At 48.3% G+C, this 144,179-nt stretch overlaps 4 protein-coding genes across 4 annotated transcripts; 3 read left to right on the top strand and 1 right to left on the bottom strand.

Moving 5' to 3' along the window:
* Positions 1-27,930: 27,930 nt before the first annotated feature.
* On the bottom strand, positions 27,931-82,313 carry LOC128298695 (protein sidekick-1-like). Its single transcript, XM_053034466.1, has 5 exons — positions 82,082-82,313; positions 54,285-54,436; positions 53,990-54,200; positions 42,443-42,700; positions 27,931-29,577 (listed from the first exon to the last, which is right to left on the bottom strand). Exons 1-5 carry the CDS (start codon positions 82,140-82,142, stop codon positions 29,336-29,338), a joined length of 924 nt encoding a protein of 307 aa, XP_052890426.1. The 5' UTR covers positions 82,143-82,313; the 3' UTR covers positions 27,931-29,335.
* On the top strand, positions 79,614-82,118 carry LOC128298694 (putative serine protease K12H4.7). The gene is made up of 7 exons (XM_053034465.1): positions 79,614-79,841; positions 79,906-80,087; positions 80,167-80,402; positions 80,474-80,890; positions 80,958-81,090; positions 81,154-81,323; positions 81,390-82,118. The coding sequence occupies exons 1-7, from the start codon at positions 79,614-79,616 to the stop codon at positions 81,494-81,496; spliced, it is 1,473 nt and encodes a 490-aa protein (XP_052890425.1). The 3' UTR covers positions 81,497-82,118.
* Positions 82,314-105,091: 22,778 nt separating the features above from the next.
* Positions 105,092-106,227, top strand: LOC128298697 (trypsin epsilon-like). The gene is made up of 4 exons (XM_053034468.1): positions 105,092-105,205; positions 105,319-105,563; positions 105,636-105,967; positions 106,035-106,227. The coding sequence occupies exons 1-4, from the start codon at positions 105,130-105,132 to the stop codon at positions 106,225-106,227; spliced, it is 846 nt and encodes a 281-aa protein (XP_052890428.1). The 5' UTR covers positions 105,092-105,129.
* A 29,334-nt stretch (positions 106,228-135,561) lies between these two features.
* On the top strand, positions 135,562-139,374 carry LOC128298693 (uncharacterized). The gene is made up of 6 exons (XM_053034463.1): positions 135,562-135,619; positions 135,751-136,207; positions 136,279-136,377; positions 136,470-138,521; positions 138,600-139,140; positions 139,237-139,374. The coding sequence occupies exons 1-6, from the start codon at positions 135,586-135,588 to the stop codon at positions 139,372-139,374; spliced, it is 3,321 nt and encodes a 1,106-aa protein (XP_052890423.1). The 5' UTR covers positions 135,562-135,585.
* Positions 139,375-144,179: the final 4,805 nt, after the last annotated feature.

The following is a 144,179-nucleotide window of genomic DNA, read 5'->3' as shown; positions in this document are numbered from 1 at the left end:
GGACAAGATGGCGGACAAGATGGCGGAAAAGATGGCGGACAAGATGGCGGACAAGATGGCGGACACAAAATGGCGGACAAGATGGCGGACAAAATGGCGGACAAGATGGCGGCCAAGATGGCGGAAACAAAATGGCGGCCAAGATGGCGGACAAGATGGCGGACACAAAATGGCGGACAAGATGGCGGACAAGATGGCGGACAAGATGGCGGACACAAAATGGCGGACAAGATGGCTGCCAAGATGGCGGACAAGATGGCGGCCAAGATGGCGGCCAAGATGGCGGACACAAAATGGCGAACAAGATGGCGAACAAGATGGCGGAAAAGATGGCGGCCAAGATGGCGGACAAGATGGCGGCCAAGATGGCGGCCAAGATGGCGGAAAAGATGGCGGCCAAGATGGCGGACAAGATGGCGGACAAGATGGCGGACAAGATGGCGGCCAAGATGGCGGACAAGATGGCGGACAAGATGGCGGCCAAGATGGCGGACAAGATGGCGGCCAAGATGGCGGACAAGATGGCGGACAAGATGGCGGACAAGATGGCGGAAAAGATGGCGGACAAGATGGCGGACAAGATGGCGGACACAAAATGGCGGACAAGATGGCGGACAAAATGACGGACAAGATGGCGGCCAAGATGGCGGAAACAAAATGGCGGCCAAGATGGCGGACAAGATGGCGGACACAAAATGGCGGACAAGATGGCGGACAAGATGGCGGACAAGATGGCGGACACAAAATGGCGGACAAGATGGCTGCCAAGATGGCGGACAAGATGGCGGCCAAGATGGCGGACACAAAATGGCGAACAAGATGGCGAACAAGATGGCGGAAAAGATGGCGGCCAAGATGGCGGACAAGATGGCGGCCAAGATGGCGGCCAAGATGGCGGAAAAGATGGCGGCCAAGATGGCGGACAAGATGGCGGACAAGATGGCGGACAAGATGGCGGCTAAGATGGCGGACAAGATGGCGGACAAGATGGCGGCCAAGATGGCGGACAAGATGGCGGACAAGATGGCGGACACAAAATGGCGAACAAGATGGCGAACAAGATGGCGGAAAAGATGGCGGCCAAGATGGCGGACAAGATGGCGGCCAAGATGGCGGCCAAGATGGCGGAAAAGATGGCGGCCAAGATGGCGGACAAGATGGCGGGCAAGATGGCGGACAAGATGGCGGCCAAGATGGCGGACAAGATGGCGGACAAGATGGCGGCCAAGATGGCGGACAAGATGGCGGACAAGATGGCGGACACAAAATGGCGGACAAGATTGGCGGACAAGATGGCGGAAAAGATGGCGGCCAAGATGGCGGAAACAAAATGGCGGCCAAGATGGCGGACAAGATGGCGGACACAAAATGGCGGACAAGATGGCGGACAAGATGGCGGACACAAAATGGCGGACACAAAATGGCGGACAAGATGGCGGCCAAGATGGCGGACACAAGATGGCGGCCAAGATGGCGGACAAGATGGCGGACAAGATGGCGGACACAAAATTGCGGACACAAAATGGCGGACACAAGATGGCGGACAAGATGGCGGACAAGATGGCGGACACAAAATGGCGGACACAAGATGGCGGACAAGATGGCGGACACAAAATGGCGGACAAGATGGCGGACAAGATGGCGGACAAGATGGCGGCCAAGATGGCGGACAAAAAATGGCGGACAAGATGGCGGACAAGATGGCTGCCAAGATGGCGGACAAGATGGCGGCCAAGATGGCGGCCAAGATGGCGGCCAAGATGGCGGACAAGATGGCGGACAAGATGGCGGACACAAAATGGCGGACACAAGATGGCGGACAAGATGGCGGACACAAAATGGCGGACAAGATGGCGGCCAAAATGGTGGACAAGATGGCGGACACAAAATGGCGGACAAGATGGCGGACGAGATGGCGGACAAGATGGCTGCCAAGATGGCGGACAAGATGGCGGCCAAGATGGCGGCCAAGATGGCGGACACAAAATGGCGGACAAGACGGCGGACAAGATGGCGGCCAAGATGGCGGACAAGATGGCGGACAAGATGTCGGACAAGATGGCGGACAAGATGGCGGCCAAGATGGCGGACACAAAATGGCGGACAAGATGGCGGACACAAAATGGCGGACAAGATGGCGGCCAAGATGGCGTACACAAAATGGCGGACAAGATGGCGGACACAAATTGGCGGACAAGATGGCGGCCAAGATGGCGGACAAGATGGCGGCCAAGATGGCGGACAAGATGGCGGACAAGATGGCAGACACAAAATGGCGGACACAAGATGGCGGACAAGATGGCGGACACAAAATGGCGGACAAGATGGCGGCCAAGATGGCGGACACAAAATGGCAGACAAGATGGCGGACAAGATGGCTGCCAAGATGGCGGACATGAAATGGCGGCCAAGATGGCGGACAATATGGCGGACAAGATGGCGGACACAAAATGGCGGACCAGATGGCGGACAAGATGGCGGCCAAGATGGCGGACACAAAATGGCGGACAAGATGGCGGACAAGATGGCGGACAAGATGGCGGCCAAGATGGCGGACACAAAATGGCGGACAAGATGGCGGACAAGATGGCGGACAAGATGGCGGCCAAGATAGCGTACACAAAATGGCGGACAAGATGGCGGACACAAATTGGCGGACAAGATGGCGGCCAAGATGGCGGACAAGATGGCGGACAAGATGGCGGACAAGATGGCGGCCAAGATGGCGGACATGATGGCGGCCAAGATGGCGGCCAAGATGGCTGCCAAGATGGCGGACCAGATGGCGGACAAGATGGCGGCCAAGATGGCGGCCAAGATGGCGGACACAAAATGGCGGACAAGATGGCGGACAAGATGGCGGACAAGATGGCGGCCAAGATGGCGGCCAAGATGGCGGACAAGATGGCGGCCAAGATGGCGGACAAGATGGCGGACAAGATGGTGGCCAAGATGGCGGCCAAGATGGCGGACAAGATGGCGGACACAAAATGGCGGACACAAGATGGCGGACAAGATGGCGGACAAGATGGCGGCCAAGATGGCGGACAAGATGGCGGACACAAAATGGCGGACAAGATGGCGGACAAGATGGCGGACAAGATGGCGGACACAAAATGGCGGATAAGATGGCGGCCAAGATGGCGGACACAAAATGGCGGCCAAGATGGCGGACAAGATGGCGGCCAAGATGGCGGCCAAAATGGCGGACACAAAATGGCGGACAAGATGGAGGACAAGATGGCGGCCAAGATGGCGGACAAGATGGCGGCCAAGATTGCGGACAAGATGGCGGAAAAGATGGCGGCCAAGATGGCGGACAAGATGGCGGCCAAGATGGCGGACAAGATGGCGGACAAGATGGCGGACAAGATGGCGGTCAAGATGGCGGACAAGATGGCGGACAAGATGGCGGACAAGATGGCGGACACAAGATGGCGGACAAGATGGCGGACAAGATGGCGGATCAGATGGCGGACAAGATGGCGGACAAGATGGCGGACAAGATGGCGGACAAGATGGCGGCCAAGATGGCGGCCAAGATGGCGGCCAAGATGGCGGCCAAGATGGCGGCCAAGATGGCGGCCAAGATGGCGGCCAAGATGGCGGCCAAGATGGCGGCCAAGATGGCGGCCAAGATGGCGGACAAGATGGCGGACTCAAAATGGTGGACAAGATGGCGGACAAGATGGCGGCCAAGATGGCGGCCAAGATGGCGGACAAGATGGCGGACAAGATGGCGGAAAAGATGGCGGACAAGATGGCGGACAAGATGGCGGACACAAAATGGCGGACAAGATGGCGGACAAAATGGCGGACAAGATGGCGGCCAAGATGGCGGAAACAAAATGGCGGCCAAGATGGCGGACAAGATGGCGGACACAAAATGGCGGACAAGATGGCGGACAAGATGGCGGACAAGATGGCGGACAAGATGGCTGCCAAGATGGCGGACAAGATGGCGGCCAAGATGGCGGACACAAAATGGCGAACAAGATGGCGAACAAGATGGCGGAAAAGATGGCGGCCAAGATGGCGGACAAGATGGCGGACAAGATGGCGGCCAAGATGGCGGAAAAGATGGCGGCCAAGATGGCGGACAAGATGGCGGACAAGATGGCGGACAAGATGGCGGCCAAGATGGCGGACAAGATGGCGGCCAAGATGGCGGACAAGATGGCGGACAAGATGGCGGACACAAAATGGCGGACAAGATGGCGGACAAGATGGCGGCCAAGATGGCGGACAAGATGGCGGACAAGATGGCGGACACAAAATGGCGGACAAGATGGCGGACAAGATGGCGGACAAGATGGCGGACCAGATGGCGGACAAGATGGCGGACAAGATGGCGGACAAGATGGTGGACAAGATGGCGGACAAGATGGCGGCCAAGATGGCGGCCAAGATGGCGGCCAAGATGGCGGCCAAGATGGCGGACAAGATGGCGGACAAGATGGCGGCCAAGATGGCGGACAAGATGGCGGACTCAAAATGGTGGACAAGATGGCGGCCAAGATGGCGGCCAAGATGGCGGCCAAGATGGCGGACAAGATGGCGGACAAGATGGCGGAAAAGATGGCGGACAAGATGGCGGACAAGATGGCGGACACAAAATGGCGGACAAGATGGCGGACAAAATGGCGGACAAGATGGCGGCCAAGATGGCGGAAACAAAATGGCGGCCAAGATGGCGGACAAGATGGCGGACACAAAATGGCGGACAAGATGGCGGACAAGATGGCGGACAAGATGGCGGACACAAAATGGCGGACAAGATGGCGGACAAGATGGCGGCCAAGATGGCGGACACAAAATGGCGAACAAGATGGCGAACAAGATGGCGGAAAAGATGGCGGCCAAGATGGCGGACAAGATGGCGGCCAAGATGGCGGCCAAGATGGCGGAAAAGATGGCGGCCAAGATGGCGGACAAGATGGCGGACAAGATGGCGGACAAGATGGCGGCCAAGATGGCGGACAAGATGGCGGACACAAAATGGCGGACAAGATGGCGGACAAGATGGCGGCCAAGATGGCGGACAAGATGGCGGCCAAGATGGCGGACAAGATGGCGGCCAAGATGGCGGACAAGATGGCGGACAAGATGGCGGCCAAGATGGCGGACAAGATGGCGGACAAGATGGCGGCCAAGATGGCGGCCAAGATGGCGGCCAAGATGGCGGACAAGATGGCGGACAAGATGGCGGCCAAGATGGCGGACAAGATGGCGGACAAGATGGCGGACACAAAATGGCGGACCAGATGGCGGACAAGGTGGTGGACAAGATGGCGGACACAAAATGGCGGACAAGATGGCGGACACAAAATGGCGGACACAAAATGGCGGACAAGATGGCGGCCAAGATGGCGGACACAAAATGGCGGCCAAGATGGCGGCCAAGATGGCGGACAAGATGGCGGACACAAAATGGCGGACACAAGATGGCGGACAAGATGGCGGACAAGATGGCGGACAAGATGGCGGACAAGATGGCGGCCAAGATGGCGGACAAGATGGCGGACAAGATGGTGGACAAGATGGCGGACAAGATGGTGGACAAGATGGCGGACAAGATGGCGGACACAAAATGGCGGACAAGATGGCGGACAAGATGGCGGACAAGATGGCGGACCAGATGGCGGACAAGATGGCGGCCAAGATGGCGGACAAGATGGTGGACAAGATGGCGGACAAGATGGCGGCCAAGATGGCGGCCAAGATGGCGGCCAAGATGGCGGACAAGATGGCGGACAAGATGGCGGCCAAGATGGCGGACAAGATGGCGGACTCAAAATGGTGGACAAGATGGCGGCCAAGATGGCGGCCAAGATGGCGGACAAGATGGCGGCCAAGATGGCGGACAAGATGGCGGACAAGATGGCGGAAAAGATGGCGGACAAGATGGCGGACAAGATGGCGGACACAAAATGGCGGACAAGATGGCGGACAAAATGACGGACAAGATGGCGGCCAAGATGGCGGAAACAAAATGGCGGCCAAGATGGCGGACAAGATGGCGGACACAAAATGGCAGACAAGATGGCGGACAAGATGGCGGACAAGATGGCGGACACAAAATGGCGGACAAGATGGCTGCCAAGATGGCGGACAAGATGGCGGCCAAGATGGCGGACACAAAATGGCGAACAAGATGGCGAACAAGATGGCGGCCAAGATGGCGGACAAGATGGCGGACAAGATGGCGGACACAAAATGGCGGACAAGATGGCGGACAAGATGGCGGCCAAGATGGCGGACAAGATGGCGGACAAGATGGCGGACACAAAATGGCGGACAAGATGGCGGACAAGATGGCGGACAAGATGGCGGACCAGATGGCGGACAAGATGGCGGACAAGATGGCGGACAAGATGGTGGACAAGATGGCGGACAAGATGGCGGCCAAGATGGCGGCCAAGATGGCGGACAAGATGGCGGCCAAGATGGCGGCCAAGATGGCGGCCAAGATGGCGGAAAAGATGGCGGCCAAGATGGCGGACAAGATGGCGGGCAAGATGGCGGACAAGATGGCGGCCAAGATGGCGGACAAGATGGCGGACAAGATGGCGGCCAAGATGGCGGACAAGATGGCGGACACAAATTGGTGGCCAAGATGGCGGACACAAAATGGCGGACAAGATGGCGGCCAAGATGGCGGACAAGATGGCGGACAAGATGGCGGCCAAGATGGCGGACAAGATGGCGGACAAGATGGCGGACACAAAATGGCGGACAAGATGGCGGACAAGATGGCGGTCAAGATGGCGGACAAGATGGCGGACAAGATGGCGGACAAGATGGCGGACACAAAATGGCGGACACAAAATGGCGGACAAGATGGCGGACAAGATGGCGGATCAGATGGCGGACAAGATGGCGGACAAGATGGCGGACAAGATGGCGGACAAGATGGCGGACAAGATGGCGGCCAAGATGGCGGCCAAGATGGCGGCCAAGATGGCGGCCAAGATGGCGGACAAGATGGTGGCCAAGATGGCGGACAAGATGGCGGACTCAAAATGGTGGACAAGATGGCGGACAAGATGGCGGCCAAGATGGCGGCCAAGATGGCGGACAAGATGGCGGACAAGATGGCGGAAAAGATGGCGGACAAGATGGCGGACAAGATGGCGGACACAAAATGGCGGACAAGATGGCGGCCAAGATGGCGGACAAGATGGCGGAAAAGATGGCGGCCAAGATGGCGGCCAAGATGGCGGCCAAGATGGCGGACACAAAATGGCGGACAAGATGGCGGACAAGATGGCGGACAAGATGGCGGACACAAATTGGTGGCCAAGATGGCGGCCAAGATGGCGGCCAAGATGGCGGCCAAGATGGCGGACACAAAATGGCGGACAAGATGGCGGCCAAGATGGCGGACAAGATGGCTGCCAAGATGGCGGACAAGATGGCGGCCAAGATGGCGGACAAGATGGCGGACAAGATGGCGGACACAAAATGGCGGACAAGATGGCGGACAAGATGGCGGTCAAGATGGCGGACAAGATGGCGGACAAGATGGCGGACAAGATGGCGGACACAAAATGGCGGACAAGATGGCGGACAAGATGGCGGACAAGATGGCGGATCAGATGGCGGACAAGATGGCGGACAAGATGGCGGACAAGATGGCGGACAAGATGGCGGCCAAGATGGCGGCCAAGATGGCGGCCAAGATGGCGGCCAAGATGGCGGCCAAGATGGCGGCCAAGATGGCGGACAAGATGGCGGCCAAGATGGCGGACTCAAAATGGTGGACAAGATGGCGGACAAGATGGCGGCCAAGATGGCGGCCAAGATGGCGGACAAGATGGCGGACAAGATGGCGGACAAGATGGCGGAAAAGATGGCGGACAAGATGGCGGACAAGATGGCGGACACAAAATGGCGGACAAGATGGCGGACAAAATGGCGGACAAGATGGCGGCCAAGATGGCGGAAACAAAATGGCGGCCAAGATGGCGGACAAGATGGCGGACACAAAATGGCGGACAAGATGGCGGACAAGATGGCGGACAAGATGGCGGACACAAAATGGCGGACAAGATGGCTGCCAAGATGGCGGACAAGATGGCGGCCAAGATGGCGGACACAAAATGGCGAACAAGATGGCGAACAAGATGGCGGAAAAGATGGCGGCCAAGATGGCGGACAAGATGGCGGACAAGATGGCGGCCAAGATGGCGGAAAAGATGGCGGCCAAGATGGCGGACAAGATGGCGGACAAGATGGCGGACAAGATGGCGGCCAAGATGGCGGACAAGATGGCGGACAAGATGGCGGACAAGATGGCGGACACAAAATGGCGGACAAGATGGCGGACAAGATGGCGGCCAAGATGGCGGACAAGATGGCGGACAAGATGGCGGACACAAAATGGCGGACAAGATGGCGGACAAGATGGCGGACAAGATGGCGGACCAGATGGCGGACAAGATGGCGGACAAGATGGCGGACAAGATGGTGGACAAGATGGCGGACAAGATGGCGGCCAAGATGGCGGCCAAGATGGCGGCCAAGATGGCGGCCAAGATGGCGGCCAAGATGGCGGACAAGATGGCGGACAAGATGGCGGCCAAGATGGCGGACAAGATGGCGGACTCAAAATGGTGGACAAGATGGCGGCCAAGATGGCGGACAAGATGGCGGCCAAGATGGCGGCCAAGATGGCGGACAAGATGGCGGACAAGATGGCGGAAAAGATGGCGGACAAGATGGCGGACAAGCTGGCGGACACAAAATGGCGGACAAGATGGCGGACAAGATGGCGGCCAAGATGGCGGAAACAAAATGGCGGCCAAGATGGCGGACAAGATGGCGGACACAAAATGGCGGACAAGATGGCGGACAAGATGGCGGACAAGATGGCGGACACAAAATGGCGGACAAGATGGCTGCCAAGATGGCGGACAAGATGGCGGCCAAGATGGCGGACACAAAATGGCGAACAAGATGGCGAACAAGATGGCGGAAAAGATGGCGGCCAAGATGGCGGACAAGATGGCGGCCAAGATGGCGGCCAAGACGGCGGAAAAGATGGCGGCCAAGATGGCGGACAAGATGGCGGACAAGATGGCGGACAAGATGGCTGCCAAGATGGCGGACAAGATGGCGGACAAGATGGCGGCCAAGATGGCGGACAAGATGGCGGACAAGATGGCGGACACAAAATGGCGGACAAGATGGCGGACAAGATGGCGGCCAAGATGGCGGACAAGATGGCGGCCAAGATGGCGGACAAGATGGCGGACAAGATGGTGGCCAAGATGGCGGACAAGATGGCGGCCAAGATGGCGGACAAGATGGCGGACAAGATGGCGGCCAAGATGGCGGCCAAGATGGCGGACAAGATGGCGGACAAGATGGCGGACAAGATGGCGGCCAAGATGGCGGACAAGATGGCGGACAAGATGGCGGACACAAAATGGCGGACCAGATGGCGGACAAGGTGGTGGACAAGATGGCGGACACAAAATGGCGGACAAGATGGCGGACACAAAATGGCGGACAAGATGGCGGACACAAAATGGCGGACACAAAATGGCGGACAAGATGGCGGCCAAGATGGCGGACACAAAATGGCGGCCAAGATGGCGGACAAGATGGCGGACACAAAATGGCGGACACAAGATGGCGGACAAGATGGCGGACAAGATGGCGGACAAGATGGCGGACAAGATGGCGGCCAAGATGGCGGACAAGATGGCGGACAAGATGGCGGACAAGATGGCGGACACAAAATGGCGGACAAGATGGCGGACAAGATGGCGGACAAGATGGCGGACCAGATGGTGGACAAGATGGCGGACAAGATGGCGGACAAGATGGTGGACAAGATGGCGGCCAAGATGGCGGCCAAGATGGCGGCCAAGATGGCGGCCAAGATGGCGGACAAGATGGCGGACAAGATGGCGGCCAAGATGGCGGACAAGATGGCGGACTCAAAATGGTGGACAAGATGGCGGCCAAGATGGCGGACAAGATGGCGGCCAAGATGGCGGACAAGATGGCGGACAAGATGGCGGAAAAGATGGCGGACAAGATGGCGGACAAGATGGCGGACAAGATGGCGGACACAAATTGGCGGACAAGATGGCGGACAAAATGACGGACAAGATGGCGGCCAAGATGGCGGAAACAAAATGGCGGCCAAGATGGCGGCCAAGATGGCGGACAAGATGGCGGACAAGATGGCGGACACAAAATGGCGGACACAAGATGGCGGACAAGATGGCGGACACAAAATGGCGGACAAGATGGCGGCCAAAATGGTGGACAAGATGGCGGACACAAAATGGCGGACAAGATGGCGGACGAGATGGCGGACAAGATGGCTGCCAAGATGGCGGACAAGATTGCGGCCAAGATGGCGGACAAGATGGCGGACACAAAATGGCGGACAAGACGGCGGACAAGATGGCGGACAAGATGGCGGACAAGATGGCGGACAAGATGGCGGACAAGATGTCGGACAAGATGGCGGACAAGATGGCGGCCAAGATGGCGGACACAAAATGGCGGACAAGATGGCGGACACAAAATGGCGGACAAGATGGCGGACACAAAATGGCGGACAAGATGGCGGCCAAGATGGCGTACACAAAATGGCGGACAAGATGGCGGACACAAATTGGCGGACAAGATGGCGGCCAAGATGGCGGACAAGATGGCGGCCAAGATGGCGGACAAGATGGCGGACAAGATGGCAGACACAAAATGGCGGACACAAGATGGCGGACAAGATGGCGGACACAAAATGGCGGACAAGATGGCGGCCAAGATGGCGGACACAAAATGGCAGACAAGATGGCGGACAAGATGGCTGCCAAGATGGCGGACATAAAATGGCGGCCAAGATGGCGGACAATATGGCGGACAAGATGGCGGACACAAAATGGCGGACCAGATGGCGGACAAGATGGCGGCCAAGATGGCGGACACAAAATGGCGGACAAGATGGCGGACAAGATGGCGGACAAGATGGCGGCCAAGATGGCGGACACAAAATGGCGGACAAGATGGCGGACAAGATGGCGGCCAAGATAGCGTACACAAAATGGCGGACAAGATGGCGGACAAGATGGCGGACACAAATTGGCGGACAAGATGGCGGCCAAGATGGCGGACAAGATGGCGGACAAGATGGCGGACAAGATGGCGGCCAAGATGGCGGACATGATGGCGGCCAAGATGGCGGCCAAGATGGCTGCCAAGATGGCGGACAAGATGGCGGCCAAGATGGCGGCCAAGATGGCGGACACAAAATGGCGGACAAGATGGCGGACAAGATGGCGGACAAGATGGCGGCCAAGATGGCGGCCAAGATGGCGGACAAGATGGCGGCCAAGATGGCGGACAAGATGGCGGCCAAGATGGCGGCCAAGATGGCGGACAAGATGGCGGACACAAAATGGCGGACACAAGATGGCGGACAAGATGGCGGACAAGATGGCGGCCAAGATGGCGGACAAGATGGCGGACACAAAATGGCGGACAAGATGGCGGACAAGATGGCGGACAAGATGGCGGACACAAAATGGCGGATAAGATGGCGGCCAAGATGGCGGACACAAAATGGCGGCCAAGATGGCGGACAAGATGGCGGCCAAGATGGCGGCCAAAATGGCGGACACAAAATGGCGGACAAGATGGAGGACAAGATGGCGGCCAAGATGGCGGACACAAAATGGCGGACAAGATGGCGGCCAAGATTGCGGACAAGATGGCGGAAAAGATGGCGGCCAAGATGGCGGACAAGATGGCGGCCAAGATGGCGGCCAAGATGGCGGACACAAAATGGCGGACAAGATGGCGGACAAGATGGCGGCCAAGATGGCGGACAAGATGGCGGACACAAATTGGTGGCCAAGATGGCGGCCAAGATGGCGGACACAAAATGGCGGACAAGATGGCGGCCAAGATGGCGGACAAGATGGCTGCCAAGATGGCGGACAAGATGGCGGCCAAGATGGCGGACAAGATGGCGGACAAGATGGCGGACACAAAATGGCGGACAAGATGGCGGACAAGATGGCGGTCAAGATGGCGGACAAGATGGCGGACAAGATGGCGGACAAGATGGCGGACACAAAATGGCGGACAAGATGGCGGACAAGATGGCGGACAAGATGGCGGATCAGATGGCGGACAAGATGGCGGACAAGATGGCGGACAAGATGGCGGACAAGATGGCGGACAAGATGGCGGCCAAGATGGCGGCCAAGATGGCGGCCAAGATGGCGGCCAAGATGGCGGACAAGATGGCGGCCAAGATGGCGGACAAGATGGCGGACTCAAAATGGTGGACAAGATGGCGGACAAGATGGCGGCCAAGATGGCGGCCAAGATGGCGGACAAGATGGCGGACAAGATGGCGGAAAAGATGGCGGACAAGATGGCGGACAAGATGGCGGACACAAAATGGCGGACAAGATGGCGGACAAAATGGCGGACAAGATGGCGGCCAAGATGGCGGAAACAAAATGGCGGCCAAGATGGCGGACAAGATGGCGGACACAAAATGGCGGACAAGATGGCGGACAAGATGGCGGACAAGATGGCGGACACAAAATGGCGGACAAGATGGCTGCCAAGATGGCGGACAAGATGGCGGCCAAGATGGCGGACACAAAATGGCGAACAAGATGGCGAACAAGATGGCGGAAAAGATGGCGGCCAAGATGGCGGACAAGATGGCGGACAAGATGGCGGCCAAGATGGCGGAAAAGATGGCGGCCAAGATGGCGGCCAAGATGGCGGACAAGATGGCGGACAAGATGGCGGCCAAGATGGCGGACAAGATGGCGGCCAAGATGGCGGCCAAGATGGCGGACAAGATGGCGGACAAGATGGCGGACACAAAATGGCGGACAAGATGGCGGACAAGATGGCGGCCAAGATGGCGGACAAGATGGCGGACAAGATGGCGGACACAAAATGGCGGACAAGATGGCGGACAAGATGGCGGACAAGATGGCGGACCAGATAGCGGACAAGATGGCGGACAAGATGGCGGACAAGATGGTGGACAAGATGGCGGACAAGATGGCGGCCAAGATGGCGGCCAAGGTGGCGGCCAAGATGGCGGCCAAGATGGCGGACAAGATGGCGGACTCAAAATGGTGGACAAGATGGCGGCCAAGATGGCGGACAAGATGGCGGCCAAGATGGCGGCCAAGATGGCGGACAAGATGGCGGACAAGATGGCGGAAAAGATGGCGGACAAGATGGCGGACAAGATGGCGGACACAAAATGGCGGACAAGATGGCGGACAAAATGGCGGACAAGATGGCGGCCAAGATGGCGGAAACAAAATGGCGGCCAAGATGGCGGACAAGATGGCGGACACAAAATGGCGGACAAGATGGCGGACAAGATGGCGGACAAGATGGCGGACACAAAATGGCGGACAAGATGGCTGCCAAGATGGCGGACAAGATGGCGGCCAAGATGGCGGACACAAAATGGCGAACAAGATGGCGGAAAAGATGGCGGCCAAGATGGCGGACAAGATGGCGGCCAAGATGGCGGCCAAGATGGCGGAAAAGATGGCGGCCAAGATGGCGGACAAGATGGCGGACAAGATGGCGGACAAGATGGCGGACACAAAATGGCGGACAAGATGGCGGCCAAAATGGTGGACAAGATGGCGGACACAAAATGGCGGACAAGATGGCGGACGAGATGGCGGACAAGATGGCTGCCAAGATGGCGGACAAGATTGCGGCCAAGATGGCGGACAAGATGGCGGACACAAAATGGCGGACAAGACGGCGGACAAGATGGCGGACAAGATGGCGGACAAGATGGCGGACAAGATGGCGGACAAGATGTCGGACAAGATGGCGGCCAAGATGGCGGACACAAAATGGCGGACAAGATGGCGGACACAAAATGGCGGACAAGATGGCGGACACAAAATGGCGGACAAGATGGCGGCCAAGATGGCGTACACAAAATGGCGGACAAGATGGCGGACACAAATTGGCGGACAAGATGGCGGCCAAGATGGCGGACAAGATGGCGGCCAAGATGGCGGACAAGATGGCGGACAAGATGGCAGACACAAAATGGCGGACACAAGATGGCGGACAAGATGGCGGACACAAAATGGCGGACAAGATGGCGGCCAAGATGGCGGACACAAAATGGCAGACAAGATGGCGGACAAGATGGCTGCCAAGATGGCGGACATAAAATGGCGGCCAAGATGGCGGACAATATGGCGGACAAGATGGCGGACACAAAATGGCGGACCAGATGGCGGACAAGATGGCGGCCAAGATGGCGGACACAAAATGGCGGACAAGATGGCGGACAAGATGGCGGACAAGATGGCGGCCAAGATGGCGGACACAAAATGGCGGACAAGATGGCGGACAAGATGGCGGACAAGATGGCGGCCAAGATAGCGTACACAAAATGGCGGACAAGATGGCGGACAAGATGGCGGACACAAATTGGCGGACAAGATGGCGGCCAAGATGGCGGACAAGATGGCGGACAAGATGGCGGACAAGATGGCGGCCAAGATGGCGGACATGATGGCGGCCAAGATGGCGGCCAAGATGGCTGCCAAGATGGCGGACAAGATGGCGGACAAGATGGCGGCCAAGATGGCGGCCAAGATGGCGGACACAAAATGGCGGACAAGATGGCGGACAAGATGGCGGACAAGATGGCGGCCAAGATGGCGGCCAAGATGGCGGACAAGATGGCGGACACAAAATGGCGGACACAAGATGGCGGACAAGATGGCGGACAAGATGGCGGCCAAGATGGCGGACAAGATGGCGGACACAAAATGGCGGACAAGATGGCGGACAAGATGGCGGACAAGATGGCGGACACAAAATGGCGGATAAGATGGCGGCCAAGATGGCGGACACAAAATGGCGGCCAAGATGGCGGACAAGATGGCGGCCAAGATGGCGGCCAAAATGGCGGACACAAAATGGCGGACAAGATGGAGGACAAGATGGCGGCCAAGATGGCGGACACAAAATGGCGGACAAGATGGCGGCCAAGATTGCGGACAAGATGGCGGAAAAGATGGCGGCCAAGATGGCGGACAAGATGGCGGCCAAGATGGCGGCCAAGATGGCGGACACAAAATGGCGGACAAGATGGCGGACAAGATGGCGGCCAAGATGGCGGACAAGATGGCGGACACAAATTGGTGGCCAAGATGGCGGCCAAGATGGCGGACACAAAATGGCGGACAAGATGGCGGCCAAGATGGCGGACAAGATGGCTGCCAAGATGGCGGACAAGATGGCGGCCAAGATGGCGGACAAGATGGCGGACAAGATGGCGGACACAAAATGGCGGACAAGATGGCGGACAAGATGGCGGTCAAGATGGCGGACAAGATGGCGGACAAGATGGCGGACAAGATGGCGGACACAAAATGGCGGACAAGATGGCGGACAAGATGGCGGACAAGATGGCGGATCAGATGGCGGACAAGATGGCGGACAAGATGGCGGACAAGATGGCGGACAAGATGGCGGACAAGATGGCGGCCAAGATGGCGGCCAAGATGGCGGCCAAGATGGCGGCCAAGATGGCGGCCAAGATGGCGGCCAAGATGGCGGCCAAGATGGCGGACTCAAAATGGTGGACAAGATGGCGGACAAGATGGCGGCCAAGATGGCGGACTCAAAATGGTGGACAAGATGGCGGACAAGATGGCGGACAAGATGGCGGACAAGATGGCGGAAAAGATGGCGGACAAGATGGCGGACAAGATGGCGGACACAAAATGGCGGACAAGATGGCGGACAAAATGGCGGACAAGATGGCGGCCAAGATGGCGGAAACAAAATGGCGGCCAAGATGGCGGACAAGATGGCGGACACAAAATGGCGGACAAGATGGCGGACAAGATGGCGGACAAGATGGCGGACACAAAATGGCGGACAAGATGGCTGCCAAGATGGCGGACAAGATGGCGGCCAAGATGGCGGACACAAAATGGCGAACAAGATGGCGAACAAGATGGCGGAAAAGATGGCGGCCAAGATGGCGGACAAGATGGCGGACAAGATGGCGGCCAAGATGGCGGAAAAGATGGCGGCCAAGATGGCGGCCAAGATGGCGGACAAGATGGCGGACAAGATGGCGGCCAAGATGGCGGACAAGATGGCGGCCAAGATGGCGGACAAGATGGCGGACAAGATGGCGGACACAAAATGGCGGACAAGATGGCGGACAAGATGGCGGCCAAGATGGCGGACAAGATGGCGGACAAGATGGCGGACACAAAATGGCGGACAAGATGGCGGACAAGATGGCGGACAAGATGGCGGACCAGATAGCGGACAAGATGGCGGACAAGATGGCGGACAAGATGGTGGACAAGATGGCGGACAAGATGGCGGCCAAGATGGCGGCCAAGGTGGCGGCCAAGATGGCGGCCAAGATGGCGGACAAGATGGCGGACTCAAAATGGTGGACAAGATGGCGGCCAAGATGGCGGACAAGATGGCGGCCAAGATGGCGGCCAAGATGGCGGACAAGATGGCGGACAAGATGGCGGAAAAGATGGCGGACAAGATGGCGGACAAGATGGCGGACACAAAATGGCGGACAAGATGGCGGACAAAATGGCGGACAAGATGGCGGCCAAGATGGCGGAAACAAAATGGCGGCCAAGATGGCGGACAAGATGGCGGACACAAAATGGCGGACAAGATGGCGGACAAGATGGCGGACAAGATGGCGGACACAAAATGGCGGACAAGATGGCTGCCAAGATGGCGGACAAGATGGCGGCCAAGATGGCGGACACAAAATGGCGAACAAGATGGCGAACAAGATGGCGGAAAAGATGGCGGCCAAGATGGCGGACAAGATGGCGGCCAAGATGGCGGCCAAGATGGCGGAAAAGATGGCGGCCAAGATGGCGGACAAGATGGCGGACAAGATGGCGGACAAGATGGCGGCCAAGATGGCGGACAAGATGGCGGACAAGATGGCGGCCAAGATGGCGGACAAGATGGCGGACAAGATGGCGGACACAAAATGGCGGACAAGATGGCGGCCAAGATGGCGGACACAAAATGGCGAACAAGATGGCGAACAAGATGGCGGAAAAGATGGCGGCCAAGATGGCGGACAAGATGGCGGACAAGATGGCGGCCAAGATGGCGGAAAAGATGGCGGCCAAGATGGCGGCCAAGATGGCGGACAAGATGGCGGACAAGATGGCGGCCAAGATGGCGGACAAGATGGCGGCCAAGATGGCGGACAAGATGGCGGACAAGATGGCGGACACAAAATGGCGGACAAGATGGCGGACAAGATGGCGGCCAAGATGGCGGACAAGATGGCGGACAAGATGGCGGACACAAAATGGCGGACAAGATGGCGGACAAGATGGCGGCCAAGATGGCGGACACAAAATGGCGGCCAAGATGGCGGCCAAGATGGCGGACAAGATGGCGGACACAAAATGGCGGACACAAGATGGCGGACAAGATGGCGGACAAGATGGCGGACAAGATGGCGGACAAGATGGCGGCCAAGATGGCGGACAAGATGGCGGACAAGATGGCGGACAAGATGGCGGACACAAAATGGCGGACAAGATGGCGGACAAGATGGCGGACAAGATGGCGGACCAGATGGCGGACAAGATGGCGGACAAGATGGCGGAAAAGATGGTGGACAAGATGGCGGACAAGATGGCGGCCAAGATGGCGGCCAAGATGGCGGCCAAGATGGCGGACAAGATGGCGGACAAGATGGCGGACAAGACGGCGGCCAAGATGGCGGACAAGATGGCGGACTCAAAATGGTGGACAAGATGGCGGCCAAGATGGCGGACAAGATGGCGGCCAAGATGGCGGCCAAGATGGCGGACAAGATGGCGGACAAGATGGCGGAAAAGATGGCGGACAAGATGGCGGACAAGATGGCGGACACAAAATGGCGGACAAGATGGCGGACAAAATGACGGACAAGATGGCGGCCAAGATGGCGGAAACAAAATGGCGGCCAAGATGGCGGACAAGATGGCGGACACAAAATGGCGGACAAGATGGCGGACAAGATGGCGGACACAAAATGGCGGACAAGATGGCTGCCAAGATGGCGGACAAGATGGCGGCCAAGATGGCGGACACAAAATGGCGAACAAGATGGCGAACAAGATGGCGGAAAAGATGGCGGCCAAGATGGCGGACAAGATGGCGGCCAAGATGGCGGAAAAGATGGCGGCCAAGATGGCGGACAAGATGGCGGACAAGATGGCGGACAAGATGGCGGCCAAGATGGCGGACAAGATGGCGGACAAGATGGCGGCCAAGATGGCGGACAAGATGGCGGACAAGATGGCGGACACAAAATGGCGAACAAGATGGCGAACAAGATGGCGGAAAAGATGGCGGCCAAGATGGCGGACAAGATGGCGGCCAAGATGGCGGCCAAGATGGCGGAAAAGATGTCGGCCAAGATGGCGGACAAGATGGCGGGCAAGATGGCGGACAAGATGGCGGCCAAGATGGCGGACAAGATGGCGGACAAGATGGCGGCCAAGATGGCGGACAAGATGGCGGACAAGATGGCGGACACAAAATGGCGGACAAGATGGCGGACAAGATGGCGGAAAAGATGGCGGCCAAGATGGCGGAAACAAAATGGCGGCCAAGATGGCGGACAAGATGGCGGACACAAAATGGCGGACAAGATGGCGGACAAGATGGCGGACACAAAATGGCGGACACAAAATGGCGGACAAGATGGCGGCCAAGATGGCGGACACAAGATGGCGGCCAAGATGGCGGACAAGATGGCGGACAAGATGGCGGACACAAAATGGCGGACACAAGATGGCGGACAAGATGGCGGACAAGATGGCGGACAAGATGGCGGACACAAAATGGCGGACACAAGATGGCGGACAAGATGGCGGACACAAAATGGCGGACAAGATGGCGGACAAGATGGCGGACAAGATGGCGGCCAAGATGGCGGACAAAAAATGGCGGACAAGATGGCGGACAAGATGGCGGCCAAGATGGCGAACAAGATGGCGGCCAAGATGGCGGACAAGATGGCTGCCAAGATGGCGGACAAGATGGCGGACAAGATGGCGGACACAAAATGGCGGACACAAGATGGCGGACAAGATGGCGGACACAAAATGGCGGACAAGATGGCGGCCAAAATGGTGGACAAGATGGCGGACACAAAATGGCGGACAAGATGGCGGACGAGATGGCGGACAAGATGGCTGCCAAGATGGCGGACAAGATGGCGGCCAAGATGGCGGACAAGATGGCGGACACAAAATGGCGGACAAGACGGCGGACAAGATGGCGGCCAAGATGGCGGACAAGATGGCGGACAAGATGTCGGACCAGATGGCGGACAAGATGGCGGCCAAGATGGCGGCCAAGATGGCGGAAAAGATGGCGGACAAGATGGCGGACAAGATGGCGGACAATCTTGGCCATCTTGGCCGCCATCTTGTCCGCCATTTTGTGTACATCATCTTGGCCGCCATCTTGTCCGCCATCTTGTCCGCCATTTTGTGTCCGCCATCTTGGGTCCGCCATCTTGGCCGCCATCTTGTCCGCCATCTTGTCCGCCATCTTGTCCGCCATCTTGGCAGCCATCTTGTCCGCCATCTTGGCCGCCATCTTGTTCGCCATCTTGGCCGCCATCTTGTCCGCCATTTTGTGTCCGCCATCTTGGGTCCGCCATCTTGTCCTCCATCTTGTCCGCCATCTTGTCCGCCATTTTGTGTCCGCCATCTTGTCCGCCATCTTGTCCGCCATCTTGTGTCCGCCATTTTGTGTCCGCCATCTTGGCCGCCATCTTGTCCGCCATCTTGTCCGCCATCTTGTCCGCCATTTTGTGTCCGCCATCTTGTCCGCCATTTTGTGTCCGCCATCTTGTCCGCCATCTTGGCCGCCATCTTGTCCGCCATCTTGGCAGCCATCTTGTCCGCCATCTTGTCCGCCATCTTGGCCGCCATCTTGGCCGCCATCTTGTCCGCCATTTTGTCCGCCATTTGGTGTCCGCCATCTTGTCCGCCATCTTGGCCGCCATTTTGTGTCCGCCATCTTGGCCGCCATCTTGTCCGCCATTTTGTGTCCGCAATCTTGTCTGCCATTTTGTGTCCGCCATCTTGTCCGCCATCTGGTCCGCCATCTTGTCCGCCATCTGGTCCGCCATCTTGTCCGCCATTTTGTGTCCGCCATCTTGTCCGCCATCTTGTCCGCCATTTTGTGTCCGCCATCTTGTCCGCCATCTTGGCCGCCATCTTGTCCGCCATCTTGTCCACCATTTTGGGTCCACCATCTTGGCGCCATCTTGTCCGCCATCTTGTCCGCCATCTTGTCCGCCATCTTGGCCGCCATCTTGTCCGCCATTTTATGTCCGCCATCTTGTCCGCCATCTTGTCCGCCATCTTGTCCGCCATTTTGTGTCCGCCATCTTGTCCGCCATCTTGGCCGCCATCTTGACCGCCATCTTGGCCGCCATCTTGTCCGCCATTTTGTGTCCGCCATCTTGGCCGCCATCTTGTCCGCCATCTGGTCCGCCATCTTGGCCACCATCTTGGCCGCAATTCTGTGTCCACCATCTTGTCCGCCATCTTGTCCGCCATCTTGTCCGCCATCTTGTCCGCCATTTTGTGTCCGCAATCTTGTCCGCCATCTTGTCCGCCATCTTGGCCGCCATTTTGTGCCCACAATCTTGGCCGCCATCTTGTCCGCCATTTTGTGTCCGCCATCTTGGCCGCCATCTTGTCCGCCATCTTGTCCGCCATCTTGTCCGCCATTTTGTGTCCACCATCTTGGCCGCCATCTTGTCCGCCATCTTGTCGGCCATTTTGTGTCCGCCATCTTGTCCGCCATCTTGTCCGCAATATTGTCCGCCATCTTGTCCGCCATCTTGTCCGCCATTTTGTGTCCGCAATCTTGTCCGCCATTTTGTGTCCGCCATCTTGTCCGCCATCTGGTCCGCCATCTTGTCCGCCATTTTGTGTCCGCCATCTTGTCCGCCATCTTGTCCGCCATTTTGTGTCCGCCATCTTGTCCGCCATCTTGGCCGCCATCTTGTCCGCCATCTTGGCCGCCATGTTGTCCGCCATCTTGTCCACCATTTTGTGTCCACCATCTTGGCGCCATCTTGTCCGCCATCTTGTCCGCCATCTTGGCCGCCATCTTGTCCGCCATTTTATGTCCGCCATCTTGTCCGCCATCTTGTCCGCCATCTTGTCCGCCATCTTGGCCGCCATCTTGGCCGCCATCTTGTCCGCCATCTTGTCCGCCATCTTGTCCGCCATCTTGCCCGCCATCTTGACCGCCATCTTGTCCGCCATCTTGGCCGCCATCTTGTACGCCATTTTGTGTCCGCCATCTTGTCCGCCATTTTGTGTCCGCCATCTTGTCCGCCATCTTGGCCGCCATCTTGTCCGCCATCTTGGCCGCCATGTTGTCCGCCATCTTGTCCACCATTTTGTGTCCACCATCTTGGCGCCATCTTGTCCGCCATCTTGTCCGCCATCTTGGCCGCCATCTTGTCCGCCATTTTATGTCCGCCATCTTGTCCGCCATCTTGTCCGCCATCTTGTCCGCCATCTTGTCCGCCATCTTGGCCGCCATCTTGTCCGCCAATTTGTGTCCGCCATCTTGTCCGCCATTTTGTGTACGCTATCTTGGCCGCCATCTTGTCCGCCATCTTGTCCGCCATCTTGTCCGCCATTTTGTGTCCGCCATCTTGGCCGCCATCTTGTCCGCCATCTTGTCCGCCATCTTCTCCGCCATTTTGTGTCCGCCATCTTGGCCGCCATCTTGGCCGCCATCTTGTCCGCCATCTGGTCCGCCATTTTGTGTCCGCCATCTTGTCCGCCATATTGTCCGCCATCTTGGCCGCAATTTTATGTCCGCCATCTTGGCAGCCATCTTGTCCGCCATCTTGTCTGCCATTTTGTGTCCGCCATCTTGGCCGCCATCTTGTCCGCCATCTTGTCCGCCATTTTGTGTCCGCCATCTTGTCCGCCATCTTGTGTCCGCCATTTTGTGTCTGCCATCTTGTCCGCCATCTTGTCCGCCATCTTGGCCGCCATCTTGTCCGCCATCTTGGCCGCCATCTTGTCCGCCAATTTGTGTCCGCCATCTTGTCCGCCATTTTGTGTACGCCATCTTGGCCGCCATCTTGTCCGCCATTTTTTGTCCGCCATCTTGGCCGCCATCTTGTCCGCCATCTTGTCCGCCATCTTGGCGCCATCTTGGCCGCCATCTTGTCCGCCATTTTGAGTCCGCCATCTTGTCCGCCATCTTGTCCGCCATCTTGTCCGCCATCTTGTTCGCCATCTTGTCCGCCATTTTATGTCCGCCATCTTGTCCGCCATCTTGTCCGCCATCTGTTCCGCCATTTTATGTCCGCCATCTTGTCCGCCATCTTGGCCGCCATCTTGACCGCCATCTTGGCCGCCATCTTGTCCGCCATTTTGTGTCCGCCATCTTGGCCGCCATCTTGTCCGCCATCTGGTCCGCCATCTTGTCCACCATCTTGGCCGCAATTCTGTGTCCACCATCTTGTCCGCCATCTTGTCCGCCATCTTGTCCGCCATCTTGGCCGCCATTTTGTGCCCACAATCTTGGCCGCCATCTTGTCCGCCATTTTGTGTCCGCCATCTTGGCCGCCATCTTGTCCGCCATCTTGTCCGCCATCTTGTCCGCCATTTTGTGTCCACCATCTTGGCCGCCATCTTGTCCGCCATCTTGTCGGCCATTTTGTGTCCGCCATCTTGTCCGCCATCTTGTCCGCAATATTGTCCGCCATCTTGTCCGCCATCTTGTCCGCCATTTTGTGTCCGCAATCTTGTCCGCCATTTTGTGTCCGCCATCTTGTCCGCCATCTTGTCCGCCATCTTGTCCGCCATTTTGTGTCCGCCATCTTGTCCGCCATCTTGTCCGCCATTTTGTGTCCGCCATCTTGTCCGCCATCTTGGCCGCCATCTTGTCCGCCATCTTGGCCGCCATGTTGTCCGCCATCTTGTCCACCATTTTGTGTCCACCATCTTGGCGCCATCTTGTCCGCCATCTTGTCCGCCATCTTGGCCGCCATCTTGTCCGCCATTTTATGTCCGCCATCTTGTCCGCCATCTTGTCCGCCATCTTGGCCGCCATCTGTTCCGCCATTTTATGTCCGCCATCTTGTCCGCCATCTTGTCCGCCATCTTGTCCGCCATCTTGCCCGCCATCTTGACCGCCATCTTGTCCGCCATCTTGTCCGCCATTTTGTGTCCGCCATCTTGTCCGCCATCTGGTCCGCCATCTTGGCCACCATCTTGGCCGCAATTCTGTGTCCGCCATCTTGTCCGCCATCTTGTCCGCCATCTTGTCCGCCATTTTGTGTCCGCAATCTTGTCCGCCATCTTGTCCGCCATTTTGTGCCCACAATCTTGTCCGCCATCTTGTCCGCCATTTTGTGTCCGCCATCTTGGCCGCCATCTTGTCCGCCATCTTGTCCGCCATTTTGTGTCCACCATCTTGGCCGCCATCTTGTCCGCCATCTTGTCGGCCATTTTGTGTCCGCCATCTTGTCCGCAATATTGGCCGCCATCTTGTCCGCCATCTTGGCCGCCATCTTGTCCGCCATTTTGTGTCCGCCATCTTGTTCGAAAATTTTATGTCCGCCATCTTGTCCGCCATTTTATGTCCGCCATCTTGGCCGCCATCTTGTCCGCAATTTTGTGTCCGCCATCTTGGCCGCCATCTTGTCCGCCATCTTGTCCGCCATCTTGGCCGCCATCTTGTCCGCCATCTTGTCCGCCATCTTGGCCGTCATCTTGGCCGCTTTCTTGTCCGCCATCTTGTCCGCTATCTTGTCCGCCATCTTGTGTCCGCCATCTTGTCCGCCATCTTGTCCGCCATCTTGTCCGCCATTTTGTGTCCGCCATCTTGTCCGCCATCTTGTCCGCCATCTTGGCCGCCATCTTGTCCGCCATCTTGGCCGCCATCTTGTCCGCCATCTTGTCCGCCATCTTTGCCGCCATCTTGTCCGCCATCTTGTCCGCCATCTTGGCCGCCATCTTTTCCGCCATCTTGGCCGCCATCTTGGCCGTCATCTTGTCCGCCATCTTGTCCGCCATCTTGTCCGCCATCTTGTCCGCCATCTTGTCCGCCATCTTATCCGCCATCTTGTCCGCCATCTTGGCCGCCATCTTGTCCGCCATCTTGTCCGCCATTTTGTGTCCGCCATCTTGTCCGCCATCTTGTGTCCGCCATTTTGTGTCCGCCATCTTGTCCGCCATCTTGGCCGCTATCTTGTCCGCCATCTTGGCCGCCATCTTGGCCGCCATCTTGTCCGCCATTTTGTGTACGCCATCTTGTCCGCCATCTTGTCCGCCATCTTGTCCGCCATCTTGTCCGCCATTTTGTGTCCGCCATCTTGTCCGCCATTTTGTGTCCGCCATCTTGTCCGCCATTTTGTCCGCCATCTTGTGTCCGCCATTTTGTGTCCGCCATCTTGTCCGCCATCTTGTCCGCCATCTTGGCCGCCATCTTGTCCGCCATCTTGGCCGCCATCTTGTCCGCCATCTTGGCCGCCATCTTGTCCGCCATTTTGTGTACATCATCTTGGCCGCCATCTTGTCCGCCATCTTGTCCGCCATTTTGTGTCCGCCATCTTGGGTCCGCCATCTTGTCCGCCATCTTGTCCGCCATCTTGTCCGCCATCTTGTCCGCCATCTTGGCCGCCATCTTGGCAGCCATCTTGTCCGCCATCTTGGCCGCCATCTTGGCCGCCATCTTGTCCGCCATCTTGTCCGCCATCTTGGCCGCCATCTTGTCCGCCATTTTGTGTCCGCCATCTTGGGTCCGCCATCTTGTCCTCCATCTTGTCCGCCATCTTGTCCGCCATTTTGTGTCCGCCATCTTGTCCGCCATCTTGTCCGCCATCTTGTGTCCGCCATCTTGGCCGCCATGTTGTCCGCCATCTTGGCCGCCATCTTGGCCGCCATCTTGTACGCCATCTTGTCCGCCATCTTGTGTCCGCCATTTTGTGTCCGCCATCTTGGCCGCCATGTTGTCCGCCATCTTGGCCGCCATCTTATCCGCCATCTTGTCCGCCATCTTGTCCGCCATGTTGTCGCTATCTTGTCCGCCATCTTGTCCGCCATCTTGTCCGCCATCTTGGCCGCCATCTTGTCCGCCATCTTGTCCGCCATCTTGGCCGCCATCTTGTCCGCCATCTTGTCCGCCATCTTGTCCGCCATCTTGGCCGCCATGTTGTCCGCCATCTTGTCCGCCATCTTGTCCGCCATCTTGGCCGCCATGTTGTCCGCCATCTTATCCGCCATCTTGGCCGCCATCTTGGCCGCCATCTTGGCCGCCATGTTGTCCGCCATCTTGGCCGCCATCTTGGCCGCCATCTTTTCCGCCATCTTGTCCGCCATCTTGGCCGCCATCGCCCGATGGTGTGGGTAGCGGGGGGAGGGGGAAGGAAGATGTTACCTCTTGAGAGACATGCTCTCCTGGTATCGGAAATTTGAAAACAGCTGGTTTGTATGAAAAGTTAGTGTATTGCATACTTTACGGCGGAAAATTGGTTGCAAAGTTAATGTATAAACATTGCATACCTTACGGCGCATTGCATTGCAAGTTGATTGCATACCTTCCGGCGCAGTACCAGGAGCTACCTCTTCCGTGCATGCTCTCCTGGTACTATACATTCAAAAACTGGTAGTTTTCAAAGAAATTTTTCACGAAAAACGGGAAAGTTAGTGTTTAAACATTGCATAACTTTCGGCGGTTTTTGAGCAAAATTGCTGCAAAATTTTACTCGACCAACGGGAAAGTAAGTTTTTAAATATTGCATACCTTTCGGCGGTTTTCGACCAAAATTGCTGTACAAGGTGCTACCTCTTCCGTGGATGCTTTCCTGGTATCGGAAATCGGAAACAGCTGGTTTTGTATGGAATATCGTACCAGCCGACGGAAAGTATGCTTTCCGTTTTATTGATCTTCCTTACATTAACGATCGTTCTCACGTGTTTGATAGCATGCAATAGCAATTGTGATGGGCAAATTTGTCCCAAGCTACAGATGTCACCTCTGGCAAAACATGCTCTCCTGGCATCGGAAATCTGAAAACAATTGTGTGCGCGGCTACGGTATTGTGGTTTTCACAGTTGACCAGTTGATTTGGTCATTGGATAAATTTGTCAACTTTCGTGGGCCTGCACCTATTAATGTGAATTTTGTTCGTTCGCGTATGAAGTTTGATGCTCCAATTTTAGGTCGGTTATCCGTGCGTCAAGAAATCCAAGAATTTCTGGGCCGATCTCTTCGGTCATTGTGAAGACACTTGCGATCATTTTGTCACATTTAAACTTGCACATTTACATCAGTATGAAACACACTATGTGCTCCTCAGGCACAATTTGATAGTCAGTAGCAAATTATAGGGATACAACACTACAAAGCACTCACTAATTTTTCTCAAACAAACTGAGTTTTCAATGCAAAAAACGAGACCGCTTTCAGCACGCACGACAATGTTTTAGCAAGACTACTATGATAGGTTCTTCACTGAAGACATCGTTTTTATATCAATGCATACTTGAAGTACCTTTTTTCATGTTCTTTTTTTTTATTTAGATGAACGATTTCGCAGTGATGATCTTCAACCGTATGGATGTAGAATTGGAAATTTTAGAACAATTTCAGTCTAACAACGATACAAATGTTACCGAGATTACAACAATGTAGTTTGAACAGTATTCTACAAGGGGATATGATGAAGTGTTACTTCTCTTGCGTAGCCGTGTAACCGGGCCGATATAGCTAATCAAATAAAAAAAAAATTATCTAACCAAGGATATATAAAATCTAAGGATATTTTCGATCAAATTTTTACCCTTTTAATTAGATTTTTTGCTATAAATTAACTCTGCTGCAAAATTTCCAAAAATCGCACAATCGGCACAAGTTGTTTGGGGCCCCCAACACGGCGAGGCCCTAGGCGACCGCCTACTCCGCCTACCGTTTGATCCGCCGCTGATCTGAATAGTACTATCGAAGTCCTAAGGAAGTGAGAAGCAGTCCTATATACGTCCTATAGGACAATTTTCATTTGGGTTGAGTTCGAGTTCAATAAGTATCGATGAGAGCCCGACAGTAGCCTAAGAAGAGTGCAATAAACATCTGATGACAGTCTAATAAAAATCGAACAAAGCACGAATAACATTTGATTAAGTTCGATAAAGTTCGAGTTTCCGTTTGAAGTTTGAGAAGAGTCCGTTAAGAGTCCGATGGCATCCCGGAATGCAGTCCGTTAGGAATCCGAATGCAATCCGAAAACAGTTTTGTCGGGCACTTGTCAAGCTCTACAGAACAATTTTTTTATTTAAAATATGTTTTTTCTCAGTTCAACGGAATAGAAGGCGCAAAGTAACCGATTAAACTGTTATTCTTTATATAGCATGCGATTTGTTAATTTTTGATATTTTCTTTATGTCAGAATTCTTATCAGCTAGATGAAGCAAAGAAACTTGAACCCTTTTTTGAACCTTTGCAGAACCATGACTATGACAGCTTCTACTGGGCACCAACTCAAAATTGATTCTCGCTGAACGTTTGTGAAGTTTATTAATGTTTTTGTCGTTGTTGTTTTCTTTCAATTTGTCTTGTGCGATGAGACGATCTTTTTACACAAGCTTAACGAACCCAGCAAAAACTAATTAAAATCTCAGCATTTTAACGAGTCACTCACCTGCTTACCTTCACAGCAGTTCATTTCTTTCGACTTTACGGTTTCCACAGCAGTGCGCGCCTTTTTCGGTTTGAAGAATGGAAAAATCACAGCAAAGAACCACAACCGAATGCTTAAAGAAAAAGAAAAAGTTAAAACTAAAGAGAAAAGAACTCCAAAACGCACCGCTTCGTAGAAAAGAAATCATCAATTTATTTGCGTCTATGCAACATCATTACGTACAGTAAAATCGTATATAGGTATTGCAGAAGGATGGTGATGATGATGATGCCGATGATGATTGCGGCTGGGTCGGAAGGAAGTGTAAATGTGTAAAGAAGATGTGTGCTTCCCTTCGGAGAGCTGCAATCTACTACCGTTTCGGTTGAATGTTTTTGCTCTCGTTTTGTTTTGTTACCTTGCACGGGAAGACTCGCAAACATGGGGACGAAACAAAAATCCTATGATGAATGTACAGCTACAGGGTGGGATTTTTTTTTTGCGAGAAAGACGATACACTGTGTACATAAACGGGACAGGAATGGGTTGTCGGTTGGAAAATGATAAGATTACCACTTCTTAGGTGGTATAGCCCACTCTGCATGTGGTAGGGATGGACAGGAATGGGTGCGGGAGGGTGAATTTCAGCTAATGATAACAAGTCTTATACTACGCCCGTGCTTCGTGGGAGTCAGTGAACTTCCCTCGAACCACACTTTCGATCTCCGTTCCTTTTGTTGCCTTGCTAAACTTGTGGAGTATCCTGCATTGTGGCTGCATACCGGACAGCCAGCCATCTTACTATCTATATACAATGGGTACGAACAACTCTCTTTGGTTACCCGCGGGAGATAAGCATGTGTATGTGTGGGATGGAAAGGAAACAACAGGTGTACACAACAGGAGGTGGGGGATGTGTGTGAGTGTGTTGTCTTTGGCATAGTAGTAGGCTGCGGTGGTAGTGAGCTTTTGATCTGTGCGGGGTGGTGGTTGCTATGCAGATTGTAACATGAAAGATGTATGACGATCGAGCTTTCACCGGTATGTTCCATTTATGTGTGCCATAGTTTGTGTGACGGCTAATGGATTATTTACATTTGCGGATTTTCGAGTTTTGGAACGGTATCGAAGATCAGCACATTCGTGGAGGGGGGGTTGTTGAATGCTGACATTCCGGTGCATTGTTGTGTGTGTGTGTTTGACGGCCATGTTTAACCGTGTGCCGGTTAGGTTTTGTAATGCAAATGGATCCGTGGCACATGTCGATCGTTCGATTCGTTCGAACTGCACTTTCGCTAATAGCATATTTATGCTCTGCAACACGCCCATGCTAACCTGCGGTAGTTGTTGTTAATGGGGGGTGTGCGGTGGTTTGGTGTCCAAGGAAACCGGTGAACTCCGAAGACGTTAACGCAGCCAGCCACTTGTGCGGGTTTCAACCACCGTGGAGTTTTGTGGACGTTCTTAAAAACTAGATTTTGTCTAACTATAAATATTCACATGATGATATCCACATTCCGGTTGGACATTCCTCCTTCATCCAGCTCACGGTAGCTCCCCCTCCCGCTGCCTCCTCCGCGGTTCACTATCTCGGTGAGGTTTTTACGCCGTAAATCACCTGCCGTGACCACCGAACGGGCTGATCGATTTTACCAGCCAGCACAGCCCGGACGATGCTAATGATAATATTAAATTTTTACTCCCACCCATGTAGGCCAGCCAGCGGTCTAGTGGCCCGTGGCCACGGTGGCTAAAGCTGCGATTATTTATTAAAACGCTATTAGCGCTGCTATTGCCGTGCTGCATTGCGGCTGGCTGCTCACCGTTGATGACGTGCACCACAACGCTGGCGGAGTCTGTGAAAAACGGGATGGGGTTTGGGGGGGTGTTGGAAAAAACGGGGCAGAAAGATAAAGTGTTATTAATGTGCCACCGGTAACAAATTCGTTCGAACAAATGAAGCGTTACTAATAACTCGCAATACCGTAAGAAGAGACCGTGGTTTTCGGTGGTTTTATTTGGTAGTGGTTTGGGGGGTTTGAACTCAATATGAATCAAATTTTAAGGTATTTTGGAGTGTAAATTGGTTGACAAATCGCTCGGAACGCTCGAATGAAACGGAAAATTTAATAATCATTCCCCCTTCGAGGGTTAGATTGAGGGTTGTTGAGACAGGGAGCGATGGTGATGGTGGCTAACATTCAATACTCATTATTGCCCCAGCAAGTCGCAGCACGGGACATTCGCTATCGCTCGCGTATCGTTGAGCTCGTTGATTCCCATCACGACGGCTGGACGATTTATGCCACATTAACATACTAATTGTTATCGGACTTAACATGTTCATGGAGCTATAGATTAAATGGGGTAGCATTGGATAAATGTGGAGCACCGGAGCGAATGTTTTTTTAACTATTGCCTTTAGCACACTACCCGTGGCTGGTGGTGAGTAATTTAATCACAGCAAAAAGCGATACGCCAAATGCACTCACTCTTGCAAATACTTGTCCCGGGGTGCTGCAGAGAAACGATACATCGTGGAGGATGAACCAGATAGAAAAAAAAAGCTACTGCTTCCATTTGCCGTACGAACGGATCGAAACTAAAAGAGCATCGTGCAAGTGTTTTATTCATGAGCTTCAAATTCAAATGCACTAGGCAAAGGCAAAGGCGAATAGATGGACTTGCAGACTTGTGGGTACTTCTTACCCTTTACCAGTCAGCCATCTATCTTGTTCTTTCTCCCCATGCTCTTCCCTTGGACAGCATATTTGCATTTGCATTCGTTCATCGGCAATTTAGAATTCGGACGAGTTTATTTGCTCGCAACAAAAAACTAAGCGAAAAGAAAATGGAGGCGAGCTTTGCAACAACGAAAGCAAAAAAATATCTTCTACTGGTTTCCATAGTGGCGTGGTCAGTGTAAAACTTCTCCCCCTCCCCCCCCCCTCCTTCGAAAAGGGAGTCGGGGGCAACGGAATAAATGCGCATCGGACAAATCACCGTTGGCAAATCGGACGCACGCACCATTCACCCTTTGTCCCATTTCAGAAGAAACGTAGACTAAAAGGGGCAAAGATGGAAAACCGATTAAAAAAAACAAGCACTTCTCCTCCGGCAAGGGACGCGCACACACACACACACTGATTGCGAAATGATCCACCGAGGTTGAGTTGTGGAGCTTTACGATGATGCCAGCTGACACGCGCTGTTGTTATGCGTGGCAAATAAGAAAAAAAACGACCCCAACATGGAGGCCAAAAATAAAAGGGAGAAAACAACGCAGTGGCCATAAAAAAAGGGAAAACGCTACCCATCCGCCCCTTAAAAGTCCATTACTATTCTCGCACCCAATTGCCGGTGGGATTATAAAGGTGCATACCGGTCGATCCGGGGTCGTCATAGCAATGCGTGCGGATATCGGTCTCTCGCACCCACAAAAATATGTTTTCTTGCATCTTACCATACAGCAGCAAAAAAAAAATCGTTTCACTTCTTAAAATAAAATAGATACGGTGAAGTTGAAGGTATTTTTTTTTTGTGGGCCGATTTCGGGAAGGAAGGTTTAGCGTTTTTTGCTTAATGGAACCAAAGGCCGCCCTTTTTCGGTCTGATACGCCTCCGGGAGCATTTTTGTGCGCGGAGAAAATAGGTCCCCATACCCTACCCATTACAGGTGTTTCCATAGCGAATGGTTCCTACGCGAACGACGACGCTTAAGCGGTGAGCTTTGCCAAACCCCGGTCACATGTCACTACCGGTAAGAACGCGGGGAAAGAATTCTTTCGCACCACGTTCCACTCGCAATTAGACGCAATTAGATAGGCTAACGAGACAATGGGGGTGTATTTGCGAGCGTTTAAAAAAAAACCGACGAAAATATTTCAACAAAGCGATTGCAAAACCGTTGCTAAGCAACAGTTCGGTAAAAGCTTCGCTCCAGTAGAAAACACTGGGCGCCTCCATGTTCACTGTTCCGTACGGTAAGCGTATTCATACGAATCGCACTCATTTCGCTTATCAATTTCATTTTCATTTCGTTTCATTTACATTCTAATTAGCTATCTTCGTACTCGGGTCGATTATGCTCTGGGGGGAAAGGGGGGGTTTTGAGAGATGCCTCGATGATGGTGGTGGCGCGTGCCTGTGGTAGTGTACTACTTTACATGCATGCCGTCCAACCGACCGGCTGAATGCAACCACTCACACCTATTCGAGACACATCGACATAAGCGTCACGTTCGTGATGCAAACAACTCACCACTCACCGCCATCAGGGGCGTATTTGAACTATCCCTTTTTCTACCCCACCCCCCACCCCCCTTCCCACCCCCCATTCACAAGGGGGTAGAATGATGAATAAAAACGCAGAATTAGCCACCTTTTATCTGTGTGTGTTCATTTTCTTTTTTATGTGCCGCACTCTTAATTATTCCACGTCAGAACGGTCATTGGGCCGAGTACCGGTGATGGTGCGTTAGAGCTGAACTCTTCGGAACTTTTACCAGCGCGGGAAGGGGTGATCATGTTACTACACCCCTTTTTCTACTCAACGACCCCCCCCCCCCCACATAACAATACGGTGAGTGGACTAGGCGCGCAGCCAGCATCCTTTTTCGCAATTGTCACTGCGGTTGTCGTGGCCGTGTCGACGCGTTCTTCTTCATGGTCACCTTTTCACTGGGGAGTTTTGTTCGCTAAGAGAGCGCTCCTTCCCCTATGCCTGGAAAACTGGAACCCTCCACGCCGAAAAAGGAACCCGAGAGCCAGAAGATGCAAGGGAATTAATATTCATCGTTTATACTCCAGTTTTAAATTAAACATTCTGCAGAACGTGACACTCGGCACTTTGTGCGCCGTGTGTCCACCATGCGTACGTGGGAACGTGCGTCCGGGTCGGCCCTTGCCCACTCCCTCCCCCACCCGGCCCGCTTAGTTTAGTTGGGCGTGTGTGTGTGTGTATGGGTGCGGCTCGTGTAAGCAATGTGCTCGTGTGCCCACGGGAAGGAGTGATATGAATAATGAAAGCTGATAGTACCGTGCGCCGTTCCGGGTCGACTGATCCGGTCGGCCCGTTCCAGGTGTGGTCCATCCACAGTACCTTCGCATAGCCTCAAAAAGGTGGGATAGAAAAAAAAAACGGCGATATAGTAAAGGAAGAAAATAAAAGCGAACTTTTTTTGTGGACTTATTTCTCCGCACGCGCGAACAGGAATGGCACCAGGTGTCGTTTTGGGGGTAAAAGGGAAGCAGCCAGGGCAAACATTGTAAATGGGAGCATCACTGAAGTGCAGCGTACATTGAGGCAGTAGTTCGCCAGTCAGAAGATAGGAAAAAAAGCGTAACACACACTTGAAGGTCGGTGCCATGTGTGGCCATCTCGCCTCAGGGACAGCAGCAAACAGCTGCGAACGCCAGGGAACAAATATCCGTGCATCCCGGCGGTGTATCTTTGCACAGCGGGTGTTAGGAAGGCCGGGACGGGACCGGGACGGTCGGGTGCGGCTTCATCTTCCCGCAGGCCTTTTATCTTTGGCCCCGGTTCTTTGGCACCGCGTCGCAACGCATGCATGGATTTGCTCGAAGGCTTTGGGCTTTGAAATCTGTGTGTCTCATTTGAATAACCACCGGGTTCTCGGGGCCGACCCAAGGTTTCGGCATCCCGGGCCATATCCACCAGGGACGTTCCAGCTTTTGTGCACCGTTCCGCTCCGACCTCCATTAGTGTCGAAAGTTTAGCTCCATTTACGTGAGATGGGCCGGCAGGAACAGCCCCCGGTCTAGATGGCACCACATTCGGTGGGGCCCTTCGAACCGTGTGCGTCACCGCGTAGAGACCGGTTCTACCAAATATTCAACCTCACGTTTCGCTAATATTTCAGACGCTAGAATGGAAACAAAGTAATGATGGAAGAACATTGGACGATCTTTTGTTCCACCGATCTGCCGGAAGTGTGGTCTTTTTTTGTGGAAGATGGCCTCCAAAAAAAAAATAGGAGGAGGTAACGGTAACGCAACGTAACGGTCACTCTTCGTATGGTGGCAGCAGCGGTAGGGAATTACTGTTGCCCAAACACTATCTCCTGCCGGTGGGTGTGAGTGCATTCATGGTAATGTTTTTTTCGTACCCGGAAGGCTTTGATGTTTTGTGTCCGTTTGGTGTGTGGAGGAAGGCTTCGATAAAACGAGGTCACAAAGGGATCCTTTGTGTTTGTGCTGTCTTTATGCTTCCAATGCATGTTTTCTGACATACACAAAAACGCAAAGACATTGTTTTTCAAGGTTTAAAGCATTTGTTTTTTTTCCGTGAAGGAAAATGTTGTTCCATTATTTGCGCGCCCATAATGAGACGTTCCATCATTTAAATGATTAACTTTTAGATCGTTGTCATCGAGCGGGAACACTTGTTTCGTGTTGCGAGTTGCCGTCGCCCAATTATGACGGATCGATAGCGTAACAAATGGTGTACATCCATCAAAAACCTGCCATAATAGATGAAACTGTTTGGCTCGGTATTTGCGGCCAAACCGGCCCATCTTCCATCGTGTCCTTCGCGGAACAGCTGTAGTGGGCGGACTTTGGTCGGAATTGAATTCATTTCGATAATTCTTCCCATTAACGGCACCAACCGCAGTGTGCCGGATTGTTGGTAAAAGCGAATAAAATATCGCCTTCATTTCCGTGGATAAAGTTTGGTATGAATTTTCCAACATTAACATAAACTCCACGAGCGAGGGAAGCGCACTTTTCGCTTCCGCCCGTTTCAGCTACAAAGTGGGGACCGCGCGGCCCCGTCCAGGCAGCGTCCTTTTCTGTGCACAATATAATAATCCGCCGTTCTTGAAAGCTTTGGGTGTTGTTGCATTGGATGGGAAAAGTTGAAAATTTCAAACGACCATTGGCAAACACAGCAAACACGCTGTTCGGCAAACTGGTGAAAGCTTTCGGATCTAGTTTCGGGAAGCTACTGCAGGTAACTCATAACTTAATTATAGTTCAAATGCAGAAAAAAAACACACACCCCTTCCCAGTCGAAAGTGGCTGGATTTGGGATTCAATACTGACACCCTTACGGTATGCCCCCGGTCGCGTGAAAATATGGAAAAACAAACTAGCAACGACTTGATTATAACGATACGATGGATGCGTTCCCTGTGTGGCACGATAATTGAATTTATCGAAAACTTTGAAACGGAGGAAAAAATTGCTTTCTACCTCCGAGCTCGAACTTCGCTGTGTAGTTTATGCTTTGCACTGTCCTTTTTCCTCATTTCCATGATGGTGTATTAGGTGTCCTTTATTCGTCCCCCTTCACCACTCACGGCGGATGGTTGGAACATTGCAAATTGAATTTAATGGAATAAAACTTTCCATTTTCGCACACTACAAAACGACAATTTTTGGGCCGAACCGAGCGATGGTGATGAGATCGCGATCGAGATGTTTTTCGATGACGGGATGATGGGTATGGCTGGAGGGTTTTCCGGGGTGAGTATACATTTCACTGCCTCCCATCAATGTTGAGGATCGTGTTTGCAAGCTTTTTTGCTCGCAGTTTCGTGGTGCGTAAAGCCAATCCAAGTTGATTGGTTGCTGTAAAGGGTGTCCCACATCAAATTGCATCACGGTGGAAACGCTTTACGAAATTAACTAGTTGACCGATCCTTTTCAAACTTTTAGGCAATAACATAAAACTCTTGAACAAGCTTTTGGGCAAATTTATCTCATTTATCTTCTGTACCATATGCTCTTGCACTTTGCGTTTAACACCGCTCCTCAGGATCGGTACAGCATCTGCTTGCAGTTGTTGTCTGCACTTAAACTTAGTTTTGGGGCCGGTCGGTGGTGTGTTTGATAGCTGCAATGGTCATCACGCCACAAGATCGGTCCAAAATCCCATCCAGACCAATCTTCCGTACGTATTACTGATTATTACTGACTATGTAGGACTAAATTTGACCTTATCCGGGATGGTTCCGTAGTGTCTTTCATCTGTACACATTCCTTGGGGACTACTTTGATGGAGCACATGAGTGTCAAATGTCAAATGTCATGAGTTGTCAAATCATGTTTTTCTTGGTTAACTTTGTAAGATTCTTGGAGATGAAACACAGTAGCCCATGATCCATGATGCGACAATGAGGTTCTGCCGGCATCTACAGCTGAGGCAATTTGCTACTTGTTTGCACAAACTCTATACGCGATGTTAGTTCAAGGTAACGAATTCATTTCTCCCAATTTTTGAAAAACTGGCATCGATCAAAAAACATTGTAAATAATACACTCTAAAGTACTTTTACTCATTATTTTAAAATAAAATACACAACAGGTAATTTTCTAAAGCCTATTTCAACCGTGATGCAGTTTGATGTGGGACACCCTTTAGCCACTGTCATCAGGTGCAAGCCCGCCAAACCTGTGCTTGCACCGGTGGCGCACCGGTTATTAAACAACGCTAGCTTTACTAAGCGGAAACTCAAATGGAAAGTTTTGCCCTGTGCAAACCGTGTGTGCGAGAGTGAGTTATAATCGCCGTGGTGTAGTTTTATAAACGGCTGCGGTAGTTCAAGAAAAGTGCTGCACTAAGATTGTAGCCAAGACGCAGTCGAATGCTGCTCGAGGGGGAACCACGTAGGGGAGGCGGTTCAAACGCGCAGGTGGTAAAATTAATTTGAATAATTTCCTGAGCAAATATATTTCACCACTTTCACCCACGCATACACCCCCCCCCCCCCCCCTGCATGCTTCCCCTCTTTATCCACCTTGTCAGTGCTACCTATTTGCTCATTAAAAAGGACAAGACTATATAACATCGCGGGCGCATTGAGCAGGGCCCCAGTTTGCTCCCGCGTGTTAGAGTATGTGTGGCTTTTGTTATCAAAATCTGACAAACACTAACATTCGGGAAACTGTCGACAGAGTTTGGGGTTTGGTGTTTGCGTACCGGCTTTATCCACACCGTCCACAGAGGCGGAGGCACGTAGCAAAACGGCGCAAGGGAATTAGCGAAGGGCGGGTTTTATCTTTCACACTATCTGCAGCTGAAGCAGTCGGGGTTGTTGTTTGGTGTACTCAGGGGGGACTTCCATTCAAGTGTGTATGAGTGCGGTGGTTAAGAATCTTAAAATAATTTCCCTCCCAGCGGGGGATGAAAGTGTTACGAAATGTTGTAATAATTATTCATCACAAGCCAACCGCCAGCAAAAACGTTACCCCGTGCGGTTTTTGGTGGATGACGGAAGCTTATCTTCTTTGCCACGGCCGCCATGTACGGGAACGCACAGTTTTTGGACAGGGGCGTGCGCGCTCGAACGAAAAACTGTGTCTTCATCCATGGCCAACGTTCCCGCCGCAGTGTGTGTGTGTTTATGTTGATGGAAGTATTTCTTTTTTAGCTTTCTCGCGGTTTTATGGGACAAAAGTGCTAAAACACGTACCACGATAAAGGGCTTTTATTTTGGCGGTGCGCGAAAGGCGACTTGCGCGACGAAAGCGTCGAGCTCATTGTTGATAAGACGGTGCGATTCGATCTTTTTGCCAGTAACAGCAACAGTAATAGCAGGCAAATGAATGAATAATAAAAAGAAAATTTATGCCATTTAAGCGAACCGGGGTGGGTTTGGTTGGGCAAAGATTGGTCCCAAACGCGCGAGGGTGTTGTTGCGTTTTATTGTATGTGTGTGTTTGTTTTTTTTTGTTGAAGGGCTTGTGCATATTTTAAACGCTCTTGTGGTAAATGGAACTAACTCGGGGCCTTTAACTAGTGAAGTTAGACATTCGGCAAAATCGGTGAAATTTATGTAGCGTAAAATGAATGTCCCTCTTTCCCGCTGGATGCCAACTCCATTGCTGGAACCATATCAGGCCGGCCTAATCGGGAGAGCATAAATTATGGACCATTCGGAGGGTGTTTTTTTTCATTTGCATCTGTGTGCGGTTTTTTTTAATGCAACTTTTATCGCGGAACCATTAGCGTAGGGTTCTGCAGCAATGAAACTGTTTGGTTCGTTCCGATGGGATAGAATTAATTCGTTTCTAATCGTACCGCGCAAATGCACCGTGTGTATCGATTTGACCATGTAACCGAACCCCCGAAACAACAGCTCACTCCTGGCTGGCTCTACCTGGCCGGCACGATGCAAATATTTTACCCCGCATGCTAATGCATGCATTCCCGTGGGGAATTAAAATCCACTTTACGGGACCCACTGTGCGGGTGGTTTATTTGTTGCAAAATGAAATTACAACACGCCCCGCTACCGGCGAGGGGCAATTTGTAAGGGTTCGGTTAATTTTAAATCACATTCGCAAACGCTTTTACATTGTGCTGGTGCAGATGTGTGTGTGCCTTGATCGGTATCGGACATGGTGAAACATATCCTGGCAATTCCCGAGCACTACACCCTCGCATTGGCCTCGTACGGGCAAACGGCGCGTACGATTGATGGTTTTTAGCGTCCTTCCGGTCGTTCGATCGTACACGCCGCAGTTACGTGTGGGCGCGAGCCCCGGTCTGGTTTTCGACGGACCCCGGAAGTTGGTGCCTCGTATCGTACTAATCGTGCTGAAAATGAGTTCCTTTCGAAGCTATTGTGCAATTTATGGTCTCGGTACGCAAGCCGCCGCGAATCGTGCAATGTACGTTGCTGTTGGTTCGTACCGTGGCCCTGAAGGCAGTTTACCGGATTCATTTCCGGGCGCTCCGAGAATCAAACCGCACACTGTGGAAAAATCATCCTTCCCCTCTACCACCACCTGTCGGCGTTGGGGAGTGACGAGCTTTTCCTTTTCGATTGCAGCCCGTTGATAAGCGGGAAATTAATTGCTTTCCACTTTTTGGGGGAACATTTTTCAATTCTGTCCAAGGTTTCGGAAGTCAGGGAGCTGTTGCTGGGAAGTTCTCCTGCAAGGGGGAGTTTGTTTTGTGCTTTTCCGCAGCGAAGGAAGATAATAAACGAGTCGTGCATGAGCTGTGTCCTTTAAAGCAAGAGCCTTACATCAATCGATCAGCTTGCGTAAGGTCTGTTTCGCTAACAAGCCCGGTAAAATGAGCGAAATGGGGGACTTTTTGTGTGTAGCGAAGAAGGGAGTTTCTATCGTTTTGCTCAAAGAGGGCGCCACCGTCAGCGCTATTGAAAAGGCTTGAGATGGTTCGACGATCAGTAACAAATTTCAAACTGCTCATCATTATCAGCGTTGTTAGAGGAAGAAAAAAACTACTGAACGAATTCCTAAAGTTTGCGACATGAGCTGGGTGGCCCGGGCAGCTTTGGTCGCATCTCGCCAATTAACAGATCGTCGATGAAGTGTCGCAAATGCCGGCTTTGTTTCGTCCAAAACCGAGGGCTTGCTGTTCAATTTTACCGTTCATCCGCGCGTGTGCCATCGTTGGCGGGCGAGTGTGATCCGCTTTCCCTGCTATTCACCCATTATTTATTTCCCGCCCAAATTGGAGCCCCCCTCCCCGATGGCTGAAGGACACTTTGGGGCGGAGGGTAAGCGCGCGTGAATGGCGTCGTTCGCGCGGACCAGAACCAGCCTTCTGCTTAACGTTTCGTGACCAAGTGCTATTATTGATGTGAGAAGGTGAGGTGGCGCAAGGCGAACAGAAGGAAAAAAAAGCCATACCACATGCCCGGCCCGCGCACACTGTAGGCTTGTGAGAAAACGCAGAAGAAGCGAACGAATTTAGGTTCGCTTTCGTTTCGGTCTATAAACTTTTATTACAATTCCACTCTCCTAGTTCAAACACCCCCTGGGAAGGACGTATTGGCACGGTAGGTAAGAATGAGCTTTATTTTTCCTTACGCCTCGACAATGTGCCTTCAGAGGTGCAAGGGAATGGTACGGGTATGATAACACACAAATTAGATTAAACATATTTTACCATTCAATCGATGTGTTGGCCTTTTATTGTTGTGTGTCGGCTCGTTTATGTGTTGCTACTTTTTGTGCAACTAGTTACGCATTGTTGCCCCCCCCCTCACTCACTCGCCCTTTAATAGGTTGGCTGTTGTTGTTATTGTTTCGTTTTTTGGCATGAAACAATTGTACTTGTTTTATGCTTTTGTGCGCCCATTCCCACTGCCGTTCATCGCTTTTCATCGTGTGCTTCGCAAATGCTTGACAGTTTATTTCAGCGCCTTTTGAGTGGTGTTTTTATTTTTACAGGATAAAAACATTGCAACGGGTGTTTTGTTTCCTTTTCTCCTTCCCCAGCCCAACTTACCCAAGCGTACGATCGGAGAGCGTACGTGTGTTGGCATTAAAATTTTACATTCAGCCAACCAACTTCCCGGCAAGTAAGTTAAGTGAGCAGAAGTAAGGGGTTTTGGGATTTGCTACTCGTTTTACCAGGACGTTTCGTCTCGTGTCCTTTAATGTTCTTTTTTTTCCTAGGAACAACCCCTATTTGAGTTTTCAAGGAAACGGAACAGTTTGCCGTTAGACGCACGGCACAACGTGTGTGCCGGGATGTCGGGTAGCGATGATGCGGTTAGCTCGACCTTCGAGTCGTTCGATTTAGCAGATGAGCAATTTTTAGAAAGTGATTAAAAGGAGCAACTACGTGATTAAACTTTTCACCCCCAAAGGTTTGGCTGTTACGTTTGCCGGTGCTCGCAACACATGTGGGTTGGTTCATGAAGCGAGTTTATCTTTTCATCGGCGGGCAACACCTTACGTGGCCCGGGGAAGGCCGTACTGTACATCTACCGGGAATGTGCTTTTTCCGCCGTTGTTGTCGAGAGGAGCTGCTGCGGGGTTGAGCTCCGAGTCATCAGCACTCGGGAGGAGAACGGGGAAGAAACGCAAAACTTTCTCAATCGCAAAGTCAGTCAGTGTTTTCGCTTTGTGGCAGAGATTGGCCGGAAATCACGGAAAACATCCTTAAAGGATGCCGAGAACCGTTCCGGTGTCGGTGCCCAGGCTGACCGCATACCGCCAGCTGGCGAAAGATACAGTGGTACAGATTGGACCTAACAACCAAACAGTGAGGCTTTCGTATTTTCGTCGAACATGCTAATTAACTTTACACATTGCTCTCCAATTATCCTACCGACCGCATGTTTCGTAGAGTTTGGGTTTTTGGTTTCAGGTTAGCTAGTTAGCTGGCCAGTGTGGTGTAATTCTTCGTGTTAAGTTTGTTGCTTCGTTCCGGGAAATCATTGTGAAGGATGGCACAGCAAAACTGAATTTCAGCCAGTTCTGTTCATTGTAATAATGATGCAATTAAATCATTAAAATCTTGTTCTGCAAATTGATTTACTTTCTTGCTTGGGACACGAGCACAATTTCTAATGAAATTGATATCATCTTTGCAAGGTTTTTGAGTTTAATTTTTTCTTGTTGAGGCCGATTCTGGATTTCGTTACAGTTGAGCAGTAATTTATAGAAATAATCATCCTTTGTCAAGTTTAAGCAGGGTGAAATTGTTTGACCCCCTTGAATAGGAAGCATTCTACATCTACATCATCTAATTCAAGCTACACTTGAAAAGAATCCAGATTGGGTGGCAACTCGCTTGAACTTCAATGCCCCTGTAACATGGATAGTATTACTAAGAGCCTTCATATATGTTAACCGAGAAAGCTTTGTGAAGAATCAAGTGCCTTTCGAACATGATTCAGATAATGGGAATGATTGTACATCTATTTCAACATATTTCAATGCAACTCGACATGAGTTTGTAAAGATCAATAAGATTCCTCACAGCTTTCAGATACGTCAGTCGGGAATGCTTTGTAAAGAATCAGTAACGTAAAAGACGAGCCGAGTTCACCCGGGATAAGTTGATCTTTCACTGTTTGGAGGAAGAAATGCCTTCAAATAAATGTAAATTGTACATTAGATTAAGCCTCTAGTTATAAGTTTCCACTAGTTTGAAGCAATACGGCCTGACCGTCCCTTCAGAATAAAAAATAATGTAAAAGATTCCGAAAATGGGAAGGATTTTACATTGCAGCTCAACTTGACGTGATTCAAGAAATGTATACCACTCTGTAAATCCAGAACCTTCGAAAGTTGAATATGATAACGCATGGTTTTCAGATATATGTCAGTCGGGTAAGTTTGGCAAAGAATCAACTTAGCCTTGAACTAGATGCTGGGAGTGAGAGGGATTCCACATCAATAACAACACTGCTCAGTTTAACTTTAAACGAATCCGAAAAAGACTCCAACTATTGTCTATTGCATTTAAATTGAAATTTGAAATTTGAATTTGAATTGAGTTTGTCAGTTAAATTTAAAAACACGGTAAACTTGACCACGATTCTGTGGAGTCGCCAGTGCTTGATTGAATACAGCCGCATGTGGAGCGCTCAATGCTCGACTAAATCTCCCTGGAACCTGTACGAGTACAGAACGGGAGGGTGTAGTTTTTCATAAAGCGGTTAACTTTCGATGAAAATTGATTTCAACGAGAGGGGCTTTAGTGGCGATGACATTAAAATGAGCTTTTGCTGATAATGGGCTGATCGTTTATTCCCGAAATCGTTAATCCTTAACCGATACGCAAATTACTCGCAGTGGATTCCGAGGAATTAATTGGATGCACCACTCGAACGGGCGAGTGGCAAACGATACGAAACCACGAAAAAACCAAAGCAAAAACGGATAAACGTAAAAAAAACGCATCGATTGGTCGTCGAAAAGGGGGGGGGAAAATGGCTGAAAATTTATGCTCATTTATCATTCATCAAGTTCCACCGGCTGACTCACCGGAGCTGCTCGGCGAACAGGTGTAGTTGCCGGAGTCTGACGGCATGGCGCGTGCAATCACTAATTTACTGGTCTTGGTTTGTCGCTCCGTCAGGACGCTGATGCCGCCGCGCTGCGAGTAATTAACGACCCGGCCGCCCTTGTACCAGTAGATGAACGATGGTGGCGCCGGTGACTGCAGTGCAACACATGTTAGATTGATATCGCTTCCGCTTTTGATAAATAGCTCCGAGTTGCCGAGTATTTTTGCCTTCGAAACTGCAACGAAAGAACGGGGAGGGAGAAAAAAAGGATGAGCAAATACGAACACGAATGAAAATGGATGATGAATACCGGTGCACATAGCATACGAAAAGGCAGCATTGGGATGGTGCAAATGAATAGAATGGCGTCGGCTAGGGGTGGCTAGAGGGGGGGCCGGAAGTGGAGAGATAAAAATGGCACTACCGAATGGACCTTCTGTTATCCGGTTGCCGGTTTTCCGGGTTCCGTGCATGGCTGGGGTTCGGTTGAACATACCAGATTTTGGGGTTTTGATCATTTTTCATATTCAGACAGAATCCTAATTCGGAAGCGGATTTTGAGTGTCGGGCTGGAAATGGAAGGAATTTTTTTTTTGCGATTGGTTAGACCCCACTGTTCAGATTGTTGCTTTTATAGTCTTCCCCGTCGGAAGGCGTGAAGGGAGGCTTATCGTTCGCTTGGCGAGAAATGGCGCTCCTTCCGAATGCTTCCACCGAGCGAGGAGCGAGGAGTTCGAAGAAACGAATCATCGTACGGAGTTAATTTTTCTTCGCCACAGTGCCACATTTTCTGCAGCGTCACAATGTGCGAGTGAGTGTGTTTGTTTTCCCTGCAATTCAATTTCAATTTCTATCACCCGGAGCACGGGGTTCGGTTTATCTAGGAGAAAAGTTTAATTCCATCCGCACAATGATTCGTTCGAAATGGCGGCGCTGCTGGCCGGAGGAAAATCGCCACGCCGCAGGTCTGTTGTTTTCTTTGTGGTCAGTGGATGGTTTACGCTGCACCGCTGCGTGCTACGTTCTGTGTCAGTGCCGGCGGCTGTCATCGGCCGGATGCAAGTGCAACGTACGAATTAGGAGAAAGCTGAATGATTGTGAGCCTTTAAGCCGGTCGGGCGTTGTTCTGTTTGACCTTTTCCTTTGCCCGCATGATGGATCGTTCATTTGTTCGTTTCGTTTGCGTTCGTTCTGTTTGCAACACGCGGCGCAATATCGTCCCCGTCAGCCAGAATCGTCAGCGTTCCGTACTTGATTTCCTTCAGGTGCTGATTCAGCGCGTTCCGGGGCGGTGTGCGCAATGGCTACGAGCGAAAGATGATTTAACGGATTTATGATTGGTAGATGACGAGCGTTTTGTGGCTCGTAAATAGCAATCAGTGTATCGAGACATTGAACCCACGAGGTCGCTACCACTAATGGACGCAAAACTTGCCGTACTGGTACCTTATGCTGGCAGCAAACTGGGCCAACGGCGTTGGGATTAGCTAAACGTCGAACGTGCACCAGCGAAGACTGGTTTCTTCCCTTGTTTGCGCAAACTTTGGTCTTTGGGGAGTTTGTTCGGTTGAAAGTTGTTTCTTTTTTCAACTGGCAAGCGAGAGACAGGGAGTTGAATAATGCATGTAATAATAAAGCGCACACAGCGACGTTGAGCACTCAGGTTTCGTGAAACAATGCAAAAGTATCGATTTTCTTCATATTTCGCATGTCTGTAGCATCATTACAACGGTTTATTATTGGATTATTTGATAAAAGTAAGGCAAAAACTGTGACGAACCAGTACGAAAGCAGGTTCATTGTGTGTTCTGCATGAAGCAAGTTACAATTCACTATTGTTCTTCGCCTTTTTTTTGTGCGTGCTTTTTACGAGAATAGCCCTGATTGGCATTCCTAGCAAATGCAGGCACTCGGGCAGGAAAGAACACCCCCCAGCCCCTTCATTTTTCCCTATGCACTTTACAATGATTATTGTCGTTTTCCGATCCGATCCAGACCAAAACTGGCATTCTCTTTTCTTCCGGCAAAGCGGAAGAGTTTTTTATTCTTCGCATTGCTACTACAATCTAGCTCACTTGTTACGGTTGCTCGTTGTTGGTTTGTGTTTGTTCTCCTTCCTTCAGTTTTTTTTTCACTCCTGTTTGTTTGTTGTCCGATATGGAAATTTCATCTCCGAACGAGATGACAATAGCTTTCCGGGGGAGGTGGCATGTGCTGCACGGCAAAAAGAAAACTTTCCCCACACACACAGGCAGTCGGTCGATTTTCATTTTCATGCAGTTTCGGTTCGATCGGTCTCCTGAGCGTTCGTAGCCCCGATACGGATACCGCTCCCGATCGGAGCACTTCAGTCCGATAAATGTAAACATGAAAAGTTGTCCGTTTGGAACGGAAGCGTGTTGAACTTTGACCACACCGATGGCCATCCAACACAGCGCCACACGTACGGTGTGGTAAGTTGAGCGTGAACGTGTGTAGGTGGACGAAACGGGACGAAACGGAAAGGTTTCGATTTTCCTGTGGCACATCGAATTACTCGTGCATCCGTAGGAGGACGATTGCACTGTTTGAGTGCAAGAAGAATGAAGGGTAAATACTGTTCCGGGAGAGGGGGACAAAAAAAACAACAAATCCCGCAGACATGCACGACTCAAACTGAGCAATGACCAGACAAACAGATAAACTCATTCCGAACTGGCCCGGGCAAGATGTGCGCACACAAAGTGAACAAGATGCATGTCGCATGCCGCACATCACAGCATACACGTGCAAACAGACGCGGAAGAGGAAATTGAGCGCTTCGGTTTGGAGATTGCGGACCGAGAAAAACAAGCGAGCAATCGGACGTGCCCGGTTGAAAAGCTTCCTCAAGATCAAATATCGAAAGTCACCGGAAGCGTACGCTTGCTTGGCGTAATTTCAGATTCGTACGGCCTGTGATCAAAGACCCAAGTTCGATCACCAGGAAAGACGACATCAAAACGCTAAAGGATGCCGGTAAAAGTCTTGCTGGACATTCGTTTGGTCATTCTGCTGAAGAGTTGGCTGAGAAGGATCACTAATTGTTGGTTGGAAAGCAGAAAAAACGATGAATTCTTGAGGGTGGGTATTTATTTTGTCCAAGTTGCTACATTCTGTCACACAGCCGACTGGGGCGAATTGATATTTTTCAGGATGAAATGATTGCAAGACAGTTGGAATTAAAGCATCAACATACATTTACGGTGAAATGCGACTCCTCGCTTTGTTTACATTTACACTGTGCGTTAATCTCCATTTCAACGAGCTATTATTAGACGAAAGGAAAGTTGAAGGTCACACCGAAGTAATGACCGAAGAGGTTGAACGGCACGCTAATGGTACATCACCACATGATCATTAATGGCGGAGTAGATCATTAAAATTGAATGCGATGCCGTACATCTTCGTAAGGGGTGGAGGAAGAAAGCCTTAAATGTCGTGCCACCCTGTGAGTGTTACGTCAAGATGTATTGATATTTTTAAACACAACAGCTTGACGCAATGGTGAGAAAAGAAATGCCTCTTTAATAGCGTGCATGCGTTGCGTTTCAAAGTTATAATCTCATTCTATTTTTATTAGTGTGGGATTAATATTCTTGTGACTTGTCTAACAATCCAACAACAGTAATTCAATAATTATTCAGCGCTTCTCTGTCTAAAGCTCAAAAACTTAAGTGAAGTTCATCAGGTTGGAGTGCAGTGCAGTTTCCTCGTCTTTCAAACAGTACGCCTCCAAAATTATGTGCCGTTCTTCTCGGTGCATGGCTCCCGGGGGCTAAATGGCCACCCTTGCAGCGAGAGAAACCACTTTTAATGAAACTATTTTTGAATACCTTCCATAATGATTGGCTTCCCGTTCGGTTGGAAATGGAAAATTGAGGTTCCAATTTTTCTGTGGGGCTAATGTTTTTTGCGTCGATATGTCACGAGCAGAGCAGTCCGGCATGACCGCAGCCGGTTAGCAAGCGAATGACGAGCCCGGAACGATGCATTCGAATGACGAATTCCTGTTGCTAGTTTGTTGAAGGATTGTGGTTTTTGCCCGGCCCGTCCGTCCGTCCGTCCGGGGGAGAGTCTGCCGCACACTGATTGTCAGTTTGAACCACTGCAAACCGCACACGTACACGATGGCAAACGGCGGTGGCACGTAAAAAATAGCATTGGCGATGGAGCACCGGCACCTGTCGAACGGACGGGGGTCCCGGTCCCGGTAGGTTTGGGGCCGGCAATGTTTGGTCAAATTTGGATTGGCTTTTTCAGTGCCACCGACAGCCATGGTGGTTTGACCGTTTCGGTTTTTCGGGGCCGAGTTTTGCTTCATTGGCCACTATCATGCTGTTGATGGCAACGGTGATGGTCAACGTGACCACAGCCCCGATCATTCGATGCCCGAACCGACCCAGTGGGCGCTGGGTCTCGGAATGGGTAATTTTGGTTCGATTTTTCTACACAAACACGCTAACGCACCAACATTGCTTTGGGGATGATCGAGTGCGGTCGCTCGGTGCGGTGACTGCGGTGCAATGTTTTGCCGCACGATCACAACCAACAATTGAAGAGCGGTTCCACCTTTTGCACTAAAGTTATGATGTCGGTCCCCGTTTGGGGTGGCTTTTTTTTCGTTTGTTTGTTTCACTAATTCTTGCCAGTTCGCAACTGTTTGCGATACCCCTTTGCCTTTACCTCAGAACGAATGAAGCATTGAAGCAAACGCATTTGATGCGAATTTAACGCAAAACTTTAGCGAAGAACCTTTTTTCTCTCTGGGCGCAAAGAGTTGTGTGCGAGCGAGTATATATTTTGGTACAGTTGTGTGCTGCGGTTTCGACCGTTGGTTGGCAGAAGGGAAAACTTTTTGATGGCTTCAGCCATTCGGAAAACTGACAATTTCAATCCACCTTCAAGCCTTCAGCCGCCACGGGCCACGGGCTGGCCGGGCCTGCTAGGACCGCGCAAAACCGCGAGATTTCATAGCCTTCACAGTGGCCGTTGGAAGGTGCGCCGTTTCCCAGCGCGCGGTTGAAGAGTTTTCGGTTGAAATAAATAATAAAATGGTTTACGGCCGCACCGTACCGTAGAGACAAGCGTTTCGCAGACACAGAGATCGGGCCCTTCAAAAGCCGAAGCTTTACGGCGTACGGGTTCCGTTTATGGAGTGAAGTTTAAGCTGCTTCTGATTTATTAATATTTGCGCTGATCGTAATCTCTCGTGAAGCGATTCGGTTTGCTGCTATCTCTGTGGCCCGGTGCGTAGGTGGAGCTTTGCTCCAAGGTTGCTCGTGGTGCTCTTCACGGGAAGGACATTGCGAGTAGAAGACTGCTGCACCCCCGGTGGTACACCTTGATTGCTTAGCTTGTTATAAATAATTACGACCTTTGCGTAGCCCTTGCAAAGAGACGAACTCCGGACAGGGATTCCTTAGGTTCCGGAATGATGAATATTGGACGTTTGACTTGAGCTACCATGCGTCTCCATTTTGCGTCGTTGTACTGTCGGGGACGATAAAATTCATTAATGTTCTGAGAAAATGCCTCAATTGCGGTGCGTGGTCATGTAACCGCCCTGCTCAACGCTAGAGTTGACTAGATTCGATTTAAATTTTGATTAAATCAATGATTGCTGGATGAAACTTTGTTTTGTCGACAAAAAAGTGTCTGCGTTTAATAGGCAATTATCATGATCGTGATAAAAAAGGGCATTGTAGAATTTTTGGAGCCCTCCCATTTTGCTGCTCAGTTAATGCTGCCGAAAACGGAACGTTTAGCGAGTTAGAAGGAAATTAAAAGCAAAGCCCGATAGGCAGTGCAAAACAGAAAAAAAATCAACAACAAATAGTTGAAAATGAAATCACCACCAAGTGGTATCACCACCGAAACCGATGGAACAGAAGCACCGAGATTGGCAATCAGTGCATGAGCATCGTGTAGAGTCACTCTGCCGGGTGGATTTTTTTTCTTCCCTTTCCTCCGAGGCACTGGTGCAGGTGTCTGGCAAGTGCTAGTTGATAGATAAGTTGCTGTTGAACTTCGGCCCCTTAGTGCCCTCGGTTGGGCGGTGTTTCAAGGGTTGAAGGCGGGGCCGGTCACAAGCGAACCGGCACAAGTGGCGGAGGGGAATTGTACTAATTACTTTTGCTTGTTACCCGACCTGTGTAACCCTTTGCCGGAGTGTGCGGGCCCATGTCGTACCCTATCATGAAGCGAAGAACAAACATGGACTACCACGACATTGCGTGTATGCGCCTGCGGCCGTGTGACCGAGATAACAAGGATGTTATGTATGTGCGTGTCCCTTCTCGGACCACGCACGTTTCCCCTAGCTGTGACTCTGCTGCACCAGCGTTTGTCGTCGGTGTGCGGTGGTATGTAAAAAGATAAAAAGAAAGTGAAAGGTAAAGTCCTAAGAGCCTAGGCAAAGGCAACGTCGACGGGCGGGAGCACGGTAAAAGGGTGCTTGTTTAGGGTGCTTCTGACAACATGCAGCAATCCCCGTCCGACTGGATGGACCGTTTCCGATCAGTGCCCCCCCTTCCAAATGGTGACCGACAGAGAGGGTCCTTCGATGCTTATGACACACAGCAAAGCTCAAGCTGTGAAAGTGATACCGTGTCAACGACGGTCGACATGTGGACTGTAACCGGTCTCCCGAAAAGGGTACACACGCTCGTACACCGATGGTATCAAGGGTATCAGTCTTGAGGATTACTTTCATTACTTGTTTATATTTATGACGGTTACGTGTCCGGAAAGTTGAAGAAACATGAGTCGGAGCAGCACCGTAAAGCACGAGCACGAGCTCGATGAGTGCAAATCCTGGCTAAATGAGGCTTCCATCGGTTGCTCCAGCTTAACCACTGCTGTCGGATTGGATTTAGAGATGTGTTTTGTTCCGGGAGTGAGAGAGAGAGAGAGAGAGAGAGAGAGAGAGAGAGAGAGAGAGAGAGAGAGAGAGAGAGAGAGAGAGAGAAGGGAAGGACAAAAAAACCAGTGGTGAGTAGCGCACCGAAACGGTAAAGAGATTATGTCCAGTTTGCTCCTTCTAAATGTCATACAATACGAATGCTGCGCGCTGCACTATTGAGCGTAGCAATTCGACAAGAATTCGCTGCGCTGTGCATTGTTGATGGCGTGCCAGTTTCGGCAGCAAAGGGCAGAAATGTTGGGCTGCACCGTGGTATGCATGCCAAGCGTTACCGAATGCTGGCAATTTGAGCCGGTAAATGGAATGGAAAGCATCGCTACACGTGAAACGAGCTGAATGCAGTTTACCAACTTCACTACCAGGAACGTGAACCGTGGTTCCTCTCGCTCCTTCTAACCTCAGCCACCGTTCGTCCGTGTGCTTCGCACTAAACGCTTCGTGTTGTACGCTGATGTAAAGTTAATGTAGGGTGGAGAATTAAATTTCAACCGCAGCTTTGAACACAAAACTTTACTACATCAAAAACCCCTCCAAAGGTGGGTGGACGAGGTGTCCATGGGGGTAACGGCAACGGTCAGACGTGGCAGAGTTCGTTCACACACCCATCCTTTTTCCGGCTTTGGTTTCGCCACACTCCCAGCACATGGTAACTTTATTACTGTCAGAATTTATTACGCAAAGTACGTTGACCATTTTTCTTTCCCCGTGGCCGGTTATTTGCAGTGACAGCTCAGCCATTGGACTCCCTCCCTCTCTCTCTCCTTCTTCCTCTATAGGCAAGCTCATTCCGATGCAATTTGTACGATGTTCTGTTCCCGATCGTGCTGGGAAATGCGATTTTTCATCATTAATGGATTTACCTTAACGAGCAAAACTTTAAAAGCGAAATGTTCCAGGGGTTTGCTTTACAGGCGTTGTTGATTGTTGCATTGAAGCGAGGTGACAACTGTTTACACAATAATTATTTACCTCTAAATCACTAGAAAAAATAGGAATATTATGACATTAAACAAAATTTTCCACACCATTTTGTTGGGCCTTTTTGCCATCACTAAACAAACGGGAAGCTCAACGGGACGGGAAGCTCAGCAGGACGATGCCTCATCACAGCTCATCGACAGCTGTACGCGGTGGCCTCCGCAGGGCTGGTGCGGGAAAACAAAAGCAAAAACCATAGTCACGACAACGAAACCGGCGGCTTAATGTTGCTTGTCGGTGAACAAAATGCATTTCGGATGGATAATTAACTGCATGCAACTGGCGATGATTGCGGACAAATTATTAAATCAATATCTCGTTATACCGCCACCGGCGCGGTACACGCCGACCGTTGGAATGAAAATGCGGAAGAAAAAACGGGACCGCGATGATGACAATGCGACTGCAGCTAATAGCACCCGGAGCCACACGCCCTAGCACCGCGCTTGGAACAGCTTGTTATGGTTGTTCGTGACGCTGATTTAAGCTCGTACCGGGTGAGCGTGTCCTCCGTCGGTCCCGGCTGCCAGCCGGCTTTTCGCCGTCTTGAGAACCTTGTTTAGGCTCGTTGAATGTCGCACAGGATGCAGTCGGAATTGTTCCGCTCGGTCGCGTTTGGCGTGTCATTCGGGGGACCAGGGAAGGCTCGAGCCGTGGAAATTGTTTCCGTTATAAATTAGTGCCTTTCATCGCCTCGGGAGCTGAATGCGTGAATCAGAGTGTCTCGTTCGTGTGCTGGTCTGGTGGCAACAAGTCATCTAGCACCGAGAAGAAGCCATGAGAGCTTGCCACAACCTTCTCCCCCCTCGGGTCCGGGGTTTTTTTTATTCTTCATTAAACAATCGCCCAATTGTGTAGTGGGTGGAACAATTTTTGATTGAGTAAAAGTGTTTCGGGGGTGGAAAAATCAGAGATGGGACCAAAGATTGAATGCGAATGTTTTCGGCAAATACACGAAAAAGGATTTGTTCCGTTTTCCGTGATTCGTTACGATGCTAAGGTGGAGGGGGGCAGAAGGAAGGATCAAAACCGAACCTTCAATTCCTCTATTATCGGATTTGCCTGTCACTGCATCATCATCATTTTATTGGGAAAGAGACTCCACCGCATCGCAATTCCGCAAAAAAACCCGTCGACCGGTTTGCTGAGGTTGCCGGCGTTTTTAAAAGCGATGCCTTGATGTTTCCGTTCCGGTGGAGTGCGTCTGATTGAATTCAAATTGGATGCTCGTCGGACAAGCGATGTCAGCATGCGTACGACGTCGCTTCACATCCAGCTTCACCCTTGCAGGCATGAGCGCACCAGGATCAGAAATCCTTTCACCGGAAGATGCTCCGGAGCTGTTTTATTTATATCAGAACGAAAAACCTTTCCCGGCATTAGTCACTCGGATAAGCTTCATTTCCCTCCCTCCCTCTCGGAGTGCTTTCGGGTGCGCACTAAGGAAAAGGTCACATTTACCAGCGGGGTTGTATACATCACATTACGCTTGATCCAATTCGATTCTGGGGATCCGCCCGGTCTCTGCGATCCTTCGGGGTTGGCCGTGATTGTACCGAGATCAATGTAATTGCCGGTTCGTGCCAAGGTCAACCAATTAAACCCATCCCCCAACGGTTGAACATTGTCAACGGCTTTGCAGTGGAAAGCCATCCGCTTGAGCTTGTCTATGGCGAAAGCTTAGTAAACGTGTGCCCCTCTTTATGCATTTAAACGGTACCTTATTCATGGGCCGTTGTTATTGATCGCATGTCGCACAAATGGCGATTGTATGCAAAAAAGGTCCCGATTCCCAGACACTCGCTCCATTCGAAGGTGACGCTCGCATTAAAGAGAGCAGGTCAATTCAACACCTGCCTGGATGGCTGGGCAAAAAAGGAGACTAAAAAAAGAACGCATGGCTGTTGCTACCCTTCGCATCCAAATCCGACAAGAAATTGGTATTCATGCCGATACGCGCAAAGTTCGACGGACCTGTGTCGACGGGCACTGGTCTAAACATCAACATTCATCCGTCGTTCGAGCGGGCCGGTGTGACGTTACTACACTCTTCATGTACTTATGCAAACGATTTGCACGTTCAACGATTCCGTGCGAAAGCTTCTCCGACGTTCGAACACTCTTACAACGCTGGACGCAAATAGCAGCCCGGAACCGAGACAACACTTCATGGCTAATTATTCGTTGTAGACCTGCAAATTGTACGCCGTTCTTAGCCTACCAAAGTGCCCCCCATTAAACGGGTGGTACGTGCCATTACCAATAGTTGCAGATGTAAAACACACAACGGCTCGTCTGTGCATTATTGATTCAACAATCGCATCAAGCGTTCGAAGTACGGGTACGGCAAGCGTCCAACGCGCTGCAACCGTTGATTGATTTTCAATTGATTGGTAAAGAGTTGTTTTCATAAACCATTTCCATTCTAACGGACAATCACACAACCGTATCGGACAAGACGGTATATTTCACTTCAGCTTAATTGTGCTACCGTTCCTGGAAGACATACATTAAATCGGTGCCCTCTACACATTTTAAATGAACAATCGGTGTTTTGATATGTTTTGTTTCAGGGCAAAAGAGGGTAAATAGAATCATCCAGCGTTCCAGGCAGGTTCCGAACGAGTACGAAACAAGCATTCGAACAGATGTTCCAAGACCCGGCTAGAAAACAGCTTAAAGTCGTTAGTGCATCGGCATGGTGTCGGTTTGGGTACCAATGTACCAAACGTCACCCAGCAAGTGGGTAATTGTTTGAGCAAAGTTCTCGCAAAAGTTATCTTAATTAAATTATCCCATTATCAACTCCGGCTCCGGCCAGTGTGTTTGGCCGCTTCGAGATGATACTAAGCCTCGTCGTCGCATATCAGCGCCACAAACCCCCGCTGGAGACTATTGAAGTGTCGGAAGCCGGAGTCGGCCTTTATCTATGCGCAATGTATACGGTCCGTGCTAGCGACGTCCTATGCAGGGTTTTGCCGAGCAGCTGGATACCACAATAAACGGGTGTACAATCCAACATGGTTAAGGCGGGTAATGCATTGGGGGTTTTGTTTAAATTATCATTCGGCATTGAGTCGAATACACTGTCACGCACATGCACACGAAGCGCTCGCCTTCCGAAGGCTTACCCATGGACAATGGCGTGCTGGATCCGGGCACAATGCGGACCACCTGGGTCGAAATCTGGCGATTCTCAGGACCACCCGTCGGGTGGCTGCGAAAAACAGTGATAGCCCGTGTAGTGTCGTGCCTGCAATAACGGACAAACCCGGTGGACGACCGGTGGTAAGTTGATGAAGTGAAAGCTGACACATAATTAAACCGATGTCCGCTTTCCTGCCTTCTCTCGTGCGTGCTGGTGAGTGCCTTGGATGGTACTTGTTTCGGAAAAGGGCAGACACACACACACACACACACACAGAGCTACATGGCGATGTTTGTGGACGCGAATTCAGATGCGAATCTCAATGAATGGATGCCCAGTGGACGGCATTCTTCAGCCATTTAAGTAAAAGGCAACCGCCTATGGTGGTGAGCGCAGCATGGAGGTGGCCGGTGCAAGTGAGACAACACGCGAGACACGGGATATAATGTACTTACCCACTACGTTCAGTCGGAAGGCTTGGGAAATTTTTGGCTCCGTCGATACCTGACACTCGTAGGTGCCGGAATCCCGGGGCTGCGGTGAGGTGATGCGCAACGTCCACTCGTCGCTGCCCTCGGTGTGAAGCGACTGGAAGCGCTGGTCGTTGGTGTAGGTGAGAATGCCCACGGTGAGGATATGTAAGTCACGTTTCCGTATCCAGGACACCTGCGGAGAAACGGCATCCGGCGCGTTAGCCAGGGGCGTGGTGGATCGTTTGGTGACTGGCACGACGGGTGCCCAAACACTTACCGCTCGGTCGCCCAGATTCCGGACTCTGCAGTGCAGTAATGCGGATTGACCCACGGTGGCGGTAACCTCCCGCTTTGTGCTATTGTCGAAGTAAGGCTGCGCAAAGGGTTGCTCCCAGTAGGATTGCACTTCGCCACTGATGATGTTAAGCACTGGAACGAACGGAAACACGGAAAGTGGTCAGAAATGGACACGTGGGCTTACGTTAGCACAACGCCATGGTAAAGAGGATATGACAATTTGGGGCGAGATAATTAGCTAATATCCATTAGAGATTTGTGTCGCTAAGCGTGTGCATGATACCAGCAACAGAATGTTGTCTCGGTAATGAAGCGTTGTTGTTTTTTTCCTTTCTATTAAAATGACAACTTTTGTAATGTATGCTCCATACAGACGGGTTTCTGCCGTCTAATGCAGTCAGCTTCGTTTTACTTCCATTGCAATATGATGATTTCGTGAATGACCATGCGTCTCCATCAAGTTGCGTGAATGACCAGGCGTCTCCATCAAGTTGCGTGAATGACCAGGCGTCTCCATCAAGTTGCGTGAATGACCAGGCGTCTCCATCGAAGTGCTCCAATCGGGAGAAAAGATTGGTTTTATCAGTACGCATGTAATTTGATGATAAATCGAAAGAAAGAAGCTTCGCTAATCGCTTGATTCCTTGTGCACACATATCCGTCTTCACTGCATCATCAATCACACAGTACGGACTTTTGGTGCAGCTGTTTGAGATCGCATTAACTTCCCAATCGCTTCCACTTCACGTCCTGCAGATAGTAAGCGGGTTCTTTACGCTCTCTATTGTAAACAGAATTTCCAGCACAAGCTTGAAACGAGAAAAAAAGAACCCATTTTCCTTCGGATGGTTTCCTTTCTGACATTCACATACGTGGATCAGATTGCATCTTTGAAGCACGTGATTGCACTCCACAATGGCACGGTCTTTCAATCACACTCCATCGGTGAGCTGGACGGAATGCACAGAATGGCAGAGAGACTGCACCATCTTCTTTTCCTAATGCACCACACATGCTGCAATGCTGCAGGCCAGTGTGCGTTTATGTGCCTTCCCCATCGGCTATGTGCTACGTCAAAGTCACGTGGATTGCAACGGCACACACACACGCACACAGACACAGACATACGCAAAGAACGGATATGGAACATGCATGTGTCGATGAAATTCACCTCACCCCAAAACCACGAACACAGTGCCAATCGGCATCCATGATTGATGAAATGACGAAGAAAATGCATAGATCGTTATGCTGCGGGAAAATCAGTCGAGTCAATAATCGCCATCCTGTCAGCCTGCATTATCGGTTGGAGCGTGTGCGGGAAAACCCGGGACTCGGGACATTGGGAGTTTTCCGGCATTGTGACAATGCGGCCGAAATGGTTACAGGTTGAGGTTAGAATTGATGATCCGTTTGATTGCGTCCGCTTCCGGATGGGATTCCGGCCGGGTGTGCCGGGGGGGGGGAATACCCGTTGCTCAATTGACGTTGTGGCATTGTATTTGATGAAATTACACAGCGTTGTGGCACCACCCCGGCCGGGGGGAGGTTTTCCTTCTATTGTGGAGCGTTTAATGTATGGGCGGTTGTGGCCAATTGTGGTCCAAAATCAAAAACGGGCACGAGTAAAGCACGACATATCGCTGCAGTGATCAGGCACCGGTCGGGTTAACGATGTGTTATGTGAAAAGGGCAAATCATAAAGCATAGTTAATTTTTACATGGCCGGTTTGGCCATAAAAAAATATGTTTTTATTAACTAAAACTTAAAACTAAGTCTTAACACTATTGAGTTCCTAATTGGAACTGCTCTGCTCGGCTGTCTAACTAGAACTTCTTCGTCTGAATGCTCAACTGGAACTATGTTGCCTTTGCTTTGTTTTGCGTGGATGCCGGTTGATCTTGGGAACGGATGTTTATGTTGAATGCGCGTTGTCAGCTCTCTTGGTGTCAACGCGATTATGCTCTTTGTTCGATGTAACGCTGCACGGGAATTTGTTTACGCTGCGGCGCAATCTGTTTACGAAACGCGATCTGTTTATGAAGTGCGATCATGGCTGTAGGAATATACGTTGCGCTATGTTTTATGCTGAGTATGCATTATGCTGCCTTTGTGTTGAATATGTGTTGTGCTGACTGTTGTGCTAACTCCTCCCCTCTTAATTACTTTGTCCTCAAAGTTTGTGCATCGCGTGAAAACTCAATGGTATTTCTTTATGCAGGTTTTTATCTGTGAGACTTCTTGTGCCTGGTATTTGAACTTCTATTTTTTGTTTACGACATTTAAGAAGCACGTACAATATGCCAATGCCAGTTACAATTACGATCGTTGTTGTTCCTATCGATCCGAATAAATGCAATTTGAATTCCAGCGACTCATTTTGTAGATTAATGGTTTGCAATATTCTGCGGTTTTCTAATGTAATGTTGTTCAAGAACTCTGTAGGTGGATTATCTTCAAGGCTGGTCTCGTTGACTATCAATCCCAATGTTGAATGATGAGATCTTCTAGGGATGATGACTTCTGTATTGGAAAATATCTCGTCATTAATTTTTATACTGCAATTCTCGAACTGTATTATAAATGAACCATTTAAAGATTGCTTTGAGTTGCTGCAGTTTGATGTAATTTCAGCCCATGCATTATTGATCAGAATATTTGCATCATTTATCTGTGTGATCAATTTAGCTGAATATACTTTTTCATATTGGCATTCGGAATTTTCTCCTTGCATAAGTTGGTATACACATTGCGTAGGATGTTGAAGGTTGCTTCCTTCACATAGATAATGAATACTTTCTTCTTGGCATGGTTTAATGACTTCGAATACGTGTGTTTCGTTTCTTATGATGAAGTTCTGTTTTAACATTATTCGTTTCCCATTTTTTACTATTGGTTCAATGAAATCATACTCGTAGATTTGTGAGGATATTCTTGGGAATTTTAGCATATACAGAACATGTGTCGTATTCATCATGAATTGCGCTACTGATTGAGCAAGAAGTTCTTCTGCTGTATTATAATCAAAACCGTTCTTCTTCAGGAATTCGTTAATCGTTTGTAAGTCTTCGGTGGACAATAATTTGCTGTTCGGTATTCCGTGTTTGGCTGATATAATGGCTTCTTCGATAGTTTCAATCTGGTCTTGCAAAATATCCAAATTAGATAGTATTATTAGCTGTCTTGTTTCTGTTGCATATGTTTCATATCGTTTGGCTTCGTTTGTTAGCACTTTGTTAGCAATATCGGTTACTTCTCGTAGTCTTCCATTCAAAGCTTCGTTAATCATTACTTGGTGATTGTTTTCTTCGATGAGAGAGTTCAGCGTACTGTTGATTATTTCAAGATCATCGGCATCAGGGTTGCCTGCTATCCATTTCCAAACTTTCCCTATAGTGTTCCATCTTTTTTGTCTCTTAAATGGTTTTACCTTCTTGAATGTTTCTTGTAACTTCATAGCTTTAATCTGAATTAACTTTTCTAAAGATTCTGTATGTACTTCTGTGGGTATTAATTCAATGGTTTCTTCAATCATGTTACTTATATCTATCAAGTTTATCGGGTGGATTACTCTTACGTATCCCATTCGTATTTTGGCTTCTCCTAATGGTATAATCGCTAAAGGATTGTTTGATACATCGTGTATGTAGATCCTTGCCATTACGTTGCTTAATAATATAAAAATGTATCTGAAACGATATAGATTAATACATGATTAATTATTTGTTTTTCTTAAGTTCACTTTATGAATTTTTCGATCGTTAATATCGATTACGTAGGTAGGATGATTTTCCTTGATTCTGATTATCTCAAATCTCCTAGCTCTTTTGTTATTTGTTTTAGTTTTTTCATAAGCCATTTCATTCGGCATATAATCTTGATATTTTTCTTCTTTAATCTTCTCTTGTTGCTTTTCATATATTTCGGCAATCATTTTATCATTTTCGTTTCTTTGTTTAGTTCGTTCTTCGAAACTCATATCTTCATTATTCTCTCCTGTATATATATTTTTCGGCGTATTCTTAATCACACTATGTATTGAATTATTATACTTATACGTTGCCTCTTGTATCAATGTCTGCACACTTATATCTGGTTTCGTTGCTTTAATACATCTTGCTAATTCTCGAATTGTAGAGTGAGCTCTTTCCACTTGTCCGTTCGTTTCTGACCGATTTACTGGTGTTTTAAAAATTTTAATTCCTAGATTTAATATTGTTTGTTCAACTATATTTGAAACAAATGAACTTTCATTATCCATTACAATGGTGGCGGGTATATCCCAATTATACAACAATTGTATTAAAACTTCCTTTATGTCTGCTATTGACTTTGATTTTATTGGCCTCATTTTCAAGTATTTTGAAAATTTGTCTAATGAAGAAATAAACAGAAAACTTGCATTATAAGCAAAAATATCAATATGAATTATTTCTCCTGGATACGTGGGTATTGGTGTTTTAACAGCAATAAACTTTTGAGGTTTCCTATCATATTTTTCTGTTTTACAAATTTCGCAATTTTTAACATACGACTCTGTTAATTTTCTCATTGTAGGAAAATAAAACTTTTTAATAAGTTGTAATGAATTTTCTTTTGCATTTCTATGAGCAAAATTGTGAATATTTTTTATTTCTTCTAATTGTCTTTCTTCTCCTGTTAGATCTTGTAATTGTACTTGAGAGTATCGGCATTTCATTGTTTTTGGATTGAATAATTTTTTATACACTTCTTGAATACGATTCATAGTTACTTCATCGGTTAGTATACCGTTAATGATGTTAGGATTTAGGAATCTTTTTAGTTTGTCTGTTAAGAATTCATTAGTGAAATCTGATTCGTAGAAAATATGTCTTTTAAATTTTGGGAACGGTGTGATTAGTTCATACGATGAATTGTTAGATATTTTGAAAATTAATTGATTACGATAAACGTTAATAGGGGCTTCAGTAGATAGTATGTATGTACTGTCATCATCATCAGCGGAATGCTGTGTTGGTGTTAGCGAGTTAATTTGGATTCTAGATAATGCATCTGCTACGATGTTAGTTTTTCCAGGTTTGTAGCGTAGTTCATAATTATGTTCCTCTATGAACGCTTTCCATCGTTTAAGTTTTGCATTGTTATTCCTTGGCGACATTGCGTATGTTAGGGGTTGATGATCGGTTAGTATTATTATTTTTGCACCATAGATGTAATTTCGTAGGGAATGTAAAGCCCAAACTATAGCAAGCATTTCTTTTTCATTAGTAGCATAGTTTTCTTCGGTTTTTGATAAAGTTCTGGATATAAATGTTATTGGTTTTTCAACATCATTGAATTTCTGTGACAGGACAGCTCCGAGTGCTTTGTCGGATGCGTCTGTAGTCAAAATAAAATCTTGATTGAAATCGGGGTAAGCTAAAACGTCTTCAGATGATAAAATTTCTTTAAGAGTTCTGAAAGCTGATTTTGCGTCTTCATCAAATTTTATCGGAAAATTTTTCGATTGATTTTTTGTTATTTTGCAGTGGCCTTGGCCATCCTCCCCTCTTAGGAGTTTTGTTAGAGGTTTTGCTAAGGCTGCGTAATTTTTAACAAATCTTCTATAATAACCGGAAAGTCCTAAAAATGCTCGAAGTTCTCGGATAGTTTTAGGTTCGGGGTATTTTTGGATACTTTCAATTTTTTTCTCATTTGGTTTTAATCCATGTTCAGAAACAATGAATCCTAAGAATTCAACTTCTGTTTTCAAAAATTCAGATTTATCAGGTTGTATTTTAAAATTGGCTTCACGTAACGTGTTCAAAACAGTTTCTAAATTTTTCATATGTTCATCAAATGTTTTTCCAAAAACTATTATATCGTCAATGTACACATGACAAATTTTTCCAATATGTTCTCTAAGAACATCATCCATGACCCTCTGAAAAATTGAAGGTGCGTTTTTTAGACCAAAAGGTAGTCTTAAAAATTCATATTTTCCATTATTTATTGAGAAAGCGGTTTTTTCTATATCTTTTTCTGTTAAACGAATCTGGTGAAATCCAGATGCTAGATCAAGTGTTGTATAATATTTATTGTTACCTAGATTGGCAAGAACTGTCGAAGTGTCAGGGATAGGGTACCTATCGCTCTTTGTTTTAAGATTCAGTTTCCTATAATCGATCACAAGTCGATATTTTTTTTCGTTAGATGCATCAGCTTTTTTGGGTACTATCCAGACAGGTGAATTATATGGTGATCTGGATGGTTGAATTATGCCATTATCTAATAGTTTTTTAATTTGTTTTTCCACTTCATGTTTAAGAGACAAGGGGTATGGGTACGACTTACAGTAGACAGGTTCGTCGTCATTCGTTGATATAGTTGCTTCGATTTTTGTTGTAAATGGCAACTTCTCGTCAGGTGGCTGAAATAAATCTTGAAACTTGTTGAGAAATGAATGTAATTTTTCTTTTTCTTTACAGTTGAGATGTGTATCTCTTATTTCAATCCTATTAACTTCTTGTAATGGGTAAAGAGAAAGAGGTATTATGTTGTCGTTAATTATCAGATTATCTCTGTTAGTATCGATGAGTGCTCCAATTTCTTTGATGGTGTCATAGCCAACTATGGCATCAAATGTTTTTAATTCCTGTAGATGATAAAATTTGGCATTTACATCGGAATAAGGGGCAAATATTTTCGCTTGTGAATATTTGGTGATAAGTAAATCTCCTCCTACTGATGAAACAAAAAATGGTTTAGTTACTTCGTGTGAAATTTTCGCATGTTTTGGGTTAATGAAATTTTTATTGGATCCTGTATCAATTAGTATTCTTATTTGTTGTCCTGCTTTACCATTGTATATAAAATATGGCAAAGCTGATTTCATTCTAAAAAATTAAGTTCGGCTTCGTGAGTTCCGTTGGATTTTTCTTGTTTTTCTATAGTTTTCAAATATCTTTCGTATGATTCGTCGTTGTCATGGGTAGTATTTGTTTCCATGTTGAAAAATCTTTGTCTTTTAAGTGGTCGAACATTACCGGAATTTTGCGGTCGGTTAGAATAATTCACTTGTTGCGATCTGATTGATGGATCGACTTCCATTGGCTCTGGCTTATTCGGTTGGAATGGATTTCTGTTTTGTTGATTCCAAACAGGACGCGAGAAAAATTGTTGTCTCGGTTGATTATTCCAAGCGGGACGCGGTAAAAATTGTGGTCTCGGTTGATACGAGTTTCCAAATTGTGGTCGAAATTTATGTGTCATCATTGGTCGTTGCCAATTGTTATGTGCTCTTGGTGGCAAAGGTGGAGCTGGTAATGGTATCAAATTTCGCGGTGCTGTGGGAGTATTGACCAATCTTGGTTTAGTCCACATTTTACGACATTCTACATTTTGGAATGAGATGCAGTAACTATAAGCTGCTGCTAAAGATGTTGGTTCATAATTTCTTATAAACTTGTGCACATCTCCATCAAGACCTCTGATGAAGGAATCTATTGCCTTTTTATTGTATGTTTCTATCAGAGCTTTTGAAGCTTCTGGATGTACAAATCTTTCATCTGTTTTTATTTGGTTTGCAATCAACGAGAGAAGTCTGTTCACTTCATCATAGAATATCTCTAAAGATCGTCCTCTTTGTTGGACGCTCATCAATTGAAAATCTAGTGTCTCTAGATCTCTCTTTTCTCCATAGTATGTAATCAATGTTCGTTTAATCATGTTCCAATTAATTCCGACATTTGATGCGACTAACGCATCGTTGGCTTCGCCTCTTATTTTTCGACGAACGAATTTGCAAATCATATGGAACTTGTTCTGTTGTTCCACTGTATGGATAGGTGTTGTTTGATACAATTTTATCAAACCATCTACATCATTGATCCAACTATTTAATTCACTTGGATCACCACAAAAAACAGGGAGATCTTTTACGACTCCTGGAATCTTTTCAAAAGATTCTGGATTCACTGCACTACCATCTTGCTTGATAAAAAAGAGTGGCGGGTCTTTAAAATCATCCGTCACATTGTTTTCACTTAGGCGTGCCTCTAGGGCTGCGATTCTGCTAGTTAAAACTTCCATTTCGATATTGGAATTTTCCGATTCACTTTTTTCTAACTTGGACTTTTTCTTTTTACGTTCTGCCGATTCTATTCTGGCGGAAAACCGATGTAGGGATGTCATTAAATCCTCCAGTTTGATATTTTTTTTCACAATATCGGAGTTATAAATCGAATACCGAATTAAACTTTTTCACGAATTAATTTCACTCACTTTTAAACGAAATAATTTTTGTGTTTTTCTCACCTTTATAGCTTTTGTACTTACATTAATAGATGCATATTTCCCTCCTGTGATGGGGTTGTTTTATCTTCACCTCCTCTTACGGGGCTGGTTTGTCTTCACCTCCTCTTACGGGGTTGATTTCTTCACCTCCTCTTACGGGGTTGATTTCTTCACCTCCTCTTACGGGGCTGATTTCTTCGTTCTGACCTCCAGAGATTTCCAGTGACTCCTTCCTTCTCGGTGTGTTGGTGTGATCCTTTTCCTCCGGGAACGAGTTGTTAGCTGCTTCCGGCTACTCGGGCACCTGTGCACACGGCTGCAATTTGCGATCGGGAAAGATGTTGTCGCGACGCGGTGTGATTAACACTCTAACGTGATCACTACTCGGTACTTGCGACACTGTGTTTTACACTCTCACATGAAAACTACATGCACTGTACTATACTTCACTAGAGGTCGTCCCTATTCGGGCGCCAGTTAATTTTTACATGGCCGGTTTGGCCATAAAAAAATATGTTTTTATTAACTAAAACTTAAAACTAAGTCTTAACACTATTGAGTTCCTAATTGGAACTGCTCTGCTCGGCTGTCTAACTAGAACTTCTTCGTCTGAATGCTCAACTGGAACTATGTTGCCTTTGCTTTGTTTTGCGTGGATGCCGGTTGATCTTGGGAACGGATGTTTATGTTGAATGCGCGTTGTCAGCTCTCTTGGTGTCAACGCGATTATGCTCTTTGTTCGATGTAACGCTGCACGGGAATTTGTTTACGCTGCGGCGCAATCTGTTTACGAAACGCGATCTGTTTATGAAGTGCGATCATGGCTGTAGGAATATACGTTGCGCTATGTTTTATGCTGAGTATGCATTATGCTGCCTTTGTGTTGAATATGTGTTGTGCTGACTGTTGTGCTAACTGCATAAAACCGACCATCATCGTGCTTTTCCTGTTGAACTCAAACAGCACCGTTCGTTGACCTTACAAGGTATGGGCCCAATGGGGTGAGTGTTCCCGAAAAATTGGAGCACCCAACTTGCCATTCACAAATGGCGGGGGGGTCCTTACAGGATTTCTGACGCCCTTCCCGCGCCGGTACGTGCCTGCACTCGCCCGAATTCGCGACCGCTTGGTTTAATGGCTCAATAATAAAGCATTAAAAAGGTGATTTATTATGTTTTCGTTCTCGTGCCGGGAACGGCACGAGTTGATTGTTGCCAACTGGTTCCACCCGGTGGGCTTGGAATAGTGGCTCACCGGAAAGGGTATTATTTTCCCGTTAGGGTCTCCCCTCTAGCAGTTTTTGAACCACCGTCAACTGGGTCGATTTTGAGAAATCCCTTTACCGCGCACAGTGGTCGCACCCTGTAGCGATCGATCGAAGGACATAACGGTACTCGGGCTGCGTGCGGTTCCCTGTCTGTCAGGCACAATCAATACTGGCAACCACTTCAAGGTTAATTGCCCGTTGGCGAGTGTGCGATTCGGGTTGAGTGATTGTGGGCCGCTGCTTACAACGCTCGAGCACTGCCTATGACTACAGAGCGCCATTTCGCTCGTACCCAATGGAGTGGAAAATAAATCAAAACCATAAAACCGATCTTCACGTCAGCGCTGAGATGTGTCTGTTCTATAGAATGTCTATTAAATGGGCCAGAGCGATAGAGAGAGAGAGAGAGAGAGAGAGAGAGAGAGAGAGAGAGAGAGTCAATAAAGACAATCGTGTCTCGGAGCGGTGGTACGAAAAGTTGTCGAGGCAGACGAGATTCGATAACGAAGCGTTACGAACCCCTTACCGTGGGATTTACAACGTTGCCCTATCCCATCGCATCGCATTGTTGGATGTTTGTTCGGGTGGAAAATCGAGGGAAAAGTTTTATGAAAAACTTGAAGCCCGTTGAAAAATGATGATGTACGGCCAGCAGGCTAACGTTTGCCAACGGAAATCGCAACTGTTATGCCTGATTGCATGTATATGTCGCTTTTGCCAGGTGGAAAGTTCGTTCCCACCCGATGGTAGGGCTGATTTATTGGGACTGTCATTCGCCGTCATTGTCATTGTGCCATTGTGAGATGAAATTGAGTGGAAGCGGTGGAAATAAAACCAACGAGAGCAACATTGCAAAAACGGGGGGTCCAAGTAGCATTTGTGCAGGTTTCCTTTGCTGCGCAGTTGAAAACTTCACGTGCCTTTCATTTGTATGGATTCGTTCGTTACACATTCCTGCTGGAAAATGGTTTGACTTCCAGAACATGTCAAACGGCTGGAATAAGGCGTTAAGGCGAAAGGTTTCCTCCGAGTGCGATTTAGCTACATTCCGCTTATAACATTCCCGACCAAGCGCCACCTTACTTCAAGGTGGAAAGTATTGAAAAAAGAACGTTTTTATATGAAGGGTGAAACGCCTTTGAAGGTGTTTTTCAGAACCATTCCGTCAAGAAGCATACTTTAAGCAAACAGGCGTGTACTTTTGTTGTGCTGCTGATGTTGAGTAACGTTTATTTGAGGTTTCTCAATTCTAATGAAGCTCGATCGCTTTTGTTGTACCGGGGTTGGCAGCAGTGAAGGTGCACGAATGAAACAGGTTGGTGGTTTTGCGATGTTTTACGAGGCAATACAAGTTCCGCGCGGGAATGAAATGAAATTTTCATCACTTCCTAGCACCATTGTGCACAAATGTGCCTTTCTTCCGTCACGGTTCTGTGCTTTCGGTGCGGCACAGCTTGGTGAAAAGCGACTCAAATCCATTGAAAGAGTCAAAGTATCGGCGAACAGACATTTTAAAAGATGTTTAACAAACCTTCGAAGAAACTTTTCCACGCAAGAATCATTAGACGACAAAGCCTGTTTGTGTGTGTGTGTGTTTGAAAGGAAATTAAATGAACGCCCAACCTTTTCTATTTGCGCCATCGTCAATTACTATGACTAATGAGGCTCGGATTGGAACTGTACGTCTGATGATTTCGTAATGGCACAAACCTTTTGATTCAGTGCTGCAGTACAAATTGGCATGAAAGTCTGTAGCACATGTAGCGTAAAGGGGGTTCGTCTAGATCCTTGCCTTAAGGAAGGATATCTCTAATTACTCGCGTCCTTTCGCCGGTGCCAACGGCGGCTAGAACTTATCTCATTACACACTACATACGGCTGTAGTGGATGAGGGGCGCTTTGCATTCTTGCTTGCCGTAGCCCACCCCGTAGAAACCCCGGGGGCAAGTTCCTGAGCTGTCTGAGTCATTTCGTACCGAACTCCCTGGATGGGACGGAGACGATCTAAGGATGATTTAGCGGCATGTTGTGACAGTAATTCTTCATTAATTTAATAAACTCCACTCACCACAGCGCTTTGAGGCGAAATGGCAAAGCTCTTCATCACACGCGGTCTGGATGGCATGGCTGCGAAAATTTTCCCTCGTGTCGCACATCTAAAGGGGCGACGGGCATTCGGATTCAGAGACCCGAACGGTTAAGCCTTTGGAAGCATTTCATCCCATGGCAGGTGTAATGAAATTTAGCCTCCGAACGTTAAGAGACGCGTTCTGGCCCCACCGGCTGCACACAAAGGACCGGCATTCCACCGGCGTACGGTTTGAGTGTCTTGTTAGAGTCACAGTGGAATTGCTGATTTTTCACACCCTTTTGCATCAGCTTTCCCACAACCTTCACCCCCGGGGACAGTATTACGGGGGTCCTTCCTTTGTGAAAGAATACATTTCCACTGAAGTGGTTATAAAAAAGGCCACAAAAAGTGCGGACCTCTCGAGTGCTTCGTTGTCGTCATAACGATGATCGCTTTGGCTGATACGATGATGATGATGATGATGGGACGAACATTGATGAGGAGAGTAGTCTAGCATTTCGGAAGCTTCGCCAGCTGGTGAGTGCTGCAAGTCAATTTCTTGGCCAGAGTGTAACACATGCTCTCCACGGGAAATGGCCCCGACTCGTCGTAACTCACATTGCGCGGGAGTTGTTCATCATTATTTCGTTATGAATGATGATGATGATGGTGGTGCCGGTGGTGGTAAGAAAATGGGAAAATGTGACGGCGAATTTTCCACACCCGAGTCGGGACGAGACGCACACTCATCGATGGTGTACGGTATGTGCCAAAAACGCAATATCATCGTCAGTTTCTTAAGGACGACGATAGACGAAGCGACGAACGCTGCTGGGCGAAAGCTTATGGCGCTACACGGTCGTAGACCGAGTTACATCGAGATTCTTCCCCCAAGGAAGCCGAGCCGAGATCCGTCACGGTGTCCGTGATTGAGAGGCATGCTAAGGGATGATGTTTCGGTGATAAGCCATCATATTTTCACACCCACACCAATGTTTACTTATCCGTACCATGGCACATGGAAGGCTTGAAGCAACCATGCACGAATGACAGAATGTGCTTGTGGCCGGTTGTGAAATGGTTTTTTTTGTGCTGCTGTTGCCGTTGGACTACCCCAAAGCGAATGGCATTCTCATGTCAGAAGGGACGACATGTGGCTGCATGCATAGGAACGTTCGACAGGCACGGCGTCATGTGAACCGAATAATCGTTCAGAGTTTGGTGATGGATGAGCCCCAACGATGGGACGGTGGGCGTAATTTGCGATTTGGGGAAAAGTTAATTGCTTGATTGTCGTTAGGATTTAAAGCAACGCCTAACACACATTTGGCTGGGTGCGTGCGGGGGGAAAAAACGCTCCAAAACCCGCAAGAAGCGCAACAAAACGATCTCAAATGGTGACAAGCAGGAACATGTGACGGGCAAACAATAAAATGGAAACAGCTTGGGAGTTCTCTGATTGATGGTAAGATGATTGATTAGATGGTTTTTTAGAACAGCTCAGCAACCTCAGGAATTCTTCAATTTCCAATTTTCCTGCTTTAGCATTTTTATGGGAAGCCATCTGAGATGGGAATCAGTGTTAAAGTAAGTTTAAATCAATTTATGTTTCACTTGTTTTTGGAGCAAAAGTGAAGAAATTTGTACGATGAAGACGTATTCTGGATATTTGAAGAAAAGATGAACATGTACCTCATCTGTCCGAAGATGTCCTATTGTCTGACATGGCTTATACCTGAAGAACACACCATGAGAATGGGTACAGATGGCAAGGAGTTTGATGCCTCCATTCAAAAGGGCATATAACACTAATGCCGGCTGTGAAAGTTGAGGATCTTCCTGTCATCAGCCAGGAAATTGGGAAGCGTAGCGGGTTAGCTTGGGATCGGAAAGAATCCGCGAAATTGTTGATTGCGGGAGCGGTTGGGCATGGCCCGGGAGGGGGGCTTTTGTGGGAAGGTTTTACAACCTTTCACTGGAAGGTTAGATCCCTTAACACGGCATGCTGCTTTCGTGGTACGGGCCGCGGCAGTAGGTAGATCGTAAATTTCTTACCACCACAGCTCGGTGCAAAGGGTTACACCTTCGAAGAATCACAACCCAGATCATGTTCGTGCCTGTTCGCGAAGCTCGGTGGGGGAGGGATAAAGCGCATTGCGCAGGGTTGGTGGAAAAAGTGGGGAGGGAGCACACTCGTTAAAGGGTGTGAAGGATATTTACGTGGGGCGGTAAATGGTGAAGTTTTGCTCTAAGTAACGGCTGTACATTGGTGGTGTTCGCATCGGTGGCTGTAAATAGATATCGTGACGATAGGTGCTTCAGCCTGGTTTTTTGCCGCACCCGTGCTCTCGATCCGTTCCATGCGTAGGGGTAAGCTTTCTGAATGGGGATTTGTTGTATCGCTTTGCCACTAATCGAATTTGTGTCTTGCCTGTATGCGCTGTAGCAAAGATTGGCAGATAAAGGAACGCTTTACCGGGCGAACCGGAAACAGGATTAACTTTAGCAGTGGATACGTCTCCGTCTTATTTCGTGTACCGTGCGTTCCGATCGAAGCTGTTGCTATTAAATATTGATCTTTTAGGCCCTCTGATTGGTAAATGCTGTGTTGTGTGTGTATTTTTTTTTCATCTGCCAGTACGTAAATTGTAAGCAAATTCCGACCACTTGCGTCACACGATCGTTTGAATAGAATGTTTTAGCTGCCATTCGTCCAAAAATCTGCCACCGGTCCCCCGAGAGTCATGGGGCATGGAGCTTGTTTTTTTTGTGTCGCTCCGCAAAGCTTTTTATCGATTAATAATGTTGCACGAAATTAAAACCGGAACAACGTTTATGGCCGATTACACAGGGACCGTGTTACGGGCCGGAATCCGGTGAGCAAATATAATTCATCGTCCAATAAATCCCTTTGGTGTCGTTCCGTACAGCAAAGTATCCCGCTGGGAAAATGTGAACACTAGTGAGAAATGATGTGTTTTTTTGGTGTGTGTGGTTTGGTTTGGTTCACTCTGTTTGTCTTTCAACCGTTCCGTTTCATTCATCACTCGTGGCAAAGTGGAATATTTTTTTTTTCGTTCCACCAGTTGTTTCGTTCCCAATTCCCCAGTGATGGCATGTTTCAATAAATCTGTCAGTATGGGGAGAAACGCAGAAAAAAAAGCTTGAGGAGCTTTCACGGGATTTACTGCGAAAGCACACTGACAGTTCAAAAGAAACGAAGCAAAAAAAAAACCACCACAAAAACGGAAACAAACAAAAACCAATACGACAAAGCGTTCGTTTCTTTTCATCGCCGGAGTAATGAATGATGAAGATGGGAAAATCAATAAGTTATTACCGCAGACAATGAATGTGTGGGTGTGTGACACTGCCGAAAGGAAATAATCGATAGGAACGGTTGCCGTGAGCCAATTTGTAACGTCATACTTTTGCAATAGAAAATCGCGCTACATCGCGCTGTGTGGCACATAAAGCGAAACGAATTCAGGGAAAACACAACGCTGGCATCTGCCGTCGGTACTGTGGCACTGTGCGCTGGCTAGAGGACGATGCACACCGAATCTCGGTTTCTGCATACGGTGCAATATTTTTCCGTACACTCAACAAAGAAGCGGGCACATTTGTTTGCACTACTTGTTTGAATCAACAAACAGGAGCCTGGTGGCCTTTTCTCAGGCTCCTTCTCTTTCTTTCTCTGGGGAATAGCGTGCCGGTGCCCTTACCATTTAACCCAAGGATTGTTTTCCCCAACGAGAAACATACACGACCAGAACGGGAACCATTGCTTATTTGATGAGATACGGACCGTTTGGGTTGATTTTGTTCTTCACTTTTTTCGTGCTGCTTCATTCATCTTTTGCTTCTTCTTCGTGGGGGTTTTTTTTTATTGCGCCAGCCAACGGGGTAGGAAAACAAATAACCGAAAGGATTGCTTCTCCGGCAGTGCACACGCCATTCACGGTGTGATTGGAAAATGTAAAATGAAACACGGAGTTCCCACATGGGGGCGACATCAGGAGGGGGAGGGGTGGCAGGTGGACGAAACACGCAAGGGGTCGCACATCTGCGCTAGTGACCAACCGGTTTTGTTATGCTGCCCGGTTGTGAACCAAAGCATAATTATTCTCCAGAGTGTCGTAAAAATCCAGCTGCTGTCGTTGGGAGCCGTTCGCTCGTAAAAGCGGATTTCGGGTGGATTTGGTTTTCTTCATTTGGTCCCCAAAACCCCATCCGGTGAAAACCTCCGTCCATCCATCGTCGTCAGTCGGCACCTTGTTCGAATGTGGCCGGGGTGCCTCTCAGGAGGATAATAATAAGACGGTGGACAAGTTGTCGTAGGACGATTTTTCTGACCGAGGCATCGGAAACTGCGGAACACAAATGGTCACGGATGGATTGCGTTGTTTGCAGAAATGAATTTTAAAATTTTTTTTTGGTTGGTTGCTGGACGGACCGAACAGCGCGTGGATCATAAATGATTGATGAAATTGTTCCGAAACGATAAGCCACCAGCAGCGTTGGTGGGGCTTTTGTTTTACAGACGTAATGTAGCATTGGACCGAGGCCCACAAATCTTGTCCAAAGTCAGCAGGGAAATTACGATAATGCGGGATAATTTTACCACTGAGGATGATGAAAGTTTTGTCTTTTCCTATTGCCCAAGTCCAAGAATAGCTGTCCGACGCTGTCTGTAACTGTCACACTCGGTGTCATTGCGATTGGCATGGAAAGGTTTGAGTAACGTTCTTAAAATTGTGAATTTATTAGTTACCCGTGATGTTTCAATCAGCGCAGTTTGGGAAAAAATCAAATCTTTTGTTCCATAGAAATAATTTGGAGAATTAAATTAAATCAACCCAATTTTTTTGGATGTGTCAATTTGTGTTGAAGGTATCAAACAATAATATCGCCGATATATTTATTTTTACTCAAAACAATATTTTGTGCACTTTGTTACAATCCCTTTTGTGTTGCGAATATTTACGATAAGCAACAGCAGGCAACAGCACAACGATGTTTGAGTGATAAACCCAAATAAATAGGTTCACGGGAAAAACGGGAAGCAAAATATGGGTAGTGGTTTATGATATTGTGCCAAAGCAAAATTTGAGTGGTCAAGGGATTTTATTGCCCACCAGCAAAGCGACGTATGTATGTAAAGCAGTGCTCTAGTCCTGTGGGTTTGTGCGCCCGGTCAGATGGTTTGGAATAAAATGACAATTTTACTACTCAACCATACGCAATGCTAGGCACCTTCCCAAGAACCCAACAACCGTTCCTCCGCAGTGTGGTTGAAGTTTACGAGGACGAGCAAAATTAATTTAACCGGCCACTGACACCGGGGGCCGGCCCTGAATTGAAATCGATTTCACCCCACCCCGGTCCACAGCGGCCGATGGTGTTTGATGATGCTCCTGGTAAACTTCGGCCCCCGGGGGTTCGGCAGTTTTGCATTTTACGGCTGGAAGAACGCGCACTCGTTTCCCAATTAGAGCGTGTACCCAGCAGAGGCAAAAAAAGTAATATAGTTTCAAAAAAAAATAGGGACTGTCACCACCCAACACACCGTCGACGATAAAACGTTGACTATTGAGCGTAAAAACGAATGAGCGAACAAATTACAAACTTTACAAGAGTGTTGCAGTGGGCAGGAATAGCAAAAAAAAAAACAAAAACCTGTTAGTATTGCGGGAAAGCGAAACACGAGCCATTGAACCTGAAGGACAAAAATGAACGAAGGCATAGAGGCCATCGGTCAGAACGGGGTAAGGAAGGTTTTGGTAAATTTTCAGCTTTAAGAAGGCGGATTTACGTTGTTTTTTCTGCCCGCTTCTCCGTAGCAAAATGTAAAGAAAAGGAGGATAATCGAGCTTTTTTCTCGTCCATTTTTACCTGTGTCGCTCAAACGAATGGAACCCGCGCAAGGGTGCAGAACGGGTGTGTCGTCTTGCGACTGAACCATTTTTAAACTCAAACCAAACAAAAAAGAAACAGCACGTTGACCCACCCGGACACTCTCGGACAGGATTTGGCATGGCGTTAGCCTTTAGCTTCCAGTTCACACCTGCGCTGACACGTGAAAAACACGAAAGAGGCACGGCAAGAGGGAAAATGCGACACGACACGACCGAAAGGACACACGATTAACGGCACACAGTGGCAAAGGCAAAACGATGGAAAATGAAAAACTTTTCCACCCAACAAAGTCGTGTCCTTTTTTCGGGAGGTGGCAAGCATTTTCCACTCTAGTTTGTATTTGTTTTGTTAGTACCTTTTTAATCATACAGCAACAGTAACAACAAGCGCAACGAGAGAGCAGGGAGCAGAATCAACAATTTTTCGTTTTGAACATTACCGTTCGCTAAGAATCGTTTACAAGGAATTTAAGTTGCTTGTCAGATTGAAGAAAAAGGTGTACAATGGTCTCTAAAGACCCTAACGAGTCCAAGATACCGGAATGGAACCATCCAAATTTGGAGGTTCTTTAGTCTTAGGAGCCTCTAGTGTGTGTGAGTGTCTGGGGTGTTATCAGCTTAGAGAGAGCTGCAAAAGATCTTTCATTTCGAGCTGGTAAACGTGTTTTGAAACTTGCTGTAATTGTTTGATAGATTGTCATTTTAGCTCTGACAACTCTAGCGCAAAGAATAATTAAAGTGACGAGCAATAGTTGCTGTACACGCTGTGAGCAAACGATCCGCTTAAAAATGGGTAAAAAAAAAATGCCCAAAGCCCGCAACAGATTGTTTTCATCAACTTTCGTAAAAAAGCATTGGAGAGAACCCTTACAATACCTGCTACACCAACGGGAGGGTTGTTTGGGTTCGGATGAACGTTTCTAATAGGTTTTGAATTTTGAGAATTTCCCGGAAAAAGGATTTCATGATAGTAGTTGCAAATGTGTAACCACATCAACCGGACTCACTGTAATGCCCGAAGAAATTTGTTTAATTAAATGTTCTTCAAACAGTGACTAGTGTTTAGCTTTCCCCTCAACCCTGGAACCTCCAACGGTCTTTCAGTTTGGCAGCTATGGGTGCCCCTAAATGCAGGCAATGCTGTGCGTGACAGGCGATGGGCCAAATGGGTACCCGTTGCTGGCAACACTGTTCACCGTCATCATGCTGCATGTCGTCACCAAAAAGGTTAGCTTTTTAAATGCTTATATCAGTTCACCCTGCGTCGTTGGTTGTGTAATAAAGTTTAAATACTAAAACCCATTCCGTTGGAACTCTTCATGACCGGGTTCCACTTTGGTGGTTCGTTTGCTTCTGATGCTATGCGAGTTGAAACATTTTTACATCTTCGCTGTAAAATCAGTAACGATAATACTTCAAACTGACTTAATCTCTTTATTAGTTTATCGTGATCTGTGACCCGTTACGGTGTTGTTTTTGTTTGTTTGTTTGTTTGTTTGTTTGTTGGAAAGAAGCAGCACAAGTTCAAAGCGACGAATCTTTCCGTGCATTCATCTTACACGCTATTTATCATTGGTGTTTGTGTTGACGTTGATCGTATCGGAGAACAACTTTCCCCGAGTGCAATCAGATGTGGTACGTATCGCCCCGGACTAAGTCTATTCTGTCGTGCTCTAGCAACCGCTTGTGACTGCCTTGCAAAAAGCGGAGTACTAGCGGTGGTCCCGTTTCTTTCGGTACCAACTTTTATCCTTATAGTGCTGCACTTTCTTTTCCAGCATGGCGAAGAGAATGGTACGCCGTTTTTTTTGTCGTTGTCAGACTGCGATATGCAAAAATGAAAAGCATCCAAACTTTCCCTTACCGCCCATCATGCATTGGCAGGAAAAGCGTTTCCGCGGGGGGGTTGTTCGGGTGCGAGTGCGGACAACGCGGGTGGAAAATGTCTATCAGTCATTGAAATAAGGAGTTTCAAAAATACTGCATCGATACCGAAACATCGTTCGGTCGTTCGGTCGCACACAACAACACACCGACCGGGGACGCTTCTGCTGGCAAGAAACGAACCGAGCGCACAATTCAATTATGCAAGGAAAAGCCAATATCGTTGCATCGGGAAGACGATGGTTGAAGCCGTTGTCGTGCGCGTGGCGGGTTTGGTGATGTTTCTGGCATTTTTCCAGCCAGTGCTGGTATGCGGTACGGTGGCCCCGTTTGGAACGTACCGTCCACTGGTGAAGGACGGTGGGAACGGCAGAAATCAGTCTAATATATTATGTATTCATAAAATTTATCAGTTTACGAAGCGAGTGAGGGAATTGAAATTGCAATTTATTAGTTTATTTAAAAGTTGACGTACTTTATCATCGCCTCTTGAGCAGTGGCCGATACCGTACGACCGATAGGATTGGATCGCAAAGAGTTAACTTTGTAACGCTACCGAAACGGAGCGTACGAGCATACAGACAGCGAATGAACAGCGAAGTCTTGGGCTGGAGGAATCGTCAGGGGACGGTAGCAGAAAATTGGTTATTCATAGAGTGCTTCTTCGTGAAGTGTGCGGCGTGCACCGAGAAGCATAACCATGGGGCTGGGGGGGAAAACCGCTCACTTAAGCCACCGCTCGTGTCCCGTCCGTGGCGGACTGAAAAGGCCTAGCCCACTGCGGAAAAACTGGCCCCTGATTGAGTCGTTTCGGTTTCGGGCCCCGTCTGTTCACGTCCGTCAGTACGCCCGGTCGCGGCCTTGGAATGCCGTTGATGAATAGACGTTATTTGCCGGGTCAATATTGACCTACCGGATTCCATTCTGCACGAACGAGCGCGCGAGAGAGCGGGAAATTTCGAAAAGTGATAGGCTTAAATTGTTGGCGACGGTGGTGGTGGTTTTCTAAAGTAGATTTGAATTTTTATGCTTCTACAGTAAATATTGGATAAAATGGCATCACTTTCTTAAACCCGGCCACCCAACGACTATCAGCGCTAGTGATTAGCATTTGTTTGCAGACTGGTAAAGTTTTCAACGGCCCGGCCGGTCCGGCTAGAACCGCTTGCAGAATGGCTCTTTTTGTGCATGGGACATTCTGGGGCGATAACGACTAAGCCGGGATTTTGATGTTGGTGCCTGTTGGCGCTAGAAGACCATCGTAAAAGGGTTCCACACATTATTGATTAATGGACAGACCATTGATCAGCGGGGCTTCTTTATTCGGACGACATTACTTGCGGCACAAAATGGATGAAATATTTGAACGGCAATCGATGTGGTAAAGCAAATGGGTTGTTAATGGTTGGTATGATAAATGAAACCAAACTATCACGGCGGCAAAATGTTTGGACCGGTGCCGATGATTACGGTAATCACCGGGTTGCCATTGCTGTGTGCAATATCGATGCTTCGATTATCTGATTGTACACACGAACTTGCCACTTCATATGTTAGATTAGATTGTGTTTGCCCATGCTTGAAAGTTTGTGTTTGAAGTGAAACTTCTCGCGCGGTCGTCGCTTTCGCATCGAGCCGGCTCCGGTCTTGTGCGGTGATGATAGTGAGCAATAGCATTTAATCAACCGAGGCCATGTAATTGCCGTGATCAAAGCAATGCAAGTACGGGCGCTCGCCAAGCACTAAGCAAGCACGGGCTAGGAACGTTCGCTTGCGCAAATGCAAATTTCCATGTTTGCAAATATGTACACAAAATTTATCGACGATGTCAATAAACAGCATTTGCAGCAAGTACTTGTTTGCATTGCTTCCCGACGGGGTAGGAAGTGGCGAGATTCTAACCGAAGGAAAGGTGGTCCGCTTTTCGGGGCCGGCTCTTTCGATTTCGACAAAGTTTTACCGCTGCCGGGCGAACGGGCGGTCATCGATCGTTGATGGAGAAAGTCGGATGGATGATGATGCAAACTGTTTGGTTTGCCGCTCCCGAGAAACGTCACCTTTTCCGGGGCGGATCGGCGGCTGAACAGGCACACGATGGGAATTTAAATTTTCACCCACCAGCCCTTGCGCTAAAATTCGATCTCCAGCGATGGTTTGTGGACCGGTGGTCGGTATAAAAGCACCCGCTAAAGGCAAGTAGTTGCTAAACTTCTCTCTCGCTCTCTCTCTCTCTCTCTCTCTCTCTCTCTCTCTCTTACTCTATCTCTAATCCACGATGGATTTCGATGATTCTGCTTGTGTTTTCGAAGCGTGGTCGAAGCGCGCACCCGCTGTACGTTGGCCACCGTCAGCAAAGTTTCGACGGCGACCACATCTATTCTTGAACCTGACATGATTCCTGACGATGTTGGGTCGTTGTTGGTCGTAAAAAGCGGGTGTGCTGAAGTGCTAGTCAGCATGCAATGCGGCGGTTTCCCTGCCGTGGGTAAGAGAGTAACAGTTTCCCGTCAGCTGCAAAACCACCCTCCCGCCCATCGGAAGGGTGGATCAGGGCTGTTGTGTTGTACGCAGCCATCTCAATAGTGGAGCACGCTTAACGAATGCTGAACGAGCCGTGCGTAGATCGTACGTCGCCTCAAATGGAATAAGCAATACTTTCATCCAAATAGCTTCCTTCAAGTAATGGAGACGCCCAGTCGGTTGTGATTCCCATGTCAGCCAAAGACAGACTGACAGGTACTTGAATAATGGAGCAAAGGCTGCCGTAATGTGTGCACAGCCCGAGCGCATCGAGTGTATCGATTGAAAATACACAAATCTTAAACGGCCCAATTTATGATGTTTGTCATGGAGATGGATGGCACGTAATCTCCATGTACATGTAAGCATGAACATGTTTGAGCTTTCCATTGAAGATCGGTTGCGAATGCACGGGTCTCGCTGTGTGGCTGTGTGTTTGTATTTGTTCGTACGCTCGTGAAACATCATACTTAAGCCCGCTGTGCACAGTGGGCGCACAAGGAGGAGGCATCGGTAAACCTCTTACGTACCCAGTTGGGACCCCAGCCCAACCGGCGGACCACGAGGGCCTGTATTCTTTGACAACAAACGAGCTACAACGTGCCCAGCGTCTGCTTACTTAACAACCTTTGATCGGTGAGTGGCAGATTGGTTCGGTCCGGCAGAAAGTGGAAGTGATTACGGGCAGATTATCCTCCAGGAATAACAAAGGAATTCGTTCAATATTTACGCAATGGGTTTAAAAGCGAATTGAAGGAGGGATCATATCATGGCAGACGATGCGGGATTATGTCGCTGGACGCTCTGGATGAGAGCTTAGCTGTTTAGCTAAATTCTAGGGCATGAAACAACATTGAAGCAAAACCCCGATCACAGCTGACGGTGGGGGACAATACTGCACGCGACAATATGTCCACCGTCCGTGTCCTTCTGAAATGGAAGGACAATCTCTGTTCGATTTCCTTGGGAAATGCATCCATATTTTAAATGCCACAGAAAGATTCACCAATCCTGCGCCGTGTGTGTGTGTGTTTCGGTTGTCTTTCCCAAACATTTGTCAACATCTCTTGATGGTCCGGGAGCGTTGTAAGGCAATGATTTCGTTCCCATGGCAGACACATCGTCTCCGTCCTCGTGAACATGTCAATCGTGGTGGGTTGTCGCTTTTTCCTCACATTGCCTGTCCGGGTGGAAGAGTTTCGCCCGGCATCTTGTGGATGTGACGTACACTCGCCGAGCGTAGTACATTTTTAATGCTCGATAGCGTGCCCTGCTCTCAACCATTCCTGCCATCGCCAGGTCCTCTTTGTCATTGTTATCCTTGCGAGGAAGGCTGAAAACCAAAATAAAGATACTCTTGGTCCGTGGCTCCAACTTGCCCCTCCTTACTCCCCGCTTACCGCGTCACTGGCACTTTCAAACCAATGCCAAGTGAATGTCTGCCATCACTTAGCCCCTACACACGCGGCCCTAAACACACACTCGCCCATGCATTGCGCTTGACAAGGGAAACGGGCACTTTTCACGGCACTCACTCGAACGGCACCCAACGAAGCAGGGCCTGGCTCTTCGCTATGTTTTATGCAAAACATTATGTAACGATAACGTTGTTCTTGTGTTTTTCACTTTTCCAACTTCGTTTTGTGCGTGTGTGTTTTTTGCGTTACTCCATGGGAAACCTTACGACGAATGAAGCGTTTCGGGAGGGGTTTTTTTGCCGAGGCAACGGTTTCCCATGACCCTGACATCAAGCGAATACACGTTGCTGCACGCATCATCTTCGGCTTCACGGTTCGAACGCGTTTCAGTGCGCGCATTTTCACGTGAAAAATTCAATCCAAACCCTGCCCGACCTTCTGTCTTCTGCGTGGGTTTCTTGTTTTTCCGCTTTGCAATCCCGAGCATTCGGCAGCGCAACGACATCCAGCGGCCCATCTGCAAATATTCTTTATCCCATTACTAAAACGGTGCGTGGCAGCACAACGAGATCCGCTCAGTGAAGCTTCACAAATGGGGCTTTCCTTTGTGCTGCTTTGAAGGGGGGAGAATGCCACTCTTCGCTGTGGTGCCTTTTCGGTTTCCGTGTCTTATCGTTTGCTCGGCAGGAAAGCTTTCGATGCAAATCAAGCGTTTTGTGTGCCAGCGTTTGCCAGTTTCACCAGAATGCGGAGCGGCATTTGGTGGCAGGAGTAAACGGTTGCGCGGCCTGTTTTGTCGGCTCCTCATTTCGTGGCCGTGTCTTCAGATCGTTAAAGAGATAAGAAAATTAACGAATTAATTCCATAATTAGACTCCAACGGAAGCGGATTTAGGTCCGGTGGCAGCAGCAGTAGCAGCACACTGGGCGGTAATTGGATAGGAGTAACGAGCATTCGACAGCGTCGCTGGTGATGGTTATGCTCGTGCAAGCATAAACGATTTTCCTTCCGAGTGGCTAACCGCCAGTCCGCCGGGTGAGCACGACAATTGGAATGTTTTGTCAAAAGTGGTTGAAACCGCGCCCGTGCCTCGAACGTGTAATTAGTTTTGTTTATGCACTTTTAAACGACCACTTTAAAAGATTTTCTGTGTGTGTGTATATGTCTGAGTGTATGATAAAACAAACACAAACAAACATTCCATTCCAATGTGGTGACGCTTATGCCATTTTTGTTTTTACTGCCGTTGGAGCTAATTGATGATGGCGACCTCACGAATGAGTGCATTAATAGTGATTTCCTCGCTAATATGGTAATTTGAAGAGTAACGCACCAATCCACTACCGGAATTTGCACTATTGCCCGATGGGGCAAGCGTTTTCATTGAATTATAATAATCCTTCAATAGTGGCTCCTGATAAAACGGATGGGAAGTTCGGTGGTATTTGAGTGGTGAATTGTTGAGGGCACTTGGTCGGAATTAATGTTATCAAAACAACTGTTGCGCTGTATTGATCCCATTGAACACTCCACTCTTGATATTGTTCACCGGTAGCGATAAACTCACAATTGCAATCAGCTCGTGGCAATTTATGACGCTGTGTGTTTTCCTATCTTTAACAAAACTCGCTATCTCTGTGCCTATTACGGCCCCCCATCATCGGTCGCTCGATCTCGATTATGATGAATGAAGATGGGACACAAATAAATTCGCCGATTTCCTCCAATACGTGTGTGTTTTCTGTTCGATCAGCGCGATATATGACGCGCCCCATTGGTGCAGTTCAGGTGAAGAATGGGATGGGATTAAATCACTGTGCCAGGGAGTGAAATCCGCAGATAAGATTACAACCGACTAGCAAAGATGGACTTGCGGATGGGCCGCAAACTATAAATACCGCGGCCCAATAGCGTCGCGAATGCGACAAAACGGTTGTCGGTTGTGCGGTTGTGTGTCACAAACGCTGATTCGTGATGAAGTGCGCGCTGGGTTTGGTGTGTCTTTTGGGCGTCCTGGGTGCGTTTGGGCTGGAGCAGCCGAATGCCACCCAGCGGCTGTTCCGTGCCCGAACCGCATTCGAGCGGCTACATCGGGAGCCCCCGATACGCGGTGGTTCGAGGAAGGCTGGCCCAGTGACAACGAAGTACATCATGCAGCGCTTGGATCATTTTGACCCGCAAAATGTCAACACCTGGTCGATGGTGAGTGGCGGGTTGGGTACGCACTGCAGGCGATACGTTTAATCGGGGTTGTGGACTATTCAAGCGTTACATGGAAAACGGTGAACATTATGCACCGGGCGGACCGCTGTTCATCTACGTCGGTGGTGAATGGGAAATTTCCGAGTCGAGCATCTCCCGCGGTCACGTGTACGATATGGCGAGCCAGCTGAAGGGTTACCTGTTCTACACCGAGCATCGTTACTACGGCAAGAGCCATCCCACGGTGTAAGCCATCCACAACACCCCTAACCATTCGAACGGTCACTTATCGGTCGTGGTTTATCTCCGCGTGTTGAATTTTCAGCGACTTACGAACTGATAAACTGAAGTACCTGAACATCGATCAGGCGCTGGCGGATTTAGCCCACTTTGTCGTGCAAATGCGCAAGACCATTCCGGGGGCGGAGAATGCAGGCGTCATCATGATCGGTGGCTCGTACTCCGCCACCATGGTGTCCTGGTTCCGGCAGAAGTATCCTCACCTCGTTAACGGAGCGTGGGCCTCAAGTGCGCCGGTATTTGCCAAGGTGGAATTTACTGGTAATTGACGCATCGAACCAATGGCCAGCTCGATGGATTTATCTTGAATGTGCTTCTGCTTTTCCACCCAGAGTACAAGGAAATTGTGTCGGAAAGTATTCGGTCGGTCGGTGGACGAAACTGTGCCGATCGGATTGAGCGTGCCATCAAACAGACGGAACAACTGTTGGCCAATGGTGAGTATAGCCGCGTCGCCCAGGAGTTTAGGCTGTGCAGCGATGTGGACCTTTCCAAGTCGCTCGATAGCATGAACTTCTTCAGCAGTCTGTCGGACGAGTTCGCCGGTGTGGTACAGTACCACTCGACGGGCGACATTGAGGGTTTGTGCCAGATCGTTGAAGATGCCTCCATTGCGGACGATATGCAGGCGCTGGCTAAGATTGTCACCCAAGGTTTGGCGTCGACCAGCTGTAACAGCTACGGTTACAAGGCTATGATTGATTACTACAAAAATACTGCCTGGGAGCATGGTGCTGCGCAAAGCTCAAGTAGGTACAGCAATGAGAGGGCACCGGTCGACCACCGTCATTCAATTCTCCGCTCTCGTTAACACAGTGCGCCAGTGGATGTACCAGACCTGTGCCGAATACGGCTGGTACCAGATTTCGGGATCACCCAACCAGATCTTCGGTTCCAGCTTCCCGGTCGAGCTGTTCGTAAAGCTGTGCGGCGACATGTATGATGGACAGTAAGTTGTGTGCTTTTTTTTTTTGAGTGTTAATCATTCGCTAATGATCCTTTGAATCGGTAGCTTCGATGAAGGGAGAATGCAAGGCAACGCCGAAAGGACTAACGTCATCTATGGCGGCTGGAATCCGGAAGTGACCAACGTGTTCTTCACCCAGGGACAGCTGGATCCCTGGCGTGCAATGGGAATTCAGGCGGACCTCAACGACCAGTCACCGGGCGTAGTAATTCCGGGTAAGTGAATCGTGCTCGCGTGGTGAAAAGAGAAGGTGAACCAATGCCTTTTCTCTCCAATCGTAGGAGCTGCCCACTGTGCCGATTTGAGCTCCATCTCCGCTGCCGATTCGGCGGAAATGCGGGCCGCCAAGGAGAAAATTCTTGAGCTGGTAAAAAAATGGTTAGCGTAAGGCAGGCCAGCTTGTGCGCCTCCCGCGGTGCGCGATTAATTGTGCGTGAGTGATGGTAAAGCGTATGACAGCGAAAAACACATTAGCGTTTCGAAGAATTTTGATATCACAATTTCGCAGCAAAATGTTCACGAAGCGATGGGTAGATGTCGCGGGAATGAGTGATCTCAAGTGATGAAAATTAAATTTGCATGCAATCCTGTTCGGCTTTCCCGGAGCTATCGCGGGAGCCTGCTCCTAGCGACGCAACGTAACCATGGGATATATAATTGAATTACATCCGTTAAGGCCTACGTTCCGGCAGCAGCAAGTTCGTCAGAATGCTGCTTTGCGCATGAAATTTATTCGAGCGGTTGGGGCGCTCGGGGTCAAAGGTGCGCTCGCAGCATTCCTCCCACGGTCAGGGCAATTCATTAGAGCGGGCTCACGTTTTTGTGTTTTGCTTGGTCCGGGGGACTATTGAGATTTCTGGGGCTCTGTTCCTGCTCACTCCAGCAAATCGATAAAGGAAAAATTATTCAAATCCCGCCCGCCTAGCGGATCCGATTGGAATGATAATTGGGATTCCTCGCTGTACTCACTTACCCGTAGCAATCACGACGAAGTAATAGAAAAATAATCCTAATAATCCTATTCGTGTTTCCATGTTGATTTTTCTATTCGCGGGAATTGCCGCGCTGCAGTTCAGGAAGCAGTTCTGCTGGCTGTTGTGGCTTGGCACACTACGACGGGATGGAAATTGAATAGCCCACCGTCGCGTAATAGCCGACGGGCAGATGGAAAAGTATTTCGTTGCAAAGTGTACTCGATCGGGCCCTCGTCTTGGACTGACCCTGCACGCAAGTGAAACAATGGCCACTTATTCTAACACCATCACTGCACACCACGGGGTTTACACGACGCGCAAGAAATTTCCCTCTGCGTTCAGGCAACTCTTTCGCGTTTACACTTCGGCGTCGGTTACCTCTCGGTTGGTTTTTCTCACACCACAAGCGAGTGTGCTATCGCACCGGTGGTGGATTAATTTATGATACCCACTTCAAAGTGCTGGCCGTATGCCGGGCAGACCGACAGAAACACTACCGCCTGTACCGAGGGTTTGCCCACCGTCAGTCAGCACATTTTAAATTATTCATCAATCACTTCACTGCACTAGCCGCGCACGTTACGCGTATCTCCAGCGCGGGACACATTTCGCACTTTTTGCAGCGCAGCGCACGCACAGTGGATTTCTTTTTCCCCTTCCTCGGACGGTCGGTTTGAGAGCAATTTTTTTTAGCGTTTGCACGGTTGAAAATCAAAGCAGCGGGTCCGGTTCCGAACCCGCCAACGACTAAATGATTCAGCAGTGTTTGGATTTGCAGGGCGAGTGGGTGATCGTCCGTCACACAGTGCAGGGGCGCGCGCGTGTGTTGTCCAAGCGGATAGGCCGCGCTCTACCGTACCGATGGCGGTGCTGATGAAGGGTTTGGTCGTTTGTTTTTAGCCACCCTGACCACCCCACCGGCCGGGCGCTGCGAGAGATGCTTTTCACCAGCACGATCGAGATGCCGCCGCAAGAAGACTGGGACCGTGTCCCGGGCAGAATATGCCATCGTCAGCAGCCTTCATTTGCATACGCGCCCGCATTATTAAATCATTAGTATGTATCGCGTCAAGCGGATCCGGTTGCCCTGCGGATCGGGATGCAGTCAGGGTTGATGTTATGGTTCCATTCTTTCTTTCTTTTTTGCACACTTTTTTTGACGCTATCATACGAGCCAGCTGCTGCAGTGTACGGCAGCGGTTAGCAGGGTCCGTACCGACGGCCTGTCAGTTCATCATCGTCGAGTTGCGGTAGAATGCCTAAGTCTTTTTTTTTTTTATTGCCAACTCGTCCACCCAACTCGTCAACTAAATAACTGTCGCCCGTAAGCCGTAAGCCTAATCCTGTTACGGTGTCGTTGTCTGGCCGTGCGCCACCGTGCTAAGATATAAGCTAAATATAAAAATTAATTTAATCGTTCCCGCTGTTGACACTGGTTCAGCGCGTCGGGGTGTCACACGGCTGGGTTTGGGGAATCAAAACATCCCCCCGAAGAGCGACAAAGTCGTGCAAAGAAAAGCAAAGCAAAAAAAAAGGAAAACGGAACAATTTTCACTTTTCTAACACCTCCCCCTTCTCCTTTCCGCCCTGCAGCGTAAATAAACGCGTGTCAAATTGTCAGATCCTTTTGTCGGCACCCTTTTCACCTTTCCCGATAAATTATTTCCTTCGGTCGGTGTCGCGGTGCGATGCCACCTGAACAACAACAATAACACACCAGACAGGGCAGGTGTGTGGGCGCGATGAAGCACGGCTGGGATGGTTTATTCAACTTAATTACACCGGTTCCCGGTGGATCGTTGCCGAAATGGAAACATTTTACGTTCGCACGGTTTCACGCTGTGTTTCGGGCTGTGGAGGTTTTGCACACCATTTAAGCACTGGGGACAGGCGGTGTCGAACGCGGAACTGCGTTTTTGGTAGCTCTTTCCGTTTGTTTACACCACATTTGCGCTTAATTCTGTTACATTTGCTTGATATTTCATGCATGATTCACACACGCCACGCGGCTCACACTCGCTGTCAATGCTCTGCACCGTTGCACCATTTGCATAATTGCACACGATTGCACATTGCACGAACTGCGGACGTGCGGACCGATTGTCCCGATGGATTATTTCGGTTGGCGATGGTGGTACGCTCGGATTATTCGGATTCCCTTTCTTCGAATTTGGTTTGACTCGCGTGAGAATCTCCACCAAACTGACGTTTCTGGCAAGCGTTCGCCGATGGCGAACACACGCGCGCCTTCCGGCCATTTGTTCGGCAGCACTGCTGGTGCAAGCGAGTGAGTTCCCATCTTCGGGCAGGGCATGCGCACTGGGCCCCCCCGGGTTATGGTGCGAAGACGAATTTTCCTTCCCTTCGCTTGGGCCGAAAGCGAATAGTTGGGGAAAACGGTTCGACCGTGCCGAACCGGTTGTGTTGAACCGGTTCCAAAAGTAGGCCTTTTTAGCCCACAGTACCCATTGGCTAACAAGTTTGCGCGGCTGTGTTTGTTTGCTTTCGCCCACCACTACCACGGCAAAAGTAGCACAAGGATCGACCAGCTGATATAGACTGGTGTTTGGGACGGATTTTTCCACCAATACCAATGCATGCCCGCCAAAAGCAAAAAAAAAGGAAAAGGCCCTCCATCGAACGGGGGCCGCATGGAAATTAGCGGAGAAATAAAATAAACGTGCGGTTCATTAATTTTTGAATGTTGTGTTATAATTTAATGCCTAACAGGTAGACGGTTCTCGCAGCGGTGGTGGTACTTTACCCAGCTGGCGATGGCTTTTGACTTTGCGATGGAGCGTGGGGCAGAATTTATCTGTTGATTTTATTCATCCTTAATCGGTACGCTGAAAAGGATAATGGAAGGAATGTAATAAAGCTGCGCGACGGGAAGAGACCGCACAGACAGCCCCAGTAACTGACAATTTGTGTTTTAGGTAAAACCATATCAGAAGGGATTTGCATGATGAAGTGCTGTGTGTCGGGCACTGATGTTGACGAATGCCGAGATTTGCCCGACATTGGCCCGACTTGAAGAGATTTACCGTGATTGCCGGTTAGACAGGATGCAGTCAACATGACCACAGTAATGAAACGAACGCGTCAGCTGACAGCTGCCCCGTAGCCGGACGCGTTCGAGGCTGAGCACTTCCTTCCTTTCGCTGTCGATCCAGGCTCAAATTTCGGTTCCACGCGGTGAAGAGAAAAAAAAAATACAGCCTCCGGTGCTCTCAAACCATCACCATCACTACCATATGCGGACACACCCCGCATGTGGTTGAATTGGACCGTCGGTTTGAAAGGACATCCTACGGCCAGGGGGAAGGCAAACACAATTGAGCAATGATGTCGAGTTCGTGCTTGAGAGCGTGGCTGCTGCTGGACGATGCGATGTTGTGTAACAAAATGTGAAGTGTGCCTCAGTTAATGGTGCTTCTCGGAAGGCTGAACATAGATTAATGATAAGCTGCCCCGGTAAGTGGCAACGAAGTAGCAAAATCTGCCCTGTCGGACTATTTACGGTCTGGTTTCCTATTTATTGCTCATCATCAAATGTGATAAAGTCAAAATTAAGATTTTTAGCCCCGGAACGGGGGGAGGGTTTTAGATTGTCATCATGGTACGGATTGTCATTTTCCGTACTAGACATTCAGGGTAAACGTTCTGCCGACGTACCTCGGGTGATTCGAATTTGTTTTGTGGCGTATCTTACTTTTGCTGCTCGCTAATTGAATTCGATACGATGAGCGATGCGGCCGCTGGACGGATATTACTTACATCGCCCTCACCATCACCACCGCCTGCCTCCCAGTCAAACACTCTAGCAAAAAGCGAGTGCTGTAAGCAACAATTTAAGCCTTTTCCCAATGCGATAACGAAAAGGGTAGTCAACCAATCAAGGAAAAAAGGGGTCTCACTACACAGACACACACACACCGGTTTTTTTTTCTCTATCGCACAAATTATCGCAACTTTAGCGTCCACTTTGCCCCAAAATTTGGTTCCGGAGAATTCTGCTCTTAAAAAAAGATTTCCCCCCGCCGGGTGGTTTCCCCGACCACCACCCCCTCCTGCGACGGAGGGATACATGTCTGAAAGGGAAAGGAGATATTTTCCCTTTTTTTTTGCTCTCCAGACGCTTTACAACGTTTTCACTTTAATCTTCCGATGCTTCCGATCCGAAGCCGGCAACCGATTGGTCCGGGTTTGGGTGAAGAAATGCGTGTTGAAAATGCTTTACCCTGCCCCGGTAATGAGCATCCTTTGAGGGCATCCCCTGCCACGACTGCATGATACTTGCCCTTATCAGTTGAACTTACCCCATAGAACGAAAGCGGAAGCGGTTAGGGATGGTTCGTCTTTTTTTTGTCGTTGCTTTTCCCCGTTCTGCCACAATCGTACGGTTCGCAAAACTTTAGCTCTCACGGGACGAGGGTCGCATTGGTGTGCGAAAGAAGCGAGAAATACAACGCAACAAACAAAAAAAAAACGAACCAAAACGCTAGCACGAAACATCATTTTTCCTCTGATCGGATTGAAGGCTGAAGAAAATTTGAGCATTCGGATGGGAATAAATGCTTTCCCAGCGCGGAAACGAAGGGGCAGACAAACATTACCATCCCCAAACTACTCACTGGTTACATTCAAATGCTCTCACAAATGAAGGGAACCATTTGGTTGGCGTTGGTTCTTCAATTTATATTTTTTTGCGGGACGGATGGCGTTGAAAAGATTTGCGCATCAAACTTCTCGATGCCTTTCATTTTTTCTCTCCCTTGTCCGTGACGGTTTCGCATGTTCTGTTATCTTTGAAATTTGATCAAGATGCTCACTGGAACGCAGTGGGCCATGGTTGTTGCCTGCTACTACTACTACTACTACTACTACTACTACTACTAGTACTGCTGGGTCTGAAGAGATAAAGTTTTCTATTTCATTTTAATTCGTTTGTACACCGCGCAAAGAAGAGTTTTTTTTCCCCGAAAGCAATATTTTTGCCTCCATCAAATTGATATGGAGAAAATGGCGGATAAAAAGGTTTCGTTGTTAATCATATTTTATGCCCTGTTAAAGGCATAAGTGTATGTGTCAAATGAAGAAAAAGGCTTGCTGGAAAGTTAAATGCAAAGTGTATGCAAAGTACCAGGTGTATTCATCCCATGTAAATTGCCCAAGCTCCAAACGTCACATGAAAAGACGTCTTTTCGTGGTCTTTTCGTGGGTGAAACAAATGAACTCGATAACTAGTAGTATAAACGCAACGAATCGGTCTTCGGTCAGTGAGCCAAATTTCGTTAAATTACCCTTAAGTCACCCCTAATTTGCTGGGTAATTTAAGGGTAAATTAAGGGAAATTTAACAGTCCTTAATTTACCCTTTCGAGTAGATGTTGACATTGGGTCTTTGAGGCATGTTAGTTTCCCTGTAATTTATCGCGTAATTAAACGGTAAATTAAGGGAAAATGTTTCGATAAGCATGCACCGCGGGTAAAGTAAATGTTGTGAAACGTTCGAAAACCCCTTTTAAATGCATAAAAGCGTGAAAAACACTGTTTGATTTGATGCATTCTGGGACGCCATCAAACTGCCTACACAACACACGAGTGAATGATGCAGCCTGACGAAGCAAACTGCTTGAATGGGTAAATTAAGGGTGCGTTGCCTGACTGGGTTGCTCTTCATACACATTGGTTAAATGTTAGCAACCCCCCTGGTCAAACAAGCGCTCGAACCTGTATGCAACCCCCTAATTTCGGTTCACATGGCTTCAGCCTCTTGCAAAATTAGGGGATTCGTTATATGAAATTAGGGGAAAATTAGGGGATTCTGCTACGTGCTCCTGAGGGTGTGTGAGTGAGCGTTTGCAGCCCAGGGGTATGCATGTGTGTGTGTGAGATCGCTCGGAATGTGTATGTAGTGGTGATTTTCGTTTTCTTTCGCCCAGCTGATTAAATTTTATTTGTCAGTTTAATAAAAAAAATGATTATTTTTTATTGACTACATTTTTACATTTCGTTTTTACAAACATGTGAGATAAAAAATATTGAAAAAAATATTACAATAGTATCCTGCAATGCTGCAAAGGATACAATTACGCACAACCTATTCCTCATGAAAATAATGGTAATATAATGGTAACGTGCCTATTTTACCACAAAAGGCTATTGATTTGATGTAAGGCAACAATCTTAAGCTTTCGTTACTGTTTCAATTTTGATTTAATATTCTACCCTAATGTAGTACAGACGATTGTTTTGAATGTTAAAGGCAAGAATATGGATGTTATTCCTAGCTGAAATTTGCATTATTAATTCTGTACAATAATCTTCTTAATTAAACCCTAGATCACGATCTGCACTGATCTCCTAGCCTAAATAAAACGAAGTTGAATCCTATCTGAACCTATCTTCAACGAGAAACATTCTTCTTAAATTATTACGATTCGTTGTTCTTCAGCCCAGGATGGTTTCACTAAAATAGAGAAGAAAACATCGTAATATATTAGCACAACGAATGTGATAAATTATGTGCTATCATTGCAACGACGCATGAAATCGTAATGTATAGAATGGTAAGAAAAGGTTTCAATGGTGAAACGAATTGCATAATTATAATACTGTAACTACCAAGTAATACGACCTGGCCGTTCGTTTTGAATAAAAAAAATACTACAATTATCGGATAACTGTGCGACGGGAAAAAAGATAAATTCTATACAAACCCTTTCAAGCACTGTGTTACAATGATTTACGTTGTTATCACATTTACCTTTTACAATCTGCAACGATGAAATTATCCGTTGTATTAGATCGATGGATCGATCCCGCGTTCTATAAATAGGATGAGATGGATTAATTTAATTGATAATTGTTAAAAGGACATTTCTTAGATATCAAATAAAATTAAACGATAAATACTTACACTGCTCTGCAATGGGGTCTGGATTCGAATATATTGACGGCCCCACAGGCTCTGCTACTCATCTCCTATTCCGTCACGTCCTCGTTGTGCGTAGTAGAAGCTGTTGTCACCGTATGTCCAAGCGTGGGTGTATGAGGTAGTCCGAAACACTCGGGCGGATTGTGTCACTTGACAATACAGGATGGAGTGGATACTCTAGGTTTGAAAGTTACCAAGCCGTCAGCGTGAGACCCTCCAGATGAACAAAGGAAGTTGAGCGCAGAGCAAGTTGAATCCGTATTCTGTAAATAGGATAAAATGATACATTTAATTGACATGGTAGGAAAACAATGCCAATTTAATATTGGAATGAAATAATATAGAATTATGCAACGCCATGCCAGACTACAACACGATCCTGTGGACATGAGACACTAGAACAACAATTTCATAACCCAATGTTCCGCAACGTCAGCAGACGGATGCTTCCTTGATAAACATCTCGACAGACCTATAAACCTAAATTAGTCTGGTATCGATAATTGAATAAAATATTCATTATTATATACTTACTCCTGTTTGACGAGACGAGCTTCATATTCCGGTATTGCACATTCGTTTGCAAATCTCAGTATGATCACACAACTGTGTAGTATCTCCTTGGAAGAGTCGGTCGGACAACGGTGAGCGCATGATGAACATCTGCCATCGAAAGATGAGATCGAATTGTGTTATTGGTAGAAATAATAATCAAATTATAAATTTACTTATCAACGCTAACAACAAAAAACTATACATTAGTCGCATTCCATCACACGGTGGATGCCACGTACAATTAGCACTACAGTGCTTTTGCAGATTATAGTAAACCAAAAGGACATTTTGCAACGGATTGAACGATAATCAACCCAAGCTTAAAATAGGTTTAACCCCAGATCACACACGACGGAAACGCAATCCGAATTCTTAAGACGGAACGTCGCGGATAGCGACCCGGAAAGCGAACATAACACCACAAACATGTCGTAAGCTCATCCTCGGGTCACGGAAACGCACTATTCACACAATAATAACTAAGAACAGTGTCTTGTCTTTCATTCCGAATGGCCAGGGAAAAGTTGCAAATCCGTTTTGGTTCCCGAATCAGAATCATTTCACTCGAGGAGTGGTTCACCTAACCTCACTTCTCACCCACAACACCAAATTATGCGTTGAGCATATAATTGGTTTATTGCGGTTAAACCCGTAAATGAATGCACAACTGTGTTGATATAACACTAGTAAATCACTTCGCACTTGATGTTACACTATTTTCAGCGATGCTGGTATCAAAATAGAACCAGATACAAATTAGGGGATTTTTGTATGGACTGGGCAAAATTAGGGGGTTCATCTTCTGTGTGTGCGAGTGCGCGTTTGCAGCACAAGGATCTCGATAACCCCACTTTTCCACCCACAATAGCTTAAAACTATGCACAACACATTCTACAACACATTTTATAACATTTCCGCTAATTAATTCACTATATTTACCATATAAAAACGATTTTACTTACCAAAGATCTTCTCCGTCTATACCGGCACTGAAACTGTACCGAAACACGCCAATGCGTTGAGTTTCGCGGCGTTTCTTTATCCATTGGCGACGGCGCAGATGCTGGGATGGTTCCGACTTACATTTTAATCCGTGCAGAACAATTGTTTTGCTAAAAAGATATAAAATATAAGTTCGGATTCGCGGTTGTTATTGTTTTGCTTACCGGCTTCCTTGGACTTGTCAAAATTTCAACAACTCGCGTTTCATATGCACCAACACAATCATACATGTGAAATCACTGTGTACAGACACGTTCGGGTGGATCGAAACTGGTCGTTGGTCGTCTTTAGAGTAGGACCGACATATTCGAGAAAGAGAGGTCAATACGAAATCTTGTGTGCAACCAGAAATGTGTGGACCAAGAGAGGTGCGCGGGTTGAGGAACGTGTGAAAAACTACTCGAAATGTCTAGGGGGACGGGCAAAGTGCTTGACATTTGGACACTTGAACTTCACATGCAATAGTAAACCTTGTGTAACTGTATGTACATACTATGTATTTAATTTATCCATTTAATCTGTCATCCAAACATTGCAAAACAACTTCACAACTATGAACATTTAATGAGCAAATGTTTTCGTGAGCATTGAAGTTGTTGCTCGTGCTACCCTCTGTCGGGTGTAATTCACAGTGTGCAGCGTTGCTACAATTAAATAGGTGGATTGGTTAACAAAACCAACATAAAAAAAAATCAATAAAGCAAGCATAATTGAGTAGGAATGAAAACAAACAACTCCAACTCGAACTGCAAATCGGTCGCTAAACACCCGTACAAATATGCAATTCATGAGAGTTTCTCGGAAACCGTCAAACACGTTGTCAGATTTAGAATTGGCCGCTAATTAAGAAATAAATTAAAATTTCAAATTACTACTACTGCTGCACACGCGTTGGCCTGAAGCAGTGGCCGGAAGCAGTGTGCCGGCCCGGTAGACGGAAACAGAACCGAAATGGCACAAAACTTGTCCTTTTGCAACACGCCCTACCACGTAGAATGGCGTTGTTCCCTAACCCCCACAAAAAAAATCCTCCCGATAACAGGCCGGGAAGATGCTGGGGCAGGCCCACGGTTTTAGGGCAAGCGGTTTTCTGGCAATGACGCGCGACCTCGGGAACGGAGAACTCACGGGGCACTTTTGTGTTGTTTGACATTCCATTATGATTATGGTAATGGGGTTGTTTATCCTTGTTCTCTTTGCGAATTGAAAGGCTGCACATTCCGGTTGAAATGAGTCGAGCCTTTTCGACGGTGCATGAACCCGGTGAAAGGAAGGGAAGTGGTAGCACCCCACACAACACCCACCCACCGCCCTGCTTGGCGCTCAAATCGGCAGCACGAGCGGCGAGGTCGGCACCGGTTGGAGATTTTCTTGCGCGAATGATGTCTCATGCAAACTATCGATAAAGCGACTATAGTGTGGCTTTTGCATTAATTATTTTCTCAAGAACAAACGGAACATCCAGATCCAGTGGCTGGCGAACGAGATGGCGTAGCGAGAAAGTTGCTCCGAAAGTTGATGTCCACGACCGCCCGGTATGTGCGGTTTTGGCAACGCAAAGCGAACTTTGCGCATTTCGTCGCGTTGCACGCGGATGTCGCGGTCATTTTCTGTGATGACCGTAGTGGAACCGTAGTGAATGTCCCTTCCCGTGACACCCGTATCCGTTCGGCCGAAAAGCTGAAGGCGAGCTAAATTCGTTTGTGCCGTGAGTGAAAAATCGTCATTTACGGGTTTAGCTTCCGGGAATCATAAAACTCGGTGAAGGAAGAATCTGAACATAGTCTAGGTGGCTGTTTTATTTCATTCGTGACCCTGTTTATGGTACCAGGAACTGCACCAAATCTGAAAACTTTGACTGCTGCTTTTAGTTGCTGCACAGCACTTCAACCTCATTACACGGCCCGAAAAGCTTAAATAGAGCCCCAGCCCTTCGACGGAGGATCTTGCCAAATGCCTGATCTTGTTTACTTCACCAAATCTGAAGCGAGCATTCTTGAAGATGAAATAAAAGTAAAGCAATCGCGATTCTCCGTACGGAAACCGTTTGAAGCATTCAAACTCGCAGTAAAGCGCCCGTTTGTCGGTCGGAACTTGAAGATTGTTTCCATTGCTTGGGAGCAAAAAACAAAAAAAAACAAGAAATAAAGAAAAAATACGAAATTTCGAAATGTGAAGCATTTTTTCGACCTTTAGACACGGGCGAGATTGGCTGACGGTGGCTCTCGACCGTGCCTGACGGTTGTGCCGCCTGATAAGTAGGTAGGTAGACAGGGGCGAGGCTAGTAGTTGTTGTGATGCTATAAATTTTTAATTATTTCCCATAATTTTTTTAATACATCTGCCTCGTTCGCTTTCGTGTTTTTTTGGCCCCGCTGGCAAAATGCTCAAGAAAAACAAACCTTCCCTTGAAACCACAACAGCTCTTCATCAGAATCGGCATAGGAACGAATAATACAAACGCAGCAGCAGCAACACTCACACACTGCGGAAGGATTGGTTGGTTGGGACAGGAAATCTCATCCGCTTATCGGTGGAATGTCTGTGCTGTTTCGGTTCGTTTCGGCATCCGGAGAACCGTTTTAACATTAGACGCTGCTTCGGCAAACAATTCGCTCGAAGGGAAGGGCACAGGGGGAAAGATGGATCCACCCGTTTGCGATGGTATGCGTGGGATGTATTATGCAAGGTAAGGCGAAGCATCGATTATAAAGTTCATACGAAGGCTCATAAATTTTTAGACCCCATCTCGGAAAAATGCACAACACACAGACACACAGCTTTGTCAGAGGGATTGTCGCTTTGGGTTGCCATTCCCAGCGGAGACTCAGGCGTGGAGCAGATGGTGAGATTAAGTGGAGTCGGTACATGTGCACTGACGTTCCGAACCGATCGAGCATCGATAAAGAGGGGTCATCCGGTAGAGTTATAACCTGTTGGCGATTACACGAGCGGCCTCGGGAGGAAAAGTAGTCCACCTCTTTAACCCCGGGAATGTGGTTGTGGCCATCGAAGGTAGGTGGGAGGGCTTTTTTTCCTACGTGAAGCATGTACGGCGAGAATAACGAACCTTGTGCCGAGTATAGTGATCTATAGTTTCAATTAATTTTCCGACAAAATGATAAAGAGCCACTTCGGTGGGAAGTACACTGCTCAATTGATTTTGACTAAGTGCTTTTAATGGTGTGAAACCTTCGCCCTAGGACGCCCCAATTCTTCCCACTCTACCTCCCACGTCCGGGTGATAGTTCGCAGTTGGGCCGGAACATTTTCAAACCGGGGTCAAAATTTTGCAAAAAGAAAGCGAACCAAGATGCGATCTTTCCGGGGGGAGGTGGACAGGACCGGTGCGGTCAAATATGTCGATCGGGATAAAGTTTAAGTATTAATAACGACACATTCCGTTTCGCCATCTCTGATGGTCTGGTTTTCGGCGCACTGTCTTTGCACGATTATTCGTATTATGCCTTACGGGAAGCACCTGCTATGAACGATTATAAAACGAGCTTTCGCTCTAACGATGCCCGGGACAGAGCGGGAACTATTTATCGTGTCTGCAGCTGTCAGCCGATGGGAATCGTGGATGGAACAATTGATACGGTATTAATGATTTTGCTCGACGCTTAAATCGTGGCGTAAATTCACCGGGGGTCAGTGATTGTAAGACCTTTTGGTCGGGAGTGCAATAAATGGAGCGAGCTTTAACATGAACGTGCGCCCAAAAGGCATACAATTATTCAACAAATTCAGTGTAATTAATTCTAGGCAACGAATCAAAGCAACTCAATTGAGTTTTGAATTATCGCATCATAAAATAATCACAAAGATTAACTGATTTGTTATGCTGATGTAAAATAGGCTTACGATAAAAAATGCATATGCTTTTAAAGCGCTTGACTATGTTGATTGTTTACCAATGGTGGAACCGATTGTTTTGCGCAACATTGCCGTTTTATAGGAAACACAGTTACAATTACCATTCAATCGAACTGTCCGAATGCACAAAAGGCAGGAACAAAACGCACTGATGACGCGGCTATTGAAACAACCACGCACGATCGGAACACTCAAGGGGGCAGACAATGTTCCGATGCATCAAAGGACCTTGTTTAATGCACTCAATTGTACACAAGCGCCAGCACGATGCTTTCGGGTACAATGCGGTTCAACACATTGCCATTTACATGCGGACGACACTTTGCCACCGTTGTTTCTGGCAGCGAGAGCACCCGGCTGTGTGAATGCGAAAAACAAAAGCCAAATGGACAATTTTATATCGGCCGGGTAATGGAATTCCCTTCACAGACGAGCAATAAAAGCGCTGGACACTAAGTGGCCTCTGCGAGGCAGAGAATCGACAGCATCGCGCCCGGTTCGTGACAGCTGAGCCAATAGCAGCGTTCCTCAGGTGACGTGAATGAGGTGCTTGAGCACCATTTACATGGCCGGTACGGTTCACTGTTTAAAAGCGAACGAAAAATCAAATTCTTGTTCCTGTTCGCGATTTATCGCGGAACAGCCGGTGGAAAAAAAAGATCTTTAATTAAAACAAGCTTGCAATGCTTTTTCGCGCTGTTTTGATTGGCCAATTCGTACGAATTGTTTGTTTTGAAGAGATAGTTGAATGTTGCAATATTTTTTGCCCCCATTTTTTCGGAGAATTTTCCACCCTAGAACCGTTGTCTTTTGAGGCATTACTGAGGTAATTTGCATGTTGTGTGCCGCGCGTTTAATTAATTCCATTCAATAGCATGTGTTTCTTGTGCGTCATTCGTGCGTTGCCCTATTTGCTTGTGACGACCGTTCGCGGCGATGCTATGAATGGCAATGCCGGTTTAACGGTCACCGGTAAAGCGAACATTTTTCTCCACGCAGCCAAAAGTTGCGCATAAAGTAAAGTAGCAATTTCACAGTATTTCCGTAGCGAGCGCTTAAAAAGAGCCGATTTTTATTGTATTTTTTTCCAACCGGATCAGTTGTACGTTCGATGATTGGGTGTTCGGAGAGGGAAATTCGAGGTTGTATCGCAATTTAAAGCTCCACGACACGGACCATTTCGCTGTGGATTTCCAATTGATGAGCGTTTCTATGTGTGTGTGTGTGTGTGTGTGTGTGTGTTTTTCTCTTAATGCGTATTTGCATTCATTTTGGTGGTTATTGAAGAAATTGGGAAATCAATTTCCCCGCACAGAGCCGGGGTCTTTTGTTAAGCCGGATATATGTGCGCTATATATCGGTGTGTTTTTCCTTGTGCGTACGGTGTTCGCTTAATCCGATACATAATTCCGGTTAAGATTCAAACATATCTTTCACCCGAAACCCCGGATGCCACAGGTCAATTAAAGGATAAATGATATGCTTTTCCAATCATCCTCACATTATATCCGCACGTGGTCAACACGGCGCTGGCACCGTCGGATTGCCGCAATCGATATCTGTGGCCGGAGGGGCCGGCCCGGGAATTGAACGGGGTTCGCTCATACCGAGCGAATGTTTTTCCATCCATCCGAGCATGCCGTGTATGTATGGTTCGGTTTTGATGTCGGAGCGAAAAACTCCGACACGAGAACTAATTTCGTATTCACTGTACAAGTTGACATAATAAATAGGAAGGATTTTCTTTTGATGCATACGAGCGAATGGGTGGGAGTGTACTGTAGGTGCCGTGTACCATGCCTTTTAAGGGTGTAGCAGAGCGTGGTGAGAAAATGGAGAGCATTCATCTAGATTTTGCCCCAGTGCGAATACTTTTTTCCCCCCTTTATGTGTTATGTGGCAACCAAAAAAAAAAGCGAACGACGGCGACGACGACGACGACGTGCCAGAATGGTCATATATTTACTCCAACTTCCGGCATAATTTTTTCTACCCCTATTCCTTTGATTCTTTCCGTTCCGCCTTTGGTGGGGCGTTCAGCATCACCAAGAAATTGTTCCAAAAAGCGTTTGTTGGATCGGTGAAAGAACGGCTATTTCTTCTTGCATGGGAACTCGATTTTCCCTTCCAGCGCACGGTATAAAGGGCAGTCACGTGTTCGTGGAGAGCGCGACAGAGAGGGATGATCAGGTGATACGAATATCCATTCCGTTGCGCTGGCCGTGTAAGCATGAAACCGGGGAGGCAAGATATTCAATTTCCCCCTGTTTTTTTTTTGCTTGGTAGCCCTATCCCTGGACCCGATTCTACTCGAAATGAGTCCAATTTTCATGCAAAAAGTTTAAGTTTCTCCACTTTACCTTAGTGGCATTGGAGAAGGTCCTTTTTTGCACTCCAACACACCATATTCAGATGCCGTCCCCTACTCCCCCTTGGTGTGCACCATCTTGGACAGGAACAATACTGAGTACTCAGAGAAAAGAAACATGAAAGGGAGAAGGGTGGGTGAAACGAGGGAAGCGGGGACAGGTGGATGTTTTCCCGCCCCGATGTCCCGAGGTCTTCGGAGCAAAGTTTTTAATGGCTGGTGAAATGCGAATATATTGCACCATGGCTCATTTGGTATTCGGTGGCCATCGGTGATTGCATTGGAATAGAATATTCGATCGCACCTTATCGCAAAAAAGGGGTCCAAATTTTGGGGTTTTTGTTTTTTTTTTTTTTTTGGTTGAAGGAAAACAAAATTTAACGAATAATCGACACCGTTTGTAGAGAGGCAGCCCAGCTCGTGCAATTGGAACAATTGAAGCTTTCAAACAACTTGTACAACTTTTCAGACGATGGAATGAAACCCTTAATCTAGCAATTTATTGAACACTTCCTCGGTGTTCGTCGTTTGGTGATTTTGTTGGTACTGCTCTTGCTGCAAGTGTTCATCGAGCGTTTCTCAGATCGAGAGTGGACGATAAAGGTTAATAAATCCACAGCACTTAACTGATTACTACCGATTAGACCCGATAGCATGACGACGTGTTTCTGCTGCATTAGAAAATGGTCGTAAGTGGACAACTTAAGATGCAAAACCACGCAGCGCCATTGTTGCACTATGTGCCTATCCCCTCCCATCATGCGAGGCCGGGGCCGGAAAAAGAAAATGGACATAAAAATATACGTCCATGTACGTTATGTGCAGTGCGGTTCGGTTCGGACACTCGAGGCATGCACACCAGCGCCAGTACATGAAGCGGGATTTAAGATTTTATTTACTGCTGTACAAGGCTTCGGAAGGATCATCTAAGTTGCGGCTCGCTCCCCACGCTGTGCTCTCGCCCGCGTACTACGTCCCACGCGTTAAATGGCCACTGCAGAGCCAAGCCTAATCCCCATTTATCATGATTATCAATTTCATGCTGCATGCCATCTCCCCGGCGACGTTGGTGTGAAAAGCTTGGCCGGAAAAACAACACCACCGCTGCAAAACTCGTTGCATGCACGGTGGCTAATGGCGCGGTTTTGTGTGTCGGATGGCCAGTTTACAAGACCAGCTGCTGCCTTCCAGTGGTTGTGAGCAGACTGGATAGGCAAATGTACGGCTCGCCGAAAGAGTCGTTCACCAGCGGTGGCATTGTGCAGGTATGAAGGATTCGAGCGACTCTCGGTAAGATCATTGTGAATAAACGGTGCACTGAACCAAGAGGATTTAATGGACATAAAGCGTGGTATTTAAAAAATAATCAACCATACAGTCACCAATCCACCAAGACGGAACGGTGCAATGAACGGTGGTGCTGGTATTTAAGAAACCTCTTTTTTTATTATTCCCCACAGAAGCGAAGGAGTGATTTCAGTCGCAAAAGAGACAAAAAGGATATAAAAAAAACACCATGAAATAACACACAATGGAAATTCTTTCGGTTGTGTGACCAGCAAAATCACTGCTATTAAAACTACGTCCACGAGAAATGGTTGCACGTGGCGCAATTTTCCACCGGGAGGCAACTCTTCCGGCGCATGTTTGGCGCGTATTGTGTTTGGAAACCACATGAAAGCACCAAGCGCGACCGAACGAATGGACGGACCGAACGCAACGTATAATGACAATGACGCTCGTCTCCTGCTGGTTTGGTGGACACGTACCGAGCATGCACTAATTTAGTGCCACGGTTCAATGCTCACGTACGCGCGCATCAACAAACAGGGTGGAAAACCCATCGCTGGCCGTGTCACAACGGAGTCGAGAGCGCGACAGCGTGTTGTTTGGCTAGGAATTGAATTCTTCCATCGCAGCTTGGCATGGCGGATCGGGACCGGCCGGGTTCGGGACCGGGGAGGGGGCAAAATTTAGGATCAAAGGCATTCGCTGGTCGTTTATGATGGGAAAGAGTGATGGGTGGCTGGTTAAGTTGTTTCGAAAATGTTTTCAGCTGTTGTATCGCTCGATGTGCAGCGGGGCTCCCAGCTGTACGCGCGTGATCTATGTGATGCAATTAAAATTTCACCACTGCATTACTCAACTTTTTTGTGAGTCTCTTCGCACTAACATGCTTACCATACGGCTGGTTTAGCCGATCAATTACAGGCCATGCTTCGCTTTGAAGTGGTATTCTATTCTAGGACGGCAGCGGAAAAGTGAAGCGTTTAAGCGAATAATGATTGAAATTAAAGTTTTAGTACGATAATCAAGCATGCAGAGTTCGCGTAAGTTCGATGTAATCGGCCTGCAAACATGCTGATTATGATTAATATTCTATACGTAATGTACAGTGGAAGGCAACATAAAGCTTCCACCTCCTTTTTTATCAAATTTCTCTGTATTGTTTTGAATTGTTTTCATATATTTTTGTAGTTTCATTAACAGTTTACTGAAACCCAAAGGGTTTTGCTAATATAAAATAAAAACAATATCCTTCAAAGATTTACAGAGAACAAATAATGTAATCAGTTGATAAATCGTGTGAAGTAATCGATTTTCTTTAATGTTCACCCCTTTATTGTTTATGGTCTAGACATTTTCATTAAAAAAAGCTCACTATTGGTAAGAATTCCTTCCTGTTTACTTGGATGTGATCCACAAAATGAAGAAAAATGTGAAAAATATGTAGTAGGCACTTTATTTGGTCGACCACTGTTCAGTCTTTTACCGAGTTACGCGAATAATGCGTGCCGGAGAAATTCTCGAAACTTAAATTTTCGCGTAACTCGAATTGCCTCTATAATATCGTTTATATTTAAAATTCTGGGATCGACTACGTTAGGAAGCTCATTAACAATTGATGTTTTGACATTTATTTCGACAATTCGAGTAAATTGTAGCCGAAATTATTATTATTCTAATATAAAAAATTTAACGTATTTTTGGGAAAATTTAAAATTTCACAAATAAAAACGTCAATTTCACATACAAATTTACACGAACTGTCAAATTTTTGAGATTCGCGTATCTCGAATTCGAGTGTCGCGAAACTCGGGAAATGACTGTATACCATTGTTACATCTAATAACAAGCGTTATGAGCAAATGTAAATTGACACGTTTTAATAGCATGCTTTTTTGTACATACTTTACTGACATCAAACGAGTATCTCGTTGCACGTTATATTTCCATCTCGACCATCTCGACTGTCGACCGTTTTGTTGCTATTTTTGTGCAATAATTGTGCTAAACATGTTACTAAATAATGACTGCAGATAAAAATAGCTATAAAACATGCGGTTAACTATACGCTTTTTCTGCACGCGTTCGCCCGGATGGGGACGGGCGTCAGGGACATTGTTTAGGTGTCAACGTGATTCGAATATTGGGCCACCAGAGGATCCAGCGTGTCGAAAGAATTTCGGTCCGAATCCGAATAGCGAATGCTTCGGGGGATGACTTATGGCATGGTGCCTATTTTTACCTCACTTCGTCTATATTTTTCGGTAAAATGTCTCCCCAAAAATGCTCCATATTTATCACCAGCGTGGAGTCGGGACGTTCGGGCAGTGAAGGTTGATTCCAACTCAAATAGACATACACCGAAACATGCCGGGCGGAGGGATCTTTCACATCATGAATTCTCTTTTCGTACACGTTGCGTTTCACCTGACGACCGGTCGGACGGTCCTGCCGGCAAAATGAGGCAGCTTGTTTGTGGAGAGCATTAAAGAGAATTCATCACCATGTCGCAGCCAGGTCGTGTTGCTGCTGGTGCCATCGCCCGCAGATCGTTCTTTTCCGTGTCCCGTCCCGGTGACTGATGATTTGCTCCGATGACGTATAGGTACCCGAATTGGCTGGGGAAGGTTGACGCGGACGAGGTGCAGAAGCGGGAATCGAACCTTATGCCAACGACAGAATGTGTGACCTCTCCGCCGTGCTTCCGTCCGTGCTCGCAAGCATCAAACACATGCGAGGGAGTTATGTGGCATGCGTTTGTGTGCGCCTTTGTGTCATCGTTGTTCGCCAGCTGCCATTCGTGCTGTGATGAGGATCCCCATAATACCCAGAACTATCTCGCACCGGCACCGGCGACGGTCGGCCTACGATCTGGACGTGAAATTTCGGATACTGTTCCTGAAAATGTCATTTCCATGGACATCCGTCGTCCGGTGCGAATGGCATAAAGGAGTTTTGGGGGTTGGACGAGTCCATTGCGGCACCGACCGGTAATATGTCTGACTATCACCATCTGACCCAGACGTACCAACGCTTTGGACATTCCCCAACAGACACGCACACACACACACACGCGCACATACGTGTGCCGGTGGTAGCGTAGAGAGTGAAAATTTATGTTTAATTTTAAATCAATTTAATTCAATTAAACTTTTGTTCGTTTGCCCCAGCAGAGGGCAGCACCAGTGCTGGTGCTCGTGGCCGACACCTTAAACGAAGTGCCCGGGAAAACCTCCGGTGCACATGTTTCCATTCGAAAAAGCTCAATTCCCGTACAATTACGAGCTCCATGTCATCATCCGGTCGATGTGCGTTTGATGGGAACAATTTTCATTAGCGATCGTTGACGGTGACATGATGCGCTTTCTGTGTGGTGCATGTGCTGCCGACAACTGCATCCCGGAACGTGCCTGCGCGTGGAAGCGCACCATCGACGACATGTCGACATTATTTATGGGAAAATATGTACGCTGTGTTTTTCCGTCCCACATCGTGTCGGGACGCTTCGTGTGACAATGCCTGGAATCTTCCGTGTGTTGCGGACTGACTGGACGGTTTTACTTTCGCATTCGCAACACTTCAATCAAGCTAATTACGGCTAATGTTTGCCAGCTGTGGACTGTTTTGTGGGACGCCGATGATGAACACGCAAGCTGGGGTCACAAAGTTAAACCTGGGTATGAAATGTCGATTTTTCTCGTCAATTCCACTAATATTGAGGAAGGGCTAGCAGGGAAAACTAGCAGCAGGGAAAATTAATAATTTCTAGTCATCGACCTTGGGCAATCTTCATATTGCAACGTACAACGGGCGATGATCCTTTGCAGGACTGAGCTTTTCGACGGCAAGCGCTTTTGATTACATCATTTGTTATTTGTTTAAGCCATCCCAAATTCCCAGGGGTTAATAATTCATCCTCAATCCACCGGAGAGTTTTTCATTCTCCAGAGCTGAGCAGGCGTTGGAGTGGTATGTGGAAGTGTCCTAAATTGGTTCCACAACAAACCCCCGACTCCAGCATTGTGTTGGGCATTGTTACTGATAAATAGCACCTTCCCCTGTTACACCCTTTTTTGCGGACTTTCTCGTACGACCTTCCGCCCTGTGGGCTATGCGAACGCTGTACCGAACGTCCAACTGTTGTTGTCCACTCGAAGGAAGTGCAACGCACCAAGCGTAATTCCTGTCCCGAGAATAAACGATTCCCGTTCTTCTCTCTACCAGCGCCGATGTAAAACTGTGACACTTTGGAAAAGATGAAAGAATAAAGCCCCAACCGGAAGTGGCCACAGTTCTTCAGATACTCAGCTAGCTCAGCTAGCAGTGTACGGGCTCGAACCGTACCGCACAAGAAGTGTTTCTGCACTGCGTAAAGTGCTTTCTGCGTTTACGCCACCGTTCGTTGTTCGTGGCCCCGGCAGGGCCAACTTCACTTCGTGACTTGCATCCCGGAGGAAACCCGATGGCCGAAAGGACTTCTTAAGTTCACTCTCGTTGCCACGGTACCCGGGCCACACAACTTCACAGCTGCGACAGGACAGGACCGGCAGAGCTGGGTAATAAAAGGCTAACCGGATAGATGTTAAGATTTGCGCTCTCGCAACCGCACAGCACGAACTCAACCCATCCATCCGTCTGAGGCTTGTCAACATTGGCTAGCGGTGATGATGGAGTGTCCGCCGGCCATGCGGCACTTCCACTCTGGCACGCTTCTACGGGTGGAAAGTTAATTTAAAACCGCACCATCCCCGACGGTGGCGATGCTGGAGAAGCTTGGGGGATGCTAATGCTTTTCTGGTGCTGGCCATTTTTTGTTTGTTTGTTTGCTGGGTTTTTTGTTGTGTCACTCATTTTCGTTTGTTTGTTCCTTCTGCTGGCAGTGGAAAGCCATTCGGTGTAAAGAGTGAATCCTTTCGACAGCATGCAAAAATAAAAAAATGGGGGAAAAATATACTTTTGAACGTGTGTGTTGTGCTTTTTGTGTGCTTTGCTCGCCACAGTGCAAAGCTCATTGTTGTTGAGGTATTACGGTAGTGGCTTCTAACCAGTGCACTTTCCACGATGAACTCGTTCAATTGCGTGTGGACAAGGAATTAGTTGTGAAGTTCAACGACAGCGAGCGGCTATGTGGTTGTGTGTGTGTTTTAACTGTTGTGGCCAAGCAAAGCAAAGCTCGGTTAGGAAGCGGCGTAAAGTTGTTAATAATTCATGGACCAGCGTTCATAATATGTTTTCTTATCAGTGTAACAACAAAGTGGTTGGCGAATGGCGATAAAAAGCTTCATTACCGCACCTTGTTTTGGGAGCGCATGTTAGCCTAACTCTTGCATCATGTTATCGCAGTAACGATAACATGTTGTTGCAGCTAATCATGAAATGAGTTGCATAATGGTAAAGTTTATCGACCAATTAGAATAGCATCCCGCCGTTGTTAGATCCATCATGTGCGAGTGGAGTTTTACGCAAATCCTCGCATGTATGTAAAACCACCCGCATAAGCACGATATCTTCACGCATCAGCCGTTAGCATCATAAGCGACTGCTATTAGTGCAGGTAACCGGAGAGAAGGGTTCCGTTTATTCGATTCCGTTTTTCACGCTGAGCTAGAATACCTGTCTGCTGTTCCTAAAGGTAACGCGCGCTGATTGCTATCCCTTGCCTAATTACCATCAATTTCCCGTAACGCATCTAGTTTCTTCATTAAAATTTTCCTCATTACTGCCGAGACCTCTGGAATCGTGCCGCGAGGGTTTAAGCGAACTGCAGTCGCTGCGTCTGTACGGGCTTAAGAAAGGCTTACGGGTTTCCCGGGTTCAAACGAGCGCATATTTAGAAACCGGCCAGGGTCCCGGAATCACTACCAGGCCAGTGTGCTTACACGTCTGCTAATCCGCACGACGGTGGGACGCTTTTCGTGAAAAAACCTGCACACTCTCTCATTTCCGCACACGTTCGTACGACCGACCCACCGCGCTCGACGTCGGTGTAATTGAGTTTTAGAACCATTGCCTCCAACACCATTGGCAGTCTGCATTCGCATCGGTACTGCACGGTACGGCATTCTGCCCATGCTCGAAAGAAACTCGCTCGTACGCTCGTGATAAGTTGCACCGGACGTGCATTGGCCGCGTGCGGTGTGGATAGCTTCGGGGTCCGGGGATGGTGAAAAATATTGGAGCACAAAATTGCGCAATTATCTCATTACGGTGTAGTTGGCACTTTTTATCGAAGGTTGCTGGAGGTTGCTGATTCGCATCTACTGCGGCGTGAAATTTAATTCCTAGCTCGGCTCAACCGACCGCACCGCAGGCTCAACACGAACAAACAGTGTTAAATGAGCCGTTTGGGTGGTAGTAAACCGCGCGGATGTAGTACGGAACCGCCCGGCAGGATATGTTGCGTGTAGATTTGTAGCCTTGTTTGCCTCGATTAGGATAGGTAGAAATTGTTTTAGCGGAGTTTCGGCTGGAACTTACTGGAGTTTACAAACAGAATGGTTTATACGTTAGCATTTGCCGCTAGAATATGATAAAAATAGATTTAATACAGCAAAAAGTACTGTTATTAAATGCCAACAAAGCAATAATTTATCGTTTGTAAAACGTATTGCATACCTTCAGGCGTTTTAACTTGTTGCTCTACTAATTTGCCTGAAAGTAGGCAAATACTCTAAACGTCTCTTTGTCACATTCTTTGGGCAAAAACTACACTCGTCCATGAAACTGCCCAACTCAATTCAATGATACTTCAGTATTATCTCATAATCTGGTTATCATTTTCGCCCACTCGTAAAATGCGACGCTTTTTTCGGACGTTCCATAAAGATAACATCCGATAAACCAGACGAACGAAAATTTGCTTAGACAATTAATTCTCAGTGCCGAGCTGGCTCAGAGATTTAATTCGTGCGCTCGAGATACTGCTGGAAAACATCTCGTCGTAGCCGCGCGTGGTACAATTCGAGGCAGTGTCACTATCCAGCACGTCCGCGGTGTAACAACGTTCGGTCAGCGGTCAGAATGCGATGCACCGTCGGTAGTCTTCAAGTGGTGATGGTCTGTGCCATCTGTTGCGCAGATTCAATTTTCGCTTATTGTGAGTTTCGAGTGAACGTTTGCGATGCCCGTTCTGCCAAGTGTGGATCGACGATACACTCTTTACGAGTGTTTGACTTTCTCCTTAACGCTGGTTTTATCCCAACATTGCAGCCCCGCTGCCTCTCGAGACCGTCATCGCGCGGGTGAATCGTGTGCCACACACAGTTTCCTTGCCGCCGGCAGATGGCGTCCGGACGGCACGAATCATCGGTGGAAGTAAGACAACGATCGAGGACGTTCCTTATCAGGTTTCGCTCCGGTATTTCAATAATCACATCTGCGGTGGATCCATCATATCTCACTCGTGGGTACTGACGGCAGCCCACTGCCTAGATTGGTATCCCAACAATGATGAAGTCAGTCGCGCCCCCCCCCAAGCCCAACCGGACGTGCCATTGTCTCATGCGCTGATGTCCGTTTTTCGCCAGATTTCAGTCCGTTCCGGGAGCACCTATCAATCGACGGGTGGATCGCTGCATGCGGTATTTTACTATCACCTGCACGAGCACTACGACATGGAGGAGTTTCAGTGGGACGTAGCCACAATACGCGTCCGATCGCCCATGGTGACTGACCCGGCTAGAGCGCCCATTCCGCTGTCACCGTTGCCCGAGTGGTCGATGGCGCAGCGTGTTACGGTGGCCGGTTGGGGTTACTTGGCATCCTCCGGCAAGGTCGTCGATAGCTTGCAGATGGTTCGGCTGGATGTTGTTCCGCGGGAGATTTGCAACCAGAGCTGGACCGGCTACATTACGGACGAGTGCGTGCGGAAAGACGTCTTATCTAATCGCCACATGCTTATCACCTCGCATCGCTTCTCGTTGCAGCATGATTTGTGCCGGTGGTCCGGGTGTCGATGCATGCGCGGGTGACAGCGGCGGACCGGCGGTACAGGATGGGCTGCAGTACGGAATCGTGTCGTGGGGCGCCATCGAGTGTGGGAACGGTCTGCCCGGAGTGTACACCAGCATCGCTCATCCGTCTGTTCGGAATTTCATTCGCCGTACCACGATGGTGTAATTGTTTCAAGAAACCGGTCGCTGTGCAACACGGCTGTGTGTGCTGGAGTATCTAATTAAGATAAAGTTCATCAAATGCTGTCGAATGGAAGCTGGCACACAACGGCAGTACAGAAAGCATGCTAGAAAAAGCATAATAATCTCTTTAAAATGTTTAATTAAGTCCGTTTCCATGCAATTAAAAGCGGAAAATTAAACACTTATGCCAATGCGCTACGCGCTCACAGTGGTTTGCTAATAAAAACAATCTCTCAATGTTACAATAACTTATCACTGTAGCAGACGGACATTGTGCATAAGCTCAATCGTGTCGCTGTTGCTAGATCGTTTCCCGGGCAACACCCTCACCGGAGCTTTTCACCATTCCCATCCAAGCTGGATTCGTTTCAATTTCATTAACGTACAAAATTCCCTCCAACACTCAACGTGTTCGTAGAGCGAAAGTAGCAAATATCAAGTCAATTGCACACTTGTGTCGAAATTGGATTTATTCGTCGTAGCTGTGTGAAGCTCTGGGGCAACCGAGTATGCCGAAACAAAACAAAAAATGGCGTAATTGGCGATAGTTTGTCGTTTAACGAGGCTTATCAGATTTGGAGACAATTTTTTCGAGCACCAAAGTCAACCGACCGGCAAACAATAGCTCGCGACGAATGTTTTGCTTTGTGTTTCTGTGTGTGTGTCTCTGTAGCTCCCCGCCATCAGAACTAGCACGGTTGCCATTACGTTAATTCAATTGAAGGGCACCCACAATGCTAGCCACCCTCCTGCACACACATACCACTTTGGTGGATTAGTGTTGCCGCGTTCATAAAGCTCATACTTGCGCTGGTTGTGCGCGTTTATGAAGCGCGAGCCCGCCCAACCGGGGAATATAAACCACCTTCCGGCGTGCGTGATCCTGTTCCGGTAACGCAAGGGTGGGGCACGTGTTAGTGTGCCGTCCGCAATATTGCAAAACCCCGTTCGGAAAAGGGTTGAAGCGTGTGACAAACAAAAACATCGTTCCACATCTATCGTTTTCAATATTCAGCAATATCAACACCGGTGGGTACCCGAAACATCCGATCGATGTTCGTGGTGGGGGGGGGGGTGGTTTGATGCTGGCAAACGGGTCCTCCCATATAACTAACCCCGTAGCAAGTTGATGGAATCGTATCGTCATCCCGGCCACCCCGTGCGCTCGCTGCAACACTTCGGTGTGAGTGCTGTCTTAACGACCCGGGAGATAAAACTGTGCCATTCCCATCCAAGAGCAGCGTACCGAGCGTTCCATATTCGAGAACCACCGGATGCGGGGCAGAGCACAGCCAGCTCTTTTTTTGTGTGTGGAGACGGATTGGGAGCCCCGGGTTGGGGCAAAATTCGGTCGAAATAAAAACATACACTCCCGAAAGCTTCCCCGACCCCGACGGACGTTTTCGGGTGGGTGGATTTTTCACAATCCCAAATCGACGCAGTATGGGAAAGCGATCAGCTACGGGGTAGTGATGACAAACACTTACCAGAAAAACACGACACTTCTGCCCTGGATGTATCGGGTTGGGGGTTAGTCAAAGGTATTCCATTCCATTCTCACCATCCCCCCCAATCGCTTCTTCCCATTGCCTGGTAGGAAACTTTCCTCAGTTTTGGCGAGCAAAACAAATATGTTCGCTTTCAAAAGGATGTTGGGGTGTGGAGTGCGAGTAAGTTTTTCGCTGCTTACCGTTCATCTACATGTGGCGAATTTGGACACTTTTAGGAGCTTTTTGAAATTCGCGCTTTTATTTTGACAGATTGGTTGTCGCACAATGGTAATGAATCATGACAGCTAGTAACGCTATAATTTTGATATACTCTTTTAAATGGAAGAAATTAATGTGAAATATGGATAGGGATAATCCATAAAACGATTTGTCATTGTTGAAGTCATTGAATCCGTGTGAATTATAATGTTCATAGTAGAGAACGTCTTGCTGATATGGTTAGGTCACCTATCGGTTTCCAGAAAACTCGGTGAAAGATGCTCTCCTTCATCCTCGGGTTCATGTAATCTCCGAAAGGTATAGCTCAACGTGATTCAGTCAACGAGTTCGATGTGCTCCTCTATGCTTCGTGTCTAAGACACCGTCAAGATATCTGCTCCTCCTTCTTGTTCTCCATAAGCCTTGCTCACAAATATCACCCAAGCTAGTAGCAAGCAAACTCTGCTCAAAACTGGCGAGATTTTTTACGTCCACGGCTCGAGACTGACGACTATAGAGGGCTATCGCATCAGGGCATCAGGGTTCGATAAATTTCGTGCACTTATCCATACATTGTGCGGCTGCAGGAGAAAACCGTGAAGTACTCCAGCGCATCGTGTACACCACCGGTTACCGTTGTTGCTTCCGAATCTTTTTTCCAGCTTGGGTTGTTTCCAGCAGGATTCAGGTTTTGCCTTTTTCCCCGTGGTAAGTGGGAACTAGTGCTGGAGGACGCAACGGAGGTGTTTTGATCCTTCAACGAACGATGACAAAACACGTGAGCCGCATATGAAACACGGGGACGAGGCGAACGGGATAAGTACTCCTACGCCAGTCGGCTGGCACAGAAGGAACGCACACCAACCCCTATTGAGTTTTATTTTACACATTTGCGCTCGTTATGAAAATCGACTGTCATCGCTACGTCCTTACGGTGAACGAACGGGACCGACTTGAAAGGATCGTGTCCTTGCGATCCATTCGCCGCCCTCCAGTGCGTTATTTGTCACATTGTTCCGTACGCGTTTTAAGGGTCTCGCCGCTTAATCGGAACGGGAGGAACAACAGCACGTCTGACAAACAGAGCCGCACGTATCCTTGGTTTGGTTAGGGGAGGGGATGAAATGTAAATACTCTTGCAACCTGTCGATTACGACGCCAATGGCCCATCCCACCCGTCCGAAAGCGAATCTTGCTGACTTCTCCATCTTCGGGGGCCCGGAAGGTCGATTGAAATCGTATCCATCGAAAAACATGCTCCAACAAACAACGGACTCCCACCCCACAAACCCAGCTGTTCGCCATATGTTGCTACTTAGTGGCCGAGGAAGCCTTGCGCAATAACGGTGTAACGGTGATTAGAACGGATTTGTCAGAACGGATACTTCCGCCGTGAAGCCGCCGATCATTCACTCAGCGACAATCATTCGGCGTAAAGTTGACAGTTGGGTTGGGGTGGTTGGAAAGGCGACAAAACGTTGAACTTTGATAAAGTTGTCCCGCAGCGGTACCGCAATAATTGCTTCCCTCCCTCTCATTAGGGTGGGCGCGAATTGCCCCACCCCGGTTGTGACTTTACTTATTCACATCCGGCAGTTCGACTGCTGGCATTCAATGGGTTTTGGATCGATTTCAATTAGCAAAACACATCCGCACACAACTTCTAGCCGGTGAACAGAAAGCCTTCGCCGACAGAAGTCACCCGCGCCGAAAGGGAGTGGACTTGCCGGGAGCGGCGTGTGAGTGGCGCGGCTCGAAAACAAGCCAAAAAGCAAAAGTTAGTTTGACGCTTTTCATGTAAATGCAGCCCACGATTTGCCGAATGCTACCGCTAGAACTCGTGGAACTGCTTTGCAACTTTTCAGACACTGACACCAGCGGCCAGAACACGGCTGGCTGACTACCATTTGGCTGCAGTTAGTTCAGCTTGCCGTTTCTGTCTGTGTCTGTGTGGGTGGTTGTTGGGTTGGCGGTTGGTTCCACCGGTTTGCCATTCCGATCTTGCTAGAGTGCAATTTTTTTTTATTTTCGTACATTTCGATTCCGACAGTGGCAACTGGTTGACGTTTGATTTCGGCGGTAGAGTGGAAAGATAAACAGGCAACTTTGCCACTCCAGCGTCGTCATTGGCTTTTTGTGGGCAGGAAGTTGAACCTGTTTCATTGAAAAAAAAAAAAAGTAAAATCGGTTGCACGTACTACCATGTGCGAGTTTTCCGACTTTCAAGCTGATCGAAACGTGTGCCGGTTTGAGCGATGGCGTACGGAGAATGAGCGTTGGTTTTCTGCCGACTGTTTGAGCTTGAATTTCCAAACGATCTTGAGCGGCAAGATCGCTGAAACGTGCTAGGAAATATTGACCGAGCGGCGAACTGTTTATAATTTTTCATTAACACAAAGTGGATTAGGGTTTCGGGCGAAGGCAATCCGATTTGCTCCCGGACCGTGGCCCGGGATTATGTTGCATTGTTACACGGAAATTAAAATATAGAAGCAAAATTACGTTTCAAAATATGAATTCTTCGAAGCAATCATTGCCCGCACAGGTAGACCCGCTGCTGCTGCTTAGCATAATGAGGAACCATTCTTTAATCCACCCGGTAGCACCAACGCACCTGCATCGGTACGAGAAACTGGGTGTTGGCCTGCTGTTTTTTTTTTTCTCTTTTTTTAGGTTGGATCGGTAGTCACCGGGAAATACGTTCCTTACAGTTTTCACTACTAATTGAGTTAGGCCGTTTTCCCGAACCGTGCGAGAACTGCTTTTAATGTACTCGCTTCTCGGGCCATCATCAACGACTCAGACAGCCTGTACCGTATCAACCGTTTGACCGTTTTGCACGCTCCAAGCGAATAGAGACCGCCCCGTGGGAAATGGGGGAATCGCTACTACCACTACTACTGCTACCCACTACTACTACTACTAATACCGGGGGGGACCGTGTGCCACATGCCTTTTGGTTGCATGACGAAATGGTTCTTGTTGCGGGGTTGGACAGGCAGGCAAGCAGGCGGAAAAAAACCGTTCGGGGTTGCCGTTTGGTAGGAATTTGATTAAATTCTTGAAGTTTTTTTGTGTATTCTTTTTGCGCACTCGCTCGCCCCTCTCTCTCTCCCTCTACTACTACTATCTGTCCTTTTTCTTATGCTTTGATTGTCACAGCTTCCCACTATGGCGCACGGGACGAGACGGAGTATCTGAAGCTGCGGTAGATGAAATCGTATAACAAGATGGAAGGCAAAGAAATGCCTCTAAGAAGCAAAGGAAAGAAAAAAAAAACACCCCAGAAAAGCTCCCGGTCTTTCCCGGAGGGCAGGGCAAAAAAAGCGCGAGGAAGAATACGATTTTGCCGTGGATTTCCATAGCGGCATAGCATACGGGCAGGAATCCGGGTGACGTGGGTGGTAAAAGTTTATTTAAGCTCTTTAAATTAATATTCCGTCAGTCATGGCACAGTGCGGTACAGCGATGGTGGCGATGAAGTTGGGACAACCGCGAGAAAACGCCATCCGGGGGGAATGTTGTCCGAACGGCGTAGCAATAGTGGGAAAGCAGCAGCAGCAGCAGAACCAGATCCACCCCGGAGATGAGCACAAGTCAATGCCATTTATTTGAGAAGATAATAAACGAAGTATTTTCGTTTTTTTTCTTCTCTATCTCACTCTTGAGCATCGTGAGCTGTGTGGTGGGGTGTGGCAACCACATCGCCGGGACAAAACAGCCAAGCGGTTCCACAGGGTTATGCCCTGTGCCACAAAGTCCCAGAAAAGCCGCTTTAGCAAGGTGCCATGTTTGCGCTTCGTACCCTGTGCGAAAGGAAATGCGATGCGCGCGATTAGCTGCGGTCGATCTGATTTCGCGTGCTCGGTATGATGAAAGGGAAAAATCCCCCCCGCGCTGTATTGCCAGCGTACCTTCGAACGGCAGGTGCTTATCGAATGTGTAACGTGAAGCGCACCAAAGGATAGAATCGCTGGCTTTTCGGTAAAATGCTCGGCGGTCTTACAGCTCCCGCTAAACGGTGGCAAATGGGAACCGGGCGAAACAAAATACCTCTGGGTGGGGAACGTGATTGTGTGGCGTCTGTTTATTGAATATTCGGATCAATTGAGTACAGTCCGTATCATTGATTTCGGTTCGATTCACTTCGGCGGCGAATGATAAACTTCAGCTTGCGGGTTGGCTGAGATGGGTGGGGATAAAACAATCGCAGGGGGAAACAAACAACGATACTCAATAGCGTCGAATAAGCTCTGGAGAGATGAAAAGACATCCCGATAATCGCATTTCTTTGATCGGATACGGTTCCCATGGCGGTCAGGTAGCGTTCCCGTGAAGAATGCGGCTCATTGAAACACTAGCCGCGAAGAAAAGGGCTTCACTGAGGTAATAAACAGGTGACAATGGTGACAGAGTGCTGGACTTTTGCTGCTGTCGCTGTCAGATATTTTCATTAATCCGGCATTAATCGAAATTACGCAAGCGTAGGGGGTTGAAACAGTTTCAAAACAAATACACCTACTCATCAAGCTTCCACGCGGAGCTTTAGAACCTTTCCATCGTCAAGACCAAGCAGGCGTTAATTTGAAACTATTAGCAAAACTCTCCGCTTCACACCGTAATGGACGGGACGATCTGGGGTGGATCTTGTGTGAAAGTAAAATGAACGGGGTAGAAGTGTAGTCGACCCTGGAAATTCGAGAAGCACCTCATAAAGTCTCCTAATGCAGTGAGCCCTTATCAGTACTTCGGCAATGTACTTCGCCGTATCGAATCTGGCAGCGAGCGGCCGTTTGCGAGGGCAATTTCGGCACGGTTGTTGCTTTTGAAAGACTTTCTCTCACACTCTCCCTCTTTTTGAGCTTCCAACTACATCGGCCGCCGGTGTTTCTGGTAGCGTTCGTTCCGGTTGTCATCCTCGTTATTGGACATTGTTGCCTTCGCCCACGCGTTACGCCCTGCCAGTCACGCCATCACCAGAAATGTGTCACTTCGCAATGCGAACGCTTATTTCGTGTCATTACTGGTTCCCCCCGCCATGGTAACGTGATGGCGCGCAAAATGGCGTCGGCGTTCGAGTGGATGACGGGTGCGTAAACCCGTTTCTTTCAGCGTTTGCATCTGCGTTCCTAGGTGAGGTGCTTTTAACCATCATCTCAGCCAGCCGGTGCACAAAACCTGGCCCCGGCCAAAAAACGGTACCCAGCACAATACGCACGCACTTTCTTCACGCATTTCGGCTGCAACCTTTTCGGCCAACCGGCACTCATACGCGGCGCACCCGAAAAGTAAAGGGGGAAAAGAATGGTGCACACAAACCGTACCACGACCATAATCATTGCCACTTTCGGTACGACCAAAACGCGGCTTTACGAGCTTTTGGTATACGGCGCACGAACGCGTGGCCTCCTGGGCACAAAATGGCGTTGGGAGAGCTGTGGCGTTGGGTCTGCTGGTGTGAGTGGCCCCTGCACTGTGTATGGGGGGATGTTGTTATTTTTCCACCCGAGTTCGAGTCGTGTAAGATTTAAAATTACGATAATGATAATGTATTATGATTACTTTTACGATCACCATCATCCCATATTTTATGCGTGTACCATTCAGGCACTGCTCGGCGTTTATGCTCTGTATTTAGAGTACTTTCACTTGTGCAACTCTCCCCTTCCTCTCCTCCCTCCCCACAAACGCACAAACACACCCATGCGTTAGCGTTACACGATGGATAAACGCATGACGAGTGGCTTTTACTGGAATTAAACTCGACTGTCTCGCGATCGGCAAAACATGGCAGCCAACATAAGGAAGCAGCCATATCGAAACCATCTAAGTAGCCTAATGATTGCGAAGAAAAGCTACAAAAATGCTGCCATTTTGTTAACCGCTTGTACAGTATGCCATGATTTGATCAAAGTGCCATGTGCTAAGCTAAAACGATTCAGAGCAATTTGAAGTCGTTCCGATTTTACGATACTGCACGACGGACACATGTGATGGGCATGATTGAGTCTAGACATAATTCGTCCATCTGATATCCGCATGTGCTCTAAAACAGGTTCCCAAATCTATTGATGTCCACCAGCGATACACTTTGCTACTGTAAAGTTATTTGTAAAAGCTTGTTTCGAACAGCTATTTATGCTTTACTTTTGCAACAAAATCCGTACAATGCAACTGCTGTAAAGTGTTGATAGTTTAGTTTTATTCGTCCATTTCTCGGCCGGGTTCCGGCGGCAGACGAAATTCAAGTGTCTATTAGGTTCATGGCTTCCATTTCAAGGATCGTTAGCACCGATTCTGTTCCTTATTACCTTTTTCCACATCAGCTCGACATGGGCTTTGACATGGCGACGAGGTACCAAACAAAAAAAAATAGACAACCGAACCGTACCGAAAAGCGCTTCGAGAGCATCAATGCTCGCTTATGGTTTGGGTCGTTTGTTCGATCTTTGACCCGGTCCCCGGTTTGACTTTTGTGCTTGCACACAGGGACCTGTTTCCGGTGTCGGTTTTGCACGTTTGTGCCGTTTGTGCGAGGGAGGGGGAGGAGGGTCCGCTTCCGAAAGGGGTTTGGCAGGAATGAACTTTTTGAAGAAGCACAACAAGGTGCAAAGCGCAAACCGTCATGTGTGGAAGGCGATTCGTGCCGATACGGATATCAAACGGAATGTCTTACGGCGAGCGGCCGAGAGTTTCGTGCACGAAAGGTGTGCGTTGCAGCAACGATGAAGTCGTTGCGCGATTTCCGTCGGTTGTAATGACGTTTCTCTACAGCTGCACGTCCCAGCAACGTTTGTGCCTGATATGAAAATGATCATTTTTCTACCGATTTTAAAAACAACCACTGTTGGCACGGTTGACTTGTAGCGTTATAGTAATGGCGTGAAGTTCACAGCACGACGGTGTACACTGCCTGCCATCTTTACGACCCCACGACGCAAAGGGCGCGGTGTTGTATAAAGATTAGACGACCAGGTGGTTTTTCTTGGAAACAAGCCACAAATTCTTTACGTTTTAGCGCGGCTGATCTTGACGCCCCCCGGGGGGGGGCGCACACAGGCAGCTGATTGTGTTGTGCTTCAATGAAGCCGGGCAGGGATGCGAACGGCACGGCAGGAAATGAAAACGATACCGTCCGTACGATACCGACCGACCGACCGGTGCACGGTTCGTCCTGTAAAATGATTGAATTTCGATTTTCCTTCCCGTGCGCGCCCTTCAAAACCCCGACCTCTCCCCACCCGTGTTTTCCACCACAGCAGCATCACGCTTCGGGGCGGCCGAAAAAAAAACCCCCCGTCCAAAATGTCGAACAGACCGGATCTGCAAAATCAAAGGGGTTTTTATGGTATTTTTTCACCCGATCAACCAAACTCGGAATCGGTTGCTGCGAGTGTGTTGTTTGGTTGCTGTGCAGTGGCAGCGGGCCTGTCTTTTTTTTCTTCCCCCCTCTTCCCAATTTTTGCGGCGTCTTGCGGGCAAAACATCTTTCCGGCTGCTCCACGGCTTCCGGTCAATCGTTATCGTTAAAGCACCCTCTCCCCTGTTGTGCCGGTGATGGCGGTGAACGGCGGAGCGGAGGGAAATGAAAAATGGCACGATGGGATTATAAGGAAATGAATCCTGTGTTTGATTGAAAACTTTCGATTTCGGTACCTCTCGGCGCTCTCTCTCTCTGTTTGAGCCGTCAGGCGCCAAACGGTGTGTGTGTGTGTGTCGGGAGTCTTCTCGTCCCACCACAGTGTGGATGGGGTTTTACCTGTCCCGAAGGTGGAACTGAAGGTTTGGTCCGTCTTTTGATTTCTTCTCCCGGGCATGCAGCGACAGCGACTGGTAGACGGATGTGTGGCCCGGGTTTTATTAGTCTAACGTACTTGGGGCATGTGATTTGCTCCGTGCCCGACGGTTGTTTCCTTCCTTTCCCCTACCGAAAGACGACGGTTTATCGGTAGTGCTACTACTGCTTTCTGTGCACAGCATCAAGCCAAATCAAGTTCGTGTGCTCGGCAGGCAGCGTGAATGAATTCCGATTGAATGATTTCTTTCATTTCCTAACCTGGGGGGAGGGAGGGCTGTCGCAAGTCAATCCCGGTACGTACATGGTGCGCACTGGAACGCAATGGGGCTCGCATCAATTTTCGATGAATAGCAAGACCCCCGGGCACCCGGGGACGAATGTGCCAGTGATCCGTCTATAAAATATCTCGTTTGCAATAAAAGCTTGAAGATTAAGTAAAAACGTTGAAATGCTGTGAAGCAATGGCACATATCCGCACGCAACCTTGTTAGTGTGGGCACTTGAGGTCATTTTGATTCGGGTTAGCCATCAACTAGGGTGAATTCCTTCTTAGCATCCCTCAGCATAGGTGGTGGAATTTTCTATTGGATTTCCAATGGTAATGGTTTTTTTTTCTTGTGTTGTGTTGCAATACCTTTGCTAGAAAACCATTTCTTTAACTAGCTTCAATGAATGCACGAAAACAGAATTCAATAGCTGCATATAGCTATAATTTTCTTCCGATGCTTACTTATTGAAAAGTCCAATGGCAAAATTGTACCCGTCGCGGGGAAAGGGATTGCAGGTTGGGAAAAATTAATATCCGCAAACTTACGAATTTTAGTGCACCCGCTAACAAAGATTCCGAATTTCTTGCCCAAACGCAAGCCTAAAGAAAAGAGGCCATTCATAAAATACACTGCCAAAGAACTGGGGATGTTTGTATGTGTGTGTGTGCTTTATTCGCTCGCAGCTTAACCGGGGAGTTTTTGGGCAAAGTTTCGAACAAAGGGGCAAAATATTTCACCAATAATCGTGAGCGCCCGCTCGAGGCTTTGTCCTTTTGTCGCACACTGCCGGGAAGCCACCATCCAAATATTGCACTCAACCGGGTCACAAGGTCGCACTTTCTTCCCAAAACCGTGGTCGCATAAAGAAGGGGTGGGAAAACCACCCCCGCAAGACCCAGGCATTGTTTTCCCGCTTGGAGAAGCTTCGCTGACACACTCGCCGCCGCCCTGTTCGCCGATTTGGTGCACTTTTATCGAGCAGCAACAGTAGAGCAAAGACGTTTTCAAAAGGCATTTTCCTTCTTTCATGTCTTAAAAGGAGAACGCATATGTGTGTGTGTGTGAGGTTCTCTTGTAATGCAGCGTAAAAACGGGAAAATGGAGTACCTTTTGAATATCCAAACTGCACCGCAACAACCGCAGCTGGGTGAAAACCGTTTTGGGGGAAACACTTTCCGAGGTTAGAATCTTCGCGCAAAGCGACCCCAACATAAAAGGTGGAGGCGTACGAAACGTATGAAAAATGATTCTTTGGCATTTTTGTTTTTAGCTCTGACTGACGCCTTCCGCACAGAACAAAGCGAGTTTTTGGGGGTTGGAACCAGAGGGGGGAATAATTACTGCTTCGCTTCCGTTGGAAGCCCTGTTTTGGAACTCCCTGGCCTAATGTCTTGCGTGGGGGTTTTCCTCTATGTAAACCCACCAAAAACCGGGTGGTGGTCTTTTCTTTCACCTTGCCCACAGGTTTCATTACTCATACGTCCCCCGTTCAACGTCTTTGCAAGGATAAACAACCGCTTCGTCATTGGCGTTGCTCCGGATTGCTTCCGGATGGCCGCGTAACCGATTACGAAACTGGTGAAAAGTTGCTTCCTTTCAAGAAAATTCTCACTCTCACGTGTACCTCTCTGGGGGGAGGGCTAATACAATTCCACATGAATGGAAAGCAATAAATTTTCCGCCACGAATAACTGAACTAGCGGCAAGTAAAAAAAAAAAAACAAAATGGCTCCTTATTTCTGGTGGCACGCAAAATTGTGTTTTCCAATTCTTTCTCGGGCTGCATTCAACCAGCGGGTGCAGTGGAACTCAGTCCCGGAGTGTTGTGCGTTCGGGTAGTTTGCGCCCGTAGCCAAGATACAGTACAACAATACTCAGTGAATCTAACCAAAGGAAGCAGAACGCGGTAGGAAATAGTAATTAAGTAATTATAAATAGCCGACAGTCGATCGAATACAGATTAGAGGCAAACGGTTCCCATCGTAAGGATTATGGATCCCTGCTTCGTGCGCTGAACAGCTTAAGAAATCGACTTCACCAACCAATAACCACTTATCACGGGCACGGGGATTAAGCGAGCGACGTTCGCGCCAAAGCGGAGGATTTTCCGACCGTGAGATGATGTTGACCCGACCCGATCGGCTGTGTTCTTCCTTCCTTCCTTCGCACGCATTTGTGCACCGTGGCTTAAAAGCACCATTCAACCCGAAAGTGGTAAAAATGCTCCTTTTTTGTTGGTAGTGCGTTCCTCTTGTGCGGCTTCTTTTTCGTTGCTGTTCCGAACTCGAAGAAATATATTTCACGCATTTTATCAGTGCGGACGCAAAACGGAAAGGAAACGGTCCTCACCTTGTGCTCATCATGTGCTTTTAGCCGCTCGTGCGACCGGGGCCGGTCTTTGTTGGCCTAGATTATGGAAAATTTCATTTGAGTTTTATTGAGCCCCGAGTTCCTATGCAAATTGAACCAATTCAATATATTTGCGCGCGCTCCCGCGCCACGCTCGTATGCGATAGGGCAAAGTGGTGACCGCGTGGGAACGCATTTCAAACGCCTGGAATGGGGGGGGGGGGTTTACAAGTATTCCACTCTTTTTGTATGTGTGTGTGTATATGCTTTTCCCGTTTGTTGTATATTTTGAACGAAATTTGGTTTTTGCCTTTTCTTTTGCCCTCCACATTCAGGGTACACAAAACCCTTGATGCTTTTAGTAAATGGACTATATTTTGCTCCGTAGCTCAACAAAAAAAAGAACCACAAAAAAGAAGCGAATAGAAACGGAACAAAAACTGGGTGGGAAAATCCGTCCATGGTATGGGTTGGGTTTGACGCTGGTGGGTGAAAGTTGACCCTGCCTTTTTGCATAGAGATTTCGCAGCCCACTATCGTTACTCATATTTTTTTGTGCAAGCCCTTTTCACCCCGGTTTGTGTGTGTGTGTGTGTGTGTGTATGTGTTCGCTCGTATGTCCATTGTGAAAGATACAAAATGAAAGGAAAAGGGAACTGCCATTGGCCACACTCGCATGCGCGCACCTACTCCCGAGACGGCTAGGCTGGGAACTTTGGCAAGCATTTGCATATCTTGATGACTTGATGGTTTGCACTGGTAAATTGCATACTGCATGCGATAGGATGTTGCAGAAAAAAGTGCAGCTTTAAACGGAGGGGGGGGTTTGCAGTAGATGCCCGATGCACAACAAAGGGCTTTAGGAAAGCTTGTTTTGCTATAGCGCAACATAGCGCTACACCCGTAGCTACCAGATGCAATGGAACCTAATGAAGTTTTCATGCAGGACATGGGAGGTTTTTTTTTCTTCTGAAAATTGTTATTATAAAATACATAAATTGTGTAACGCGATTTTACTGACGAAACAGATTCCCCGGCAACCTTTTGTGATATTGCGAAGTATTGATTTGCTGTGCTGGAATTTGCGTTATGATTTTATATGATTTCAAATTCCCGAGAATGTAAGCAATAATTAATTTCCAAAAAGTGAAAAGCAAAACATTTTTACGTCATTATTGTGAAGGTTATAGTTGAAATTGGGATGAAATCAATTTTATACTGAGAACACAAATGCTAACAAATCAAATTGAATTTGTTCAAACATTTTCCTCGCAATTGTTTTCAAATTTTCTCCGGAAAGAGAAATTTTGCGTCGAAGTTATGAGCTTTCAAATATTATTTGAAAACATTTCTTTCATCGCCCATTTCCAAGTAATGCAACAAATAATGTATTCATTTGAGGCAGATTCTCAACATATTGCACTTCGGCACGCAATTCTTCGGTAGCCTAAAGAAATTTCTCACCTTTGTGCAAGGGAAGTGAAAAATAAGGAACGGTTCATTAACACCGTGTTGTCAACCCCAAATGACCACAAAATTGGAGCAAAAGGAGTGTAAAGCTTAGCGGTGTATAACATGTCTATTATGCTATATGAATGTCATTAATCACTTGGTGTTGTTTTGAAGCATGCTATACACTTTAAAGTAACTTTGCAGTTAAAAGGCTGGCACGCACAAATTACAGCTGGTTCATCATTTGCAGGGCACTAACCAGTGGGGTACATAAATCAAAACCCCCTCACTTTATTCCCAGCATATTTTTTTTTTGGCCGGTTCGGTCCATTATTGATTACCGTACCATGACCAATTCCCACCCAATAATGGTTCGTATTTCGATTGCTGCAAAGTCTCCATTCGAGGCGAGTCCCGTTTTGCGGAGTCCCCTTGCAACTGTGATAAATCGAAATCTACCCACCAATAATGCAGGCAATTTATCCAGTGCAGATTGTCCGCTTCGAAACGGTATGGGAAGGGGTTTTGGAGAAAAATGTGTTCCCAGCAGTGCCAAAACTAGCCGCATCGTTTAACATAATGCGGAAAAAGTAAGGATGGTTTTGCTCGTTTTGTACGTTTGTATGTGTGTGTGTGTGTGTAAAAGAAAGGGAGAAAGAGGGAATATTACTAACACTCGGATTACAAATAACGGACCAATCGTTTCTTGCATCAATCGGTCAAGGTCTCACAAACTCATTTCGATGTAAAAATGGGAAAATCGAGAAAAAGAAGCAGAAAAAGAAAATGACCCAGAGGTCATGCCGCGTCATTTGTGTGCAGAAGGTTGAATGACATGTTCATCGTAGTGACAGGCTGATCCTGCTTGTCAGCGATACAAAAATCACAAGCTCCGCGGAAAAGCCCCTTCGTAGGATGAAACCGAACCCGGGGATTCCGACAGCGGATAAGCATGGATTAGATCGATTGTAGTGCCAACATGCCCACGAAACTGCATTCAGGCTGGCGCTAAGAAGAAATAGCTGCCAGGGTTGTCGTGATGTTGATGTCGTCTGTAGAACACCTTTCTGTTGTCGGTGGAAAACATCGGAAGAAAAAGTCATCCAAGCAACAGCGGAACGCAGATTAAAAAGAGCTGAAAAGCGTGATATAAGGTAGAGGTATCACCAGTTGGATGATTTAGATCGGGTGGAAGCTTTAGCAAATTCAATCTTATTATGCACAGAAGATAATCCTGTTTTCCCGATAAAGAAGCCATCGATCGTACCGGAAGCGCAAGCACAAGGGACAAGTTCTACCGGGATGCTTCTATCGATCGCATTTAAAAGCTCGTACTATCCACCCTTTCCACCCGCCCATAGGCGCGTGGGAAGCGAGAGAAGGAAGAGTATGGCGGTGGCAGGGAAGCAATTATGCGAAGTTTCGCCAAGCGGCTTCCTTGTGCGAGTGGTACCGTATTCTGCATCTTTTGGACACTGTCACATGCAAAGTGCGCACCACACACACACACAGCATCTGTTTGTGGGACGTGGCAATCGTTTTTGCATCAACCGTGTCTCGTTCGGTGAAGACGAAATGCAGAAAGATGGCTGCTTTTGAGGCGACGCTGATTCCTTCGCAAGATGTATCCTTCCCCCCCGGCCCCTTTCAAACGGCCGTTAAACTAAATGGCCGATCTGGCTTGTGCTGTTTGTGTGCCGTTTGCTGTTGCTGGTGACTTTCAAATTTGATGTTTGACACCGCCAGACACCGGGCCCCGACAGCTGTCCGTCCTTCACGGTACAATTACGCTTTGTTTGCTCACTTAACTAGACAGTTGCCAGCCAGTGCCGGCACAATCCGGCCGGTCCCAATGACAGTCATTAGCAAATTGAACAACTGATCCATAATTAAGATGTGAACGATTGTGAGCAATCGTCAACAGTGGGTTCGAGCTGTCTGGATAGCAAAATGCATACGACGCTCGGCAAATAGCTGAAGGTTGGGCAGGTCGAGAAAAACCCCGGGAAACGTTGCTGACGTTGCCGCATGTAGGCTTGTTTTAGAAACTCAACTGTCAATATTTGAGAGCTGCCGTTGATTGACACGTAGCTGTACGATTTAAGTTCAAAGAGCATGGCGGTCGCAGAAGAATGTACAACATCAAAACCACGACCCAGAAAGGATATTCATTTTAACGCACATGCACATGCCGTATGGCTGTAAATGAATTGAGTGTGTGTGCACTTACCTTGTCAAGGTTGGGGATTGCTGTTGGTCCTTGCTTACCCTGCTCACACCCTGCTGGGAAGTGATGAAGGGCTCGGTGGGAGATTACATCGGGGATGATGTGTTCGATAGCACCACTATCTTTAATTAGCATCGAAACGACTGACAGTGTCTGTAATGGCAGTGATTTAACATAATTAATCAAAAGGCAACGGAGGTGTTATAACCGGCGCGAGGTTTGGACAGTGGGTGCTTTTGACACGCACCGTCGCTCTCGCTTAACGTTTCCTTTGCCGCTTTTTTTTTCCTCTCTGCTGTTGGTCCTTTTTTTGTTTTGGGTCCGACCTGACAGCTCATCTCCCTCGAGAGACGTGAATATTGACACTCGAGCCACTCGACACCGGACACGCGGTGACGGTTCGGTTGGGGCCGTGAGACAACAAGCAGGGATTGATTACGGCCGTGTGGGTGTGCGAGGCTAACACTCGCATCGTCCGGAAGCGCCGTCGGGACACTGGACACCGGGCTCGGAGGGACGCCACCATTGCGGGAACGTATCGCTCGTATTTCCCACGGCAATAGCGTGGAGCTGGTGGAGTTGTTTGACACGATGAGTTAGTCGTGTGCTAATTATGCAAATTACATGATCACCATGCGACACGGGTTCGACCAGGTTCTGGCCCGCTGGACTGTGAACATGGATTTAACTAACGGGGGTCCCACAACGCCCAGCAATCGCCCAGTTCGATGCTGTTTACAATCGGGGGAAAAAGGTCAATGCCGAACGATGTCGAACGGCTCGAAGGAAATCGATAGCACGAAGCGATTATGGACCGGAGTTTGCGGACTCATTCAACGGGGTGAATTACAGTACGAGTCCTTCGTCCCTTTGCTAGTCCGTTTTTGCTCTGGACAAGCATTAAAAGCGTGGACGCTGTGGTGCTGCTCATAGCGGGTAGCTAACGTGTGCTCAATGGCGTCAATGGGATTGATAATTGATAAAACCTCCGGCAGCGATTGTTTGAGTGATTTTATAACGTAACCACACACGCACACGCATGCTCGCACCGCACGATCCGCTTGCTTCCTTCCTGCTTGGTTTTATGATGCGGTCACATCCACCCACAGGGGGAGGGAAAATAAAGGGAAAGAGAATCTTTTGAAACGTTACTAAATGGATACTTGATTCCGAGGACGACCAACCACCCCACCGGGCTCCTTTACCCTTGCCGGCTGACTTTCCAGGCTGGTCCGGAGATAAGAACGATTCTCGCAACATAACTCGCGTTCCCGTTTATTGATTTGTCACTGTTCGCCATGGTCCATATATACCGGGAAGTTGTCGCCTTTCGAGAGTGAGTGATGTTCGAGCTCATTAAATACGATTTATGGACACTTTGGATGACATCGCTGTCATTAGCAAAAGTGTTTCTCGCTCGTACAGTGTCCGTGATCGACCACGACCACACGAACGAGCGTGGTGGTGGTGTCCGAGGAATGTTCCGAATGAACCTCAAACCGAAACGGCCACAGAATCCACGGGATTGATTTATGGTTATGAGTGACAAAGAGTGAGTGAGTGAGTGCGGTGTGCGCGGTACTCGGAGGGGCCATTAATAGCGATAATTTGTTGAGCGATTTTTCTCTCATCTCACACAATCGATCTAACCCATCCATCTACCCGTCCGCATTTCGTTTGTTCTGTGGGCGGCTGTCAACGGGCAGCATTTCCAATGCTTCCGGTCTCCGTTTTCCGGCCTGTTTCCCTTGCCCCCAAAAACACGGTCGGAGCATTTAGATCGGCGGAAAGGACATAGCGTGGATGAGGACTTGTACTGTTTCGCGCTTGACAGCCGTGCTATTTGCATAACATACCGGAAGCCCACTGAATGACTAATTGTTTAGTGACCGGTTTTCAAAACCGGTACATGATTTGTGTGCAAATTCTTTTCCCGACATGCTCCGTGCCGATGCCATGAAGTTGTTACTGAACCGCTGTTTTGCATTTAAGGTAAATAACGTTTAAATTATTCCGATTGACTTGTCTTACAGCAAACATGGCTGACGATGGCAAGAAAACCAAGGCTCACGGTACCATTTCGCATTTCAATCCATGTTGACTTGTTTCGGGAAGAAATTGATTGGAGGAAGCAAGCAAAGAAAATAAATCCTCCCTTTCACCGGTAATAGTTGCTTTGCTAAATGGAGTTATGCACCCTTCAGCAGCCCACATCTCGATTGGCTTTTCGGCCATGGTGGGAAGAAGCGGAAGCAAGCAATTGAATTGACGATGCATTGTGTTTCGATCGTGATCAACACAGCAGAGTAGGCTGTTTCAGGGGAAACGATGCGGCACAGAGCGAAATGCGTCAATGTATCATTCATTTTCATTGCACAAAGGCGGCACAAAGTCCCTGGTGAGGTACGAAGAAACACTTGAACTTAAATGCACTTTCCATCTGGCGGTGTGACTGCACACCGGGGAGGGCGGGATGGCCAAGATGAAGTAGATGCTCGGTGAATGAATACGATCGTACGATAATACTTCACACCATGTCTTCGGGATAAACTGCACACCGGTGTACAAGCATGCAACTTGCACTTTGTTCCTTCTCCGGCCGTGGGCGGAAGATGTGTTGTGGAGTTGCCTTCTCCGTTCTGCGTAGCACAACAGACAAGATTCCACACCGGGCTGCCGGTTTGAAGCAGTGTAGGGCCGACAAACACGGGAAGCGGGTGGAAAAATTGTAGAATGTTTTAGGCTTCCAGCTAGCCGTTCCACCATTTTTTTTTGTTGCATCATTTTTCCAAACCGATGTCTGTGTACGGAAAAGTGTGCCCCGGGGCGAGACGTGCAATACGTGCGCCGGCGAATGGAAATTCCTTTCTGCTCCGTTTGTTCGGCCACCATGCGACCCGGCTGGTGCATCCTTTATGCTCTACGTACAGGTAGTCATATTTCTGGACCATCCGTAGAATAAAGGGCAGAAATATTTCTACCGTAAAAGCACCTGGGGTAAGTGCGCTGCATCGTTTGCCATTACGCTTAAGTTTTGTAGGCCTTTACCCACTTTTTGGTGTACCTTCCTTAAAGCCCCGGCTGAAACGAGGCACTCCGGTTATTGTTGGCACATTTCAAGACTTTTTCCGGAGCGGCTGTCGGGCCCGGAATCTATTGTTCGCTCGTTTCCTTTCCTCTCTGCTGCTGCTGCTGCCGTCCCGTTTCACTGGTACGGATTGTGGTCTACGACTTGAAACTCATCGAACTGCATCGAGTTTGCGGCCCCTCACAGCGCAATCGACAAAACGCATTGAGCAGTGCTGTACTACACACCGGCGGGCACTTCAGTACGGGTGTTTCACACTTCCAATCGCCCGTTGGGTCACGTTCCGTCGGTACAATTCAATAATAAACTGAAGTTGAATAATTTTACTACCTGGCGGATCATTTGGATGCAGGGTGGTGGTGGAATGCAAGGGCGCAAATGCAACAATTTATCGACTGTTGTTAGGGGTTTGTTGTCCGCGCCGCTGTGCGCATTTCCAGCCAGCTTTTAATGCGATACCGTCGACTGGCATTTGCAACATTGTTCAACAGCGCATATTAGCGTGAATTAAAAATGGGCTTGGAAATCTGGCATGAACTATTGCCGGTTCAGTTCAGGGGCGAGATACATTAGTGGTAGTTACGATGTGATCGGTTCAATACATCAATGCTAACGCTGATAATTATAGCTCGTAATGGATTTTCCGCTTTCGGTTTTCATCGTGCACATGTTGCAATGAATAAAGTTACAGTTGTTATTTTAGAAGCTCTTCTCATAATCATAGGAGCATATGTTAAACACGTTCAGCGCTCCATCACCCGAATTTGAGTGTTGCCAATGGTTACCGCCTGACTGTATCAATCTAAAATAGGCGATGTACTATATAATAACCCAAGTAAGCTATGCGATTTTTGACACTGAACAAAACGTGTTAAAACATGATTACGATTATATAAATACAATGCGGAATTTTGCGTACAGAAATGACCCATTAAAGCCAACCCTTCGCAACAATGCGCGCATTGAATAAGAATCCGTTAGAAAGCAATTTTCATTAATTTGGCGGTCTCAGTACTCGGCCTGGAAGCGCACAACCGGCTTCAATTGTTCGTTCGGTAACACGTGGTTTAAGCGATTTCAGCATTAATCGTTCACGATCAATCGACTCAACAGGCAACAGAGGATTCCTTCCGCCGAACCGTAACTCGTCAACGTGCTCAATTTTAATCACTTAAATCCTATCGCTCTACCGTGACGGTATTCCGGTAAGTAAGCGTCATTGTAGTTCGACGTGCAATAGCTACACAAACACACATCCGTTTTTTGTGTGTATGTGTGTGGATGATAGAGCGATAGAATGGGAAAATCAAGATGATGAATCCACACACTTGACACCTACATGGCAATTCCTTCTAAGCCGGCTTTTGGCCCCCGGAAACGAATGGAGACGCATGGTCGTTCACAACGGTCCACACCCCCTGGCGGCGGGTTGTGTATCAGCGCGATCGTTTTACCTTCCCCAAGCACAGCAAAGACAACCAAATTGCAACTGACTTTTCGTGCAGATTTTCGACTAGTGCTTACCCACTGGCTTCACTAGTGCTCCATCAATCCTACGGCGAGGCGGAGTGTCCTGTGAATTGCCGCCGAAGCGCTGTGCATCCGTCATTGTTCACTGGCTTTGTGGGTCTTTCACTCTAAATGGCTGGTATGAATGGAGTGAAATGCCCTCGCTAGAATGGCAATGTTATAAGAAACAAAAAAACAGCCCTTAACTCGACAAAATAGAGTGAAGCGTTCGTGCGAAGGCCTCGAGACGACGATAAGCGTCGTCGTTGTTGTGTGTGACAACGCCGAAAAGCGATGAAAATAAATCTTATCCATGAGCGGGCAGTAGAACTATGGGTAGAACCGTTTGCTTGCTATGTTTCTCCCTTTATTTTTCGATGGTTTTCATTGAAAGTTTGCTAAAGTTATAATAGTTTACACGAGGAAAAGAGAAGATGATATTTTTGTTTTAATATTTGTTAAGAAATATTTTGCTGTAGTTCCAATTATGGTTAGTGGATCAATGTGTGCAAAATTTTGGAGTATACTAAACGTACTTCCTTTTGATGCGTTCATCAACCTGCCGAGTTCACCCCGTGTTGAAGTCAACGAACCAGCGAACGGTAGATGTACGAGTGAGATGGAGGATTTATCGATCTGTTATGGGTTTATTAAAAAGTTTCCTACGGTGGTCTGCGTTGACATGCCCCGAAGCAGGAACCCCACTTTGGCAGCTCTACGGACGAACGGGTTGTAAATAAAAAGCTGTGTTGTTTGTGTGAACGTCCCGGGGACCGGAACTGTTTCGAAAGCCCGCTTCGAAAACCTTTCCCAGTGGTCCACCCGACACGGCATGAGCTAGTTCAACCCCCGCCGCACAAGTTGTCCACAGTTTCAAGCCCACATGGCCGATCGCTATGTGTGCTCCTATTTTTTGTTTTCATAGAAAAATAAATAAAAAACGAACCAAAAAGACCAATGATGGAGATGGATGGAGATTTGTAGTACAATTATGGCCCGAATGCTCAACCCACTTCCCGGTTTTCGAACTGGTTGTTGCGATGTTTGTTGCCTTGCGAAAATCAAAAAACCCACGACCCAGCGCGTGGATTCTTTCGTGGCCGAATACGTTTTTGCGGTGTAGGTATGTTTTGGCTTCGAGTGGCAAACTTCACCCCCCCCCCCCCCCCTGCCCCCCTCCCTCAAAGGAACGACTCCATCGAGACTGGATCAGTGGCCGGGTGCCCTGCGGATGGATTTATAAGGGCAAATAAATTATGCGACTCCCAATAGCTATCGAACAGTGCGCGCGAACGGCCTCCGAAAACTTTCGATTTGCTCGATTAGGCTGGATTAGACCCGGTGTGTGTGTGTTCGTACGTCACGAGTTATGGGCTGGGATATGTAAATTATGATACGCTTCAACCCACTACACCGAACGGAGCGGTAGTTTGCGATTGGTTCACGCTCGACATCGGTTCGAAATCTGGCCGTGATTGAGAATGATGAGATAAGTTGTGAACGCTGTCTGTACGCTGTTGTTGTTGTTGCTGTTCGAACAACTCCGGCAATCTTTCTAATGGCTACATTTTTGCCGTCCGTTGTTTGTTGGAGTGTAGCAAACGAAACAAAACGAAAAAAATAGATGAGATGGCATTCGGAATCGGTTTGTGTTTGAAATTGAAATCATTTAAAAAAACAACTTCGACACAAACGATTGCAGGACGGGTGAAATGTGAGGAGCATAACATAATGAACAGCTGTGAACGATCATTGAATCATTATGTTGGCCGATTTAACGTCTAGCAAAACGTGTTTCTTGTTTATCTGTTGGTTGTTATAGTTAAACCTTTGGCCATCGCTTTGCTTCATGCAAGTATCATTCATTACAGTGTGCTCAATAAGTTGGAATACAAATTTTCAACTACGTATTTGTCCGGTGCTGATATTGTAGTTAAACCTGATTACGTATATCCACTCGAGAATATGCATGATATTTACGTTACGATTTCGAAGCAGATGGAGGTTCTATGGATGGATCTGTAGAAGGGTTTCATAGACTACTATGGACCAGACAAGACATCAATACGTCGAATCTCCGATATAATAAAGGGTGTCCCCGAAAGTACAAGCACGATTTCTAAATAACGTATCTAGTAACCGGATGACGTAAAACAGCTGATTCTTGAAATGCTTGATTGTTTACATTCAGAGCTACTAGCTAGTGCATTAAAACTATTTTTTTCAATAGCGTCTGTTGAAATGTGAGGCATTTCCGTTGAAAAGCGCAAAAGCATTCTGCACAAATGGTGCTCGACACCTAACATTTCGCTAAGTCAATTAGCGAAATCGGAAGGTATGAGTATCGGATCCGTACAAACCGCCATTCAAAAGTTTCGGGAGGAGTCCAGCTTCGAGAATACACCGAAAAGTGGCCGAAATCCTGGTCCTGTCGATCAACAGTTGGATCGGGACATAGCAAAAGCGTTCGAGCAAAGAAAGGAAAGTTCCATTCGCGATGTGGCTCAAAAACTGGGCATATCAAACAGAAACATCCAATGTGCTAAAGCAAGATTGAATTTAAAAACGTATAAGAAACCAAAGAAACCGACGCGGAGTACAAAACAGGCCGCATGTGTTAAATATCGGGCTCGGAAGCTGTACCAGGCTCGGAAGGCGTCAGATCAAAAGTGCTATTATTGGTATACGATTAAATTTTTTTAATTTTTTTTTTGGAAATATTACAAAACTCTCCACAAATTCTATTTATCAAACAAACATTAAATTTCGGGAACAGGTTGTTTTTAATCTAACTTTTAAATCGTGCTTATACTTTCTGGGACACCCTTTATCCATGCTGTTTGCTGTCCATGTGTGAGTGTAAGGACGATTGAGAAGTTGCTACAATAACGAGAAATACATAAACTGTACGTTGAGCTCTTAACTGTACAGCGAGACACGGTGGTCTGGTCACGTCATTAAAATGAAACCGGACAACCATATCCCATAAGGTCTTTTAGGTTTCCCAGCTGGACAAAGGAGGGCTTAGAAGGCCTAAATTGAAAAGGAGTGATGGAGTTGATGCGTCCACCGGCAAATTCAGGATATTAAGTTGGCTTCCTGTAACAAAAACGCTTTTAATCTTTCTAAAAATTGCATACAAATTTACTGAAATTTACTGCGTAGATTTCGATACCATATTGTAAATCTTTCAAATAATGTTCCAGTACAGACGCGCTGCCACTTTCAATTAGTTGCGTACTTTTTCATCCACAACTTCGTCGCTCTCGCTCCCTCCATTCAGCCTATTCCTTGCGTTTTAGTCAATCCCAACCGCTCATGCATTAATCACAACATAATTTTTGCTAATCCTGCGAGCCACACTGCCCCATTATCGCCGCGTAATACTATCGTGCCACCATCCCATCGATCACGCGGGTCGGGTTAGTGAGCGTTTTTTTTTCCTCACTTCTCCCAATTTTCGGCGCGTCCATTATTCGCACGGCGCAAAAAAGGGTTCAATCCAGTGCCCGGACCGAGCACTCGCTATCAACAGTTTGATGAATAAATTCAACACCAGTTCGGTGAGCCGCGTAACGCTGAGAAGCGGGCTGAAAAGTTTGAACGATTACAGCGAGAAAAATGGTGTGGTAAAGGCTCCGGGGTGCGATCAAGTCCACACACCCAGACTAGAGCGAAACAGCACCCAAACAGCATCAAACTCGGGACGATTGATTTCGTTTCCTCGTGAAAGGTGCCCATTTTTCAGCAAAGCGAACACACAAGCACACACATACGGATGGGGGTCTGATCGGAACGAAACCTATCCTTTGCTCGAGCCCTACGGACATACCTTCGTTCCACGTGCCCATCCATCATCGTGTGAATGTGTGAACACTTGTTTGTGTACCATCAATTCACTTTTCAGCGCCTCCTGGGATGCTGAATTTATGGTCAACTCAATCAACCATGTCTTGGGCACTTTAAACAACTACCCCCTGAAGGAAATCGCTTGCCCGGCGGTCGGTCAAAACCGGTCGATCGATTCAACCTTCAGTTCGACCAACCACCAATCGGGAAATTTCCGAACTCGTAACCTGAATCCGGGGCGCGACCTGCGTGCCGTGCGGGATACCGGGCGGAAACGGGCAAACACCGCTTCCGATTAGTTGCGAGTAATTTTATTATTTCACGCCAAATTGCTACAAATGCACCGCAGCGAAGTGGTTGTGCTAACGTTTGGCCCTCGGGCGGGAGGGCCTTCGGGTGCCACCATCCCACCAAACAAAACACGAACCGCTGAACGTAATCGACCACGAAAATATGTTTTCCACGCTGCGCTGGGTAACATTTCGTCCTTTCCACCCACGTTGTTTTCGGTTACGTCCCGTTGGCGTCCCTGGAAGCGCAAGCAGCAACAACCCGAACAGCTATTTCCACACCGAAACATATGCGCCATATTCCCGCCTTACAAAACCGGCACAAGTGCCGAGCAGCGGCATTCACTCGGAAATGAAAAGCTGATTCCATTTCCAGTTCTTGCCCATTCCCGTCAGCCGGTTAGTCGACCAACACACAGCTGGTCAGCAGCAACCGTTTCGCTTCGATCCGGAAACTGAATAGGGGGGAAAAATTGGCCAAATATTTTCCCATAACCCCGTGCGGGCAGGGGCAAAAGGACGCCGATGGAGTGCAAAGTGCACTTTGTTGCAACAAAATGTGTGTGCCAATGAGGATGGTGATTGGTTTTTTTTTTATCTCGGTGTACCGATGAACGGTTGCGTCGGACCGCAGCGGGTCGGGTCGGGTCGGGTTGATTGATGAAATGCTCCGGCAAACCTTCGCCCCATTCGCCCCCGTTTCGCCACCGCCCATTTCGGACCGACCGGTCGTGGGTTGCAATGTGGCAGCTTCATTTTTAATGCATGACGCAATTGAGGTATTGGTGGAAACAGTTTTTTTTTCTCCACTCTAACCTTTGCGCACTACCCTTTGCATTCCTTTCGTGCGCATGTTGTCCGTGTGCCGCTGTATTACACTCTTTGTTTTACTAACGAGCAGGCAGTTGCAATTTGAATGCATTTAAGACAGGGCTTGGTTGTTGCTATCAAAAAAGGGATCGTTATCATCTGATAAAAAAGAAACAAAAGAATTGTGCATCGCTAAAGTTACGCAAACAGTCGTTTGTGCAAATATTGACGGTGGTAATTGCTATGAGCTGCATAGTTCAACTGCAACGAAACACAATTTGCGGGTCAAATTCCTCGAATCGATTAAAAATTGTTGTGGAAAATATAATTCAAATGTAATTCAAATAGTTTTCCAATTCCCGCATGGTATTCCCTGGTTTTTATTAAAAAAAAATAATTACACAGAAATTCGTTTAAATTGTAGTATGTTGATTGGGGTCGAGTTTAGAATTCCAGCGGACAAGTTCCGGGAGGATGCATAATTTTTTTTTAAAGGTCGTTCGGTTATTGAAGTTACGTCAAAACCACATTAGAGAGAATATTTTCATTTGCTCGTAATGCAAAAACCAAACTGACCCAAACCTGTACAACCTCATGGCGGTGTGATTAATAACGTACGGCGAGGGAAATAAATGTGTTCCATGTATAGTGGCCCACCCCGCACGCTCGCCGCGGCCCTGCCACAACCGAGCACAACCCAAAAGCGAAACGAAAACAGAAACAAAAAGCCCCGTTCGACGACACTAATCAGCGCGATTGTAATAAATGAATTTTAGCTGTTGACTTTTGCTGCTGGTGGCCGATGCTCTCACCGAGCCGGTGGGTGGGTCGGCACTGTTTTGAGGATAACATAACACAAATTAAACGGCACACGGAACCGGACCCGGACCGTTGGCCGGGCGCAACAAATAAAAGTAATGCGCCTAACCGCCGCCAAGGTTGGGTGCCGGTGGTAAAATGACCACAGCAAAGCCACCACGGCCATCCTGTCCCCACACGCGGCGAGGGTTTTTTTTTCCCCTGCCACAAACAATTCGCATTCGCTTGTTTTCGATTATAATTCTCATTTATTTCATACTGGAAGTAATTTATTGTACAATAAATAACCAATGCCAGCGACGCGTAGCAACCCGCAAACGCTGAACCCCGTTCGTTGGTGCGAACGGGGTTTTAGGAAAATTTCGTGCGCAAAATGGAACCAACGAAACGAGGCAAACAACAGCCACTCACAACAACAAAAAAAAACAAACAAAATCCATTAAGCGCCCAACGTTTGTGCAGCGAACGCAAAATGCAAGCTAATGTCTCATTCTATCTCGGACCCGGCCCCGGATCCCGGGCCGGGGGGTGGAAATTATATTATTTACCATTGGACCTAGCAGTTTGCTTTGACGCCCTCAAACGCACCGAGCGGTTGAAATGATTCTGCAACTCGGTTCGTCTTTTGGTTTTTGTATTTTTGAAGCACTTCAAAGTGTGAGCGGAAAAACATCGACCCTTAAGGAAGAGCTGGAATTAACATCCGTTCCAGTAAAGCTCCCGTGATGCAACGGAATGCAGCCGCCTGCTTCCATGAGACCATGCCAAAAGCCAAACCGACTCCAACGGAAATCGGCACGTTAAGATGTAAGAAGATTCTAGAGGTATATTTAAAATCCTTGCCCACAGAACACGTACGTGTGCCGAAGTTATCTCAATGCCTTTTTCCTTTGGTACTATCGCCCTCCATCTGGCACTGGGTTTCGTTGCCCGTGTGTCCCTGGACGAATTGAGACGCCTCTTGGCGGCAGGCTGCATGAGTTTTACGCTCAATTTATGGCCTTGCTAAAATTATACGCTCGATAAAAGCCTTTTCGGATGGGAATAAATCTCCCGCTGCTTACTGCCTTACTGCAAACTCGCCCGCTTCGGGACGGTTCCCAAGCGCTGCAGGAGCGCTCGTTCAGGTGGTGGTTAAAACAAATAAAAGTTATCTATATGCCGCTCTCGAGTGTGTTGTGAAAACAGAACAAGGATATCATAAGCGTCAAATCAGAACAATCCCCAAAAATTTTCCCCCGAATGAGAGTTGGGAGGAGTGCTAGCACGTTTTGGTTTAATGTCCATTTTAGAACAAAAAGCTCACGAATTGCACGTGGCAAGGTGATTCGTTAACGGTTGATTGTTTGAGATGAGAAGAAAATATTGTTAATTTCCAATTGTTTCTACCTCCGGAGTAAATGTTGTTTTCGTCTAAAAGGAGTTTTCGTCTAACTGCGACCGTCGGAGCGGCCAAAACCGTTTGAGCAACGAATTAAATATTAATCCCAAAAATACTGATGCCCCGGGAATGCCGGCTATGATGGCATCATAATCCGCTTTTTAGAAATTCAACCACCATTTCGTGATGCCGAACCGCCACATCATGCTGGAATCAATCTATTTGCAATTATGCCGTGTTTGGCCGCCATGTGTTCCCGGTTGCCCGACTGCCCGGCGCACTTGGACGCTTCACGGTGCTGTCCGCAAAAAAAACCCCACCTAAAAACGCACGGATGCCGGTCAAAACCGATATGTCCGGTACCGGGATGAGCGAGCGGACACTGATTGGATTATATTTATGTGCTTTCGATGAATCATTTATGAAATCATCTTGGCCACACACGTGGCTAAACCGGTGGGTTCGCAACGAGACACTCGCTGCCACGGAGGGATTACTCGGTTCGATCTAAAGTACATTTTTGGTGCGGTTGGGTTTGAAACTCAACCTGGCGGACCCTTCATGAACTCGAACCCCTGCTGATGGCTGGAAAGGGGGCGAATAAGGTCAAAACGGGAGGAGAAAAAGAGGCCAACCCTGGCAAAATGTCTCGAGGGGGATCAAGTTCATCAATTTGCGGAAGGATTCTTCCCCGTCTCAAACACGCAATTGGTTTCACCCGATAGTGGCTCTTTATTGATCGCATTAAACAGGTAACTGGCATGGTACGGACAAGGTAATGTAAGATTGCTACGGAGCTAACTTCAAATGGCACGCTTACACGCGCGATAGTACCGAAACTTAGCTTGGAGTGTATCCACCACACATGTTTCCAGCTATAATCGCTTCCGAAACCCCAATCCCGACCCGAACTCGTTTTCTCCATTTACGTGCCGGGGGTGCGTCCCAGCGTTTGGGCAATCAAGTCACGTCCGAACGGAAACGGATGTTATTGACGAGTGCGAAACGATGGCCAAACGAGGGCAGTGCGATTATTTGTATGTCTAATTTATCCAAGTTTTCCTCTTACTTTTAGAGCGAAAGAGAAAAAAAAGAAGGTCCTTATGAAAACATTGCCAACTACTCCACTGGACGACTCGAGGTGCCCCACCTCGATGTAGCTGTCAATTGTTTCGCTTATCGCAAACTTCTCAATTATTTCACAATCCAAGCAATCTGCCGTGATCGAATTTTCCGAGAGTTTTCCATTCCATTCCATGCAAGCAAGCCGAGCGGCAAGTAGATTAGAATGCGAACTTTCGGCACTCCATCTACATCGCATTGTTGTTACTTCCAATCAAAGTAAACGGGGAGCTTTTTTCAGTGGTTGGTGGCTTCGTTGCTGTGTGTGTGTGTTATTTTTTTTTTCGTTGCCGAAAATGCCGAAGGTGAGTGCGAACTTTGCATCATAAATCCTAATCCAAGGGGCCGGCCATTTCTTTCCAAATACTTTTATGACCTTTTGTTGGGGCGCTTTTTTCACTTCTTCGCTTCGCTTCAGAAAACCAAAAGTCCGAAAATCTCGCCGGAAGAATTGCTGTAATTATTTCGCTCGCGATACTTTTTGGCTGCCAGCCATGTTTGTTATGATTTGAATTATCACTACATCTTTTTTCTTCCAATTCCAATTCGGTGGGCTGTGGCGGGTGAAGGGAAACGCTGAGACAAGCCGAAGCGGAACGATGCGCCGAAGAGCAGGAGCGGTTCCGTGAGAAGGTTGCCCTGGAGCAGAAGGAATACAACCAGCGCCGAATGCTGCTCGCCGAGACCGTTAAGTTCTTTCGCAGTGAGTAGAATGGTTGCGGACCTTATTTTAATGGCAGAAATCCCACGGTCAGCAGAACCGGGGCCTTATGCCTTATGCGAACAAATAACGCTGATGGGAGCGACCAATCGGCGGTATCATTTTGCTAACAGGGCTCGAGAAGGCCGCTTACGACCACGAACGACAGCTGGCGGACCGGAAAGAGTGGACCGATTTCCTGTCGTGCCGCACAACCCCGGATCCCGCCAGCCCGCCCGAGCTGCGCGAGTGTCTGTTCCGGTGGGTCTTTCAGCAGGAAGCGCTAGCAAAGTGTACGGTCAGCTGGACGCTGGCAGCGGACGAGCGGAGCCCGCTGACGCAAGACCCGGGCCGGAAGCGAAATACGAGAAAAGATCTGAGGGAAACCTTCCGTAACATTGGCGAAATTTACTTGCCGACGATTTGTGAGGCACTGGCCGTGCTGGAATCGATCCAAGCTAATGCCGGCCGGGGGCAGCATCCAATGGCCGTGGAAGTCGCACTGGTACGGGACGAGATCCGGAAGTTCATTAGCGATTCGCTGGACAGGATGACCTTTCGCATTGGGAGCAACATTGCACGGGACATGGAGTGAGTGGCGTTTGGTTTGGCTGTACCTTTCATCAAGCAAGCAAAAACCATTATTCTTGTGCTTTCCAAAGGACACTGGATCCCGTGATGAGTGACTTCCATTTCCCGGCGAACGATGTACTTGCGATGTATCTTTGGACCTTTCGTCCGGTTCCACTCGCGCCAGATTAGTAAGCATCACCAAGCCTCTTTTTGCTCCGGTTTAACATTCGTCAGTAAGGAAAGTGAATTCGTCTTCGTCCACATTTCTTCCCGTGCACAGTAATCTGCTTATGAAAGTTATCGACATGGTCCCGCTACAGCTTGTGCTACACCGTCCCCCGGCGCTGGAGCTGAAGGACTGTCTAATCCGGGGACTCTGGCAAGTGTTCGATCACTACAGCAATATGGACCCCACGCACACCATCCCCAAGCTGATGCCCGTGCCGGAGCTGTCCGCCGCACAGGAAGCGGAGTGGAACGAGCGGCAAGAGGTGAGACGGAAGCGTCTGACAGCGTTACGGAAACTACGGGAAGATTACGAAAGCGAACAACGTCGTAAACAGGCCGAAGCGGAAGCACTCGAAGCCCAAAAGGGTGGCCCTGGCGCAGGTAAGGATGCGAAACCCGCCGCAAAGTCGGCGGGCAAAAAGGGAGCGAAAGCGGCGAAACAAGCACCGGCCGACGAGCCGGTTCCAGCGGTGATTACGGATGAGACCGAGGTTGACATTGACGCTGAGTTCGAGCGGCAGGAAAGCGATCGATTTTGGGACAGCCTCGACGTTGTAGCGCCCAAATCGCTACCCCTCAGGCAGGGCTACATAAACCTGCGGGAGTATGCCATCGTCGGTGGCGTGTTCGAGCTGGCACGCTTCGACAAGCTTCCGCAGCCGGTGGAGCTGAGGCCCGATTTCATCTACACCAACGTTCCGGTTGGTTTGAAGTTGACAGAAAAAGGGTATCGTGCGTTCGAGAGCGAAGAGTTGATTAAAATTGAGCTCCAACTCCCGGCCCACTGCCACTGGTGGGAAGAGCCGACCGTCTGCTGCTGGGAACCGTGGGAGGAGGGTGCCCAGTTCACCCAACTACCGTCGGAAGTTCAACAGTTTCACCTCAACTATGACGAAATCGAGGCCCGCAAAGCGACACTCCTGTTTGCCGCACCAGAACCTCGCCGCCTACGGGTGCTCGCTGTCGAGCCGAAAACCATTGAAGACTTTAGCCTCGTGGATATTCCGCTCGAGCTGCGACTTCACTACCTCATCCGCGAGCACCTTTTGCCTTGCGTCCCGGAAGGTTATCGATTCCGGGTGGAGCTGAAGCGCTTGTACACCATCCTGACGGAGCGAGCCGAACGCCGGAAAGCACGTGACCGTGAGCAGATGGCACGGGACGGGATGTTGCAGAAGTACGACCAATTTCTCACCAAGTGCCATCATCATCACGGGGGTCCATCGCTAGCGCTGTCGGAAATGCGCCTCCCAATCGATTCCGATATTGACATCGGCGAAGAAGCCGGCACCAACTCTAGGCGTTCCAGCGCGTCCGTGCGGGCAGACGATGCGGAGCGATTGCAGGAAATGGATGAAAAATTGCCACAATTTTCATTGGCACCTTCGGATGGGCCGAGATACCTGCATCCTCCCGCTCTGCTCTATCAGCCGCTAGAATTCGGCCGGTTCGATGGTGCCGAAACGAGCGCCGGCGAACAGGAAATGGAGGCACTCGTGCGGAGCATGGAATCGCCCAACGCAATGCTGGACAATGATTCCAATGAGCGATTGTGCGAAACGTTTTCCACCTTTATGATGCTGCTCAATTATTTGCGGGAAAAGGAACGGCCCCATTTTCCACCGCTGCCACCGGCCGTGGATGAAACAGCCGGACATCCGGCGCCCACCCAGCATCCGGATCGGGACAAACAACCCAGGCGACCTCAGATTCGTACGACGAAAAAGTATCCTCTCGGGTTGGGCGAACGAACGCGAACACTGTCCGGGATGAGTGAGGCCGCATTGTCGCTGGAGGAGAAAAAGAAACGCAAACGCAAAAAGTCGCTCGATAGTGCCAGGGCTCAGCAGGAGCACTTAGCGTCACAGGACGCGAAGACACTGCCCGAGACAAAGCCCAGCGCGGAGGAGGAGGCGGAGGCTCTGTCGTTGATCGAACACGAGCCGGGTCGATGGTCAACGATGCCAATACGCAACCAATCGTACGATCCGGACCGACGGGTGCTCACTTTCTGGACTGACCGGTTGGGAGTTTATGGGTTAGCTGCGCGAAAGTACTTCAACATTCCAATCGTGCACTGGGACATTCGTCGCCACGGCCGGATGTAAGTGACTGCGAGGTGTAAAACAAAGCCCCTTCTTTGCTCACGGGGCACGCTGTTTCAATTTGCGTTTACTTCCAGCGCCAATCTGACGACGGCCATTACACTCTCCACCAAGGCACTGCAGATCGTTTTCTACGTCACCTCGAACGGCTATCGGGTGGAGTTGCAGGAGCACGCTAAACGTCAATCGAAAAAGTCCGAGGATGCTCCACCGGTTGTGTTACACCCCACCGATGGAACCTTTTCGCTGGACGAGCTTGAACGCTACCTTCTCGGGATGAATGTTCACGTATTTCCGCAAGTGGATACCTGTTTTTACGTCCCCGGGTTGGAGTCAACGGCCAGTCCGAAGCATCCTTCAATGGAAACGCACAATTTGCGGTGTTTGGGTGTGTTCTGTATGACGCACAACTTTCAGTCCTGCCTGTGGAACCGGTACGCCAATCGGCGCACTTCACTCATACTCGGCCGGGAGCTTATCGAGGGCCGGAACGAGCCCGAATTTCGTACCGTCATGATAACGCCACTTAAGTCACAGCACGTCGAAGTGGAGGAGCTATGCTCGGATTCGCTGGACGAAATCCTGTTGGCGTTCCATCCACGTCCAGTGGAGCAAAGCGTGAGTGAATGGACAAGGGGGGTGATAATGGGCTGGTGTCTTATTCCAACACGTGTACGTCAGCTATATACACATCTCTGTCCTTTTTCCCTACAGTACAATGCGGACTGTTACGGCCTGCTGAAGGATGGGCTGGAAGAACCGTCGCGCAAGGTGCTGGCCAAAACGCCAGCCCTGCTACAATCGAACGTCGGTCAGCTCCTGCAGAAGCTCCAGCTGCTGAGCTACTCGTGAGCAACCACTCACGCTGCTCAATTGTAGCCTTTGTTGGGCATTGAGCACCCGCAACCCGACAACCCGACGCGCCCGGGGCCATCATCGACGTCGAATCGAATGGCCTATCATTAATGTATTACAAAATCACGCCAATTGCAGTCAGCATGATGTTCGTACACGCCATTTCGTAAAACCAACCGACTGAGCATTACGATTGTGAATCGCTTTGGCGGCTGTTTTCAACCCGCCCCAAATGGGCCCCATGAATGGGGGAACGAGTAGCGCAGCGTTACATCGAACCTGCCGGTACAATTCGAAAACAACCAACAAAAGCATTAATCATCGTCATGGCGGCTGTCGGACTCGTTTTCAATCCAATTACCATTGACTTGCACACCAATCCTCACGCGCACACCTTCGCTATCTGGTGTGCGAGCTGGCCTTTTTGTTTTGTTTTTCCTGGTTTTTCTACACCACCGCTGTAGTCCGGCAAAGTAGGCTGTAACGCAGACGGCCACCATTAGCCTCAAATGACATGTGGCAAGCAACAATGTTAGTGGAGCGCTTTCGAGACAGGCAGCGTACAAAAAAAAAACAAATCTAAATTATCCGTTCGGTTAAAGCATCTGATGTATTTTTGATGTACTTTCCAACAATCGGAAGCGTTGCACCGATTCGAGGGCACAAAAGAAAGAACGAAATAATGGCATCGAATGGTGAATTGATTCCCGCACCGTTGCAGGCAGCGCACGGTGGATGCACTTTAGTCGTGTTGAAGGCTAAATATGAACCCATTACTCAATCATTGCTGGAGTGATTGATATACGGCGTTGTGGCCATGTAGAACATAGTGCAAATCTTCGTCTTCATCAATTGTGAATTTTTATTGTTGTTATTGAAAGAGGATGGAGCGGGAATGGTTTAAATGTGATGTACAATAGATGCATTTTGATGGTGGTAAAACAATCTTTAAAGGTATTTAAAAATGAGTTGCTCCCAAAATAGTTTTTCACATTACCAAAAAAAAGCTTTCCAGTATTTGATTAATTTAATCACTCACGAGCGAAAACATATTATCGAAGAAAAAATATTTTCCTTGTCGAAACCTGGTTTAAAAATAAACAAACCAAAAACTGCATGTCCAATTACTCTTTCCGTGTTGTACCGGCGCCTGTATTATCCCTTTAAAGAATCCAGTCGGTTGAATGGATAAACAAAGGAATTAGCAATGTCCATGCACACACACACGCACGAGAACGAGGTATTTTCGTGAATTGTTCCTCGTTAGCTCATGCTCCAGTGCTCTTGTTTTACTTCAGTGTTATTCGTACTGCACCCCCAGCCTCCCAGCCGGGTTTACCTCAACGAGACTGTTTCTCCCGTTACCCCCCAAAACGCTACTCCGATCCATCGATATTCGATTGTGTTTGGGCGTTCATGTTGGTCAAATTTGTTCGATCAGATATGTTGATTTATGCGCCAAACTCTTTGCGGGATGCCAGAACGGGACCACCTCATCCTGCCGTGGGGGAAGTAAGTTAAGGGCGATGGTTTTATTTCTGCTTTGCTGTTTTCTTTCACGCTGTGTACTTCCTACCGTGCCACCCGATTGCCCTCCCCCTAGCGTCATGGCAGTTTGCCGCTCGGCACACTTCCGGCATTGGAAAGGGCTATCTTTTCCATCCCACCGCCACGAGCAAGAGATGACAATCATCAACACCAGCATAATAAGGGGGAGGACGGGTGAGGTGCAGGGGAGTAAACTCACACTGATCGGGATGAGGAAATCCCGGGAAAGCCGGAAGAATGAGTACGCAATGTGGGCGAAACACACCGGAAGAAAAGCAATGCTGCCAGTCTATTCAAACAAAGCTGTACAAAAATATATGTCTCGCTCGATTCCGTTGCGTGCGTACGAGTAAAACAGAACCGAGAACAACGAATCCAAAGCACCTCCGGATAAGCAGGGAGAGAGGTCTATGTCGAGGGTGCCACATAAAAACATGTCGGCCACAGTGCCGAAATCGGCCACCGAGCCCGAAAATAACAACGATCGAAAAAGTTTTCACATTTAATATCGATTAAAATTTGTTTTTGTTTAACTTTCGCTGCTCGGGGTGGTTCGGCAACACGCCGGTGGCCGGGTGGGGGAGTATCAACGCACCAACTCTCGAACACTTTTCGACTGTCCCCATTTTTGCAGGGGGCCCCCTGTGCAAAATTGATTGCGATAGCGACAGCGTAAGGCTCGTACCATTATTATCTTGTATAGTGGGTACCGTTCACTGTTGCTTTCTTTTTTTCCTTTTTCGGTTCGGTAGTTCCCTGTCTCCAAAACAAACCTTCAACCATCACAACTCGAAGGGGTCTCCTCGAAACAATGGATGGGCTGTAATAAATTTGATCAGTAAAAATTATATTGATAAATTCAATAAATTTCCTTATCTCAGCGGTCTGGAACGAAATCGAAATCGATTGTTCTGCTAGGCTTGACCGAATGCCGCCAGGATGAACCTATTATGCGCACGTTACCGTTTCGCCCAGTCGCCATTTTGCGTGGGTAATGCGTTAGAGATACCTCAGTTGACATGCCACGCGACAGAAAGAGAAGAGAGAGAGAGTGAGAGCGGAGGATAGGGAAAAAGAACGACAGCAGTACATCCTTCCTGCCAGCGGTATTCACTGACTTTCGGGCCTTAATGTCGAACGTGTGGCCACCGCCATAAAACCACCGCGGTGAGTTATGGATGCGGTCGGGGTGAGGGCACAACAGTCGGTCGGCTTTCCTTTCCCACCGGCATCAGGTCAGGTCAGCCGTTTGTCTTGTGTGCCAGGTCGATAGCGAGCGATCCTACCCGTTGCGTCCAATTGCCACCAAATACATCATGGAGTTTTGTTTTTTTTTTTTTCATTTGTTCTCATTCCCTTTTAGTGCTTGACGTATCACATAATTAAGTTATCAACAGGCCAGAAATGAAATTTACCGCTACATAATTAGAGAAAATCAATAAATCATTCCACACCCTACCAGGCGCCTCCATCTGTATGAGAATTACTAGGCGCCTCCAGCTGCATGAGAACTGCTAGGCGCCTCCATCTGCATGAAAACTACTAGGCGCCTCCATCTGCATGAAAACTACTAGGCGCCTCCATCTGGAGGCCGCCATCTGCATGAGAACTAATAGGCGCCTCCATCTGCGTGAAAACTACTAGGCGCCTCCATCTGCATGAAAACTACTAGGCGCCTCCATCTGCATGAGAACTACTAGGCGCCTCCATCTGCAGTGGGTCTGATACAAGTGTCATCGATTTTAAGTACTCAAATAATAGAACGAATCGATTATTGCAAAATTGTTTTAAAAAAATTGTTTTTCAATATTAAACAGAGATTGCGTTTACATCCGCAATATTCGTTCACTAGCAGCAACACTGGCTTAAATCTTTTTTTCAACAAGTTTACACTGTTCTTCTAAGCTTCAAGCCTTTTATGATTCATTGCCCATTGCCCGTATCAAACTTCTTCGGGCGCTAGTTTGTCTTCCGACCAATGACAATCCCGCCTCCACCTGGTGAGACGGTTTCATCCGCGGTCAGTAAACCAACGGTTCAGCGTAGCTGCGCAGCAGACGAAGAACAAAAGCAAGCACTTTTTGGCACCGTTCTACCACACAGCAGAGGCACCAGGACAACAGAACCGGTTGTCTGGCTGTCGTAGAATGACCCTTCAGTGCTGCCAGCTTGTCCACACTATCCATCATATTCTGTGCCACGGCCAATGACGATGTTCTCGCCGGCGGGACTTTGATCGATAAAAATTAATGACAACTTAGACGGACTTTGATAAATGAAGCAAGGTAGCTACGAGTGCGGTGCGGCTGCTGTAGTGACTACGACACCTGCCAAACCATCGATTAATGCAGCAGTTTCGCTCGTCACTGTGGTTTTTGTTCGTCGGAGATAAGCGCAAGCCCTCGGTCACTAACACTCGCGAAGAAACGTCCGTGTACGATGGCTGTTTTTTAAATTAAACATCCCATTTCTTCTTTAGTCCCCAGTTCGGAAGGTTCAACATGGAGAGTGAAGCGTGGATACACGTGGTGACACCAAGCGGGGACCGTTCGTTCGCGCTTCAAAAATGTATATCAATCGCATCTCATGAATAAATTTATCCTTGGCAGTATATTTTCGAATTTGCAAATTTAATTAAAATTACATTAATTATCATCGTCGAACCGGTTCCGGGGCAATAAAAGCGGGCTGGATGGTCCGTTCCCGGTGGTACGTCACCCGATGGCCACGTGTGACTGATGTTCAAAATTGATGCAATTAATATTGGCGAATGTCATACGGGACATGGAACCAGCATATATCGCGCTAGGCTGTGCGCTGTTTTCTGTGCCTTTTTCCCGTTCGCTCACATCCCGGGTGCTTTGTGTTGAGTGTGAAGTGAGCTTTCCATTTTTTTTCTCTCGTTATTTTGGGGTTGGAATTGTCCAGAGTGAAGAGATTTACCACTTTCTGAATTCGCTCTCTAGTGTTGAGCCTGTGTGCAGTTTTGCCATGCTGGGCCATTGCAATTTGGCCAGCGCATATTTGGCTTTCACACCCAGCTGTCCTCGCTCGAGGAACCGTTAGAAGGCAGAGATGAAAACTGAAGCGGAACCAGAAAACAAAAAACTGAAACAAAACATAATCTCATTTCATCCAGCATACTCCAGCCTAGCTGGCCACAGGATCTTCGGGAATACAAAAGGTGACCGGTTTGAATGGCGAGCGTGTCGGCAGCTGGAAACCACCTCAACGCGCTGTACAATGCCGTGTGC

The sequence above is a fragment of the Anopheles moucheti genome, chromosome 2 (assembly GCF_943734755.1).
Source record: "Anopheles moucheti chromosome 2, idAnoMoucSN_F20_07, whole genome shotgun sequence".
In the NCBI taxonomy this organism is placed as follows: domain Eukaryota; kingdom Metazoa; phylum Arthropoda; class Insecta; order Diptera; family Culicidae; genus Anopheles; species Anopheles moucheti.
This window is presented reverse-complemented; position numbering and strand designations above follow the sequence as displayed.

Bases quoted from the DNA above. Each gene is read 5' to 3' on its own strand.
- LOC128298694 (XM_053034465.1), top strand. From the start codon at position 79,614: ATGAAGTGCGCGCTGGGTTTGGTGTGTCTTTTGGGCGTCCTGGGTGCG. The intron at 80,891-80,957 runs GTAGGTACAGCA...TCGTTAACACAG, and splicing joins TGGTGCTGCGCAAAGCTCAA to TGCGCCAGTGGATGTACCAG. The intron at 81,324-81,389 runs GTAAGTGAATCG...CTCCAATCGTAG, and splicing joins ACCGGGCGTAGTAATTCCGG to GAGCTGCCCACTGTGCCGAT.
- LOC128298693 (XM_053034463.1), top strand. From the start codon at position 135,586: ATGCTGCTCGCCGAGACCGTTAAGTTCTTTCGCA. The intron at 135,620-135,750 runs GTGAGTAGAATG...TTTTGCTAACAG, and splicing joins GACCGTTAAGTTCTTTCGCA to GGCTCGAGAAGGCCGCTTAC. The intron at 138,522-138,599 runs GTAAGTGACTGC...GTTTACTTCCAG, and splicing joins ATTCGTCGCCACGGCCGGAT to CGCCAATCTGACGACGGCCA.
- LOC128298697 (XM_053034468.1), top strand. From the start codon at position 105,130: ATGCGATGCACCGTCGGTAGTCTTCAAGTGGTGATGGTCTGTGCCATC. The intron at 105,564-105,635 runs GTCAGTCGCGCC...GTTTTTCGCCAG, and splicing joins GGTATCCCAACAATGATGAA to ATTTCAGTCCGTTCCGGGAG. The intron at 105,968-106,034 runs GTGCGTGCGGAA...TTCTCGTTGCAG, and splicing joins ACCGGCTACATTACGGACGA to CATGATTTGTGCCGGTGGTC.
- LOC128298695 (XM_053034466.1), bottom strand. From the start codon at position 82,142: ATGGAAACACGAATAGGATTATTAGGATTATTTTTCTATTACTTCGTC. The intron at 54,437-82,081 runs GTAAGTGAGTAC...CGTTCGTTCCAG, and splicing joins CTTCGTCGTGATTGCTACGG to TGCTTAACATCATCAGTGGC. The intron at 29,578-42,442 runs GTGAGTCAGCCG...CGTTTTTCACAG, and splicing joins CTGTTCGCCGAGCAGCTCCG to ACTCCGCCAGCGTTGTGGTG.